The following is a 144179-nucleotide window of genomic DNA, read 5'->3' as shown; positions in this document are numbered from 1 at the left end:
CATCTTTGAATCAAATATCAATCACATTTTATATTTACAGCCCAATGGGCACAATTACAAAACGGTCTTTACAGAGTAAATAGTATACAGTACAACCCCCTCTGTCCTGAGCTCCTTGCAGTGGACGAGAGAAAACAACAAAAATGACAAAATTAACAAAGGAAAATGTGGGAGAGCGACAGAGGATGGATCCCTCTCCCAGGACGCGCAGACATGCAGTAGATGTCTTGTGTATAGATTAAAAAAGATAAGTCAAATTCCATCATGGACAATCCAGATATCATGTGAACATATTTAAAACAGATGGATGCAACAGGATGTCATAAATCTTCAAGGTGCCGCCAAAAATATTAACGTGGGTGTGAGGCACGGACCCGGAGGCTGAATAAGTAACATGCATCTGTTGGCTAAAAGCTTTGTGAAGAATGATATACTCAATTTCAATAAAAATGTGATTCTAGGAGATTATCAAGTGGGGTGTATGCCCGTAACATTGGGATCTGAGAGTGTTTCCTCAGAAGTGAAGAACAAAACAGGAAGGACATCGACATCAGTGTCACTAGCTTGCGGCCTTTAAATCCGAACTCAAACACATTTTTTGTCTAAACTTTCTGTGAACCTTCTGTATGACCCCCTGGTGTCCCAGCTGCACAGCTGTGAGTATCTCTGGGGGGGGGGGGGGGGGGGGCTCATACACTGAACACATTCTGAAGCCCCAAGAGGCACATTTGTGTAAATAATATGTACTATAAATAATAACTGCAGAGGAATAATGAAACCGTGATCAGTGGTGGAATGCAATAAAGTATACTAACTCAAGCACAATTTAATGGGGCCAAATTCTGCTAACTTCAGGTTCATATTAGTTGCATTAAGTGCCTCTACTATGACATGTCTACATGCTTTAATGTTGAAAAACGTTGCTTTATTTTCCTCAAACTGTTCCACCTATGAACGTGCTACAACAGTCAGAAGCACTTCCACTAGGAGAAACAGATGCTCCAAAAACAATGAAAATATAAAAACTAAAAGGTAGCTAACATAGCTAACCTAGTCATTTCAAATATACTGACAAAACAATTACAGTAATGAAACAGACTAACTCTGAGACAGTTGGCTAACTTTATAATCCTGAACGTCACAGTAAGCGCTACAGTCCCAGCTGTGTGCGTCACTTTTTAGTGTCCCCTGGTTTCCGTTGTGTAGAGCTTCTTTTAGCATTATTTATTTGAAGCGTTTCATTTTTTCCTTGCTTTTAGCATTTTTGCAAGACTTTTGGTGTCAGCCATCCTACTTTATGGACTGAGATTTAATTTCAAATGACTTTGTTTAATTCAGAGTATAATCACCTAGTAATTAACATTAAATATAAGTAAAACTATCCAGCAGGAGTATAAAAAGGTAGATAGCAGCAAATAAAAAAATAGCTCCACATGTACCGGCTGTGACAGACACACTAATTCATCAGTGATTAATGAAACTTCTTCACAGTTACTAGAGAATATATCTTGGGACAGTTATTTCTCATTAATCACATATGAGCATTTTAGTTACTCTTCTTGTAACATACACTGAGAGTAGATGCTACGTGAACCATCGTCATACAAAACTAACAAGAGCATTTGCCAATTTTCTGGCCTGTTAGGTTGTTGAGGCTGAAGTAACAAACACTAAACCACTGAGGGGTCAATAAGATCCAGATAAAAATATACAGGATGATTAACTTCATTTGACTGGTATACACAAAGTTTTGGCCATTGTTGTTGGAAAAGCTGAGTTACAGTATGTGAACACAAAAACCACTTCCTTCTGTTTCCTGTGAGAACTGACCTTTGACCCCCACATCTTGCTCCCAGCATCGAGTCAGACACATGCACTCTCCAGGGAGCTCGGCGGCATGTGCTCTACAAGGTCCCCGCTTTCCTTTTGCTCGAATCTCTGTATATTTTTTTAACTCTTAAAGTCTAAAAATACCCTCGAGTGCGGATGTTGCCGCTGTGTTACATAAGCTTTTGGGATTGAAGTGTCAGGAATAAGAGGTTGTACAGAAAGTTTCTGGATCTCAGTTCTCACAAAGTAAACAATCACGGAAGAAAGGACATTTTCCTGGAACAGCTTCACAGACGGATATCTACACAGAATTCACTTCGAGCTCCGTGTTTTGCTCACTTTTTAATATACTTCAGGCAAAAATGTCACAGGTTTCCTGGGCTCCTCTTTAAAAAGTTAACACTGACAGGAATGAAGACAATCACTCAAACTGTATTTAGTCTATATTCCAGAGTTTTAGCTATCGCACAACTGTGATCATTCTCTCAGTGAAAAAAAAAGTCCCTCCTTCTCTAGAAATGTGTCCTGGACAATGTCTCTGTGTTTAGAAAAAAGTACATTTCACCATATAACAGTGAGGTTAAGGACAAAAAGTATTGCTGTTATTGTATCTCTTTGTCAAGGAAACAGCAGCTTTTGTGTGCACAAAAGACAAAACACGTTCACTTTTTAATGAAAAAGGCGTTTCTGTTGCACTATTTCTTAATGTCTTTCTTTTCTGTAAAGCTTTTTGAATTGCCTTTTGATGAAAGGTGCCTTATAAATAAACTTGCCTTTCCTTACTGTACGGAAAATCGGACACAAATTTGACTTTAGAATTTTCAATTGTCTAGAAAACGCATTCATGACTGAGTCTCCAACCTAATACACTCCCACAATTATCCATCAATGGTCAATGCAAAACCATTAATAAGTTACTGTCTGAGTATTAAAAAACATATTCTTCCTTGAGGAAAAAAAAGGTGTAAGAAATACAGTTATGTTTGAGAGGCTGCTGGCTGTTATGCAGACAGGGGTCAGACATGGAAGTGGATGCCTCCGTCCTGGTGAGAATTGCAGGAGCTCCCTTGACTAAAGGCACAAAATAATATCTGTGGAAAACACGTTTATGATACTTACATGTTTTGTTCAGCAGGAAGTAAAACGCTAACACTAGGCTAAAAACAAACTACATGACGCTCGCCTGAATTTACATCACCACCGCTAAGCTAAAGGTGGCTAATTTTCAGCTTCGTGTCGTTTAGTAGTCTCACTTAGTCACTTGTTTGCAACAGCTTTTTTTATGACACATAGGAGCTGGAGTATTTACTGAAGAGTATTGGACAAAACATGAACCTCTTCAGCTTGTGTGAACCACGGATCTATTTTCAGTCACCTTACCAAAAACATGTTCGAAAATCGTCAGGACAAGACAACCAGAAGTGGTAAAATGCTAAATTATTTCAGTGTTAGGACTCATTACGGCTTTATATTTAAAAAAAACCCCAATAAAGATCTGATCTAACTTTCTAATGCAGTATCAACAGAACTGTTTCTCTTATTTGTAAGGTTATTTTCAGTTGGAGAAGATGTGTTGGATGGCTGAAGAAGACCAGGAATGCATGGCCTACATATTCTTGCACATTTTTCTTTAAATCCACATTATTTTTGAGCAATTTTAGGACTCATTGTCAATGTCTTGACATCAGAAACAGATGTCTCACAGCAAGATTCATTCACAAAAACAGTCTGCTAACTTACTTGATATTAGATGCTGTCGTATAGCACGCTGGTGGCATTGCTCCTGGCACTATTTTGGTTACTCTGATGTCATCGGAGTTGCTACCTGACTGTGGCGCCTGATATTTGTGCAATATGGTTCACCAGGGCTGCAGGTGGTGCACAAACACGGCTAACACACGCCCTGTACCACCCCTCTGCTTAATCTATAGTTTCGCTGAGGGGTACGCAAGCAGTCTTTTGACTTAAAAAAACGTATTTACTTTTAACTGTTTGCTCCTGTTAAATGTTTTTTGTGGAAAAACAAAACACTGTTATCCTCTGAAAGGCATATACAATCCTTTGGCACAAGTGCTAAAACTTGGTTTTAGCAATAAAATGGCAATACAATTTAAAATGTGTATGATGGGTCCTACTAATTTCAAAGGTTTCTTCTTCAACAAACGTTACTTACTTCATTCTAAATGGTGTAAATGTCGCAAACCTAATTTTACCGTGGGATTGAGATTGTCCTTCTCAGAAAAAAAGAGAGAAACCTGTTTCAGATAAGTCATATCTGGATAAATTGCACTGGATAAATGGGGTTCCCTAGTGCTGCCACTACTGCTGCTTTAGATCACTAAGGGTCTCCACTCAGTTGAGCAAGAATTCATTCAGTCTGCAGCCTGATATCATTTTGCACGCACACACACACACACACACACACACACACACACACACACACACACACACACACACACACACACACACACACACGCACACACACACACACACACACACACACACACACACACACACACACACACACACACACACTTCTGTTGATTTATGATAGTGTTGTGGAATGTTTTCACTGTGTGAGCCATGCTGTCATTTGTTTTACATGCAATGCATCAAATGTGTGTGATTAGAAGCCATTGGCAGACGGAGGTGTTGTGTGTGTTTGTATTGCTATGGCAGATCTTGTAGTGATTACAGTTGAGTACAGACTGAGAGAGTGAGGGAGGGCACCTTGTGTTCATCAGAGTTTTATCGTTGTCTAAGTTTAGATCTTGGCTCACAGGAGGCTTCTCAAGTAACAGGGCTGCAGGCTCACAGCAGCCGCTCCACAGAGAGACACAGATCCACACAGAGCTTTGAGGAGACAAGAGCAAATCCACAGGAAAGTGGCAAGTCACAAGAAAAGAGGAGGAGAGGCAGGAGGGGGGCCAGTACCGCCGGATGCTATCACATATCATCTCAAACAGGAGACACAAACGGAGAGACAGGAGGAGCACACAGCGGAGTATTGTGTTTGAGACAGCTGTTCACCACATCACTCTGACTTTCTACCTGCGGGACAATGACAGAGGAAGCAGAAGTGGGAGTCGACCTCTCTCCAACCTCCGGGTCTGAGCAACAGGCTCCACATTTTTTACAAGATGTCATCTTCCACGGCAAGTTTAAGGTGAGTGTCTCCACAACCCGAGCAGACAGCAGATCCAATGTGGACGAAGAACTTATTTGCATGTTTACAATTGTATGTCAATTTGATTGAACCTCTAAGACTTCACTGATTTTCACAGACATACAGTTTCAATTCACATAACTCTATTCTCAAAAGTAAAAAACAACAACTAAGATATAGAAGATATTTTTTTCCAATTTGATGGAATTATGCTGCCAAACAGTCAGTTGTAGTATTTCACTCGACAAGTTCAAATGGTTCAAGACCGGAATTGTAACAATACAAACAGTACAGTCCAATACGACGATCACATAATAGCTTGAAGCGTTTTGGGATTTGTGCGGTGCAACAGTTGGAACTGCTTCCATGGCAACAATTCATTATGTCAAACTGGCAACCAAGTAGGCTACGTTTTACCTTTGGAATATACAATGCATATACTATGCATTAAATGATGTTAACCCTAACCCTAACCCTAACCCTAACCCTGACCCCGTCACTGTCAAAGACTTTTACCATTTTATTTTCCATAAAGCAGTCTACACTAGAGGAGTCATACCATGTTCCTGTAGTGTTTACTTCCTGTCTGTGTTCTTCTGCTGTTTTCTGTCCTCCAGCTCTCTGTGTTTTTTTTAACCTCTTTCCTTCTCTTGTGCTGTTCTATTGGTCTCTTTTTCTTTTACTTACTAAGGACAGTTAACCAGGATCTAAAGTTGTGTGCTCTCAATAAAATCATTACAATTAATGTTAGAAAACAATTTTTCCGTTCAAACTGAAAAATATTTATTTTATGATGCCAAAACTGATGTATTTTTGCAAATCAAAACAACTGAGCATAGACCTCCAAAGTGTATGATGGACGCGTCCATATCTGAATGAAAGAAATAAGAGATTGCTAAATGTCACAACTGACCAATCAGAATCGAGAATTAAAAAAGTCTTGTGAAAAAGGATTTTTTAAACGTAACAAGTGATTCCCTGTTGATCTGTCGACCTAAACCATCAGTCCATGAGGAAGATCAAGAGAGAGTTCATTGTGCTAACTGACAGGAGCACTTAACTGCTGATAATGTATGACTCTCCTCTGGTGGTCTGGGCAGCAGAGGGCTCATAAAATAAGAGCTGAAGAGACATGGAGCCTCCTCCATGAAACATCCATACACCCAGATTTAATATAAACTTGAGTGAACGAGCAATTGAAAACCTCTTGTCAGATTCATGAAGGGGTTCCTAATTTCTAAATATTGGTAAACTAAGGTTAGGGTTGGGGTTAAGATTTGGTTAAGCTACAACATCTTCAACTTGGTAGACGTTCAAATCCATGTTTTTTTTAAATCAATGTTAGGACTCAGAAACAGATGTCTCACAGCAAGATTCATTCACAAAACAATCTGCTAACTTACTTGATATTAGATGCTGTCGTGAAAAACAATAAAGATCTGATCTAACTTTCTAATGCAGTATCAACAGAACTGTTTCTCTTATTTGTAAGGTTATTTTCAGTTGGAGAAGATATGTTAGATGGCTGAAGAAGACCAGGAATGCATGGCCTACATATTCTTGCACATTTTTCTTTAAATCCACATTATTTTTGAACAATTTTAGGACTCATTGTCAATGTCTTGACATCAGAAACAGATGTCTCACAGCAAGATTCATTCACAAAAACAGTCTGCTAACTTACTTGATATTAGATGCTGTCGTATAGCACGCTGGTGGCATTGCTCCTGGTACTATTTTGGGCACACTGATGTCATTACAGTTGCTGTCTGTAGTGCCTGGTATTTGCGCAACATGGTTCTCCAGGGCTGCAGGTGGTGCACAAACACCTGCATCACCCTGCTCCTTAATTAACCACCCATCCAAATAGTTTATCTCAGTGAGGGTAGTATGTGAATCACTCATGCAATCCTTTGACTTAAAATCTTTTTCAGCTGTAACTGTTTAATCCTGTAAAACACGTTTTTTCCAATGTAAAATCCTTTGGTACCAGTGCTAAAATACAATACAATTTAAAAAAAGTTGTGATCTGTCCTATTTAGTGCTAATCTCAGAGGTTTTAGAATAACTAATAAGGTAAGGAGCTGGAGCTACTCTTAGAAACATGGCAATGTTTCAGGGATTTATTTAAACATTCTCCTTTGACCGAGCTCCTTAAGAGAGACGTACTGGAAGACTTTCAGACTGAGTAGTACTCACCACCACCAGAAGTGGGATGCAATACAGAATTAAATGTATTAAAACTTAATGTTTCGCATTTATAAGAAACTACATTTGTAAATACTGAAACACAAAGATCTTTTCACAGCTTTTGTTCAACAGAGAAGTCAGAAATGGCTGACAATCTTACTACTGTCAGATAAGAAGAATATATGACATATTGATTCAAATCATCTAATCATCAAATCCTTTCTTTGAGTAAACACTTAATAGGTGCAACAATGAGTCCTGAAACCCAGAAATTAGTAACCATTTACCCCTTCCAATAAAACTTTTTTGATAAAATAAATAAATAAATAAAGATATTTCTAAGTTTTGTTCTACAACATTTATTTGGTCAGAGGTAGTAGTTGTAGTAGTGTCATAAAAACAAACTACATGACGGTTACATGTCTGCACATCTCCACCGCTAAGCTAAATGTGGACTGTACAATGACAATCTCGCTGTCACTTGTTAGCAACCGCCTTTTTTACGAGACATAGAAGATGACCACAGAACATAACATAGAGTATATCATTAAATACCCAAGCTTCTATATGTCATAAAAGCAGTGGCTGCTAACAAATGGCTAAATGATACTCAATGTCATCATGCTGAACATTAGGCCCTACCTGCCTTTAGCTTAGCGGTGGTGACGAAAAGTCATGTGACCGTGCTGTAGTTTGTTTATATCCTAACGGTAGCTGTTTTGCATATACGCTTCAACCATCATAAAAGCGGCACAAAGTGGTTATTTTCTAATATTCTGAAGTCCAAAGGTAAAATCCCCCTGCTCTTTGTCGAGGACGCTCTTTCCGGGCCGGCCTACAAAAATATGTTATCACTGCACCCCTATACCAGCCGCGTTAGGGTCAGAGTTTGTGTAATCTAGGTATACTGCCAACACAGAACCAGCAATTTGAACTCAACCCCACCTGGGACTAGTAAACAGGTCTTTAGGTGTAAAATAGCCGGAGTTCTCCTTTAACATATTTGTGTAACTGTCTGTGTAGCTTGATCTGTCTCTATCCCTCAGATCTGCAGCCAGACGTTATAAGTAAACTTTAGATGAGAAATTCTGAAGACTCAGGTCTTGGCACAGCTCGTGATACACACTATTTATGTCTCATTTACAATCTACTGAGAAGCAACACATAGGGCAATCTGCCCCCTCCCCCCCTCCCAACTGTAGCACCAAATAACTCCAAGGTCTAATGCAAACAGCTTTCTTTCAATCTATGACATCCAGATTCCTGAATGTGATGGAAATCAGAAGTACCATAGCTGCTTTCTCACAAGCAAAGTAGACAGAAAGTAGGGCTGACTCCAAGCAGCTCAACCTAACTATTCACACCAATAATACTTGTTGTTTTTGCTTGACTGCACATGCTTTATTTAAATTTATACTTCAGAGTATTTTGTCTTTGTATACTGTACATAGTTTTTGGGTATACAGTACCTATATTTCATGTAAATAATTGTATATATTTAAATGTTATATGTTTGTTCTAACAGTTTTTATTTTTGGGTGGTTTTTCTTACAATTTAGCTTCTTTGATTTTGTTTATGTATGGACCAAATACACCAAGGCAAATTTATCCTATCTGTAAAGCTAGAGACTCTGAATTTTCTATATTTGTTATCATGGTCATCGGGTATTTTATTTAAATGTTGGCATAGACTACGGTCTATTTTTGATTTAATTATTTATAATTTTGTTATAACGTATGAGCCAATGGGATTTCACAGGGTCATCGCTGTTATTAGTTTGATGTGTTAATTGCACATTGTGTAGATGTTTGATTTTAATATGTAGAGGATTTTGTCCAAATCTCTCACTAAGCAATACAAATTAAGTAAAACATAAATAATGAGCCCTAAATTTGAGGAAAGTTTGATAGCTTGCCATCGTCGGTTCCCCCAGTGATGTGTGTGTGGATCAATGTGACTGACAGATCTGAGGATGATGAGTGCTCTATGTCTGTGTGTTTCTGCATATGGCCTCTTAATATGCAAAATTATTTCATCATACATTTCTGACAAATCAACAAATACATTATTGTTGGTAGTTCAGTTTATTTTCAAAGATAGATATAAGGAGATGACATTTGTAATAATAATTTTAATTTATATAACGTCTTTCTAGTTACCCAAGACCGCATGTAAGAGGTTCACTGGTCAGATTCTAACCTGCATCTGCAACAGCAGGGACTGATCCCCAGTGCATGGGCTGCTAGCTCTACCAAGTAAACTATGCAGTGGTCTGAACTGTAATTCAAACAAACCTTCCAATATAAATGTAAAATAATCTTCTCTAAAGCAGTGTAATCTTGCATTCACCTGTGTACAGTTTATTAATATGCAGAATAACATATGTCGGACCTAGCTAATTATTTCCAGAATGTCCTTCAGTCTGTTTGATAAGGTTCTGGAAAGCACCTTATAGTCTGTAGAGAGGATGTTGACTAGCCTGCACTTTTTAAGTAAGGCCAGCTTTCATTTCTTGATGGTGGGAAAAGCACTGCTTGCTGACAGGAGACAGGAAGAGACTTTAGATTTGAATCTGGTTCAGGCCTAAAACTGTTCATTGCCTGCCCAGCACCAAACATCTTATAGAAGATGATGCAATAAACATTACCAGCCCTGGTTTGAGTCACTGGGCAACCATGCTATTAATGTCAACTCTAAATTGAAGTAAACATAATAGAAAAAATAAATATCATACATTATAATTTATGGAAGTGTGGGATGGTTATGGTAAAAGCACTGAATTTAAATAACAGTTTCTGGTCAATACGACCTTTCATTGTTTTTACACATACCAGTCAGCATTCACACACATTCACACCCATACAAGCTGCCACATGCTCAGGGAGACTTATGATTGACACACACATTGTAATTTTGGGGTTAAGCATCTTGTCCAATGTAGACTGCAGGGCCTTGGACCACCTTCCAACTGGCAGACAAACACTGTATTACCTGAGCCATGGCTGCCCAATGTTTCCTTCAATGATTGAAACATTTCTGTAGCAATTTTGCATTTACATTCACACCTACAGTATATGGTTAGAAACTTGAATTTCAGTACACTATTAGGGCACAATAATAATAATAATAATAATAATAATAATGATAATAATAATAATAATAATAATAATAATAAAATACATTTATTTCTTCCTATACATATTTGTCTGAACTATACCAGAATTTGATGAAACATCATTTGCTAAGCCAGGTTGAAAGATGGACTTTGTTATAACACACTAAATTGTGCATCCATGAAATCCAAATCCAAAAACATTCTGTCTCTCTTTCTCTCTATGTGCTGCCGTCAGCTGCTGAAGGCTCTCACCCCAGAGGAGAACACCCAGTGCCAACATGGACTCTACTTCCAGGACGGTCAGCGGCGTGTGGACTACGTCCTCACTTACCATGTGAAGAAGCCTGCCGGGGCCCGGTCCGGCCGACAGTCGTCACACCTGCTCACTGAGAATGCTGTGGCCCGCAGCTTTCGCCGTGGACGCAACGAGCATTTTCGAAATCACAAAGCTCAAAAGGCGAAAGACTCATCATCTTCTCTGCCGTCCTCCCCGGGGGCCGACGTGGAGCTGGGCCACCAGGGAGAGACTGTCAACGGTCATGAGGATCAAAAGATGTTCAGGAGGGAGGAGTTTGAGGGGAAGCTGAGAGACATGGGGCTGGAGCTGGAGAAAGATGAAGACGTGAGTTGACAGTTGTTCTTTTCTCTCTCAACTCCACTTTAGATCCATTTATTATAATGTTAGTGATCTACTTCACAGAATGTTTTCTGTAAAAATGACATTGTAAAGGTAACAGAGTAGGCACATTTGCCAAACTAGGAAAACATTTTTTTTGAAAGGAAGTGTATACGTCTATTGAACCCAGCTGTGATATTGGGTGTTGTGACATGTGAGCTAACCCTAAATCTAACTCTAACTCTAACTCTAACTCTATGTCATCACCCTGACTGGCAGCGCAAGCACAACGATTAGACTGTGAGCAGTTACTCTTTAACCTTAGACTACAAGCTCCGCTTAAGACTAAATCAGCAGAGGGGCAACAAAATGCCCTCCGCTGAGAAAAGTTAAGATTGATTAGGACAAAGAGTGAGTAGTTTTAGTTATTTGAGGCTGTGGCTGGAGCTTGGTATGACACATTTGTGTTTTTTTGCGAGCTTCAATTCCACTATAAAGAATGCAGTTCACAATCTCAAAGTTAGGAACATGGAAGAGTGGTTATGTAGAGACCAAGCTCTAATGGTCATCTGCTGAAGAACAGGTTGGAGTTGATCACCTTCCTGCAGGAGAAGAAGTGAAAAAAATTTAAATAAAATAAAATCTGGAAGCAGATGACCGGCCTTGAAATTCTAGGAAATAGAATGACAACTAGTCAGGCAAACTTAAGGAGTATTCTATAGACATCTTTTCTGTAATCTTTGGGGCAGAACTACAGCCACAAGGACCTCCAGGAAGAACATCCTTAGCTCAGCTGGAAGAGAAACGAAAGCATAACTGGGTAATACATTACTGGTTCAGATTTATGATGTTTGTGTGTGTGTGTGTGTGTGTGTGTGTGTGTGTGTGTGTGTGTGTGTGTGTGTGTGTGTGTGTGTGTGTGTGTGTGTGTGTGTGTGTGTGTGTGTGTGTGTGTGTGTGTGTTTATGTGTGTGTGTTTGTGTGTGTGTGTGTGTGTGTGTGTGTGTGTGTGTGTGTGTGTGTGTGTGTGTGTGTGTGTGTGTGTGTGTGTGTGTCGTGAGGGGACCAGATGGGATCAGGACTGGCACCAGGGAGTGATGGTCCCACCAGGGACTTTCAAAAGCAGTTCTGGGATACCCTTCAATCTTATTTACATGTTGTTGTGTTGGAGTGTTTGAGAACAGTATCTCTTCCTGTTTCCTGTCAGTGAGAAGTGTTTTTCCTGCTGCCCAAGCCAAAAGAGCCCTGGACTTACTTAAGAACTACAGGCCAGTTGCACTAATGAATATCAGGAACCTACCAGAACCTTTTCTACAACACACTGAAGGACATTCTGCAAATAATAGTGCAAACGTATAGTGTTCCTGACAGAACAATCCTGGATAATGTTTTCCCTATGTGAGATGCTTCACATGTATGTAGATCAGATTATATCAATGGACCAATCGATTTCTTTGAACCAATACACTCATATTTTTTCTTCTCTCAGGGCTTTTGGTATTTGCGATGGTTCTCTGGATTAAGTTGGTTTACTGAGTCAGCTAAGATATAGTTGTCCTATATGAGATGAACTTCATAGTTTAGCTTTAGAGCCACGGCTATTCAGGTAGAAAAGATCCTTGATAGTTGTTCACACACACTCAAACGGTCATGAAGTGAAGATTCAACGATAATTCAATTTTGGTACACAAACCACAAAAATGTCACTTATTTACTAATTTACTTTTTGAATAAATATGATGAAGTTGAATTTATATCTTAATGTGGGTCTTTGTATGATGATGTGGATTTTTCAGATCAAATTGACTGTGGCATCTTCCACATTCTATTGTTAGTGTATTATGTAGTGTTGGATTCACACTAGACTGGTTCCAGTCTTGATTCGGTCTCACCCTGCCTTGGTCTTGGTCTTGACTCGGTCTCGGCATCTTAAAGTCTTGTTCATGACTTGGTCTCGGTTAAGCTGGTCTTGACTACAACACTACCTGCGCCCTGAGAGACAGCATCAACATCACCTCAATCAGGCTGATCTACAGAGTTGTGGAGAAGGTTATTACCCTTCTGTTAGAAAAATCGCACTCGACACCGGCTTGAGTTTCGAAATCAGGATACATGTATTTATTATCCTCGAAAGAATGTGTCATCACATAAAGCATATGGTACAACTAGTTCCCTGAACAGTGTCCTTCTCTTGCTTGTATACAGGAGAGGGTGTTACACAGTCACAAGATGGAGAAATAAAGGATCAAGGCAGTATACAATGCTTTGTTCAGATTAGCTCACTTCAAAAATGATCATGCTTGTCATATGCCTATCTCCCTAGAGGCTAAACATCATGTAGCTATCATATGCCTATAACAGTGTGTCATGCTGATCCAAAATCAGGTCAAACATCCTGTCATATATATTGTTATAAACTTGGGCCTCTGTTATCACGCGCAATTCTGTATCCTTGAATGAGCACATTCAGTATTTTCCCCAACACCTTCCACTTTCTCTGAGAGCATTTGTAAAAGCAATACTCTGAGTGACCAGTGGAGTGAAGAGTGTGAGTAAAACTATACCATCTCACCCCAGCTGTGGGGGATTGAAAAGAAGGGAAAAAAGTGGTCTTACAAATCTATTTTAAGGTTATGAACCTATGCTCTTTGGCAGGCATGGAGGAGCCTGTAAGTCCAGACATTGTCTCCAAGGCAGTGGGCAGTGCTTGTTCAAGCAGCCCATCGAAATATGGACGGCACATCTGAAGTGGAGGGTTGTACGATGAGCAACAGCTAGAAAGAGTAAGAGAGGGCCCCTGCATCCCGAGCCAGGGGATGAGTGTATTTTTGGTTCTCAAATGGAAACCCTGGTGCTTTTATTTGTTTAGTGTCCTTGGCTGTCGACACTGTTTGAACCTTTAAAACATTTCTTCAGTGTGTGGGAGGGAGTTTATTTAGTTTTGTCCAAAGTTTGACAAGCAGAACTCATGTTTTGTTGTATTTTAGGCTCCAAGTGACAATGCGACAGTGATCTGGTATTTCCCTGTGATGGTCCAATAACGGGAGTTTGAAAACCCCCCTAATCTTGTTCTCTTCCGCTCTCCTTGCCACCTCTCTACTTTCTACTCATCTGTGTCTTCCTGAGGTCCATCCATGTTTGGTTTATATAAAATAAGATAGATTAGATTATGACATTACATTTAATTTTGACACTTTTATTCAAAGCAACTACAAAGTTCAATAAACCATAAAGATTGGAACGACAAGAAAAATGCAGATATATTTGCTTCAAATAAACCAAATTATGTAAGTTTCTGTGCATTTGATTCAATTGGACTTATTTAAAGTTAGCTAATGCTTCCTACTTTTTTGGTGTGTGTGTGTGTGTGTGTGTGTGTGTGTGTGTGTGTGTGTGTGTGTGTGTGTGTGTGTGTGTGTGTGTGTGTGTGTGTGTGTGTGTGTGTGTGTGTGTGTGTGTGTGTGTTGGGTTTAATGGTCATGGTATAAGCGTTTTCAGTTTGCGATGAAAGATATGTAGACTTTGAGCTGGTCTTCTGGGTCAGTACTGGACATATCCTCCTGGTGTAGTATCTGAGGAGCGGGATGTAGCGATGTTGGCATTGAGGTACAGTTTCTCGTCCAGCGTCACACCCAGATTCCTTGCAATCTGAGTGTGGGAATCAACAGAGGTGACAAAGTTGATGGACAGGCCATGAATATGAGAGAATATCAGTTTGGTCTTGTTTAGGTGGAGCTTAAAGTTTTACCCAGACTTCTAATGAAAGATTGAGACCTTCAATCCTTAATGTTTTTAACAATTTCAGAGTGAGGCCATTTTTGTCAAACTATTTGCAATGTGGCAGCTTAGATATATCTGCGTATCAGCAGTGTAAAAGTGTAAAATGATATTCTCCCTATGTATGAGATGTCCTGATGCCAGCATATAAATAGAATGTAAGGCTCTCAATAGCAGGGAGTTGAAATGGCAGACTTGAGGTTGTAAGTACATAGAGGTGCTTGAGTTTCAATTTCCTGAAACACTGGGCAAACACACAACTGCATTACAGGCAAATGTGTGTCTGTGTGTCAGAGGCTTGATTTGTCATTATTAGAAGGAATACAAGAGGTGTCAAACTTCAATGGTCCCTCCTCTGTTGCTCTCCCTGAGGTTTCTTCCATTTTTAACTGGGGAGTTTCTTTGGAAGTTTTCGCTTGTCCGATGTGAGGGTCTAAGGACAGAGGAAGTTACATTCGTATTCATATTTTGAACAAACTTTGGATTCTTTTGTGACAAATGTGTGATATTGGGCTATATAAATAAAACAATGATTGATTGAATGATGTCCATTGACCCAAGCACCTCTCCTCCCCTTTAATGGAAAAACAGGAAAAGCGAAAATAGTTAAATGGACAACTAATTCTCAGCTCATGTGGTCATATTTATGTTGCAACTGGTGGTAGATATTAGTTTGTCATAAAGCAGAGCGAAGTCCAGTCCTGGTGCGATTCCTCTATGGGTTCTCCACCTTGTACATGCATGCAAATACTCTGCCATGGTCCTTGTCAAGATTTGTTTTACATGCAAAGTTGAATTCTTCTTTCGAAATGTGCTTTTTGCATTCTGATCACAATAATGTATATATTTTTTGTCTTTTAGACCAAGATTGCAGGGGTGGGCTTTGTGAAAATTCATGCTCCCTGGAACATCCTCTGTCGAGAGGCCGAGCTAATGAAGCTAAAGATGCCCACCAAGAAGGTAGGATTCTGCTGAGGCTGTAAAGTTACTCTGTTGACCGCCAACTAAAATTAATTTGTTCCCCTACACTGTTTATATAACAGTTTTCATTGTCACATTTTTCTTCATTTTCGAATGGCAATGTAACCAAATATAAGCCCTGAGGCAGGTGTGCACAACTCTAAAAACACAATTCCACCTTTCATTCTGGAGAGTCAGATAACATTAACAAATAATATGGAATACCTTCAAATTTGTAGCGGGTTTGTCCTATTTTTAATAGGTGTGTCAGAATCAGGTTTGACAAATAATAATCTAAAATATTCAAAAATAATTGTTCAGTCAAACTATACACAAATGAATTAATGTGGGATATATCTCCTCCATCACCGAAATGTAATACAAAATAAACCACAATTCAATTTCCATTTGCGTCAGATATATTTCATAACACATATAAGGTCAGTGTGTGTGCAATCTGTGTGGTGGAAGGAGTGAATATATACAATCCGCTTCAGCAAAGAGTCCAGTTGGTTACTAACACTATATAATAATAGTGGGCCTTTTCAACGAAGCTGAACGCTGGCTTTGAAACAATCCCTAATTGTTCCTAAAACAATTATCTTAGTTTTATTTTTGTTAAATTGGAGAAAGTCCTGACACATTTAACCATTGATTTTTTCAATGCATTTACACAGTGTTTGTATTGACCGCAAGTCACGTGGTGTAATGGTTATGTAAATGTGTGTGTCGTCTGCATAGCTATGGAAACTTTTTGATTGCATTATCCGACCCAGTTAACACAAGGGAGTATACATTTTCCTATTTAAAATTTGTAATACTATTGGTGAGTGGAGAATACATATTGGGCTCTAAATGTTATGGGAACACATAAATAAGACCATATTAAGCATTAAACTATGGGGTCAGATCAGTCTCATAATACATAAATGCTCACAGAAGGATTCACAAATGTAATTCAGGATTTATATGTAAATGTCTGCATCCACACAAATATTTTTAAATGCACATACAAATACTTATCGATTATATAAATGTAAAAACGTTTCACAAATATATTTCATCCATGATGCAGTCAGCAGATTTACACTAATGCAGAAAAGCCTTTTTTATTTCTACTATTTGTGTGTGGATGCAGACATTTATATATAAATCCTGAATTACATTTGTGAATCCTTCTGTGTTTATTATTTATTTTGAGACTGATTTGACCCCATATTAAACATGCATACAGTTAAACGCACGCTGTTCCAACAAACAATACTTTAACGATGGCCCTTTGCTTGAAATGGATTGTGGATGTCTATCATGTCTGTGTTAAATACACCTCACCCACAGAGTAACCTTGAAGAACTGTGTGTGTTCTAGGTATATGAAGTAAAGCAGTTGAGTGGCGTGGTGGAGAAGATCTGCTCCCTGGCTTGTAAACTCGTGGAACCTCTCCACCCTCATGTAGAGGAACATCAACCACAGAACATCAAACACCTCTCACACACGTTCTCCAGAGAGAAACAACACCTGTAAGTGTTCTTTTTTTGGGAGATAAGTATTACCCTCTTACATTAAAATGGGTGTACAGGCTACACAACGACAAAGAGCACAACATTTATGAGAAGTAAACAATTTTTTAACCACAGCAGTGTTTCAAATAGGAGGCTAACTGTTAGCATGGCCATAGCTACTGGCCACAAAACCAGATTCCAAAGCAGCTTAATAAACATTTTATATCACAAATACATTTGTTTTTACTTTTTATGTTTTTGATATCACTTTTAGTTATGTTGTGAACAAATGTATTTCCTTTTGAGACATAGCAGTATATAACAACAATGTATTTTTCTGTTACACTTACAGGTTTGACCTCTCAGACAAAGATAACTTCTTTGACAGCAAAACCAGGAGTTCAATAGTAAGTCCACTGAAGATTGTCTGGGATGTTTCATACAATTACGAGCAAATTCATTTATATTAATTCTTCTGACAGATGGTACAAGTATCGTCTAAGGGTGTATCCATCCCATAATGTGTAAAAATAAAAGCAAATACTGCTTTCTCTCTGACCCACGGAGGTCAATTTGGTTGCTGTTAATATTGTTTTTGTAGATTATGAAAATCAGAATCCTCCCTTTTAGAATTAAACACATAAAAGATAAATAAATAAGAAAAATATGAATATGTACTGTATATACAGTATACATGGGAAATTAAAGTAAGAATATGCAATTCATTATAAAATGGAGATATTGTTATAAAATAAGCCTTAAAAAATAATACAAACATAAGCACTTAAAGTGAAAATGTTCTGAATGTTCTACACTATATGAAATGTATATTACAATATATAAAAGTGTTTAAAGAGTTAAGCTGATGGTGAAGTAAGACCTACTGCCTTGCCTGTTCAGTTACTTTGTATTCATTTTATTCCAGGTTTTTGAAATATTAAAAAGAACAAAATGCAAGGCCAAGTACAGCATGGGTGAGTCAGATCTGTGAGTCTCTCAACAGTTGAATCTGTGTTTTGTTTTCCAGTGGAGTTTTGAGGTGAGTTAATCTTACTTTTTGAACCAGTTTAGGGAGGGTTGGGTTGGAGTTATTGAAAATAATATAACAGATCATTTATTGGAGGAATTTATTTTGACCACAATTAAATGATATAATATCTTCATCCTTATCGATGGAAGTAGATCTGCTCCATCTGATTTTACAATAAAAAACATTGAATTTCTAGTACTGAATAGTTATGCATTGAAATGATGTTCCTCCTTTTTCTGCCTCTGAATATATTTGTAAAAGATGTTTACAAGTTAGAATTGTTTTATGTTCAGAAAGTAAAACTTCACATTATCTATATATCCAAGTTGCTCAGATTCAATGTATAACATTCTGATTAAACAGATTGTCCAGATTTACTTCCATAAACAACCAAGTTTCTTTTCTGCATGTGTTAATGCATGAGTGTCTACACACAATTTGACCCAGATGAATAATAAGAGCAGTGACTTTTTCCTCTTGTATTTATCTTGATGAGAGCGATTAGACCTTTCTGAGCAAAGAGCATGATGGGAAATATAAAGATATTGTTTGTGCTTCAGGTAGAACTGTGTAATTTTCTATATTTTCTAAGCTTTTTTCAAAAGAAAGACAGGCAGTATTATTCAAACCCAAAGTTTAGTTTTTAGGTTCCTATCTCCTTCTTCAGGATGATGTTGGGAAAGATGTTGTGAAAGAAGCTTTGATTGGTAGTGTAGTCAGTCGTATCTCTCTGCCAAGTCACAGCAAGATTTGATGACTTTATACACGTCTTATCTGTCACAGTGACCACTCACCATGTTAAAGCAGTTACCTCCTCCATCTTCAATATTCTGAAATAGAAATCGTTAGTAAGCCACCGTAAAGATGTGGAACCCATCCTAACACCTGCGTCTGTTTGCTTTCTCTCTGCAGGTATCACCAGCCTCCTGGGGAGTGGTGTCTACACTGCAGCGTACCCTCTTCATGATGTGAGTAGTACTAATCCTGACACACATAGATTATCAAAACATTAAACCCAGTTTACAGTGTCGGTAAGTGTGCACAGTCACTTGCATCAATGTTTCTCTTTTCTCTACAGGGAGAAATTAATGAGGACAGCGCAGTACACAATGACAGAAGGGTGAGGAAGTGAGCAGGTCCTCATAGACTGTTGTTCATTTAGTGCATTTGGAAAGCTCTGCAAAGGTGCATGCATGAGAAGTGCACCTACTAGCTATCTCTAAACTTTACAAATACTTGCAACACTCACAAGGTCAATGGTAAACTTGAATGCTCAAGTATCTTCTATGTTGACATTTTTACAGTTAAAAGATTATACACGTTTCAAGCTTTCAGATATTCAGTCTGGTTAGTTTGTGTTGTTGTTTTGAATGTATATGTTGATATGGTTTACAAGCGTTTAGCCTGCTGTCCTGCTTCTGAAATACTCACTAGAGTACCTAATGCGTATTATCCGTATTAATCCGCTGTTAAAAATAGTCCGAATCAAATGCAGTTTTTAATTCATATTTACAATGACATAAACAAAAAAATCCTCAGACTCAGCTGTACAATTTAAAGCTGTAAAAAAACTGGGTTTATCTCTTAGAACTGTACCTGTGACATTGGAGGCTCTTCTAGCTCCTTTCGGTTTGTTGCCTGAACTATACGTCCAGCGACTAAGCTAATTAGCATGGTGACAGGAATTGTGTTGTATTAAAGTAGTATAAAATGAGAAAGGCTAAATGCATGATTAGAACTGTACCAAATAATGCAAAAACACACTGTTGATTGTCTTTCTCAGCTTTTGTATGAAGAGTGGGCAAACTACAGTGTCTTCTTCAAGTACCAGCCCATCGGACTTGTGCGGTAAGGACATTTAGCTTTAGGTATATCATTTAGTTCCAACATTCACTGTATGGTAACAACTCTTCTATCAAAATCCAGCTCCTGTTCATTAGCTTGGGCTTTTATTTTGAAGGACTCAGGATTCAGGCTCATAGATTTGTACTGTATAGCATACACTATATGACATGCCAATGATTACACATAACAGTGTAATCCTGGATACTGCCTAGAAGATTGCTCCGGTTCAGAACTGTTCTACACATAGTGATTAAAATAAGAAAGTTAAAGCACCTCGGAATCAACAAAACTTCCAACAGACTTGACTTTGTTGCACATCTTTTATTATTGTGGAAATGATACACACGTATTATTAAGTGGTGTGAGGTGCAGCATTAAGAATTCATTTTTCTCAGAAATAACGTTTACATCAAAAGCTCTGTCACAGCTCTGCATAAAAAACAATGCAGCCCTGAAGAGAGTTTGTAAAACGTCTTTGAGACGGAGTGGTGGGGGGGACACAACACTATGATGTGTGTCCACTGTCACAAATGAATATTGTCTGAATATTGTTTCACACCCAGAGAGTTGCTGAATCCTTGCCGATATTGTTTTGGTGTCTGAAACGCCTTTAAATGCATCAATTTCAAGCCCTTTTTTGTACCGTAATCACTGCTGTGTTTCATATAATCAGGTGATGTGACTAAATGATCTTACCCTTTACTGTCACATGTGAGAGATAGCCTATAAGATAGCAGTAAAGCATTACAGTATTTTTTAAGTTGTCAATTATTTTCATTACAAAATCATAGGATAAAAGAAATGTTGTTTTCCAAACGTTGTACTTAGTGAATGTAGCTAACTTTAAAAGAATGGGCATCATGTAAACTATAAAACAAAGCATTTAAATGCATGTACCTGTAGATAATGTGAAAATAACATGTTGTAGTTTAAATTTGTATCCTTGTGGAAACTGTAGGAATTACTTTTACCACTTTTTGTTACTCCAGTTGGACTTCAGATATTATCGTCTCACTAGTACATTAACAATACGGCCAAATAAAGCCCCCGGCTGTTTAAAAAAAGGCTTATTTTTGTTATGAATCCCGGAGCCAGATTTACACACATACTTATTGGAGTGTACCGATGGCTCTCCCCCTGACCACATGGAATGTGATAACCTTGGTACAGCACATCAGTGCAGTTCAGGTTCCTAAAGTAGTGTAGTATTTTCTGAATGGTTTTCTTTTCTTTGTGTTGTTTAGGAAGTATTTTGGCGAGAAGATTGGTCTGTACTTCGCCTGGTTGGGTCTCTATACCCAGATGCTGATTCCTGCCTCTCTGGTAGGAGTCATTGTGTTTCTCTATGGATGTGCAACAGTCGATGACAACTTACCAAGGTAAACACAACCCCCCCACACACTCACCCACACTTAAAACTTCCATTGAAATTGGACTTGATTGCCAGCATATTGAACTCGTTTTGACGTATTGACATGTCTTGCTTTGATTCATCGATCTCTTATTCTTCTCAATCTCCTTATTTGTGACGATATCTAAATATCTCTAAAACCAGGAGATCCAATCTTCTGCAGAACATCTAACATGACATGCAGAGACATTAGAAAATACACGGCGCCAAAACTCACTGATAAAGATTTGAGACCCTATTGATTTAATCTACACACATAAACACATAAAACCATTTAAATTCAAGAGTATGTGGTTTGGAGGGAGTGGCAAACTATTTCTTGGTGAAAAACAGCAGAGCACATTGACTTTCTGTAACAACAGAGAGGAAGGTGAAGCAAAATGAATGTGGCACTATGAGCCGTAAGTGTAGAATACAACATCAATGGTGTCGATGGATGAAAAGCATGCTGAAGATCTGGATTGGATGATAAAGTGTCTTCTGGTTGAGCCTGAACTGTTCCTGGATATGAAGCGTGGAAGTGTGTGGGGGGGGGGGGGGGCACAGCATAAACACCGGAAATGAAAGCTGGCTGGAGTAGTGTCACAACCATTCTAAAACTATATACTGTATATGTGGATTTGTTTAGATTGTTTAGATGTAATTAGGTTAAGGAGCTTATTAAGATGCTCTCAACCTCCCGGAAGTGGGTCAGAAGCATAATGTTTAAGAGTCTTATAAAAGCTCTATAAAGTTTTGAATCATCTTGACCTTAACACGGTGGGCAATGGGCAATTAAATAAGTAACAAATCTATCAATCATTTCTATTTGAGTTTATAAGATATTAGGAGTAGCAATGGGAAACCAGATGTGCTAATGTAAATTGAGAAAGGAAATGGTTTGATGAATGAGGTGGGAAACATGACCTCCTGTCCTTCCTCAACCTGCTCATCATCATCCACAGGATATTATGACACAGGCTGCCGGCACACACTCACTGCACACACACCACACACACTCAGGACAAGTGTTAATGTCTCAACCGGACATTTAACCGCTCAGAGAGACACACCAGACCTCCTGCCTGTCTCATTTTTGTTCTTTTTTCTTTTATTACATTACATGACACTTGGCTGACAAATTTACCCAAAGCAACCTACATACATTTCAATAGCCTAGACATGCTTACGGGACCCCTTTGGGGTTCAGGATCTCGGCGAAGGACATGTTGACCACATGGACAGGGGATCGAAACTTTGACCCTCTGTGTGTGTGCATGTGCATGTGTGTGTGTGTGTGTGTGTGTGTGTGTGTGTGTGTGTGTGTGTGTGTGTGTGTGTGTGTGTGTGTGTGTGTGTGTGTGTGTGTGTGTGTGTGTGTGTGTTTGTGTGTGTTGTTTTCCAGCATGGAGATCTGCCACCCAAAGAACAACATCACCATGTGTCCTCTGTGTGACAAAGTGTGCAGCTACTGGAAACTCAGCACGGCCTGTGGGACGGCCCGGGCCAGTCACCTGTTCGACAACCCCGCCACGGTCTTCTTCTCTATCTTCATGGCTCTGTGGGGTGAAAGAACACACACGCTCTCTTTGAAAATGCAGACATGCAAACACTGGCCCTGCAGTTTTATCTTTGCGTCAACTTTTATGCTTTTGTTTGAGGTGCAGCTTTACCATTCATGTTATTTTTCTATGGCCCTGAACGAGTACCCCATACAGTAAGGCAGTAGTAAGGCTTAAGATATAAAGTAGTGGTAGTTTTTTATGGTATTTACTAACTTTATGGTCTTGACACATACTGTATACCCAAGATTTTGGTGTTGTTTTGTTTGTTGTCCGAGTACCATTAAACAACCACCCATAACTGGTGGATGAAGGAGGAAATCTTAACCAGGATATCCCCTGTTCTGCTCTCTGAAGCTCTAGAAATATTTACCTTTGCACCAGAGATTAAATCTTCGTCAGACCAATAGGTAAAGTTATATTGCCACTACTAAACTCCCTACCTTAATGCATACGGTCACCCAATTACCTTTCAAGTATATTTAGAGTGTTATTAATTTCAGTGTTTGAGTTCCTCTGTGTATTTATCTTATTATGTTCTGTCTTGTTCAGCTGCCATGTTCATGGAGCATTGGAAGAGGAGGCAGATGAGACTGAACTATGAGTGGGACCTGACGGGGTTTGAAGATGAGGAGGTGAGTGGTGGCCGCATACCATAACATAGAAAAGGAAGAGGTGAGCTTAACATGTACATAGAACCACTTCAGCTGCACTAAATATATTTTCTGCTTCATGCCATACAAATGGGGACTCACTTTAAGCTGGTTCCGTGTAATATTAAAGATTAAAGTTCTCAATTGCCACAAAGAAACAAAAACACAAAAAGTCAAAGGGTGGGTTTGAAAGAAGTTAAGGATATGTGAATTCATTTTCCCAATCTTTTTAAAAATTCTTTATTATTGAATCAGAACTGTTACATGTATTCTGCTCCATAGAGTTTTTAAAGATAAATGAATACATTAATAGATTTTGAGCAAATCTGTCAAAGTCTGCATTAATGTTCTCTAAAAATGTATACTTAAACCTTTGTCTTTTCCCCCTAATTTATTTGACTAGCCGCTCTCACACTGGCTGCCTTGTTGTATTGATCAACAACCTATAATCTGTATGATGTAAACTTCAATAAACAGGGACAATTGTTCAGTAACATTTATCAGAAACCACAGTAGGGCAAAAGCCATCTAACTGTCTATTCATTTTGTTATTTTGATCAGTCATCCTTGATGTTGTTACTAACACCCCCAACCTTCGTGTCCACTCTCCTCTCTTTCACAGGAAGCTCTCAAGGTTTGGATAAATTCCTATTTCTAGATAAACTCCTTTCTTTCCTCTTGTGGCCTGCTGGTGCTGCTGCCGCCGCTGTGCTGCTGCTGCTGCTGCTGCTGCTGCTGCTGCTGCCGCTGCAAACCTCTTCAAAACACATCAATTACATGTGTTAATATAAATGGTATTGGCAACAAACATGGTGTGCAATATATTTGAGGTTATCCATTAGTATAGTTCATGGTATCAAGGATATTCTTACAAAATATGCTTTAAACAAAGACAATTTCTTGTTGCTCATACAGTTAGCAGCATGTCTGCTGTTAGCTTGATATTAGCATTAGAGTTGTGTGAGGCCAGATAGTACCAGAATTGCTTCAGTCAGAAAAAACCTAAGTCCTTTAATTGATTAAATGTAACCTTCTAAAGCGCACCAAATGCCCAATTCAGGGAAATTGCTTATAGGACAAGTGGTCGTAATAGAGTGATGCAGTGATGACGTATTTTTGCAGGTTAATCCAGAGGATAGCATCACAAAGGGCTCCGTCGACAAAGTGAAATGGGATTTTTCCAATGGATTTTAGTATATTGCAGAAAATATGCTCTGTGGCAATCACACATTTATAATAATTAACACATGATTATTTAGCAGGACATTCTCCAAATATTAACACCACTTTGTGATTTTTGAAGCTTAAATGCAATCGGTAGATGTCAAAAGCTAGAGCCAGGCTATTAACAAACTACATCATCGTCACATGGCTGCGCATCACCACCGACAGGCTAGGGGCGGACTTGTGTCGGCGTCCTGACGTTTATAAGAGTCATTGTTAGCAATTAAAGGTCATGACGCAAACATTAGCCACATTTAACTTAGCAGTGGTGATGAGAAGTAATGCAAACCCTGATGTAGTTTGCTTGTAGCCTTACGTTAGCTATTTACTTGTGGCGATTTTAATTGAACTTTAAATATAAATAGCTAAGTTGTTGTACATTGCACTCGAGAGGTGAAAGATCATATCAGAGAAAGAATTACATCATGTTACCTAAATATCAATATCGCTTTGCTAATTTAATCACTGTTGCTTCTCTCTCTGACAGTCAAACTGAAGGGAGTCTGGATGGATGCCAGAAAACGGTTTACTACCACAGCAGATGCACAGAATAAGGCAAATAGGATTACCTCCAAATATATTCCTGACAAAGTAATAACACATTTTCCAGGAAAATAATATGAGTAGTTTAATTACATAGTTCATAACAAAAAGAAAAATCCTACTCCCAGGTTCCATAAGCTGCTGCTATCAGCTTTTTCAATATGAATGTTTTCTTCTGTTTCAGCACTGTGATTATTTCCTGACCTTACGGCTCAAGCCTTTTATCTTCTGTTCACCTCTTAGCTGTGAGCTTTCGCCCTCTTACAAAATGTTTGATTTAAAATGTATTTTATGTTACACTCGTCCAGTGTTTCAGGTAGTGAGTATGCTCTCTACTGTTGTGCTTTTTAAATGGCTTATCTACCTGTTCTGCATCCATGAAAATGCCATGAAAATGATCTGCCACCTGTTCACTGTAGGAAGGGTTAATTGTGTTTGAGGGGCCGAAAGAGGAATCCCACATACATAACTTGCATTAAATTACAGAAAATATAAGAAAACAAAACCCCCTTTGTCCTGCTTGTCCAATTTAGCTGGATCCCAATAAGTTGAAGGCGAAACGCTCTCAATAACCCAAAAGGTCTCAGTAGCAGAAAGGCCCTTCTTTATTGACCATTGTTGCACCACTTGTCAGACAATCTGGAAACTCTAAACCCTTCACTGCAGACACTCTTTGTGGCCCCAGATAATCCCTATGACAATGTCCTCCGCAGCCTAAATATCATTAAGAAAAATCAAAGTTATGTATTCATTACAAACTTGTGTTTTGAGCGGTCCATAAATCGCAGAAATTCAGAATACATACAAAAACTGCCAGTACCGAGTGTGCAACAACGTACTGTAATAAATAACATGACCTTACCTAAATATGTAATAGCTCTTATGCCATTCAACCAAGCTGTTTCACCGGTTTTAATATTGACTAACTGGGTAAGGAAAGAGACTCAAGTTGATTGCAAAATCAAGATTTTGACAGATTGGCCCTCCCTATCACAGTTATCTTAACGTATTCTGTATGTAGCTGCACTCTACTGAGACACCATGCAGGATCCTAAGAAAACTAACTAAAACTATCTGAAAATACAGATTAAAACTAACAAAAAAACAAACAAAACAACAATAGCTGAAAAATAAACCTAAATGAAATGAAATTGAAAAGTCAAATCTAATATAAAATAGAAAGTTGATAATAAAAACGAAATGCAGAACTACTGTATAACAGTTTTGGCCCCCAGGTTCATTGATCTCTGAACTGATGGATCCGTCAGAGAATCTCTTCTACACCAGGCACATTTCCAGCTGGTATTCCTCTTGTGTTTCACTGTTTCCGTCCATTATTTCTGTTCGTGTCCCCCTCACAGGACCATCCCAGGGCCGAATATGAATTCAGGGTCATGCAGAAGACACTGAGCAAAGATCCAAAATCTCATCACAAGGTAATTATATGGTAGGCTCTACATATTTGCATCTCTAAAGTGTTACAACTTAGTTCATATTTTATTGGTTCTTACCATGTTGGTGAATATATTTTTTATTTGTTTATTTTCAGATTGAAAAGCTCACATGTCAAGACCGCCTCCCAGCCTACATGACTAACATCGTCATGATGCTGTTAATGGTAAGAACATCCGACTTAGTTGATGATGATAATTTCTCCATCCCCTCACAGTGGTTTTCTATTTGTAATCCTGGAAACCTTTTCTTTGTCAGATTGGTGTTACATTTGCCATTGTGTTTGGAGTGATCCTCTACCGGATCTCCACTAAAGCTGCTCTATATATGAGCTCCAATCCTGTCACACGGAGCCATGCGCAACTGACCGTCAAAACCACTGCTGCCATCATCAACCTGGTGGTCATCCTCATACTGGACGAGGTGTACGGAGCTGTTGCCCGATGGCTCACTGTGCTAGGTAAATTACATTACATGTTGGCATTAAACCAGGTCACATTTTTTTGACAAACAGTGGAAAATGGGACTTTTAATCCAAGGGGATTTTTTGGATCACTCTGTTGCACTTTAAGTCCAGACAGTCCTGAATTGCCTCTTGGGATCGCCTTTGGAACATTTTGGATAACTTGTTTCAGCCTTTATTTTGCATCATCATGTCCACTGCATAAGGTTCTCTTAACACATCCATGACATTAGTGTTTCTGGCAAATGGTCAAAGGTTATAATCAGAATGATCTGTGCCTGTTTCTCATTGCTGAACATCCCAAGAAATCATCTGTTCATTTTTCAGAGGTTCCTAAAACAGACAAGAGTTTTGAGGAACGACTTATCTTCAAGACTTTCATTCTCAAGTTTGTCAATGCGTTCACCCCCATCATCTACATTGCTTTCTTCAGGGGCAGGTGTGTCACATTGTTCTATTTGAAAGTATCATTATGTACCTTTTTTAATTATTTTTCAGTCATGCTAACATGTTGAACCAATCTATATCCATCTACACTTGACCCCTTTTCCTCTAGACTGGTAGGCAGACCAGGCAGCTACCTCTATGTGTTTGAGTCCTACAGAATGGAAGAGGTAAGGCTAAACACATTATCTGAACACAAAACCTTTTGTAACTATGAATTGACGTGTTATATGTTTTCTTCTAACAATGTTTAACACACCAGAACTCCTATGTGTTGACAACATTGACTCGTACATTGGTGAAAAACCTTGGAAATCTAACATAAAATATGCTTTCAAACTAATCCTTTCTACTCAAACTTTGTTTTTAAGTATGTTATCTACAGTGGTAATACTGCTTCCAGGAAACAGTAGCTTTGCAGGGTTAAAAGAAATCTGCCACCCTTAAGTACTGAAATCCCAAAAAACTATACATTGCCATACATTAAAAGTTTATTGGATCTTGTTCGAGGAAAAGGGATAATGAACAATACAAACAAGAACTGAGACATATTCACATTACATTACACCATCAATTATTGAGCACAGTGTCACGGTTCTGTCAAGGGTTTGGTAACAGGACCCAAGTACAGCAGTGAACGCAGGACAGGAAAGGGCGGGGTTCCAACAAAAAGTGAGCTTTATTAAAATCTGTACATAAAAAACAAGGAACACTGCAGGGCAGGCCAGAGAACAAAAGCAACAAAAAACAGAACAAACCGGGTCAAGGGAGGCAGACAGGCGGGACAGACTGGGGATCACAGGACTGTCCCGGGAGCAAGGCAGAGGCCTATAGGCCCCAGAGACAGGGGCGTAGGTCACGGCGAGGGAACACTGGGGGCCGGAGACAGGGGCGAAGGCCGAGGCTAGGGAACTCTGGGGGGCAGAGGCAGGGCCAGAAACAGGGTCAAAGACGTGGCTGAAGACAGGGCCGGAAGCCACGGCGGGGGAACTCTGGGGCCCGGGCAGGAGGACGACAGATGCCACGTTGGAGACACTCTGGGGGCCGGGCAGGAGGGCGGCAAGACACCTCTGGAGGACGGGCTGGAGGATGGCGAGACGCCTCTGGAGGACGGGCTGTCAGCTGGACCCCCTGCGGAATAAGTGAAGCACGGGACCCCCAACCGGACAGGAGCAGGTGTTGGCGGGACCCCCATCAGAACCGGCGATGGCGGGACCCCCAACGGAGCAGGAACAGGTGTTGGCGGGACCCGCAACGGACAAGGAGCATGTGTTAGTGGGACCCCAGACGGGTCAGGTGACTACAGGGCCCCCAACAGGACAGGAGCAGGTGTTGGCGGGACCCCCATTGGAATGGGTGATGGCCGGACCCCCAACAGACAAGAAGCACGTGTTAGCTGGACCCCAGGTGGATCAGGTGACGGTGGGACCCCCAACGGAACCGGAGCAGATGTTAGCAGGACCCCCATCGGACCAGTTGTCGGAAGGACCCCCAACGGAGCAGGACATGATGTCGGCTGGACTCCCAGCAGAACAGGTCTCCACGTGACCCCCAACGGAACAGGAGCAGGTTTTGGCGGGACCGCCATCGGAACAGGTGACGGCAGGACCCCCAACGGAACAGGAGCAGATGTCGGCTGGACCCCCAGCAGAACAGGTCTCCACGTGACCCCCAACGGAACAGGAGCAGGTTTTGGCGGGACCGCCATCGGAACAGGTGACAGCAGGACCCACAACGGAACAGGAGCAGATGTCGGCTGGACCCCCGGCAGAACAGGTTTCGGCGGAACCCTCAATGGGACTGGATCAGAAGTCGGCTGGACCCGCGATGAGACAGGAGTGGGCTGGACCGCAGCTGGAAGCATGGCGGCTCAGCCTGGAAACGTCATGGAGGCTGGGGCAAGGCCTGGAAACATCAGGGAGCAGTCTGTGAGAAAAGGGTTGCAGCCCTCAGGCTCACCAGCGTAGCGTTCAGCCGTTCCCACACGAGGCCCCGGAGTGTATCCAGTCAGGCCAGGAGCTGTAACAGGTGCCGGAGCTGGACGGTGAGGTCTGCCAGTGCTTGTACCTGGGTTGAGGTTGCCTGGTGGGTCTCGGTAGGTAAGGTAGCTATCATGACCTCCTGTCTTTGGACGGTATCCTCAAATAATACTGCTGGGTCTATTTCTGGTGGTGTCATTCTGTCACAGTTCTGTCAAGGTTTGGTAACCCAAGTGCAGCAGTGAAGGCAGGACAGGCAAGGGCAGAGTTCCAACAAAAAGCGAGCTTTATTAAAAGCTGTACATAAAAACCAAGGAACACTGCAAGGGCAGGCCAGAGATCAAAAGCAACAAAAAACAGAACAAACCGGGTCAAGGGAGGCAGACAGGCGGGACAGACTGGGGGTCACAGGACTGGAACATTCAGGAATGACGACCATATAATGACGACCATAAGCAACACAGACAAGACACAGCTGGGAAGTGGGAGGTGAAACACAGGGGCAACATGTGAGCACGATCAGACAATCAGACAGGAGGGAAACTAAAGACAGGAAGTAACTAGACAAGACAGGAAGTGACAAAACAAGATACATTTCAAAATAAAACTTGAAAACTATAAATACAACAACTGAGATCCAAACACAGAGTAATTTTTTTTTAATATTAATCCTTAACTGAGCAAAGGGCTTTATCATCTTGATGGCTTCTCATATCCTAGTCCATTTTTTTTGTAAAACAGCAATTGCGCTGTCTGATTTAGGGCCAAGTGTCCCTAGCCCAACCCTCTGATATTTTTAAATGATTATATCTCCCTTGAGAAGGAGTGTTTAAGATCATAATATGAATAGAGTCTAGGGTTTTAATATATTGGTAAAGATGCAAATACTAATAGATAGGAATTGGTTGGAAAATGGCTCATCACTGGCTGCTTTATATACTGCCAAAACTAACAGACAGATAGTGCTGTAGCTACCATTCTCTGAGTACACAGATTAATATTGAACTTTTTAAAATGCTTAGTACTGTCTACAGAAATGTGTTGGTGGTTAGTTAAACTTTTCTTTAGCTGGGTGGAGTTCCACTGGCAGCAATACCTCAATGTTTCCTTAACAACGTGTTGTTATCTTTATGAGGATTAATCTAACCAATGTGGGTAGTCGCATATTTCTACTCCTGTCCTCTTTATAGACGTATGCACTTGTTGCTCAGATTGTTCAGTACCAATATTGTTATCTCCTCGAAAGCTTTGCTACAGTCTCTGCATCATGAGAAGGAACCCCCAGTTTTGAATCACTCACTGCTGCATTAAGTTGTGTTTATTACTTGTTTACCTTGTTTAAATAATTGATTTGCTCAACGATTTAGATTCTATGAAGTTTATGTTTAGTTTCACATTTTTGCTACTTGACTGGTGCAATAACTTTTGGCAGTTTGTATATATTTTATCCATAAGAAGAATTACACAATTATCAGAAACTTGGTTATCTCTTTTGACCAGATTCCATATAACAGCAATATTCATTAAACAACAGAATAGCAAACATTCTTTGAAATGTATATTAGCATAAATAGAAAAGTAGTGCCTTAGAACAGAAGCCAGTCTTCATTACAGGTCAATGATCCTTTAAACCATTACATACATGTTGTCATTTTGCTTTAGGCCTAATTGTAGAAATGCCTTCTTGCTGTGGTGGACTTCAGTGTTGCTTTGTGTTGCAGTGTGCTCATGGAGGCTGTCTGATGGAGCTGTGTATCCAGCTGAGTATCACCATGTTGGGGAAGCAGCTTATTCAGAACAACCTTTTTGAGATTGGAGTACCGTACGTATGCATCACTTTAAATAGTTTGTTAATGATTAAAACTCCCCTTGTCATGAACCTGAAATGATCATTTTCAAATCCATGTTTCCTTTAAAGTTGTGAACAGAGGCTCCAACAGTAAAACTAACTGTTATCTTTCTAATATGTTCAGAAACCATCAATATCAGTTTTAAAAAACACATGATAAATTATTGTTTCACTGTTGTTCCAATACAAAATATGGCAAAATGCTGTTCACAATGAGTACCCGGATGGCTTTCGCATAATAGTGAAATAGTAGAGTGTGGAGCGCTGCACACTTTTCACACTGAACGACCTCCATCTTGGCTATTTGACTGTAATGGTGGTACCAGCCACAGTTGAAGTAGCTCCAGTAAATACAGCATTATAAAGGTACAATTTTGATTTTTCACTATTTAATGAACATACCACTATACTGTAGTAATAACAAAAGAACCCCAATCAATCAATTGTATAGGGTTAACTGAGCTGCCTGTCATGATTTACTAGCTAGCTAGCTATAGTCACTTCTGCTGAAGGCACAGCTGCAGTGTGTGATTTAGGACAACACATACTATTTACATGGTTAAAATGCACGCACTCTCTTAGTATTTACAGTGCCCAACATGGCAGTGTACTTAAAAAAGAACTTGAATTGAAACACACCAACTCTCAGCTGTTATGAAGCTCAAATAACATATCAAACAAACAAGGGGTGAATAAGAATTATGTTGATGCTTGTGTATTCACATTTTGTTTGTGTTCGTTTCTGTGTGTGTGTGTGTGTGTGTGTGTGTGTGTGTGTGTGTGTGTGTGTGTGTGTGTGTGTGTGTGTGTGTGTGTGTGTGTGTGTGTGTGTGTGTGTGTGTGTGTGTCTCAGAAAGCTGAAGAAGTTGATTCGCTACATTCGGTCAAAGCAAGGAACTTTTCAAGAAGAAGAGAGGAAGAAGAAGCTGCAGAGATACGAAACTGATCACTTCCTGGAACCATTTGCTGGGTTGACACCTGAGTATATGGAAATGAGTCAGTAACACGTGACATCACTACGCGCATGCACACACACACACACACACACACACACACACACACACACACACACACACACACACACACACACACACACACACACACACACTGACACACATACACACACGGTGGTTGAAAGTAACTACGCACAGTTAATCCTGTAAAATGTTGAGGTACTTTTAGTATTTCAATGTAATGCTCTAATTCACCACCATTTGGAAACAAATTATGTACTTTTAACTCCACTACATTTATTTTAACGTTATAGGCAGTAGTCAAAATCTAATATTAGGTTAAAATCAAACTACATCACTGTGGCGTGGCTATGCTTTACTACCGCCAAGCTAAAGACCGACTAATTTTGGCATAGCGGCATTAAGTAGTTTATTTAGTCACTTGTTAGCAACCAGCGTGTTTCATGACAAATAGCGGCGTTGGACATTCAGGAGAAGGGCGATTTTGAAAATCTCTTCAGCTGGTGTTTACTGCAGACGTTTTTTCAGACATTTAACCAAAATTATGTACAAAAAATGTGGGAACAGGAATTGCTTATATCCTTAGTCAATTCAGGGTTTTAGGACTCATTCCTGGACCACTCGATGGACTATCACCAACAGAAAACAGACTTTACAAAGTGCTCCACAAAACAAAAGACCATTTACATAGGGAAATGATACCTCTAATGTAAATTAGAATTGATTACCAAACTAAATCCAAATCCCTTATTCATATCAAACTCTCCCCTTATAATTAATCTCCATCTTTTTATGTTTAAGCATGGGCTTCCAATCATGACTTATTCTTTTTCCTTCTATGTCCAGTCATCCAGTTTGGTTTTGTCACATTGTTCGTGGCGTCCTTCCCCCTGGCACCGCTTTTTGCTCTGCTCAACAACATCATCGAAATACGACTCGATGCCAAGAAATTTGTGGCTGAGTTGCGAAGACCAGTGGCAGCAAGAGCCAAAGATATTGGTGGGTTCTGTTCATCATACCGTAGCTCTTATGAAAACAATGCATTAAGTACTCAATCGTAAAGGGATACAGCAACATCTAGGTGACATGTTGCTGTAAATATATTCTACACAACCAACAAACTGCAAGGAAATATTTCCATGCAGCGTAGAATCAAGAAATCGGTATATCTGTACGATCCAGCAGTTGATACATATTGCTCTTTCAACAGGTATATGGTACAACTTACTGAGAGGGGTAGCAAATGTGGCCGTCATCATAAATGTAAGTGAAACTTGACTGTATCAATTAATTTTGCATTTACTGTACAGTATAAGACTGATTTAGCTCTGCTCTCCATTACACTATTTTTTGAAATGCTAATAAGGACTTTCAGAGACTGTGAATGAATAGAAAACAAGACTAAGTGACACCTGGCCATTCTCCCGCAAGAATACAAATAGCTCTGTCTGCTGCTGCAACACATATTGTGGATAATTCTGACGTAGACCTTTTTAAAAATGACATTGTATAGTCACATGTGTTAAGCCCATAAACACCACGGACCAATCTCCTTGGGGAAAACTTTGAACAGTACTAAACGTGCTGACTTTAATGCCTTTATAACTTAGCGGTTGCTTCTAGACGTTGCTCTACACACAAGCAACCAAAAATCCCAATGTCAGGCTGAACTAAAAACCACATCAGCCTTCAGCAGTAGATTGGACAAAATAGTCCAAACCCAACTAGATTTATCAAAACAACTCACAAATCGGCGTTGGTAATTTATCTTTGAATTTGATCTCTTTTAATCTTTCCTCTGTCCTGGGTTTCTCGTGGTTTCGTTATTTCGGATGCTTTATGCCAAAAGGAAACCTTAGAATATATTGACGACGTTTTACATGTGGCTTTCTGTTTCCCAAAGCAAAGACCTTACAAGCCCATAACTAAAATCTCTGAACCCCTTGGCTATTGGTCTGACAACATAAAGCCCCTGGGGGCAACAGCCAACATTTGAATGGTTTTGATGTAGCAAACAACAATTGAGATGACATCAGTGTTTCACATGTAACGTTTTACACTCAGTTCCCAGATTGCGTTTGATTAACCCTTTCACACAGATTGTTTTCATGCATTTAACCAGAACCCACTCAAACGTGATTGGTTAATGCTTCTTGGAGTACGAACAAACTATAAACATTCCCAATACCAACATGTAGTGCCATTCCACATTAATATGCAGATTACTGTTCATAGAGATTAAGAGCACTATAACTCCAAGCTAGCCAACATTGATCTATTACAGGCTGCTAACTTGAAAAAAACCTGAAAAAAGTCCCGCTAGCAACACTAATAATCTGTAAAGTTAGTGTTGGTGATTTAAGCAAACTGCAATGGTAACAGATTTAGCAAAAGCTGATGATGTACATAAAATATGTGACATTGCGCAATAAAGAACTGGCACAACATAAACTTTCAGCTGCAGTTCAACTTTCTATTGAGGAAGAAACACAAGATGCAAAGCGACTCTTTCTGTACAATATTTGGATGCAGATTTGTCAGTCCAGCCCGGGCTTCGATGTAAATGGACTATACTGTATATAGTGCTTTCTCCAGTCTTTACGACCCATCAAAGCACATTACATATTACAGGTCATTCCCCCGTTCACACCCATTCATACAGAGCAGTTCACCTTGCTCTAGGGATCTAACATTCATACAACTTTGGCCATCGGGAGCAACTCAGGGTTCAGTATCTTGCCCAAGGATACATCGACATGTTGACTGCGCAGGCTGGGATCAAACCCCAATCCTTCTGGTTGAATGACGACCGCCCTCCCTCGCAGCCACAGTCACCCCTGATGTAGTTGTTCAGGTTAAAAGGTGGGCATAATGTTGTCTCCTCCGATGTCGGGTAGGCCAGTCCAGCTCCAAAAGTACACCAAAAAAAAGGGTCTCCCACAGGTGCAAACAGAACTCCTAAAGTGTGACGTCAGTTCTGACCCTGCCTCCCACCACCGCCCTTAACCACACCCCAGTCTAACCGCCATCAGAAAGATAAACTAATACAGGCGTATCATTACACAACTTTTCAAAGAGTAAACCAGACTTTTTTAATTTAAGGTAGCAATGTCAAAACTGTTATCTCAGAAATTAAAGTATGTGTAGCGGAGACACTGAACTGTATTAAGGGTAGACCACTTGCATGAGTGATGAAACATCTTCTACTACAGTCCAATGGATTGTTTCATTTCAGCTTGACACTGCGTGTTGATACATTCTGTACCATCTTTTCATATTCTAACCCCCATGTACTGTATGTCCATAACCTCTGAACCCCCTCCCCTTCCTCCACCTCCCAAACCACAACTCCCAGGCATTTGTCATCTCCTTCACATCAGACTTCATCCCCCGGATGGTGTACCAGTACATGTACAGCCCCGATGGCTCCATGCATGGATTTGTCAACCATACGCTGTCCTACTTTAATGTCAGCCATTTCCAGGAAGGCAAAGAACCCATGGATCCTCTGCACCTCGGCTACCACATTGAGATGTGCAGGTGGGAAATCCAACTCAGTTCACAATGGTCAATGTCCAATCAATGGGCATTGATACAACACTCTCGTTTGGAATGTGTTACTTGATATAATTAATCAAATGATACCAAGGTTGAGACATTGATTGTCTTTAGAAGTTCTGTTGAGCTCAGGGTCACGCTTAGGTGCATAATATTTATAGTAAAAATGTTTCTTGTATTGAACACCAAATTGAAAATGTTTTTGTGTCTCTGAAGGTATAAGGACTACAGAGAACCGCCTTGGTCAGTCACACCATACGAGATCTCAAAGGAATTCTGGACAGTGCTGGCGGTGCGTCTGGCATTTGTCATTATTTTCCAGGTAAGTAAACAAAAAAGTTTCATAATAAAGAGTAACTTTACAGCAGCCTTATCAGTGGTGTGTATACCTTAGTGGTGTCCTGCTATAATAAATACCAAACCTCTGACGGCCCAAAATAAGCTTGTAATAATAATACAATCACCTCTCTTAGTTTTTTAACTTTGTGTTTATAGTATTTTATCCCACCTTTGTTTTAATTTAATATTTATCGAGATTTCGTTTATACATTCAACAAGTAATGCACATTAACTCGCAAATTTGTTTAGCCGTGAGCAGAAAAATGCAAATAAAAATAAAAAAGAATCAATAACACAAATAAACAAAAGTCGTCCATTATCAGAAGCTTCATATAGCTCAAATAATTATATCATTATTTTGTACTGTGCCATAAATCATGTATTTCTTCCATTAATAATAATTATTATTATTAATAATAATAATAATAATAATAATAATAATAATAATATCTTTATTCATATAGGCGCCTTTAAATGCTCTCAACGCCCACCATACATGATATACAAAATACAAACAAAAACAAAACACCAGCAGAAAAACAAGACAATATAATCAATGAGAGCAGAGGATGTGTCATGTGATCAGGGGAGATATGCCAGTGTGAAGAGATTCATTTTGAGACGTGATTTGAAAATGGAGACAGAGTCAGTTTTCTGGATGTCCGGTGGGAGGGACCCCCTTTCCACTTAACCACCATGGGGTCCAGAGCCTTCAGCCGCTCTGCACCCTGCCTCTGGACCCCATGGTGGTTAAGTGGAAAAGGGGTGCAGTGAGGTGGATGGAAGCAGAAGACCTCAGAGTGTGGTTGGGGGTGTTGATGTGCAGGAGGTTGGAGAGGTTCATAGGAGTGAGGGTCTTAAAACCATTTACAGTGCTCAGCGTAAATGAGTACACCTCCTTCGAAAATTAACATTTTAAACAATATCTCAATGAACAAAAAAACAATTTCCAAAATGTTGACAAGACTAAGTTTTATATAACATCTGTTTGACTTATAACATGAAAGTAAGGTTAATAATATAACTTAGATTACACATTTTTCAGTTTTACTCAAATAAGGGCGATGCAAAAATGAGTACAACCCACTGAAAGTCTCTGGAGCAAAGCTACATTTTAGACTACAAATGTCTAATTTAACAATAATCCACCACAGGTGAGTCTAATTATTCCTTACACAGGTGTCCAGCAGACAGCTGACTATAAAAGGGTGTTACTTAAAGAAAACCCCTTCCCATTTCATGTTGTTAGCAATGGCACCACATGGAAGAGAAATGTCACAAGACCTGAGAAAGAAAACTATTTATTTACACCGCAAAGGTAAAGGCTACAGGAAGATCAGCAAAGCTGTACTTATCAGTCAGAATACTGTAGCAAAAGTGGTACATAAACTTTAAAAAAATGGAACTGCAACCATCTCACAGAGATGTCCACGGAAGTTAACACCTCGACAGGAGCGTCTTCTGATGAGAAGGGTGGAAGAAAATTGGGATGCAAGTTCACTGCAGTTATCTAAGGAAGTAGACAGTCAAACTGGGGTGACTATTTCCTGTGACACAATACGGCGCACACAGGAATGGCATGCATGGGTGCCGTCCACGAAGGAAGCCTCTCCTAAAGCCCAGGCAGAAAAAAGCCCGCCCAGAGTTTGCCAGGGCCTATGCAGACAAAGATGAACTACTGGGACTCTATACCTGGAGTGATGAGACCAAGATAAATGTTTTTGGAACTGATGGTTTCAAAACTGCATGGCGTCGCACAGGTGAGGATTACAAAGAAACATGCATGGTGCCTACAGTGAAACATGGGGTGGCAGTGTCCTTATGTGGGGTTGCATGAGTGCTGCTTGTGTCGGAGAGCTGCGTTTCATTGATGACATCATGAATTCACAGATGTACTGCTCTATACTGAAAGAGAAGATGCTACCATCACTCCGTGCCCTTAATCGTCATGCACTTTTCCAACATGACAAAGATCCTAAACACACATCTAAGGCCACTATTTCTGAAGAAGAACAGGGTGAAAGTGATTCAGTGGCCGAGTATGTCTCCTGATCTGAACCCAATTGAACACCTATGGGGAATTCTGAAGAGACAAGTTGAGAGCATCACTCTCCATCCAGCATCCGGTCTCTAAAAGAGGTCATTGTTGAAGAATGGAAAAAGATTGATGTAGCAAAATGTTTCCAACTTGTTCATTCCATGCCTAGAAGACTTGGTGATTAAAAATCATGGAGGCAAAATAAAGAACTAGATGTAGTCATTTTTGTTGCGGGGTGTACTCATTTGTGCATCGCCCTTATTTCAGTAAAACTGAAAAATGTGTAATCTAAGATATATTATTAACCTTACTTTCATGTTATAAGTTAAACAGATGTTATATTGAACTTGGTCTTGTCAACATTTTGGAAATTGTTTTTGTGTTCATTGAGATATTGTTAAAAATTGTACTTTTCAAAGGGGTGTACTCATTTACGCTGAGCACTGTACTAGCAAACAAATATTCTTTCTCTCTAAGTTGATAACAAATGACATATTTGATATTATCTACACAACTGTAAGAGGACTATCTTATAGAAACGACCTGCCTGTTACAATATGTTGAAGCTGGATACAATAAACAATGGGTTGCATTAATCGTGACTCAGGGCGGGAAGGTGGGATGACCAAGAATTCCTTTAAGTTGTTACAGAAAACACAGAAAAGAATCCTTCTCTTCCATGTATGTCTTCCAGAACGTTGTGATGCTGATGAGCGACATTGTGGACTGGCTGATTCCAGACATCCCAAAAGACATCAGCCTGCAGATCCACAAAGAGAAGATTCTACTGGTAGAGCTCTTCATGAGGGAAGAACACAGCAAGAGCCGTAACCTGGAGAGCAGGTTGTCCGCGGGGGGGAAGGCCAACAGCAGCAACAGCAACAACAACAACTACAGCACCACGGTGCACCCTCGCTCCGGGCCGCACCACAGCACTGAAAGCCTCTGATGCTGGAGACATTGATCCTTAGCTCTTCATTAGCAGAGCATGGCTAGGAGGAATTGCTAATAGCCTGCTAGCTCAGGCCGACCTAACTGTGTGTTTTGTCCTTGTTCGGTACATTCCAACAACTGGGAGAGCAGTTGGGTGATGAGATTTGAAAGTGATAGGGGCTGGGGGTTAATATTTGGCTCTCAATTTGTTTGTGCATTTAGATTTGTAAAAGAAAATCAGATTTTTAAAATTATCCATACACTTAAACACAGTTTGGAGAATATGTTTGAGAATAATGTGTGCTCAGATTTGCAAAGTATACACACATCTATGAATATGCATAAACTTCAACAACAAAATGCAAATGGCTTTTTTGAAATGAAGTCCAATTATTATTATTAGGTATTTACCAAGAGTAAAGCCCAGCTACTAGTTTGCAATAGTGCCAATAAAAGAAATGCAGACTGATGTTGTCTATCGCTGAACTTGGGATTGTATTAAAAAAAGAAGACATTTGACATGTGTATTCATCTGAGCAAGAGGAAACTGTTAAATATGGAAAGGTAAAGCTGATTGAAAATATAACAGGTCTGAAGCATTAGTGCTACTCATACTCATCGTGTGTCTGATGAAGGTACTGCAGATTTTCACCTGCTTATCCCAGATGTTAAATATGCCTAAATGACTCAAAATCAGCATGTCACATGTTAAAGACAGGCAAAGTGTACTTTAGACATCAGTTATTTCACTCTTTGAAATTAAAATGTCAATGTTCCACATATCAATAAAAGGTTAGAGGTTGTAGAAACATTCACACCTTTGAGCACACATACAGAAAGGTTTCATAACTCTACATACACTCATTAGTTTATTATTTTGCTCCTCATTAGGCTCCACACATACCCACTGCAAATGTTATAAAAACATGTTGGCGGTGTCACAGCAGGGATACAGAAATATGATTGAAACATGGCTCATTATTGCGTTTTAATTTCTAGTTTTGTAATACATTGCATTACCATGGTGTAAATGCCTGCTTTGTATAAGTTTTCTATTCTTAATGTGTTTTATGTTTTGCCTTCCAATGTAGCATTGCAATTTTTTAGCTTACATTGAAGAATAAAATACTTCAGAAATCTTTATAACTATTTTGATTGCTTTAATGTTGCTTGGACATCATCTTGGACTGTGAGTGAAGCGATGGTGATGTCTTCGGTAATAAAATGTGGAGAAGAGGAACGAAATGTGAGTTTCCATGTAAAGTCTGAATAAATATTGTATTTCTATAATATTTTTATAGAGTAAAGTATGATTCCCTGCTTCAATGATTTATGTGGGCCCAACACAAATAGACACCTGGAACCATTAAAGTCCACACTGGGGAGAAATCGTTTAGTTGCACTATTGGTGGTAAAATATTCAGCAAGAATGAAAACCCTATAGCTGTCTTGTTTGAGCAGAGACATTTTCCCACAGGGGGGGCTAACTGCACACATGCAAATTTATACAGGAGAGAAACCATTTGGCTGCTCAATCTGTAGGAAAAGGTACATGTAAAAGCATTTCTTGGAGTGAGAATCAAAGACCCAACCAATAACCACAGAAAAAACAATGTAGGGAAGGTAATTACAAAACCCTGTTGCTGAAAAACATAAAAAGTATCAAAAATCAGACTGATTTCATTTCACGTTAGGGATTATATATTTAAAAAGAGAAAGAAGGAAAGGGTGGTAAGGGATTAACTAATAATTGCACACCATTGTTTGTTGGTGCCGGTAATATGAAATAGATAAACTACTGCTGTAGCAGCAATGTTGTTTTTTCTGTCACTTTAAAGATGAACACATCAGGGGTGTTACTGGAACCTGCTGATGCATGTTTATGTGTTTGTCCAACTCATGCTGCTTCTTATCAGTTCACTCTGCAGTGTAGTTCCATACATCCGAGCTATTGACCAAAGAATTATAATTATACACAAGTATAATTCTAAGTTATTTTAAATTTGTTTAAAATACACTGCCCGGTCAAAAAGAAAAAGGTCACAAGTCTGTGGGGGCAGTGCTATGATCTGGGGTTGCTGCAGTTGGTCTGGTCTAGGTTCAGCAACGTGCCCAAAGAATGAGGTCAGCTGACTACCTGAATATACTGACTGACCAGGTTATTCCATCAATGGATTTTTTCTCCCTGATGGCACGGGCATGTTCCAAGATACCAAGGCCAGGATCCATCGGGCTCAAATTGTGAAGGAGTGGTTCAGGGAGCATGAGACATCATTTTCACACATGGATTGGCCCCCACAGAGTCTAGACCTGAACCCGATTGAGAATCTTTGGGATGTGCTGGAGAAGACTTTGCGCAGTGGTCTGAATCTCTCGTCATCAATGCAAGATCTTGGCGACAAATTAATGCAAGACAGAAATAAATGTTGTGACGTTGCAGAAGCTTGTGGAAACGATGCCACAGAGAATGTGTGCCGTAATCAAAGCTAAAGGCGGTCCAACGAATATTAGAGTGTGACCTTTTTTTTGGGTGGGCAGTGTATTTGAAACTATAATAATGCATCATATTTAATGTACAATCTGACATACTTACATGTTTTAATTTTGCTTTTAAGTGTCAAATGATAACAAGTTACTTAACGTGTAAAAGTCTAATTAGAGAATATCAATCATAATTCAATAAAACAAATGTGTTGCAGTCCAATACAAAATAGTTCAATAAAATCCCCCTCAACTAACCACAACATAAAATATTACATTAGTTTAATGATTATACTAATCAAATTAAATCATATATAAAAGTCCCAGGGCCCATACTGCAGTTTTGCATTCAGTAACCTATGGCTTATGTGTATACACTATATACATTTCATGATCCTTGTTTTGTTTCTGTTTTTTTTTTTTTATTTTGAGATGTTTCCCCTCTTGTGTCATGTTTAGTTTCACTTCCTGTCTGCGTTTCCCTCCTGTGTCCAATTGTGTCATTGTGTTCACCTGTTGCCCCTGTGTTTCTTCTCCCCTCTCCAGCTGTGCCTTGTCTTGTGATTACCCTTGTGTATTTAATCTTAGTTCCCCTTTTGTCACTTGTCCGGTCGTCGTCTTTCTCAAGAGTCTGTTCCTTGTGGCGTGTCCTGGTCTTCCCTCCCTTGTCCTCCCTGGTCCTTCGGTTCGTCATAATTTTCTTTGCTACTTTTCTGTTTTTGGTACCTTGCCTTTTTGTGTTTGTTAACAGCTTTTATTTAATAAAGCTCGCTTTTAGTTCGAACCCCCATACCTGCCTCCCTTTGTTCACTCTGCGCTTGGGTCCTGTCACCCAACCCTGACATTACACCTATTACCTAAAGCTTGAAAAGACATACCAACACTGGGTTGGGGTTTGTTTGTTAAATCATTTCAAAATCCACTGGATAATATTATCCACCACTTTAAGTCCCATTTTTTCAAAGCAGCAATTTCACTTGTAACAGTTTTGTGTGGTATAAGTAATGTTACAGGGTACAAGGATCTAGTTTTGTTAAGCAAAACTAGACTCCTTATTTCCGTTCCGTTCTTAACCTCTGGTTGCTCTTTAACTCTTTAAATCTGCATCAGTGGTGCAGTGTGGGTTTAAAGACCACAGAACAATGCATTCAAATGCAACATTTTATTTTTAAAATTATAAGATGTAATTTGCATTTTTACATATAGATTAAAGACACACCAAAATTAAATTATTTCATTGCAACTAATATGCTCTTATTTAGTAACATAGAACATATTGCCAAAGCACAAACGTATAATGGGATTTAAAAGATGAATTTATCATTTTAATTTTAATTCATAAAATCAGGACAACTGTCAAATCATTATTTGTTTTAAAGGTTAAAAAAATATAAAATAAATAACCTGTTCAAGCCAAACAACTGTGAACTCCTATAATACTTACAGTGTGAATCCAAATCAAAGAAACAAGTTGTTTATTACGTCTAGATTTTTCTCCATAGCATGTGCCATTACATGAACATCATACATGAAAAAAGACGGGACGGTTTTCAAGATTTTTGGTACATTTTCAACATTTCTAACTCAACAATAAAAAAAAACATGATTGGTATTTGTTTCAGTTACAGAATCTGTGTCAGTAACTCAGTTCAAAGGTTATAAATGACAGTATGTCAGTGTTGGCTTAAACATGTATCTGCACAACTCAGAGCACTTAGTTTAATTGTGTTAAACACAATAATAATCAGTTATCAATCATGGTTAATGACAAGGTTAAACACTTGTATTTTGGGGGAGATAAAACAAATTCATGTCTGTTGTAATAAAGAACTGCATGACAAACCGAGAAATCAGAGGGTTTTAACTTGAATACAACATGATTATTGCTGAGCTATCATACTGCGAACACTATCTGTTCCTGCAGTGGTGACCCTGTCCACTATTTTACACCTCTGTGCAACTTTAAAAAACTGCTGCATGGTTTGTAAAACTGCCTTTGTTGTGTCCAGTGGTCTTCAGTCAGAGAATACATGTTTCTTGTGCTGATTCCTCTGCTTTCTTTGCCTTTTCACTGCCCTGCAATTCATGGTAAACATCTGCACTGGATTTATGGAAGGAGGTTTGGGTCAAATGTGGTAATTAAGTTAAGGTTTCCAGAATGTGTTGCTTGGTTACTCTCCCATATGTAACACATTATTAGGGAATCATGCAAAGCGAAAGCTGCATTCTTACAGACACTGCAGTTGTGTTCCTATGGTCACCATATAAACTAATCCTATCTGGCTGGTTTCACTGCAAGGCTTATTGCCCAACCTCGAGGTGAGCAGAGACAAAATTGCCCATCATATGAATCATATTGTTTCTCTGTTCAGTAATGTATTCTGTGCAATATATTTACCGGTAAAAAAAAATACATACTCAAAGTACTGTGGGTTAATTCATTAAGGCCCATCTCAGGCAAATGCTGCACTGCATCACCAAACACTTGAGGACACTTTTAAAAGCAGAGTGATGAACCTGTAGGAGCTACAAGTAGCTGGTGTTCGACTGAAAAATGTGAAGCTTTATATAAAACCAATTAAAGTTAAGGACGGGCGGGACTAACCCTAAAATAACTATTCTCTGTACAACTTTGGCATACATATGCAGTATAGGCACATCATCAATAATGATTGTCATGAACAGTAACCAGCGGACAGACACGCATTCTACTAATACAAATATATATATGCATTAACAAGTTCTTTCTTTTAAAGAATATTTAAATACATTTAGGTTGCTCCTATCTCAACCTCCTAATCTATCTTTGGCGTATGACATTACATTTTTGTGTTGCAGTTGTACAGTTTCATCCGCTGCTGCTGCTGCTGCTGCTGCTCTCAGCCACACACTTGTGCTTTTTCACACGGAACTGCCTAGTGAAGCTTTTCCCACAAACACCGCAGCTGAAAGACTTCTTCCCTGTGTGGAGTGTCATGTGTTGCGTCAGATTTCCCTTTTGTTTGAAACTTTTATCACAAATGGAGCAGCTGAACGGTTTCTCTCCCGTGTGGATCCTCATGTGTTTCAACAGGGTCTGACTCAGAGAGAAACTGGTGTCGCACACCGAGCAGCTGTAAGGTTTCTCTCCGGTGTGAATTCTCATGTGTCGGTCCAGAACTCCGCTACGGATGAAGCTTTTAGAGCAGTGAGGGCAGCTGTATGGTTTCTCTCCTGTGTGGGTTCTCATGTGCGAGCTCAGACCTGTGCTCTGATTGAATCTTCTCCCGCAAACCGAGCAGCTGAAGGGTTTCTCTCCGGTGTGAATCCTCAAATGTCTTACAGCATCGGATTTGAAGCCAAATTCTTTCTTACAAACTGAACATCCAAAGGCTTTTTCCCCTGAGGGACTTATCTTATTTGTGATAAAACAAGCATCCTGTGAGGGTTTTGGAACACAAACAGAGCAAACGAATGGAGGACTTTTTTGCAACGCACAGCCCTTGGATTCAAATGTTTTACCACATTTAGAGCAGCTCAAACACTTCCCACCACTGTTACCTTCTTTCTTACCCTGAGGAACGCTTATGTTCTTGACCTTTTTTAGATTTGGCTGAGGTTGCACTGGCTCCTCCCAGTCTTCATCACTGTTATCAGTCTCAGGCTCACTAGAGTCTGAAGTCCTGTCGTCCACAGTTGGTGGACTGAGGGACACACCTGCCTGGGTCTGCGTAACTGTCACAGTCTCAGCTTGTTCATCTGCAATGTTTTCATCATGAGCTGGCTGTGAAGAACCGTCTGGATCTGAGCTTCTGGTTGGTTCTGATCCTCCGCAGTCCTCTCCATCCCTCTCTTTTTCCGTTTGAGGGGCTGAGCTGCTGTTCTCTTCTTGTGTCTGATGAAGCTGTGGCTGAGCTTTCTCTTCATTATCTTCGATCTTCACAGCAACAAGTTGCTCCTGTTCCTCTTTAATGTGGGGGGACTGATGGGCATCTCCAGATAACACTGAAACAAGAAACAAGTTAGGGCAGTCATTAAAAACAGGAATTGTAATGGTGCTGCCTTACATTCATGGTAAATGTTATAGTTTTTAACTAAAGCGCCTTGTTAATGCTAATGTTAATGCTAATGTTAATGTGCGAAGAGGCGGTCACTGATGAGAAAAGATCACCAACGAAGAAGAATCCTGCTTATTGTTCAGCTGTGTACTAAGTAAACCAACAACTTTACACACAATATTGATTAAAGGTCCCCTATTATGCTTTTCCGGTTATAACCCATCCTTTCGTGTGTTATGTAGCTGTTTCTGCATGTAAACGGTCTGCAAAGTCCCACAACTTCAAAGTACACCCTGTAGCGAGTTAAACTTTAAAACAGAAAAGACGTGTCTATGCTGCCCTCAAATGCCTGGTTGTAGATTTTTCTGTTTCCATTTTTTTCTTCCGGGGGGCTTTTGACGTCACTAAATCTGGAGACCAATCAGCAAGTTGGCCCGCCCATAGCCATAGACCAATAGGCACACCCTCTGCCAACCGACCATTTGCTGTTGGACGGCTGAAATGTCAAGGAGGTACTGTGCCCTGAAATGTGAGGGGAAAAGTCATCTGTTTGCCTTACCGAAGGCAGAACTACGAAAAAGTCAGAGGTTGGAATGTATTTTTAACATTGTTCCTTCAACGGTTCAAAGTACTGTACTGTGTGCCCGGCATTTCACGGACGACAGCTTCAAAAACCTTGCACAGGTTGATGCCAATATGCAAAGCATGCAGTACGGAAGGACGAGGCTGTTACATCTGAAATGAAAGAGCGATACAAAATAAAAACGTTCCACTGTGAAACTGCCTGCTCCAGTCTACTTTGGGACGGTGGATCAGGTCCATCACGTTGGTCTGTGTCATTTTCAGGATCGGACTCCGGTTCAAACATATATGGCTGTACCGCCGTCATTGTAACACATAAACTGATGCTCAGCTGTGACAGGGAGGCTGGGAAAGCACTCTGTAAAACAGGGGCGGAGCCTCTCTGGTTGTTGACCAATCGGAACGTAGTGGGCGAGCTGACCAGGAGCTCCGAAAGGGCGTTAGGACAGAGAGTGAATATACTGTATGAGAAAACTAATGTGCTTTTGGAACATTGAACAATGTAAATCTATTCTAGTACACCTCAACAATGGAATTATGATCAGTAAAAACGGCCACAATATGGGACCTTTAAGGCATTTTTTATTTATTAAGAAATGATTGTCTAACTTCTGCTAACATAAATAGTCCTTCCAACTCTGTAGCAACGGCTGGACTGCCACGACAACAAGGTACAGTAACTGAAAATGACGGAAGCACTGATCAAGGTTTTCTATAACTGTCCAAGTCTGTCCACATTTCATTTTCTGTTAACGTCTTCTTTTGGCCACCACTGACAATACACTGACCAGACTTCTTTCAGCAGATTGATATGACTGCACATATTCCTTTTATTACAGCATCCTTAGCAACAGCCTGTTTCCCTTTAGCAGCGGACTGGTATTCAAAAATAATAACGCTTTTTAGTAATTCTGTAAAGTTGTGTTATAGTCAGAATTAAAATGTGAATGATATTTGCAGAATATGTGTAATGTGGTTCTGGAAGCAACATGAATGTGTAAAGTAAAAAGGATATTACACCTGCACTTAAGTTGAGTTATTCTGATTTCACTATTTCAGTAAGTACAATATGTGGTATTATTTTTGAAGCAATGATGCCTGAAAACATACAGAAATATGTAATTTTGACAAAGATACAGGCTTAAACCAACTAACTATAGCAGAACATTCTCCACGCTAACATGTGTGACTTCCTGTCTTTGTTCTCAGCCGTCTTCAGGACCCACTCCTGAGAACGGAAACACAATGATTTGTCAAGTAAAAGATTATTTCAAAGACAGAAAAATTATCTATTTTGAGAACAGATAAAGTTTCATTTTTTAAAGCTGCCTCCTGAGGCGATATGAGGAATCCTCCCACACAGAGTGGCTGTCCCTGAACCGCCAAGAGCAACAAAAAATAACGAACAATTTGACAAAACACTGCTGCTAGTTTTGTGTGTGTGTGTGTATGTGTGTGTGTGTGTGTGTGTGTGTGTGTGTGTGTGTGTGTGTGTGTGTGTGTGTGTGTGTGGTGGGGTGTGGTATGTGTGTACTTGGATCAAATCTGCAGAGTTGTTACATTGAATTACTATGCTATTTGTTACCGCTTGCTTCTGGAGGTGCTCTGGTCATACCGATGTACTCTGGTATGTTTTAGGCAGTTGCCTTATAAGACCTGTATAACCTGTTCCAGGCCGCTCCCTCCTCTGAAACAAGCAAACATCAACAGTATGACAGCTCATCATGTTTTCACTCTAACCCCCTTGAAACTGAAGCTTGATCAATGACCAATCATCAGATAGTACGTTAAAGTGAAGGTCACATTTAATATTAAGCTTCTGGTGCGATGCAAAACACTATTAATGGAACTAAGCAGTGTTTTTTAGAAAAAGGTGTTTAATAGGTAGTTATAACAGACACAATGAATTAGGAACAGACAGCAGAAATGTTTGCAGTAATATTTCAAAGTCTACAGATTCCAAATTATCAAAACAAATTTAAATTTGATTAAATTATGTTGTACGGATATGAAATTGGATATCTTCCTTCATTATGTTCCAAAGCCTGATCACCCCTCATTTAAGAACTGCAATTCTATTGACTACTGTATGTGTGAGTGTGAGTATGTGTGTGTGTGTGTGTGTGTGTGTGTGTGTGTGTGTGTGTGTGTGTGTGTGTGTGTGTGTGTGTGTGTGTGTGTGTGTGTGTGTGTATGTGTGTGTGTGTGTGAGAGACCTGCTGATTCCAATGTAACAGAGGAAGAAGTACTCAGATCTTGTACTTGAGTAAAGTAGAAGTACCAGAGTGTAGTGATACTCTGTCACAGTAAAAGTATTCTAAATGTTCCTCCAGTAAAAGTAGAAAGTACTCTCATCTAAATGTACTTAAAGTAGCGACAGTAAAAGTAGTCATTGTTTGATTGGTCCATTTCAGAATAATATCTCTGATATGTTTTATAATGATTGATCATTAAAGTGTTCTCAGAGCTGGTAAAGGTGCAGCTAGTTTGAATGGCTTTGTATACTGCAGGGTAGCTGCTGAGTTTACTCCAGATGAACTACAGTCTGATTTAAGGGCTGATTATATTTACCATCATTAATCCACATCTGTAACTAAAGGGATTAAATAAATGTAGTGGAGTAAAAGTACACCATTTACCTCTGAACTGAAGTGGAGTAGAAGTACGAAGTAACATAAATCTGAAATACTAAGGTATCTCAAAATTGTCCTCAATTACAGCACTTGAATAAATGTACTTAGTTACTTTACACCACTGGAAAGTAGTTTGCTCAGTAGGCATTAGGCCTACAAAGTCCACGAGCACTGCATTATGCTCATGTAGAAATGTACAGCTGATAGAAGCTAGAAATATATTTAATCTGTAAATAACAGGCTGTGTTATTTACACTGTGCCTGAAACCATTACATTCGACCCAATGGCAGTAGTTTACCAAAGTGTAGTTTCTGACCTGCTCTGTGTAAACGGAGTTCGGGCTTCAGAACAGCGTCAAGAAGTTTCCGATGGCGTTCGTTCTCTTCTTTAGAACGACTGAGTTGTTCTTCATACTCCGCCACGGTTCTCTCAAACAGCCCGAATATCTCTAAAGCAGCCTCAGTGAGACGCTCACTCACCACCACTCTCAACATGTCTACTTTAGACATTTTTCAACATACACCGCTTACAACAGGGCATGTCAGGGAAGCAACTCCTACACTGTCACTAGATAGCTCTCTACCTACGCAGATATGACCACTTCCGTGTTCTGCCAGCAGCAGCAGACCCTTTCGGTCACAATCTTTCAAAATAAATCCAAAACGCTGTGTTTTTAAAGCTAGAGTTGTTGATTTATAGAAGCTTATTTCCTCAAATCAAGTAAGAAAAACATGCAATACTAATCGATATTAATAAGATAGTCAAAATAATGAAATATTTAGCAATGTAAATGAGATAAAAGTCATAATACTGAGCTAGAAAGTCAAGAGAATGACATTAAATCATAATAATGTGGTACAGTAGTACGTTTTAATAATCATAATCCCTTTATTAGTCCCACAGAGGGGAAATTTAAATTTGCCACAGCAGCAACAGAGCCAAAGACAGCTTTACAAAAGAAAATATGCATTAAACAAAAATCAAGATAAAGAAAAACACACCATTTACAAAATACACATCCTGAAGGAGATATAGCAGCCAGGTAATATTTCAGTTATTAATAATGGCATATTTCTGTTTATATATTGCACATAAATTGTTAATGCACAGCTATTGCAGTTTTTTTTTTTTGTATGTATGGTGTCTACCAGGGGCCATGCTGGTTGTAAAGTCTGACCGCTGTAGGAAGGATGAGATGGTTGGTCATAATAATAATTAAAGATATTAAATAATATAATATCTTTCAGGATATTTGTTTTCCTCTCAGTTATTGAAACATTGCAAACACACACTTAAACAGTAATATTGTTAACAATGAGTTCAAGGTGTTGACTTGGTCTCCAAATTCCCCCGATCTGAATCCACCGGGCATCTGTGGGATGTGCTGGCTGGGTAAACAAGTCCAATCCATGGAGGCCCCACCTCGCAATTTACAGGTCTTAAAGGACCTGCTGCTAACGTCTTGGTGCCAGACACCACAGCACATCTTCAGAGGTTTAGTGGAGTCCATGCCTTGACGGGTCAGGGCTGTTTTGGCCGCAAAAGGGGGACCTACACAATATACACAGGAATACAAATAATACAAGTCAAATAAAAAATAAAACAAGTGTTATGCCTAACTTAAATCACTTAAAACATTTCTGCTTTTCTAATGATAAAGTCTAGGTTTCATATCCTATGTTACATTTTTTAAGGAGCCTTAGACTCGAGATTTTCTTTGCTTTTGATGTTGTTCAAATAACAAAGTAAGCTCTGAATCTTTGAACGTGTTTATTTCCCTGGTCTGTAGAAGCATGTTGTGAGCAACGTTCACCGCCAGGGGGCGCTGTTTACTGTGAGATGTGCTCCACACGGTCCGGAGACAGCAGCTGACACTGACAATGACCTGACTCACTAGAAAGGGCACAAAGCTGGTTGAGTTCGGTCAATGCAGTCACTCAATACAACAGAAAAAAGTATTATTTATATGCTTTACGGCAGTTGCTGCTGCTACAGCTGGGATGACTAGTATAAAAGGCCTGATTAGATCTATCTGACCAAAGGTTATGTATATTTGTTGTGATATTAACAGAATCTGGGTTTCTATTTTTAATATAAGACAACAGAGGGTATACTTTTGATTCTTAGAAAGTCTTTCCATACTACTCTGAGCTGCAGTGAATGAATATAAGTGTAAAAGCGTCTGAGTTGTTACATATCCTGTCAGGAATTAAAGAAACCTGTAGTTATAATGATCTTTTGCTCATTTGACACTTTGTAAACTCAGTTATTTTGTCCATGCCGGGATTCTGTAGGATAAAGACATTAAACATTCTACAAAACAAGACAGTAAGCTACATTATCAATATTGTTTTGACAATTATGTAGAGAGAGAGAGAGAGAGAGAGAGAGAGAGAGAGAGAGAGAGAGAGAGAGAGAGAGAGAGAGAGAGAGAGAGAGAGAGAGAGAGCTTTATTTATAGAACAGATGGGTTCCAAGTCTAAGGGGAATATGGTGGATCTTGTCAGCAAGTGCCCCTCCTCTACACTCAGTGTCTGCAGACTGGCTAGATATGACAATACATCCATGCTGGTTTGAAAGGGCCTTGGGAGCAAATATAAAATAATTAAAGAACATAAAGCAGCATGTACCTTTATTATATTTAAAGAATAAGTCATTTATAACGTCGACATAAAAATGTGATAATATACACTAATCTACTATTTGTACAATTACATAGCAGTGGAGGCGGCACATTACTCTAGACTTCTGCAATCAAAAAAATGTCCAAAAATGTGCACATTTCGTGAAAACAATATAAATGTAACAATTTAAAAAATGTACGTGTTTTTTTTTATTTTTATCAATCCATATTTGTTGGCAGTGAGGCTTTCAAAAATAATACTTTGAAAGTATGCTCCGACATGTAAAGGCAAGACCCAGAAGTAGCACCATCATTTATACAACCACAATAGCAATTATTACATACTCTGTATTCTTGTCTTTGTCAGCTTCCTGGTTGTTAGGATGCCCTGCAAAAGGTTGTGCCACAGTCCAGCAAGCTGTGCGCCCTGTGTTACATTTCTATGTAAAGTAAGCCTGCTTACTGCTCTGCTGATAGTGGTCATACCGATGTGTGTGTGGTCATATGATGGGAACACCACACCCTTTAGTGTGAAAGCTGTCATAGCCAGACTGGAAACTCTGGGTTGATGTGCAGGGCTGACACCTGCACCCGTAGATTGGCAGCGATTGTCAAGGTTGCTGAAACAAGATAACTTTTTATTGTAAATATTCTTCTCTTATTGTAAACATTCTTCTCTCTTTTTGCACTATTTTATTTATCTTATTTGCACCATGTATGTTGAGTTGTTGGAGGAGCATGGGATATAAGATTTTCATTGCCAACACATACGTTGTATATGCTGTGCATATGACCAATACAACTTTGAAACCTTGAAACCCTGAATAACAGAAATATATCTTGGGTTTATTGAAATTGCTTCGTATCACAGGGCTCTGGTAAAGTACAGTATATTTAAGAGTTGTTGTTTTTCTGTTTTCTGTGTAACCAGCTCCCATTTTGTGTTCGGGAGGCAGACACCTTCTCCACTTTTAAGAGCAGGCTTAAGACTTTTATTTTTGATAAAGCTTACAGTGAGGTCTGGCTCAGGCTTGCTTTGAACCATGCCCCTAGTTATGCTTCTAGACTGAGAGAGACATTCACCTTTCACTTCTCTCGCTCTTTACATGCATGCACTCATGTCCCATAAATGCATGTCACTGTGTGTGCTACGTGTTGTGTCTCCCCTCTGGCATCTTGCCCGTATCAAAGGAAATGTCTGGATCATGAGTCGTGGCTGCTCCTGTTTTCGTGTTCCTGCCTGACCCCTCTGTAATCATTTTTGGGCGGCATCTAGAAGACTTCTTACATCCTCCTGTACTTTCATGTTATCAATTTATATATATTTTTTAATCCACACACACAACACTTACTTTAACCTTTCTGTCCCGGGAGAGGGATCCTCTACCGTCGCTCTCCCCAAGTTTTATTCAATTGTTCCTGTTATTGTGCGGTTTCTTTGGGAGTAATTCCTTGTGTGCTGCAAGGATCTAAGGAGCTTAAAGACACATGATGTACATATTGTAGAGTCCCTTGAGACAAATGTGTAATTTGTGATATTGAGATGAATAAATAAAACTTGATTGAATGAAAAATGCAGGAAACGTGGGTTAGGAACCAGACAGGAAAGCTCAACAGTGAGCTGAAATTAAGCTCTGTAAAGCCTCAGATTCAGCTGGTAATTTGTGTAACACAAACTAAATGTTATTATTCTCCTATGGGTTAAATATTAACATGTATTACGAAATATATAAGGTCTAAACTCTTTAAACTATTCTACAAATTCTGCTGATCTACATGGGACAACAGGGAGCTCTAACATTGGTAGAATTATAAAGCCATCTGAGCTGTTTGACTGTCCCACAGCTGACATACTGTTGTGTGTGTGCGTACAGTTCTTAGGAACACACATCTGTAGCCTGGCACAGGATGAAATTCTTCTCTTGAAGAATTCTTAATTGGTTTTGCCAAATTAAGCTGTTTCTGACCTATGTCCGTTTTCAATCTGACTGAAATAAATGTCCTTCTGGAAGTAAAAGCTTTTTGTCTGTACGTACTGCTCCTTTAAACAATAAAAAGTGACTTGGCAGAAGATTGTGAACAGTGTTCTGTGATCCTGCAGCCTCTCTAATGGCTGACCAGCCAACAGAAGCAGTAAATTTCACTAATGACTTTCCAATGGTCTTTAATTCTCCATTTAGGAGGAGAGGAAATGTCAGGGCCGATGGAAAGGTTAATGTGACTTTCACCCACTAATAAACATGCCTTGATCAAAGAACAATGCAATTAAAAGCTTCCTTTTATTCACTGGACACACGCACTCTCACACATATGCATATCCACACACACATAAGCACGCACACAGATATCACAACCATTCTCAATTAGATTTTCAATTTTGAACTAAATGGATAAAGTTAATAAAACGGTCTTTGGGAAACAAATCTGTGAGCGAGAGGGTGATGAATGTGCAAACAGGAACTCATTCTGATTGGATCCAAAATGTAATATGTTTAATTACAGCAATCTAAGTACATCAGATTAAAGAGCTGATGTTAAAAATTGTCCAGAAAATGGAATAATCACAACAAAACACATGCAGACTGATGAAGGGCCTGATGATGTCTCTGCAGCTCTCTCACCCAAAGATGATAAATTTAAACTGTACTTTTTATTACCTCGAAGACAAAACCTGGAGACAGACTACATTGTCTTGGACAAACCCAACAGAAAGAAATTGATTGGGGTGTAAAATATTAGGTGGCACATCAGTTAAATGTTCCTTCTGTTTCATTATAAAAATATCTCCCAATCTATACGTGTGCGTCTGTTATTTCACAGATCTTTATAGTAGTTGCAGATGTATATTTGCATTTTCAACCTTTGTAGCATCCCAGCTGCAGTGTAAGAAATGAAAGCCCAAATTGCAGGCGCAAAGACAGAATGTTGACCTGGTACCAGAACCAGAAGGAAAATAACGCAGAAACAATGTCAACACTGGAGCAACCTGGACCTTTTTTGATGTCGTTTATGCATTCTGGCTTCCTTTACATGCAATGAACATCTCTATCACTGAAAAATAAACACATGTAAGGTAAAATCACACACACACGTTTCATTTGAAGATTCCATATGAGTTTTGATGTAAGCATTATTACACTCTGTCGACACACAGTTAGTTCATAGACCTGTGTTATTCTGAGAGGCTGTTAGGTGACGACTATCACACATAAACACAAATTATGTTTCTTTCCTTCAAATCGGCTTACATTTAAAATATGTTTCTGGCCTACACATTCTTTTACTATACATCCATGGCCTACACATTGAGAATAATAATGCTGATTTCCCCTGGGAGGGCCAAAAACCTGGATGGGCGTTCTTGGTCACCCAGGGCCCTTTGACGCCAGGACCTTACACTGGTTTACAGGAGGATTCCAGAGCCTGTGACCTCCTTGAGCTCTACAGCTACCCGGAGCTTTCTGCTCTCTCCAACAGCCACCAGCCAAACAACACTCCCTGCTCCCCTCTAATAAATTAATATTTCTCTCACCTCTTGATACTGTGTCCTTTTCCAGGTCGCCAACATTACATCTGACAGCAAACACACGTTGACAATGCATTAGGTCATGCCACTGTTTTGTATTTCAGCTTCCCTGACTACTCCTGTCTGTTTGATATGCTTTGATACGCGTCAATTGACATGACAAATTGACAAAGCAACATGCTGCAGTGTGGTTCCAATTCATGTTCATGACTTCCACAAACCCCCATGGCAAGTGCCAGATGAGCAGAGACATAGTAACAGTTTCAGATAAAGTTTCAGCTTGGGCCCAGAAGGACCTTTATATCTACACACAAAAAAAAAACACGCCAAGTGCTTCGAGAGACTGGTCCTGGCTCACCTTAAGTCCAGCCTACCCCCCGCACTAGACCCCTATCAGTTTGCCTATTGTTGAGATGGAGGATGCCATATCCACAGTTCTTAACCTTGCCCTCATTCACTTGGACCATAACGACTCCTACATAAGGATACTATTTGTAGCTCTGCAATCAACACAGTCATCCACTCTTTATATTAAATTTAAGGACTTCTGCATCAGCACCTCGCTCTGCAACTGGCCACTGGACGTCCTTATAATTTATACAGTACATTCAATCTGTATATGTATTGTAACATAGTAATCCTGCTTGTAATCCCCAATTTGTTTGTTTGAATGATTCAGCAATCTGATTTCTGACTGTAAGGAAATACAGTTTAACAAAAATGTGTACTCATGTATGTACAAATGTATAATCCGTTACTCCCCAAGCCTGTATACATAATACACGAGTCGGGGATAAATAAAGGGACTGTTTCTATCACTTCAGAAGCTTTACTCTGCTTTAGAATTCATGGTAGAGGTTGTTGGTGCAGATTGAGATGAGAGGAAGGAGAGCATCGTTACTGCTGACCACAGACTGAGGCAAGATGCTGAGCTGTTCCACGTCAACTGAGGCGTGCCATCGAGTAACCACAATACAGTGGCACACACACACACACACACACACACACACACACACACACACACACACACACACACACACACACACACACACACACACACACACACACACACACACACACACACACTGAAACTCAGAACAAATGCAGAACACCAGCAGAGGGACTGTTGGAGCAGCTGGAAGCCTGCTGACCCAGAGAAAGAAGACAGGACAACAGAGAGTCAGTGGAGAGCTGGAGTGTGTGTTACCGTCTGTCATCGTCCATTTTTCCAGCCGGCATCACACAGAGACTCGTGTTCCAGGGCGGGTTCAGAGCTGGTGCCCAATTGGGAACCAGTTTCTTGTGTTTCAACTGCCACAGTGTCGACTCTGGGCTCCAAAAATAGTTTTTGCCAGGTTGGCCACTGATAACTGCATACACAAGTGGCTGTGGCTGGATTAACATGAGCAACTACAGTTCATGGCGAGAGTACAATGTTCTGAGCTTGTAAAATTGTTCATGTTGGGTGTAAGTAACTCCAGTTTCTTAGAGCTCAACCTAGGACCAGTCTGAGGAAAACAATCTCTCGCCTGGGAGCCTTTTCCAATCATTTTTAGGCCTGTAACCAAGGTTTACTTCTTGACTAATTTTAACTTTGTCCAACTGAGACATTAAAGAAATATTAGGTAATTCCTCATTCATGCAGGCCTAAAGAAACAAATTTTTATCTCACTATGAAACCCGTAGGAGCTGTCCAAAAGGCCCCCCTAAACTTTAGGTAATTTTCTGAGGGGGCAATATGGCATGAAGAGAATATAGATCCCATCTGGTCTGGGTATCAGGAGGACCCAAAGGCCATGGCTGGTTAGTTGAATAGGCCAGTACATGCTACCTGGATGAACTGGACATGGACCTGTAGATCTCAGATATGAGTCGCTATTACAAATCTGTCACTGAAAGTTTGATTTAATGTAAAATATCCTTGCTTTGTTGCCAGCTCTAGCGACAATCATCCACTGTATCTCACAAATGGCAATGAACAGCAATTCATCCATCAATTTATGGAAAGTATATTAAGGGCTGGGAAAAAAATGGGTGGTTTGATTTAGATTACATACAAAGTGTTTGATATAGTCATGCACAAACAGGACCACATGCATGAGTGGAGAGGTGGCAGAGCAAAGAGACTGCCACACATCTGGCGTCCAGGAACAGTTCAGGGGGTTGGGTGCCTTTCTCAAGGATACCATCCTAGACAGGGCCCAGGAGATGAACTGGCACATCTCCAGCTACCAGTCTACACTCTGTATTTTGGCCCGATCAGGACTTGAACCCTGCTGTTCCCCTAATATAGGACAAAAACATCCATTAATGTATCCAGCTGTTGTTTTCCACTCCTTATCTGGGTTCTGTTAATGGTGGAAGCAAACCAAGCGAGGTTTTACTTCAAGTTCCTCTTACTCTATTTCTGAAGCCACTCTACAAAAGAACCTCATCTTTGTCTCTTGTGTTTGGGATTGCATAACCAATAAAATTGCATCTCTAGCGTGGATCTGTTTGCTTCCTCAGACCATGGTCTTAAACAAATTCGGGATGAGTCATAACCTCCAAGGCTGATGTTTAAGTTCTGGCTGCAATTCTGGTTTATTGCACCCTCTGAATTGAGTCTCAGGTGGGTTTTGAATTTCGGGTTTTGTATACAAGTGAGGGTAAACTGAAACGTGAGATGGAAAGGCATTTGGATGCTGCAACAGCAGTCATGCAAGTGTTATAATGGACTGTTTTGGTGAAGTGGGCGATGAGCCAGAGGGAATAGCTCTGGATTTACCAGTCTGTTGCAAACCTTACCTATGGTCATGAACTCTGGGTAGTGACCAAAAGAAAGTGATCCTGTACCCAGGCGACTGAAGTTGGATTCATCCATGGGGTGGGCTTAGTGATAGGGTGAGAAGCTCAGACATCGGAGTAAAGACGCTGTTCGTTTGGAGCTAAAAGGGACAGCAAAGGCATTTGGGCCATCTGATCAGCTTGCTTCAGGGTAGTTCTTGTGGTGTATTTTACCAGCACACTCAACTGGTGAGGGGCAACATGGTAGACAATAAAAAAATAGGGAACCCTAAAAAAGGGTTATAAAGAGCCAGAAACGTTGATGGGGGAAGGGAAGCTGGAATACTGTACTCTAGGATGGATAGGTGTTTGTTATCCTTTCCTTTCGAACATTACCCATTACTCATTCATCAGCATAGGTAAGTGCTGGAATTTAAAATTACCTGTTAACCTCTACAAGGTGTGAGGCATCAATCAGCCTATCAATTTCACACGCCTTTTCAGAATCTCACCCTAGTCCCTATATCTCTCTATAAGAGAATCTCTGCCTTGAGTTCTGGCCAAAGAGTCCAAATACAGAATCGAGAATGTGTTTATTTTCCGGCTGAAAAGATACACAATGATCAAATTGTTCATTATTTTTCCATTTAAAACCCCAAACATTTAGAAGTGTTTTTTTAATTGCAATTCCCAAACATTCCCAATCATTGCACGATCCTCAAAGTTCCTCTCAAAGTTCGCCTTCTCTTTAGGATTTTAATCTCAAAACTGTTCATAGCTGAGGTTATGAATGTGATGGTGAAGAAAAAAATACTGAAACAACAACAAGAAATTAAAATATCTTATTTGAAAAATCTTCATAAACTGACCCTCCCCAGCCGACCGTGTGTGTGTGTGTGTGTGTGTGTGTGTAATAGTAAATTGCTTACTTCATTAAGGCAGGCCTCCTCTCCTCACTCATTTAATTACTAGAGAAAAGGTTAGTGCCACAATGCAATTTACCAAATGTGATTTCTTAGCAGCTATTAACTGTGTGGGTGTGTGTGAGTGGGTGTGTGTGACAGAAAGGGGGGAGGGGATGGCGGATCTTTTGCTGCTCTGTGTAAGCATTTGTGTGTGTGTCTGTGTGTGTGTGTGTGTGTGTGTTTCAATTCCCCCAATTGCTATTAAGTTCACAGTCCGCCATACAGAGTTGCAGAGGGTTATTTTCAAAATTATTTTGGGGATTTTCACAAATACCCTTCCCTTCCCTTCCCTTCCCTTCCCTTGGCAGAAATTAATCTGTTCGGAACATTTCAGTCATGAATAAAGAAAGCCAAAAATGTTGAGACAATCAGCTCTATCAGACACAGTCAGGTGGGATGTGTGTGGAAAGATACATCACATTAGAGAGAGGTGGAATAATGAACAGGAAAGTGTACTAGAGCCTTCAATTATTTTCTTTTATTAATTTTGCCTTCATAACCAGCCACGTTGAATGTGCATCAGAGGCTTTATATTGAAGGCAATACCCCTCATAATGGCTGCCCGATAATATAGCCTGATATTTAGTATTGTTGACAAAAATCTTGGCAAAAGATCAAGATATCAACTTAACGACAAAAAAGCCTGTGAAAGAAAAAGTGGTATGCATGGGAATCAAGGCATATATACATTTAAATGGAATTGACTTGTGCAATCTGTAACATGGATACCCATGTATGGCCACTAAAGTGTATGTAGTGTAAAGGTTCATTCTTAGCAGCCGTTTTAATTTAAAGTATTTCACTTTTGTTAAAATACCATTTGTATCAAGAAAGTTGGCAAGGGCTGCACGGACAGAGAGAAGCAGGCTAGAATCATCTGCATAGAGACAAACTTTGGACTCTACACCATTTCTCAGTATAGTTGTGATGTAGGGGTTGGACTGTTGTGCTTTCAAAGGCAATTGCAAATAGAACTGACTCTAGAAACAGCCCTGGCTTGTAGAGCGATAAAGACGAAGATGTTCAGATTTAAGATTATTTGTCCCGACAGAGGCTTGGGGAGGAAAGAACAGTAGCTTAATCCAAGAAATTATATTTTCTTGAAGCCAAATGTCTCTTAAGTATAAGAAAAGTCAACTCAACATTGTCAAATGCGTTGTCATGTCAGTCTGAAGATAATACCGCCTCTTGAGAGTTACCCTGTTAGCCGGCCCCCATTGAGATTAATCAGTGAATATTGAAATACCCCTATTAATACAAAAGGTCGGAGAAAGATGTGGTTCCAAACTTGAAACAAGTCGATTCGACTAACACGTGGACGGGGGGTTCCGCATCTTCAGGCCTAGCGTGAGGGATATGATAGGAGCGAGAAGATCTTTTAGGACTTTGGCCGGCCCGCAGTCCAGCCCACCCATGAAACATTATTCCATCTTGAGCGTCCCTCAATGTCCTCACTTTTCTTGTAGAGGAAATACACCAGATTAGTTAGCGTGCTAACATTAGCGTGAAAGTCAGTAAGCTGGCTATCATGGTTGTTAGCCAAGCACTGGAGATCCGCAATAGTCATAGTTTCCTGGTTAGAAATGTTAGAAAACTTTTTTATCAACATAAATTTTAAAGTTGTCAGAAACAGGATTTTTGCCAAGTAGGTCAACACATACAAGGAATTTGTTGTGGTGGATTCGGTTTATACATATACATGTCCAGCAGTGTCCAGCAGTGGCTCAGTAAGTAGGGGCTTGGACTGGGAATCGTAGGGTCGCCGGTTCAAGTCCCCAAACAGACATGAAATATGGAAAGTGGAGTGCTACTTGGAGAGGTCCCAGTTCACCTCCTAGGCCCTGCTGCCCTTGAGCAAGGCACCGGACACCTCCAATCCCCCCTCCCCATTGCTCCCCGGGCGCTGCACGATAACTGCCCACTGCTCCTAGTACTAGGATGGGTTAAATGCAGAGGATCAATTTCACTGTGTATGTGTGCACGTATGTGACTAATAAAGAGGGTTTCATACATACATTTGAAAAAAAACCTTTAATAACAAGAAAGACTGTTCAGGTGACGAGAGCTTTTGGTCCTGATGGAGTGCAGCCACCTGCCAGAGGGGATTGGGGTGAACAGTTTGTGTCCAGGGTGGGAGGGTCGGCCACAATCTTCTCTGCCAGCCTCAGGGTCCTGGAGGTGTGGAGGGATTGCAGATTGCAGCTGGTAACCCTCTCTGCAGAGCGGATGATATGCTGCAGCCTGCCATTGTCCTTGGCTGTAGCTGCAGCGTACCAGATGGTGATGGAGGAGGTGAGGATGGACTCGATGATGGGGGTCTAGAAGTTCCCTATCATCGTCTTTGGCCAGTTGAATTTCTTCAGCTGCCTCGGGAAGAACATCCTCTTCTGGGCTTCTTTGGCGAGGGAGCTGATCTGCCACTTGAGGTCCTGGGTGATGATGGGGCCCAGGAAGTGGAAGGACTCCACAGCAGTGACTGGGGAGTCACACAGAGTGATGGGGGCGGGTGGGGCTGCGTTCTTCCTGAAGTCCACAACCATCTCTACTGTCTTTAGAGCATTGACCTCCAGGTCGTTGTCAATGCACCAGGTCACCAGATGGTCCATTTCCCACCTGGAGGCGGACTCGTCTCCACCGGAGATGAGTCCAATGAGGGTGGTGTCATCCGCAAACTTCAGGAGCTTCAGAGACTGGTGGCTGGAGGGGCAGCTGTTGGTGTATGTGTAACCAATGCGTCTCCCGGAGATAAACAATAGATTAGCACTTGTCAATGTGCAATGTTTTCAGATGTTCTTATGTGCTATGTGAAGACCTGTAGGGACGATTGATAAAGGATATTGGCAACTTCATCAAACTATACACACAGGAGTGAAGTACATTTTCTACATTTCAAGCACAAAAAGCAATTTAAAGATATCTCCCTTTAAACATCTGCATCTTAGAAGAAAAAAAAAACATTAATTTGAGCACTTCTTTTCTGTGATGGTGCCCCTCAGCCCCCTTCCCTGGTCCTGTTAGTGTGTCAGGGTCTTTATCAGCTAATTGTTAATCACTGACCTGCAGTAAGCCGTTAATTGAGACTCTGCGAATTAAAGATAATAGTCATTAGAGCGGGGAGAGAGATCACCCATCACACTGAGACAGGAGATGTCACAGCTCTAAAGATGAACGATGGCTCTCAGTGTCAAGAGCACCACAGCTCAGAGCATGAAAGAAGGAAATGGATGAAGACGTCTGCAAAGTGTTTCGGCTGTCTTTAGGAGCGTTCACAAATAGAACCTCCTGCAGCGGACTATTAGCAATCCTTAAAGGTGAATCACAAACCCAAGACACCCCAAGGCCCTCGAGTCACACATACACTTAGTTATACCTAAAATCACACTTTTAATTTGTTCCTTTATAAAATGCACAAGCTTTATCATACCTTTCTTGTGCACTCTTCCTCCATGTCATCTTATTTTTCATAGATCTTGTTTAAGCCAGTTTAAGTCTTTTCTTTCCCTGTTGTACAGTTGCAATACATTTTGTAAGTTTTTATATTATGACTAATGTAATGCCTTATTTTCAATTTTCTGAAGTATTACCAAATACAAACCATACAAATACTGTTTCTCATACACTGTAGTCGCTCTCCCTTTGTTAGTCTGCGGGAAAAACGGCAGAATATTAAACCCAGAAATAGTTACTTAAAATATTCTAAAAATTATAGTAAATAACCTAATCTAAGTATCAAAATAAAATAATAATTTAGCCTGATTATTTTCCCTTGCTTTTGGGTTTCTTCAGTATCAAATGCAATGCAAATGAATCCAAGAGAAAGTAAATACCAATAATTTTACTGAAGTGTATAATAAAAATAGGATTATTATTATTATCATGAAGCCAAGCCATCAACTGCTTTAACCCAGATTCAGCTAACAATATATTTGCCCGAGATGGAATTGAGGTTGGGTTCAATTCATACTTTTAACCGTGTCAAAGTTCTTGTCATGCCTGTACATTATAAATTATTCAACTCCACAGTGACAGATTAAACACACTATGATGGCTGATTAGCAATTGTTTTGTGGAGATTCGTTTCACTTTTTGAAGCATGTGCGTTGTAATGTATTTATCTTTATTTTAAATTGTGTTATAACATTGGAATTCTTCTGTAATAAAGAAAACCGTTAACTTTTTTTGTATGCTGAGTATGTAACCCCATTACTGTAACATCACGTCATGTCTCCTAATTTACTCATTTCATGTTAAATTATCCATCAGGTTTATGCTATGCTTCATTTTTAGTTTAAAGTCCATATTTAGTCATGTCTCGTTGTTCACATGCTAAGTTACATTCATCCATGTCTAGTCTCGTCATGCACTTCCTGTTTTATTTTGTGCTTTCCTTCCCATTTTGTTTCAGAGCCCTTTACTTGCTGCCATTGTGTGTTTCCTGCCTGTGTGGTTGTCAGCCCCTCCCGTGATTGTTTCCACCTGTGTCCCGTTAGTCCTCGGTTGCAGTGGAATTGTCAAAAAATCAGCTCGTTGTCTTTTCCTAACCACTATTCCTTGACCTCTGTGTGAAATGTCACGGGGTGAAGGAATAGTGGATAGGGGAATTCAAAAGGACTGAGGTGCTTTGAGAATCCGACTGCACTTACACTGTCCTACGTATTCATGATGCGCCAGCAGACGTTATTAATGTGCGTCTGCTGTGAGGAAACTACAGTTCTCTGTACAGGACCACTGAAAGCACATCTACTCTGCACCGTGCTCTCTGATGGTGTTGTATTATGCTTTATGAACGTGGACAACAGTGAAACATATATTCTTCATGACCAAAGTTAGAATTGGAATAAAAAAGTAAAGTGAAACCTCTGCTTGTCACCCCTTGTTTCATGTTTAGAACGTTTTGCCTCTAAAAGAGTGTTTTTTTGTTGTACTTTTGTTTTCTTTTTTGAGAAACGACTTTTTAGATGTTTTAACTTTGTGTTGAGTCATGCATTTGTGCCACATGGCAATAACATGTTATCAGGTTAATAGCCACGCCTGATTATATCTGCTTCCATAAGATGTGAAAATTAAATATAGCTTTCATAAATAGAAATGCCATAAAATACATTTATCATCCAATAGGTTGGTTTCACGTGACGTCACACTGCTGCATCGCGAGAGCGCGAAATTCAGATGGAGGGCAGGAAGTGAAGTAGCTTCTGAGGATCTGCCGTCTGAAAAAATGCTAATGTTTTGTGTAGTTTACGGCGGCTCCAATCGTTCTAACCGAGAAAAGGAAAAGGTGTTTTATAGAGTAACAAAGATTGTCGTTGCCAAAGGTGAGACATGTAAAAAGCTCTCAGAACTACGCCGTAAAAAGTGGATTTTAAACCTACGTCTGCGGTCGGGAGGAGCAGAGTCTGCTAATGCCATGTCTGCAGCGACCACTTGGTTTTTGTGGCTGTGTTTATATAGCATTTGGTTGTCGTCAAATGCTCTGTTACTTAGTAATGATTATTAAGTTGCCGGTAGTCTAATAGGGACTTCATTGGGACTTTTTAGGCTGCCCTAGCGCTTTGAGTGACGTTGAGTCGGTAGACTGGGCTACGACGGTCAAACTCGGTTACCAAAAAACTAAGTCCAAATCAGAGGCATCTCTTCAACGACAGCAGAGGATGAAGCTATAGGAACACCAACAGAGACAGTCGGAATGTGCTGAGGCTATGTTGGATCTCCAACAGACTGCTGAGAGCCTGGATATGAGCCCGGATCTGAAGCAGACAGCCGAGAGCTCCTAACCGAAGCAGCCAGCTGACAACCCACAATCAGAGGGCATCAGTGGGAATGGGACATTAAATGATCAAGGTCAATTATTGTACTAAGATGTGTAACCAGCATTATTATTAAATATTACAAATGTGATCGTCAGAAAATCTATGCAAACCTCGAATTCGGTTTTCAAGCACGTACGCGTACAATCGCAGTAGTACGGATGGATGAGAGAGAACGATCAAAGGCTGGATGTTTTCCTCAGATGCTCTTGGTTGTCCCCTCCTCCCTTCATCCAACACTGTCCCTGTCTCCATAAATGTCCTGTTGCCACGCACGAACTGACAGACGTCATGGCGGATGTCTTACAACAAACACTCACCCTGGTGAAGACCAAACGATGATCATCGTGGAGCCGTTTGGTACCGAGGCTGTGGACCCAACCGCTGACAAAAAAGTGATATGCCTCCAGACTTTTATAGACTTTCATCTGCAGTTTGGTGTAGTAGGATGTCTGAAGGACCAGATACTTTGTGATATCAACAGCCTCGATTGTCGGCAAATCTTTAGGTTCTGTCGAAAACTCACTCATCTTCATGAGATATGGGTCAGGTCCAACAGATTTGTTAATTAATTGCTTGTATCTTTGTCTTGAAACTGGATCTAAATCCGTACAATACGGACTCTCTGCAACGGTTTCCTCCATAGTCCATTTTTACTTCCTGCCCTCCATCTCAAATTGCGCCACCTTCGCGCGTCATCATAATCACGTGACTGAAACCCAGCTATTGGTGTATCTTTCACTTAATATGGACAAATGCAATTTGACTGAAAAGAGCAGCCACATGCCCTTAGAAGAGTGAAGGCCACCAGCTCATAAAATAGTTGACAGCAGATCCTACTGTGGAACAGAGAGAAAGGGCGGGCTTGGCTGGGTACATTTTACTGTTAACCACTTTTTTGTGAGAGAAAATAAAGCCAAACATTAAGAAATACATTTATTTCAATTAAGTCATCCATGAAATTGTGAGTTTTTCTGTGCAATGAGGAACTAGGATATATCGGGTTTGCTCAAATAATTGAAAACATTGGTTTAGATAATCTGCAGTTTACACTTTTTAATAATCACTACATAACTCTTAAAGATTATTCCCCTGTCATTGTAACATCCAGCCATGATTGGATTAAAATATATCCAACATAGGTGATTAAATTATTAGAGCCTTCTCTGTCATGAGGGTTTGAGTTATTTTCATGAAAGATATTCATTTTCTAAATGATGGTATATAAATCCAAAACAGCACTGTCTTCATGTGAAGACACCGGTAACCAATTTACATTAATGGCCCAATTTGACCTCAAGTGACTCCTATCCATAGTCTAACAGCCTGGTTTAACATGCCTAGTGGGTTCAGTTTTCACTCAGAAGGTACTAGCAGCACTAATATCGCATAAATGATATTAGTAATTGACTGGGTGATGGCATGGTAATTTTCTTTACATTTTTTAAGACGGGGTACCAATAATCAAATTACTTTTCTGGGTCAGTTTGACTTGATAAGGCTCATATATCATAGGTCTTGATGAATATTAATATTACTATATATTTTCAGACTGTAAGACATAAAACGTGGACAGCACGGCATGTGAAAATGAGAACTATTAAACATTATGCGATGACAGCTCTGCATGTTGTAATGCCTTTATAATTTAGGTCTGATTGTGTTTACCAGGATACAAAAAGGAAATTATGACAATCATATCATTTTGGAAGATAATTATGGTAGTGGTCTTTAAAACATTGGTTGATTTGGATATTTAACTGTTTGATCTTTTGCAATAGCAGACTGTTGCTAAGGACGCTCTGATCAATGGACTGTGTGCAGGGAAATCAATCCACAGGAAGAGGTCCTGTCAATTTTATATCGCTGGTGACACTATAGAATAATTTGGGAAAATCTATTTTTATTCATAGTGCTTCATACCAGCGGTCTCGGAGCAGTTCATTTACTACGGTGACTAAAAGATGAAACCCCGCTGAACAGCCTGAAACACTTCCACGAGGAGAAGTCATTGCCGCTTTAGAAACTATTGCAAATAAACACCAAAAAGGACCAAAAATCTGGCATCAGATGAATCTGAGGCCTGTACGACGAAACAGGATTTGAGGTATGCGAGGTAACTTCAGGTTTAACTCTGAGTTTTTTCAGGCGTCATCTCCATCATGCAATTCCTGTTCTAGGGCTCGGGCCTCTTTGCAGGTGGCTGTGAAGGTCGTCCTTTCGTTCCGCCAAAACTGTTGGCTTAATTCTTGTTTTGTTAGTCCGGTTGTCAGACCGACTATAAGTAGCATGGAAAAGGCCTCGAGCTCCCGCATCACAACACATTTTAACATTTAACATCTTTGTTTTGGTGTAAACTTTTCTCCCATTGTTTGGCAGCAGGGGCTGGATCCTATTGGCCTCTTGTCGACACATGGCCGTATCCCCGCCTCTTATTTAGCCTTCTTCCATTGGCTGACACCGACGGGGGCGGGTCCTCGGCACATTCTGCTTCATCATCTTCTTCTGTCGCCTTCTGATGACATAGTCATGACCCATCTCTAATGATATTTGATTATACATTCTTCTGAGGTTTATTGGTTATTAAACACCAACCGGTCCGTTGGGCAACATTGAATTATGTCCTTTAATGTTCCGTCATAATATATTGATAATTCTTACTAGCACCAAGTCATCCCCCTCTTCGGTCCCGCCTTCAACACGCTCTTGCCATCTGTAAAAGAGTTCTCTTAGTCTTAGTATATCTGCCCTATACCTAGTGGTTTGGGGCCATTTTGACTTGTTTGCACATTTCAGCCACCGTAATAAACAACCGGAACCCCCTGACATCATCAAATTCAAATGTTTGTTTGGCTAAATCAATAGTTTTATATTCATCTTGAATGCATCCATTCCATAAAGTCACATCTGCATGTGGTAGTCTAAATGTTTAATCTTTTACAAGATAGCATAAGGCAAATATATTGCTGTCATTTATAATTTTAAAGGCTGCAAACAACCAAAATATTATTTAATGGTACACATTTTGTTTGGTATGTGGTGGGTTAATGTGTAGCTACTTGGATTGATTGGCTCATGGTTATATTAACCTACTCTCTGTTTGAAAGACAACACTTGGCCATCTCATTAATGTGGGGAACACTACATTAGTGAAACAGTAAGAAGCCTAGACATGAGGCTAAACGAATACCAGAAATCTGTCTGTGTGAACACCACCCTACCTCAGACCAGGAGGAAGACCAATGCAAACATTCAGAGACCATATTTGAACTGAAAATAAGTCAAGGGTTTTGGAATGGATTTATTTTTCTTCTGTCATTAAACAGAGACACTTTGTTCAGATTATCAACTAATTTTAAAGGTCCCCTATTATTATGTCTTCTATACATAAGTGTGTCCCCGGTGTGTAAGTACACTCACAAAGTGTCAGAAAATACAACCCTCTCTCTTTTCCTCCTTACCCACATCTCTAAAAACGGGGGTACAAACGAGCTGATCCAGATTTGCTTCGGTTATGACGTCATAACTGAAATGTGGACTGGCTTTACATTGAACTCCTGGCAACGTCTCGCCCACGTGACCAGTTCCCAACCTATCATCCCCCATATACAGTCTTGAGGTGAATCCCCTCTGAGCACTTCTGTGTGTCTGTGTGTTCAGCAGGATGTCTGCAGGAGGGACTTAGAGTTGTTGTTTATATAATACATATAATGTCTCTGTTCTAGTGGTAAACACTGAGAAGTGTTTCAGAAATAATGCTGGATGTGGTTTGGAACATAATTTGGCGTTTAATATGGGGTCATATCAGTCTCATAATTCACGAATGCACACAGAAGGATTCACACTTGTATTTCATGATCCGTAAAAGCATTCACACTTGTATTTTCAATGCACAAACAAATATGTTCCGTTTCACATACATGTAAATAAAATCCAAATACAGAAAAAAGTTTCACATGTGTATTTTTGATCCACACATATTTGTTTTCCGTGTCAAACCGCTGAACCTGCGAACACAAACCGCTTTCAGTGTGTGGGTTTTTTGAGACTCTCCTGACGGTCACCCGATTTGTACTTGTCATTTTCTTCTTCAAGGAAGCCATTTTCTATCCTGGCGCCAGGCCTTATCACTGACACTTGTGCTAGACGCCATGTCGAAGTTGACCTGTCAGCTCCGGACAGCACAAAATGCGTATATGAAGCGCTTCGTCATGAACGCAAGAAATCATACCCTCGTAGGGGTGCGCTCATGTGACTGGCTTAGAATGGAGGAGACATCTGATTGGCTGTAGATGGAAAAATTACAAGTATGAATTGGGTGAGCATCAGGGGAGTCTTAAAACACCCACACGGGAATGCACAGCGATCCATGCACAGAGAGCGGTTTCTGTATGCAGGTTCAGCGACCCTACTAAACATCATCACACCAAACATTAGCCACATTTAGCTTAGCGTTGGTGCAGTCATGTGACCGTGACGTTGTTTGTTTATAGCCAAACGTTTGCTTTATACTCGTGGCAATTGCAGTTTTGCTTAAAAATCATAAAAGTGGTGCTAATATGAGGAGACTATCATTCTGAACAAAAGCTGTAAGTATCATACACGTGTGTTTGCAACAGATTTTATTTTATGGAATATTCCAATATCCAATTAAAGAATAACTATGCTTTTGTCGAGGGAGCCCTTGTGATGCTAAACTTCCGGGCTGACAAATGTATCATCACTGCACCACTCCATTACCAGTGCCTGCTTTGTGTGTGTGTGTGTGGGTGTGTGTGTGTGCGCGCGCTGCCGGGTTAAGACATACAAAAGTAAGTCAAGGGCTAGGTTCCAGCTCACAACATTGTAAAGACAAACTCCAGCCACTCCCTGCTTGAAGTAATTACTGTCCATTTAGATGATTACCTGTAATTACTTGTTAGCTGTCAGCATCAGACAGAAACTCAGCTCCTAAGACACGAGGAGGAGGACGGGTAGCACACGGAGGTGGAGGAAGGTAGAATCGGAGGTAAAGTTGGAAGGGGGCAGAGGTGGTATGAGTGGAGACGACAGTAGGAGGAGGACAAAGAGGAGGAAATGATGGAGAAAGGAGGAGAAGTGGGGGGGGGCTAAAGGAAATGGAGGAGGTGGAGGAGGAGCTGGGGACAGAGAGTAGTGTTGACATGTGTTACTGTCAGCCGGGGTCAAGCGGTTGCTGTGTCCTCTTTCCGACGCTGTCCATCAGAGAGTGCCGGTGAATTAATCTCCTCTTCATTTGCAGAGACAAACCAGACCTCTGACAGCAGCGGTAATTGCAGGGCTACTGATCTGCTCTCTGATGACAGTGATGCTGTTATTTTACACAAGTCATGTTAGGTGGCAATGAGCAGAGGCTCATTTAGATCATTTGGGTTACAAAAACTCACTGCTGTGATGTTGAGCTAAATTGTTCTTATCATTGTAAGTGTAGTTAACCGTCATATGGAAGCCAATTTGTCAAATTATTTCAAAGACTCATATACAGTAAAAAAGTAGGGCAGGGTTGACAGATTTTTTATGCCAACCCGGAAGGTGACATTGCCCGGGCTCCCTCGACAAAAAGGAATGACATTTTTCCGTTGTGTTCCGGAATATTCCTGAAAATGTTTATCTTAATGAATGAAATGTCTAAGTATTATAGTGTCCACATATTGAAACCCCTCTAATGATTTTTGAAGAATAAATGCTAGAGCCAGAATTAAAAATATATAAAATAAAACAGGAAACTAAAATCACGACTTCACTGCGACAAGGCTAAGCTATAAAGGCGGCTAATGTTTAGCGGTATGGCGTTTAGTCTCATTTAGACACTTGTTAGCAACCGCTGTTTTTAAGACAAGGGTAGTGGAGTAATTACTGACGCATTTTATATTGTCGAACAAAACGTTAAAATCTACAGACCTTACGTAAAAAAATAAAATTGACTTTGAGAAGAAGACAATTTAGCAGAATTGTTCAAATGCTAACTTCAGGGTTTTAGGACTCATTGCTGTACCACTCTATTGCCCCTAAAGGTTTGGTTGAAATCAGAGAAGCTACATTTTATAAATATTGTCTTACTCAGGAATTCATTTCAAGAGATTATAATTGTTGGTGCTTTTGTTCGGTATTTAGTTCTATGAACCCTCTGGTAGGAACAGTGACACACTTTATATTATATTTTTTTAAAACTTCATGACTCATTCATGGCAACTAAACCAAAAAGTGTGAACACCATTGACTGACAGTCCAGAATGCCATTTTCTTAGCAGCCAGTCAAATCACTTTGACATAAATATTCTGAGCCACAGTCACTACTTAAGAACCAGAGGTCAAGACATCAAGAATTCTGGTACTTAACCACACGTCGTAAGCTAAACACTTGTAATGCAAGCTTTCTGTTATTTGTTGTCTCCTGCTCAACCTGTAATAGGACTTTGCAATACCATCATGAGTGTTATTTTGTCAAATGTGACTCGGCTTGTACAGAGAGACACAAAAGAGGTTTTACAAAGGTGCAGAAGATTGTCAATTACCTACCATTCAGTGGTGGGGAGTCAAGCTATGTAAATAGGATCTAAGTGGGCCTAACAGTTTCTTTTCTACTGGTTTGAAGGTTTTTGCCAGAAGAAACAACACATCAGTATAAGGTCATCTCTGGCTGCTCGCTTACATTCTATGCAAAATCATGATCAAGGATAATAGAATTAACTCGCAAAGAAACAGAACTGGATACTTTGTTGCTCAAAAGAACTGGGTACAGCATTGGAGGCGGGGCCCCGTTTATGTTTCTCAATGGCGCATGAAGTCAAAAAGTTCTGGCACTGAAGTATAATAATACCCGGATCGTGTGCACTCCAAAACACTTTTTCAATTCGGTCTCAGCTCGCTTTTAGCCTATTTTACAACTTTTAAGACCTGATAATTAAATATGGAGCTATTCAAGTGTTCAGATTCCTTTTATTATCACAATACATACTACTGCACAATTCCATGCATTCCCGATGGTACAATCACACATAACAGACAGTATAAGTATCATTTTGGCAATACAAGTTAATCTCAACTCTTTAATAAATAATATATGAAGTGAATTTAAATTAGGAACTATGATACATTCAACATTCAACACTCACCTCCATCTTCATGAAGTGCTTTGAGCAGTTAGTCAAAACTTTTATCACCTCCACCCTCCCTGACTCACTGGACCCCATGCAGTTTGCCTACAGAGCAAACAGGTCCACGGATGATGCCATCTCCCTCACCCTCCACACTGCCCTCTCTCACCTGGACCAGAGGAACACTTATGTGAGAATGCTGTTCATTGACTACAGTTCAGCATTCAACACCATTGTGCCCTCCAAGCTCATCATTAAGCTCAGGGACCTTGGGCTCAACAGCGCCCTCTGTGACTGGATCATGAGCTTCCTAACGGGCAGATCCCAGGCAGTGCGGATGGGGAACATCACATCCTCCACCTTGACCCTCAACACCGGAGCCCCTCAGGGTTGTGTGCTCAGCCCTCTCCTCTACTCTCTGTTCACGCACGACTGCGTGGCCACACACCGCTCCAACACCATCATCAAGTTTGCTGACGACACGACCGTCATCGGCCTGATCACAGACGGCGACGAGACGGCGTACAGAGAGGAGGTCAGAGCCCTGACATCTTGGTGCCAGGACAACAACCTCCATCTCAACGTCAGCAAAACAAAGGAGCTGATTGTGGACTACAGGAAGAGGCAGAGAGAGGCACACACACCCATCACCATCGACGGGACTCCTGTGGAGAGAGTCAGCAGCTTCAGGTTCCTCGGGGTAAACATCAGTGAGGACCTGACATGGACACATCACACCAGGGTCATATCCAAGACGGCTCGACAGCGGCTCTTCTTCCTCCGCAGGCTGCGGAAGTTCAACATGGACTCCAGGATACTCTGCAACTTCTACAGGTGCACCATCGAGAGTATCCTGACTGGCTGCATCACCGCCTGGTATGGCAGTTGCACCGCCCTCAACCGTAAGACTCTACAGAGGGTGGTGAAAACTGCTCAGCACATCACCAGGACGGAGCTGCCATCCATGGAGGACCTCTACACCCAGCGGTGTAGGAAGAAGGCCGGTAGGATATTAAAGGACCCCAATCACCCCAGCAACAGTCTGTTCTGTCTGCTGCCGTCTGGCAGACGGTACCGCAGCATCCGGACCAAGACTACCAGACTCAGGGACAGTTTTATACCACAGGCTATAAGACTGCTGAACTCCTGAGCTGTGTGAATGTCTACTCACATCTTTTTATAGTACACACATACATATATATATATATATATATTATACACATCTGTTTATAGTACACATATATTATACATATCTGCCATATACATCTGTTTATGCGTAATATATGCATCTGTCCATACCTCCTCATTCAACAGTGTAAAGTGTTTAAATACCCTCAATGTATTCCACATATGTATATATTTCACATCCTTAAATCTTTATTGTTGATATTGTAAATATTCTTCTCTCTTTTTTGCACTACTTTATTTATCTTATTTGCACCATGTATGTTGAGTTGTTGGAGGAGCACGCGACATAAGATTTTCATTGCCAACATATACGCTGTATCTGCTGTGCATATCACAAATAAAACCTTGAAACCTTGAAACCTTGAAACAGTACGCTTAAAAACAATACAACATTACCATACAAATTCAAAACAGTGCAATACGGTCAAGGCAGTAAAAAGTGCAAACAAGTCATTAAGTAAGTTATTGCACCTGGGACTTGACTTATTTATCAGTGCAGTTGATGATTACAAAACTAAAAATAAGTGTGTTTTCTAAAAACTGTATATGAATATAATGTGCAGTTGGATGTAAGCATACAGTTAGTTGAGCATAAGTTCAGTTCTGTTCCATTAGTGTTGTGATTGTCTGGCTGTGGTCAGCTATGGCACTGGGGTAAAAGCTGTTTTCTTGAGTCTATTTGTCTGTGATTTGATGGACCTGAACCATCTTCCCGAGGGCAGCAGTTCAAACAGCTGGTGTCCAGGGTGGGAAGGGTCTTTTGGTATGTTGGCTACTCAGCTGAAGCAGCGGGCAGTGTAGAGTTCCTGTATGGAGAGTAGTGAGAAGCCAATGACTTTCTGGGCCGTGTTGGTCCGGCAAGTAGATTTATGTAAATAAACCACCTGATTCACAGTCCTTTCTTTCTCAGTGTAGTAACGGGCAAAACTCTTTTTTTTTGGGCCGAATTGACATGGAAGTACCACCTCTACGATAACACCCGACTCACTTCCTAGGGCTTATGGAAACACACAAACACACTAACTTTGGATCTCTTGTATTGTATTTTTGTATGGTCTTTTTTAGGCAGTTTTAGTACTATATAACATGTAGTGTATGTGCTATGGGATAGCCTCATGGCGGGATAAAGGTATAGAGAGATATCACTACAGGTTCTGATGTGAGGCCTAGCACAAAGGTAAGATGGATGGACAGAGGGTGAGAATGATGGAGGAAGAGCGACAGAAGGGTAGAGAATGAGGAGGGGGGGGTTGGAGGGAGGAGGGAATGGAGAGATATCACCCTGTTACAGACATGAATTAAAAAACATTAATAAGGCTTATAGAGAACACAGGACAGGGTTTAATATTCAGGTCAGCAGCATCTGATCATACCTTAGCCTCCGTTGCTTCCTTCTCATTCTCTGCTGAGAGATGGACGACCATAAGATAACTGAATGTGTGGCTGACATGAACCGGCTAAAAGATGAAGCCACTCGCAACTGCCAATTATAGTAATGCTTTTAACACTGCCACTCTGAATTAAATTAACTGCAGAAGCGACCCGTGGCATATGCAAATGTCGCGTAATATGACTGTGAAGTATTGAGACGGTCCTACAACGAAGAATAAAAATCAGCAAGCAACAAGGCGACAAGCCCTCAAGTGGCTCTGGCAGTGCAGGAAGTCAGGCATTATCAAGACCCCATACGTAAACTCCTATTTTAACATCAAGTCATGTCATTTTGTGACTCAATCCAACCAAACCTGAACCGTTACATTGTCAATAACAGCTATGCAGATGATACTCAACTGATTCTGTCTTTCCCACTGTCTGAAACCCAGGAGGTCATACGCATCTTTGCTTGTCTGGCAAACATCTCTCAGTAGATGACTGCACATTGCCTGGACGACCAACTGGCCTTTACTGTTAACATCGCTGCTCCAACCCAACGTTCAGATACACTCTCTACTTTATCGGGAAGATATGTCCACTGCTGACCCAGAAGGGGACGATAATAGAATACAGACTTTTAACATTTACCAAGACATCATGATCACTGAGGAAAAACATGCTCAAGACACTCTATATCAGCGGTTCCCAAACTTCTTTTGTGGCGCACCCCCTTCTACGTCCCAACCGGGTTGACGCACCCCCCAAAAAAATGCAACAACGCTTTGTTTTATCGCCATATAAATAACTTTGTCATGAGACGTTCCACTTGACAGTTTCCCTGATTTCAGCCAGTTAATCCTATTTGAAAGAATGAATGAAAAGAGTTGGCGCGCATATATCCTAGGCTACAGTGAAACAGTTTCTATCAAAAACTAATAAATGATAGTTTTTTGATTTAAAATAAAAGGGATTACAAAGGAAATGTTTATTGTTCCTGTTTTTATTGTAGCCTATGGAAAAATCCCACTTAAAAAACAACACTGTAATATTTTTACTCCAGACCACCATTACATGTTTCATCTCGCACACCCCCTTGTGGCAGCTCGCGCACCACACTTTGGGAATCCCTGCTCTATATACAGCAGTGGTTCCCAACGTGGGGGGTGGGACCCCCTAGTGGGGCGCAGAGGTACTGCAAGGCGCATGAAGCTTAGGAGGAAGTTGTAAACAAACATTGGTTGCTCTTTCTTATCATTTTAAAAATACATAAAATAGATGTTTTATTTCTTATTGCTACGTAACAGTTATCTTGCACATTTTATCGAACCAACTAAGTAAAAATGGATGTTCTATCCATTAAAAAAAATCTGATTATAGTTGGATCTTTGTGTCTTGATATTATTAGCGGAGAAAATCCTACAAATGTAGGTCAGAACCGGGTTAAGGGGGACTGGACAATATTTCCAATTATCCAAGGGGGCTGGACTGAAAAAGTATGGGAACCACTTATATACAGTATATACTCTACTCTAATGTTTCTGTATTTAATTTCAGGATTGACTGATGCACAAAAGAATGCTATAGTTTGACCTTATTAAATCGTGGGACCCTGTATCTCCTGGACAAATGTTCTGGTCTAGGCTCCCATCATCTCAGGCCTTGACTGCTGCAACTCCCTCTTGGCTGGTCTACCTGCAAGTGCCAGCTAATTCAGAATGCAGCAGCCCGACCTGCCTTCATCTCCATAGGTTCTTCCTGCCTGAATCCGCTTCAAAACTGGTTCTAGCCGACCTGGCTGTGAGTGTATCAGGCCCTTCCTACATCCAGGACATGATTAATCCCTACACCCCAGCACGCTCGCTGATTACATTATGCTTCAGCCTATTGCTACTCCATCACTGCGAGTTGGATCCATGTATCCCTGAACTAAAACACGTCTGTTTGCTATCCTGGCTCCAAAATGTTGGAACGAGCTCCCTTTTGATTTCAGGACAGCAGAAAGTCTACACATGTTCCGTCACAAACTAAGAACCTCCCTATTTCTACTGTACATTGGCTAAATAAAAACATCCCTCTTTGTGTAGCTCTTTCTTCATGGTTGACTGGAATTATTGTAAGTTGCTTTGGATAAAAGCATCAGACACCAGAAGATTTAGAACCCAGATTTGACCTCTTAGTCCACCGGAGGCCACCAGAGTTCTGACAAACCTGTCCCTAATACCTCCATCAGGCTACAGCTGTAGATAAGCTAATTTTCCTGACCCTTTGCGCTGTGGAGAAGTAAAAAAACACAACTTTGAAACCAGAGAGCAGGATTCACATACTGTGTGTTGTTATTCCAGGACAACAAAACTATTTTGGATAAGCTTAGGGATTGTTTGGGATGTGAATAAAGTGTTGTAACTTTTCCAATGTAAGCCATGGGCTGCAAGTACTTTAATACGGCCTTATGTTTCATTCACCCTGAAGAAGCTTTGGACATGAATATGAAAAACAAATTAAATACGTTGTCAGTAAACATGTTACTGAAGCATTCCATATCAACATAAAAAACATAATAAATGTGCACCTAGCCAGATACTTTAATTTACAAAGTTGACTCATTGTGTTGATAAAAAAATCAATCAATAACAAAGAATTGTTGTTGCATGTGAGAATTGTTTTGGTTTCCAAGCCCTGTGAATATGAGAACACACTCTTGTAGACTAGTAAAATATTGCAATTTTCCAACATGGCAATTTCTTTTAAACATACAGAAGTAAGTAAATACACTTTCTCTTCCTAAAGGAGAGAAAAGAGAAGAGCAAAGGAGTGTGGTGTATGTATATATAGATCATATAAAGAATATTTCCAGGGCTGGCTGTGTTGTCATGAAACATCAGGGTGAAATATGTGATTAATACGAGCATGGACAGGCAGCAGGTGTTATTACTCTGTCAGCTAAAAAAAGGGGGAGGAAAACCTTTACACTGAAGGTGTTAGGAGGTAAATGTAGAATTAAACTTGTGAAGTTCAAAAGGATTGAACAGAGTGGTACAAGCATAGAATGTTAACACAAAATCATTTAAATAATAAATAAAAACAATAGGCTTTAGTTGAATGATTGATGAAGTCTTTCCCCAAGGCCACGCATCACAGAAGATATTTGAAGACGTACTGTGAGGATTAACATTTAACATTACATGCAACTAAAAATACATTTGTTTCTGTTGTTGTTCACTTTGTACAGCACAGACTGCGCTCATCTCACAGTACTGTACATTTACACAGTTACTATAATGGCATTGAACTCCAAAAATGCAAAGGTGAAGTACTTTACAAAATATATATTTATTGATTTTTGGTTGAAGCAAAACACACAATTAAAACAATTGGTAAGAAGAGTTCCGGTGTATAGTTCCAAGCCACCTGCTAAAAAAAAAATAGGGGGCAGTATTTCACCTCTATACTGATCCATACACTCTCAATTAACAGGCATCAAAATGATCAATTAAAAAAAAAAACCTATTACTGTATCTTAACCTTTGTTTATAGTGGCATATTTATTGTATTCTGAGTGTGTGTCTTTATATTTCTCTGTCTTCTAGAGTTGACATATGTATATATATTCTGTGTGTGTTTCTTCCAGGAAATGAGCCTGTATTTGCCCTATAGGTCAATCATGAGAAAATAACCTATGTGGTTAAACAATGTGAAAACTACAGTTCTTAAGCCAAAGGTCCTAGCTTGATATAATGTAGTTTTTGATTTTATCCTGTAATAGTTCATGTTGTTCTCTGTTGGACAAAACCTTTAAATGAGAGCAACATAAAATAAAATGTAAACCTCTGGCTCTATCATGCTTTCACATTAAATACATGTAGACAAACATCCAAGGGCATGGCCAAGGTAAAAATAAAAGGTGGCACGCCTGTTTATTGACCTTGCTGATTATTTATCAGCATATCTCCCCGTCTAAATGTGATACATGTGCATCTGGAATTTCACTGATCAGAAAAAAGTGTAAATGTGTAATATTAGCCCAAACAAGCTCGTGTCTTCTGAAGATTAAACATGAATTTTAATGTCAAAATATTTACACACTGCCGTATCTTCTCTTCTGTCTTAGGTAATCAACATGCACACACACACACACACACACACACACACACACACACACACACACACACACACACACACACACACACACACACACACACACACACACACACACACACCACCACAAATCTCAATAGGCACTGTAAATCATGTAGGAGGTATAATTCTGTTTGAAGGCCTGTGTTTGTGTGTGTGTGTGTGTGTGTGTGTGTGTGTGTGTGTGTGTGTGTGTGTGTGTGTGTGTGTGTGTGTGTGTGTGTGTGTGTGTGTGTGTGTGTGTGTGTGTGTGTGTGTGTGTGTGTGATTTTGTTTGGCCTAATTATCTTGACATAATTAGAAGTTAAATAGCTTTTTGAGTTCCTCCACATTGTTCTTTTAGATATTATGGGAGAAAGCGATTCTAAAGGCCCTGGCAAACGAGCTAAACTGTCAACAGGTTTTATTGTTAACGATCTGCAGGGTCTAACATGTTTTTGCTTCATTTAAAAAAATGTTAAGCAAGCGAGAATAACTTATAACCTTTTACTTTTGAGAGCAATCATTTATTTAATATTTACCAACATGTTATGGTCTGAATTGGTTCTGTGGTGTCTTTATACCTTCTGCAACATCATTCATTGTTTTAGCTAACTGTTATCTTTATCGTTGTCCTAACATCTGTGCAAAACGTTTTGATCAGCTTTAATATTTAAGATAATGGACATTGTGATACATCACAAAGACAAAGCATTCCACAAGATGCTCCTGCCAACTGAAAGACACATTAACATAGCAGCTAATTAGAGAGTGTATAAATTGAATTAAGGATCAAGAACCAGGTGCTGCTGCTGTTGCAGGAGAGGGGAGGCTTTAGGGGAACAAGGAATGTAATGATAATGAAGCTCTCCACTTTAAGATATAGATCACAGGCATGTGCTTCAGATTTTATTTGATTTTTTTGTCATGTCTAACCAAATTGTTTCCCAACCCTCACCAAGTTGTTGAATCACTTTCTTATGTATTTATCTGTTTATAGTCTCCATATTTATTACATTATTACAATATGCAGTATTATATTACACTGTACAGCATTTCATTTTACATTCTGTTTTTATCTTATCTAATTACAGGAATAGTGTACTTATTTCTGCATATTATTGAACCATTGCCCCATTGTCTTGCACTTATTTTATTCTTATATGTTGCATTCTTGAAGGAGCCGGAGACTTCAGAAGATCAGAAAATAAGAATAAGAAAATAAAGACTAAAAAGCCTTTGAATAGATTTTTGAATGGAATGTTGAAATCTCTAAATAAAAAGCACGAAAAATAAGGAATATGTTTATATTTGTGGATCTCATTTGAACCGTTGTATGAGCACAGTGAACTGTACGGAAGTTGAGCGAGGGATAAAGTGTGGGAGAGTGATCACAGCACACACACAACACACACACACACACACACACTCTCACTCCCTCTCTCTGTAAAACTCCCAGCTTTCAGCACCCTGGCTTAGACCCTTCACCCCCCCCCCCCCCCCCTTCTCTCTCTCTCCTCCCATCCTCTGTCTCTCTGTGCTGTCTCTCGGCCCTCCCACTCTTCCTCCCTCCCTCCCTCCTCAGAGGAGCAGCTCTGTCTCTCTCTGCACTTGTCTCCTCAGTCAAGGAGAAACTAATTGGAGGAAAGAATAGAAGAAAGGAGCTGTTGGAAAACTAAACGAAGCAAAAACTCTACTTCTCTGCAGCATGCCACAGAAAGGTAAGCTCGCTCTTTCTTTTTCTCTCTCTCCCTCCCTCTCTCCCTCACTCTCTCCCTCCCTCTCATTTCACCTTTTCTCTCCATCAGTCCGGAGTTTAAAAGTGTATTTAGCAGATAAGGACAACATGAAGATGGATGAATTGAAGCAAAGACAGCAATGTTTGGAGTAAGAACATACCGAGAAAGATGGAGAAAAATAAGACAAAAATGCAGTTAAGAGATGAAAATAACAGCAACTGATCATCTTGTATAAAAGGAGAATGGGGGAAAAGCACCAAATAATGACACAAAACATAGTGTAAGGGACCGAGGAAGTAATGAGGAGGAACGAAAGTTTTCTTATCACTCCCCGGCGCCAGAAATGTTCCGTGGAACATCTGTTACAATAAATGAAACAAGATAAACCCGTTAGATGTATTTTAGATCGGAAACATAAATGAATAACAAAGTATTTTGTATAACACATTGACAGCCAGACACAAAAAATGATTCTGACAGAAAAAGTGTTCCGGACAGACCTCAGAAACTGTTTGTGTCTTCTCGTTCAGCGTTGAACAGAAAGAACTTTAGGTAGACAAACAAAACAAAGCAACAAACAAATGTAAAAAAACAACAACTCCAGAGCTGCGCTCGTGCCGCGTGGTGATGCCGCCGCTCGTGCAATAGTGAGTGATGAGGATCAATCATAAACTCTGAACATATTCTCTCGTGGATTATAACACCAGGGTAAGAGCAGAAATTATTATCTGAGAATCCCCCGAACCCAAAGTTACACAGCGGAGGAAGCGTGTTTTAAAATAGGTGGGGAGCAAAGCTCTTTATAGTCTTCGTTTATGGAGAAAAACAACATCATTTTCTCCTAATTTCTCAAAGAAAACGAGTTCATTCCGCTTCATTATTCTCTGAGACCGGAAAAGATTTTGAGCATTTAGAGTTTAAAAATGATTCATTTCATTCCGTTAATATCAAAACTATGTAGCTGTGTTTTACCTTATTTTATACATGTCTAACTGAGCAGTTTCGTCATTTAATCTGACGTTTATGTCACGCCTCTTGAGATCAGTTACATGAATAACATATTGCTGCAAAACCACGTTCGATAGGTGCAGCCTGAAACCTAAAAAATGTACACACAATCAGGTTCTCTAACTCTTTTGTGTTAGAGAACTAACGATATGCTTGGGAATCTTTTAAAAACATCGAAATAGGTCATCTTTAATGTTGCTTGTGAGGAGAAAGCTTAATTTTACACTTATAATAAAACAAACCACAACTCTCTATTTAAAGTAATCATTTGTAGCTTGTGAAGACTTCCATATCATTAATATTGTCTTCTAAAAATACATTTTTGTATAATATGTATATCGTCTATTAACATCAAACGCAAGAGCAAGTCATTTAGCCTATCAGTTTTATTCCACCATCAAAAATATGAAGTTATAAAGCAAAGGCCTTGCACTTTTTTATTTGAGTTATTCTTCGTGGAGGCCCAGAATAAAAATAAGTGAGTGCTGGAAAGGCCCAAGCGATCTCAGCCATAAAAAAAAAAAACATTTAAATATAGCTACTAGCTACTGCTAATCTTTTGAGAGTAAATTCAAAAGCCCTTCATCATAAGATATCTGGGTCTGAATATGAAAAAGCGTCTGCTCTAATTGTAAAACAATACGTGCTGTTTGGAGCAGGGGCTTTTTAAAATCCCTAACTACAAGACGATAAAGTGCGTCTTAATTGATGATCTAATTAAGTCCGCTGTTAATGAACGTCTTAATTAAATTGAATCCAATTAACTGCATGATTAATCAGGTCGGAAGTGAATTCATCCCTTATGTGAATCTGGAACATTTCTGTGTGTCAGAGAGATGCTCCATATGTTCTGACAGAGGCACGAGAAGCCTCTGTCTGCCGCGCGCACCTGAGCCACGATTTATTTTTGAACATCCAACATTACCAACACGCATTTCTGTATGTTATGATACAGAAAGCAGAAGTGTTTCCTGTGTTTTTCTTTAAAAATAAATGCGATTTTGTTAGAAGTGTCAGATTGGCTCAATGAAATAATGTACTTCTCGGCAACATTTATTTTCCCTCACTGTCTCTAAATGAAAAACGTTAATAAATATGTTTCATTTGTTGGCTGCTATATTGTCTCATGTTATGTCACCAGCAGCGTCAAAAATATCCTTATCCTCTAAACAGGCTTCTTTCATCCTCGAAAAGTGTTCAGCTGCTTTGCTTATATGTTAAGAGATCTCAAGAATGCAACCTGATGCCTAATCTTGCAGAGGCTGTAGAAAGAAACAGACTAAAGAGAATAAGCAGCATTTACAGATTGAATTTGATTACATTTAGGTCAAATTCTGCTCGTTTATTTGAAGTTATTCTGAAGCTTATGCACTGTTTTCGCCTTTTTTTCAATTGCACAAACTTTTAGGTGAGCTCACTGGCAGCACAAACTCTAAACACTAAAGATATTAGTAGGCCTATACAGATAATACTGAAGATATAAGTATACAGATAATACTAAAAATATTAGTATACAGATAATACTAAAAATAATATAATATACACATGTTCCTTTTATTTATTAATACACAGTCAGAGCAGAATAACTCTTCACTTAAAAGGAGTTTTTATTGGTGTTAAAATCAATGTCAAGAGGAAATATAAAATAACTACACCAGTAAGAAACATACATTTAGAATAGAAAAACTAAACCGAATGTATAACTAAGACAAAACTATAAGAGAAATACTACTCAGAAGACACTAAATACATTTACAATTAGGAAATTAGCTAAACTATTGATGATGTTGTCCAAAAGTTAACAGAAGAAAAATAATCAATGAATAAATGCATTGATAACATAATAATGGGATTCAACAAAACGTTATTTAAATGTATTTCTATAACTTGTATAACTTATATACCTTTAAATGCCACATGTTAACGTTAAGGATGGAAGCACGCTACTTCTTTTGAACGGCTCATAATGTTTCATAATGTCAGACAAGAAGAACAAAATGTGTTTTATAAAGTTGTATTTTGTTTGTTGTTAATATTGCCGTGTTGACTGAATGCCCGGTATAAATGTGTTACTCTATAAAGTATACATTACTTTGTATACTTTTTTAAAAACTAGGACGCAAAGAAGATACGACTTAGAACACCAGACTAACATTTCAAGCAGCAAATGCAGCCTTAACGCGAAATGGCCCATGTCTTGTTATTGATAAACATGTAAAAACATTGTTATTATTGCTATTAGCTTGATGCTATAAAGTGCAGTGTGCTAACTGCAGTCTCTGCAGTGAGTCTGATATCAGCGGCTGCCGGCGGCTGAATGAAACTTTTATTTTGTCATCAGTGTGTTCAACAGAACTCCTTTATGTCACTTGTACTGGTCAAATTGGGCTCCCCGCCGGGGTTTTGTGTGGCAGCTTTTTTAACGAGCCGCAACTAACGAGGCAACCACACCAAAATCCCGCAGACACACAAAGCATGCCGGGTATTTACCGAGCAGAGCCGCGGCTCCGTCCCCGGCCCTTTGTCTCCTTTCACAGGCAGGGAGAGCCGAGAGGGAGCAGGGACAAGGTGTGTGTGTGTGTGTGTGTGTGTGTGTGTGTGTGTGTGTGTGTGTGTGTGTGTGTGTGTGTGTGTGTGTGTGTGTGTGTGTGTGTGCGTGCGTGCGTGCGTGCGTGCGTGCGTGTGTGTGTTCATTATGCAGGTTGTTAATGACAAGAGCTTCAGAGCGCTTTGAAGCCTTTATTGGTCCGTGTTTTTTAAGGCAGGATAGAAAGGCTTTGGTTTGAGTATTGAGATGAAGAATAATGAATGTCACGTGCTTGTACTTTCTACATGCATTGATGACAACACGTAGATAAACTGGTCACTCTGGAAGGCCATTATCCTGACACTTTTTTTTAGGGATAATGGAGTTTATTATAACTTGTAAGATAAAGTTAACAAAAAACAGATACATGATATTGTTTTCTTCTTTTGTTTTTATGATTCGTGGGTTATTTCTTATGCTTTTCTTTAATATACTCAATCCTTTTAACCCATCCCATTTTGTTAAGTATGCCTTGTAACCATACCATTTCTTAAAAAGCAAAAACTACAAAGTAACTTTATTATCAGTAACAATAAACATCTTTAGACATTGCACAAAGTCATTCTGCATTTTGTATAAATGTGTGATATAAGTTATATTTAACAATATGAATAATACTTAAACATTTGAAAAATAGCTTTTAATATCAAAAACACAGACAGAACTAAATACAGGATGTTCTTTTTTTATTTTCTTCATCGTTATCTCAGGCCATTCTAACTGATTTCCAGGAGTGTTTGTTGTTATTAATTAATTCATTTTACAACGTAAAGGTTTAAACCATCAACAAACATACGGGAAACATAACCGGTTTCGGTTGCTTTGGTCTAAATGAGAAGTCCATATTTGGAATCCTGTTTTAGTTTAAGGGCCCAGGTTTATAAAGTGTGTGTGATTTTTGTATAGATGATTCATTCCATCTTTATAAAGTAGGCCCTGTAACACTGCCTGGAATTCTTACTTGGCCTTAACAGCGATGAGCTTATTTTTTAAAGCACATTATGAAGTGAAATTCAGTCTCTATGATCTCTAAGGTTTCATGAACAACTGAGAGAATCTGCATGGATGGAAAAGGAGCATTTTTGACGTCAGTCAGTGTGGCTGTGTTGGAACATCCATAATCTCCTGCTGATGTACGTCGTCACACCTAAAGGAAGAAAACTGCTTCTGTTTCTGACTTTCAACCAACAAATTATAATTGGTAAAACCTTGGATGTGTTTTTTTCTTTTGGGCCTAAAGTTTACTCTCAATAAAGCCATTTCACTCCTATTTGCTGTAGTTTATATCTTTTGTCATAAACCCCCTAATGTTCTTATAGTGTGCAACAGTTGTTCCCCTAATCCCATAATGTCTTTTAGATCACTATTTAAAATAAGTCAGCAAGGTGCTACGAGATCCTTTACAAAAATCTGATATTTTCTAATACATTTGCTTTTGTATATTTACAAAGGGCGTCACTTTCTTTGTTTTGTTTGTCAAGTGAAGGGGACATAAGGGCTTATATTAAAAAAGATACATATTTTCTTAACAGTCTTTAACATGCAATTAAGAACATTTAAAAGGTGAATTGAAAAATAATGAATCAAAAGACAAGGGTTTTACAGATTTGGCAATCCACAAATACTATTATTTGCAGAACATACGGTCATCCATGAGAACAAACAAAGTGGCTGATCCACACATTGGTTCATTTAATTATGAGTGTGGGAGGCTTTTTATTTATTTTGTATTTATGCTATTGAGTGTAGTGTAGAAAGTCCACAAAAATACATCTTTGATGGTGTAGAAGCTGAAGATGCCTGACTCGAGTGTAAAACCTTATGGACTCAGAAATATGTTAAACGAATCACGACATGGCTTGGCATTCAGTCACTCTGTCGAGACAGTGCCAAGGTTTTTTATTTCACCTAAACATTTGATATGGTTCTAAAAAAAATGTTTTCTCTTGCTCAATAAAGTTGATAAGACAAGATGAAACCACAATGACCTGTTTGTTTCCTAAATGACTCTGCACATGATAACAGTATCTATTTTTTTCTTTACAGATTTCAGAAGTCAAACCAGCTGGGAGACCGGTGTGGCCTCCATGATGCAAAACAGTGAGTTACATCATAAAGTATTTGTTGTTTCTATAGTACTGTATCCATAGTTATAAGTGTGCTTAATGATTGCATCACACATCGTTTTAAAAACAAATGCATCAACAGTTACATAGCACAATTAAATTCTGGTTGCTGTTTTTACTCCGTTTTATTTTTGGTGCTCAAAGATCTGTTAAAATTATGCAACTCTAGTGTTCTATCTTGGGTCTTAAAGTAGCTATAATCCGTATATGACAAAAAGGAATCAAAAGAGAATGTGGCAATCCCAAAGGGACACATGTAGCGATGTACCTACAGAGAACCTGTAGCCTCACAGAGGTTTATAGTGATCTGAAAGATAGAGAATAGTTGACTGAAATACACCGTCTTTGCCCAAAACTGAACTCAGAATAAATGATAATGTTGCACTGTATTTGCCAGCATGGTATCTCAACAATTTGAAAGTAATTTTCATGTTTTAACACAGTTTTAGCTTTTCGCATGTTTTTTTCTGTATCGTAAATATTAGGTCAAGACAGGTGACATAGTATGAAGAGCAAGAAAGTGCATGTTGGGACCAACACAGAAGACGGCTGTTTCTGTCCTGTCTAAACCCAAACATAACCATCACTTATTTACGTTCACCACTTAACACAGGTCCATAATTTAATTTCCGGAAAAAAAAAATACACCTAATTTAGCTCAAAAGCATTTAAAACCATGATCTCATCCTCAACCTCACTGAGCATTTTTGTTGGATTTCACAGCCCTAACATTTATATGTATACATATGAAATTAGGAATAAGAATGTGACGGTAAATGACATGCAAAAAGCTAAAATGAGCAGACAAACATCCTTAAAATAGGCGTGTTGTTTATACACCTTAACAAGAGATAATGCTGAATGTGTAAATGAGCAAGTGCATGAAACACAGGGAGATGTTTTTTACCCCAAACTTTGTTGCAATGATGTTTGCATGTTTGAATACATTGTTATTATTGTTGATAGAAATGATTGGCAAACCACAAGAATATAAAACCCAATTTGTGATTTACTGTTGCAGATCTTCCATCAATAACACACTTTTTAGTCATGTGTGAGTGTTTGTTAAATAAGATCTGATTGGACCCTTGAATATTATTGTACATTTGGAATAGTGAAGTCAGAATTTTGGGCTGTACCATCTCTCTTTTGACAATGAACTCCACCTGATCTCTTCTTTCTTACTGCGGGACAAGAGGTCCATGCTGTCTGCAGTGAAGGTGTGTGGATTTCTTCTCTCTGTGTGTCTGCTTGTTTCTTCGTGCTGCATCACTCCTCCGACCGCTTTCAATCCCACAATGCATTGCTTCTTGCCCTTCGCATTGATGGATGCTGCTGCTTGACATAACATTTAGCAGGTTTCTGTTTGGCTGGCTGTGTGCTATTATCACATCACCTCCACTTTAATCAATTCTAATTCCAAATTGTGGAAATGGAGCAGCTGGAGGTCGTTGAGGAGTGAGTGAAGGTGAACACCAATATTCATCTGCTAAGATTATTAGTGAGTGAAGTTCAGGTTACATTAGTAATTGATCTGAACCGACACGTGTTCAGTCTGCAGTCTATGACTTTCTGTTCCGCGTCTCAACTCACTCTCATTGACGTGTGTGTGTGTGTGTGTGTGTGTGTGTGTGTGTGTGTGTGTGTGTGTGTGTGTGTGTGTGTGTGTGTGTGTGTGTGTGTGTGTGTGTGTGTGCCAGGGTGTTGCTGTAGGTAAAAATGTGTTTATACATGCACTCAGTGAGCAAAGATGTTGCAACTGCAAATGGTGCATTCAGGTGCAATTTCATGAATTTGGCTGAAGTTTTTCTGACTTCTGCATGTTCATGAGCAATGGAGATGTATTCCACCTGGATCCATCGTCTTCTTAGTTAGACACATGCATTTTCCAGCATTTTAGACGAAATGTATTATCTCTTTGATTTTAACACGACATCCATTGCACGTCGGTCCTTCCTGGGAGAGGGATCTCTCCTCGGTTGCTCTTCCCAAGGTTTCTTCCATTTTTCCCGCATAACTCTGGGGTTTCTTAGGAAGTTTTTCCTAGTCCAATTCGAAGGTCCAAGGAGAGAGGGTGTCGTATTCATATTATGTACAAACTTTAAAGTCCACTGAGACAAATGTAAAATGTGTGATATTGGGTTTTATAAATGAACTTTACTTGATTGACTTTGATTGATGTGTTGCATTTCAGTGTTGAAACAAAACATTGATACAGTTTTTATGAATTTTTCAAGTCCAAACACATTTGTGTTATTATTCCGACATCACAATAAGGATCTGTCTTGCATGTGTATCCAAGTTTTTATTTGGATCCGCTCCACAATTTCATCCACATTAGTATTTCTGTTATTCAGCTGATAGAAAAACAAACACAACCAATCCTCGAACATGACCTAATTTGGCAATGGTTTTTATTCATCTTAGAACAATTTAAACACACAGAGACTTCGTGAAGTTTGTTATCCTAAAAATATCCACTACCAAGCAGCCCGGAAGTAGCTATCACATGACATAACAAGAAAGGCGGAGAGCGTATACCTCCAATAAAGCTTGTCTGACCCAGAGACCTGCTTGAGCCTTTCTTCTTAATCCCACAACTCTCCGGAGTGTGGGGATTTTATTTTCTCCCGCCATAGCCTGACTGATATTTCTGTTTTGGTAAAAAGAAGCTATGTTAGAAAGAAACCACAAAGCCCTGTGCTATGTTTGTGAAGAGAATGTCATGGTTTTCCTCTTTGTCCATTGATTGACGAAACACAGAGTTGTCTACTGAGAAGAGGGCTGAATAACTGGATGAAAATACAACAATGCTTGATCTTTGTTGGATTACGTTTCTGCCGAATTTTAGTAGATGCTTGGACAGAATTAGTAAAAGATGATGAATCCAATTTGAATGTTACATTTGGTCAGTAAGAAGAAACGTTTGCTGTTTTGATGGGTTTTAGTATGGATTAGAGTCAACAGTTAGAGAGGGTCTCTGCGTCAGAAACACCAGGGAAAAACACTCTGGTCAGATTCTGCTATACCTTGCTATACATTCTTGTTGCTCCTCATTTCATCCTCTTTGTGATGCTAGTATATCAAGAGTCCATTAAACCTTTTTCTCAGCATCTATGTAAGTCTTCATCCAGCAAAAACATTGAAATGCAGTTAAAGCAGCGGCCCTTTGCCAATGCCATGCTCAAATACATTTGCCGAATTGATCATGTACAAACGAAAAGTGCCACTGACTTTGTCGGGCCAAAACACACATGCGTACCTAATCTGTAGCCCCAAATAATAGAAAAGTCTGGTGACAAACAGTCAACACTTGAACAGTCAGAGTCAGGGTAATGTTCAGGACTGCCTTTGCAGAAGCATACAAATGCCTCATATGGTTAACTCCAGTCAGTTAACATAGTACAGTTATCATGATGGGAGCGCAGCAACAACATCTGGGAACATGGAGGTCAGGGTGGATGGATTTGTCAAAATAACATCAGACTTGGGAACCCTCACCCTAACATGGGAGTGTTTTTTTCCTTTTGAAATGTAGGTTTTACTATGTCCACAATCATTTCCGAACACTTACTGGGTGTTTATTATTGTAACAATGACTTCACTAAATTAATGGAGTTTAAATATTATCAAACCACTATTTCCTAAACCTAACCAAATTTGTTTTATGCCAAACCAAATAGACAAACAAAACCGAGACAGGCAAACACAAGTGATGTGAGACCAGAAACGAGATCACATCGCATGGTGTAGGAGGACAAACATCGTATTTTAACGCTTAATTTGAAGAAGTCTTTGAGAATAACAGTACATGCTTTAAAGTGGGAGTTAATTGAAGTCAGGTTCAGAGTGAATGAGCTGATTTAAAGTGAAAGCTGCTGAGCTGGTCCCAGGGGCCCGCCTGCTCTATGTGTGTGTGTGTGTGTGTGTGTGTGTGTGTGTGTGTGTGTGTGTGTGTGTGTGTGTGTGTGTGTGTGTGTGTGTGTGTGTGTGTGTGTGTGTGTGTGTGTGTGTGTGTGTGTGTGAGTGCTTGTGCTTGTGTCACAGAGGGACCACTGCCAAATTGCCTCCATATGTCTGTCTATTAATTGTGTGTCAGCAGAGGAAAGCCCCAGTGTGTTCCTCTGGGAAATGACGCTGTGATTAACATTTCTACAGCAGAGCAAACGACCCCTGAACGCAACATGAAGCGAGGCGGCGCGAGGGAGAGCTAGAGGCAGAAATAGTCCTCCGTCTCAAAGACAACTGCAGTTTCTACACGAGCCGAGACCATTTTTATAATTTCATTTAGTGTTTTTAAAGAGGTAGAAGTACTCAGGTGTAATACTCAAGTATAGGTGGCAGTATACCATTGTAAAAATACTCTCCTGCATTGAAAATCGTACTTACTGTAAATAAGGCACCAATATATACTAAAATATCTAAAGTAAAAATAATAGTTAATGGTCCAGTTCAAAATAATATATATTACATTCCTGGAATAGGAATATTGATTGATTTATGTGCTAATTAAGCTAATTTTAAAATAATTCTAACGACTTTATATTCTGCTGCTGGATATTTTAACCTATAAGTATATGCCAATTTTTAGTGTGGATTTTAAGTGGATTTATATTTTGTATTAGCTTATAATCTTCATTCGTAAAGTTACTAAATATAAATATAGTGGAATAAAAAAGCACATTAGCATAAAATAAAATTCTCAGATACAAGTACCTCAACTAGTACTAAGGTACGATATAAATTAGTGTATATATGTTCTTTGTTAGATTCCATTACTGGTGTTTTTTTACGTCTTTGTTTGTTAGCTAAAAGTAATTCACTACACAGGGGGTTCAGCTTGTATAGCTGACTGTCTGTAGATCTTTGTAATAATTGACTTAGCAGCTGTCTCATATGTTCAAATGACTTGCTTTGTTGACAATCATCCAAAGAAAGTAGGGCCCAATTGCTTCAAAGATTGGTCATAAATTACCTGTCAGGCTAATATAAACACATATCATATTTACGTATTGGAACAATCAATGGGTTCTGTCAATTTTCTTGCAAGGACACTGTCAAAAAGAAACACGCTTCAGGAATAATTGCACAGGACTTCATTTCTGGGAGCACTAAAACTAAAACCCATGTCCAGACGTAACAAAGTTGACTGATCACTAATGATGTTCCTTGGGGTAAAAACATTAATGCATTGCGCTTATTTGTATCTGCGGTCTGCACCGAGCGTCTATACAGTGAAACCCCTTTACTGCATACACTGTGTGTGTGTGTGTGTGTGTGTGTGTGTGTGTGTGTGTGTGTGTGTGTGTGTGTGTGTGTGTGTGTGTGTGTTTGGGGGTGTGTGTGTGTGTGTGTGTGTGTGTGTGTGTGTGTGTGTGTGTGTGTGTGTGTGTGTGCGTGCGTGCGTGCGTGCGTGCGTGCGTGCGTGCGTGCGTGCGTGCGTGTGTGTGTTTGGGTAAGTGTTTGTGTGCCCGTGTTGGCAGATTGTATGATTTATTAATGTCCTGTTGAGAGGTTTATAAATCTGCAATATGCTTTCCCCCACAGAGCCATTAACAGACAATAGACAATTGATTCAGTGTAAATCCCTACTTAACCTGCACAGTGTCACAGCACACACTCAGGCCTGCTCACAGGCATGTCAGACCTGCAACACGTGGAGCATTTAAGCCCCACCAAAAAAAAAACGCCATCAGTTTCAGGAGTGTTTGTCTCCCTCCCTTCGAGAGCTGGAATTTTCATGCAGTGCTTAAATTCAACAGATTGCTTGTCAATACCTATCGATTTGAAACATGTAGATGACAGTATGCTCTGAGAAATGATTTAAATTGATATGAGATTTATCAGTCCTGGGAATTTTAAGCCCACAATTTTGTCTCTCAGGTCACATTCCCTTTTCTTCTCTAGTATAAAAGCAGAAGCAATAACAGTTCACATGCGTCATAATGGCATGGTTAGGTCCTTCAAAGCGTGTGGGCGAATCGCATCACTTCACATTGTAATAACCAACAATGGTATGTATGAAATGGTTAAATCTAGAATGTACTGTAAAGACAAAGATCTTCTATAAAAAACGACACCTTTCTTCCAACCTCCAACTTGTGCTCCTCGCTGTTGTTCTCTTGTATGTGTCAGTTCATGTACTTAGAGTTCATTTCCACTTCATTTTTTTTAAGTCACTGCAGGGTAAACTAAACTTTACTTTCTTTTTGTGTGTGTGCATGTGTGTGTGTGTAGGTCACAGTGGAGTAAACCAGCTGGGCGGTGTGTTTGTGAATGGAAGGCCTTTACCTGATACTACCAGGCAGAAGATAGTGGAGCTGGCACACAGTGGAGCTCGACCCTGTGACATATCCAGAATACTGCAGGTAATTTCATCTTTATTAGTGGTACTAACAGTAGTATCAGATATTACAACAGGACTACAGGAATGGTAGAATAGTTGCAGAAAATCAGCATTAAAAAATACGGATCACAGTTCACAATTATTTTTTTTTACAAAGGGTTAGATGTTAGTTTCAGCATCCAGGTGCACTTTGTATGTAGCTCTACATCAACACTGTCCTCCTAAAAGGATTCAATACATTTATAATATTTATTTATATAGCTTAATATCACTATGTACACATTTGTCTCAGGGAGCTAGTTTATAATACAGCTCCTTCTGTCCCTAGACCTGTGCATCGTACAAGGAAATACTGCCAAAGAGACCTCAAAATTAAGAATGGAACATTTTAGAATCATCAGGGAGAGCAACAGAGGAGGATCCCTCTCCCAGGATGGACATACATGCAATACATTTAATTGTGTATGGATTCAAAAGATTAGAAAATAACAATCCAAATGTAAAAATTGACACTGTGATAGTACATATAACAAGAAATGGGTCAAGGAGGATTTTAAAAATCCTCCAGGTGAAATAAAAAAAGAATAACTTGAAAAGTCAGGCAGGTCCACAGCAACAGGGCCGACGCGTGATCAAGATGTTACCTTTATTAGAGAGAGACACAACAACTCTGAAGGGAGATGACCTGGATGCTGAGTTAGTAATATGTATTTATAGGACATAGGAATAGGAGTGCCCTGAGAAAGAGAAGTAGGAGGAGAGAGGTTAAAGATGACAGTCCCAACAGTGTAAGCCTATAGCAGCAAGGGGCCGGTTCAAGGTAAGCCTGAGCCAGCCATATATCAAAAAGCAAAGTTAAATGAGAATGTGAGTAGAAGTAATTTGCTAAATAACTTACAAGCTTTCGCGTTTGTGTGAATCATGTCAAAGAAAGTGAAAGAAGGAAGTGGTAGGATTTTGAAATAAAGCCAGCATGCCTTGTAGTGAGTCAGTCGGGATGGATGATTGGGTTGACCAAAAATCTGGCTTTTGATATTATTGATATTGACTTCATATTTTGTCTTTTATTCCACACTCTGTATTTAAAATGTGGCACCTATTACCCACAATGCAAGCACATGACCTACAATGTGTTATGCTAGTAGTGGCTAATGCAGCCCTCGAGCCTCTGGCCTGCAGCAGCGTGTGACAGAGCTCACTTAATCCTAACTTTACACCCCCAGAGTTATTTTCAAAGCCCTCAACCAATGCTGACACAAATCACTTGAGGCTTTTCATCAGATGTGCACCGCTCTCTCTGGAGAAATTAACAGCTTTAAAAGTACATCTTGTTTTCCACATCTTTCCCCAGCACCTGTAAACACACTGAGAAATCAGTGGAGGTCCACTTTACCCATTGATTGTGCCTTAGATCACTTACCAATCTGAAACTTTTTTCTTACCCCAGTAAATAACTAGTGTGTTTTGTGTTGTGTTTGTGTGCAGGTGTCTAACGGCTGCGTGAGTAAAATCCTGGGCAGATATTACGAGACAGGTTCCATCCGTCCTCGAGCCATAGGAGGGAGCAAACCCAGGGTGGCCACTCAGGAAGTGGTGGGGAAGATCGCTCACTACAAGAGAGAGTGTCCGTCCATCTTTGCCTGGGAGATCAGAGACCGACTGCTGGCAGAGGGAGTCTGCACCAACGACAACATACCCAGCGTAAGACCCTTCTGTTCCTCTGCCAAGTCATGTGACTGCGAGCGTTGTGCAAGGAAGTGAGAGAAGTCTGGACTAGAACCTTGTACATATTGTAATATCTGATGTATTTGTTTCTGTACTCTGTGGCAGCTGGCCTAGAGGTGAATTAGTAGGGCATAGGAGGCACAGCTGGATCAAGCAGATGTAATCTCTATAAGAAACGTAATTCAATTGCAAGAGTCAAAACAAACTGCAATACACTAAAATCTAAATAAAGCAGAGGGGATTCCTGAAACGTTTGTCCTTTTCTAGTGCAAAACACATTTTGCATTTGTCATATCCATGCACCAATGAATGGATATGTAGGCATACTTTTAAAAAATCAATTAAAAAAAGGCAAAAATAGACAAATACTGATGGTTGCTACAAAAGTACAAATGTTATTCGCTGATTTATAATGTCTCTTGGATGCTTTAACAAATCAATAATGAGATTTCGTTAATCTTTATATATGTACAACTGCAAAGCAGGAAAGTAAGAGACAATGCTAGCTGGATTAGCTTAGTAAATCTTCCCGTGAAACAAACAAAAACTGTATTAAAGATGTGTACAGTTTTATGGATTATGTTTGTGACTGTATATTAGCCAGTTAAGAGGATTTTCTCATTTGTGCTCTCAGGAAGCTGCCGTTTTCTTGCACACTTAATGTAAATAACATCCTGCTTTATATTGTGTTAGCTGTCATTCGGCTCTTCAATAGTGTTGTATTTGTCCGATAGTTTACAGATGTTATCTTCACTGTCAACTTGTACATTTTCTACCTTTTTAGTTCCTTTAAATGTTCCATTTTGAGATGTTTATATTTCATAATTGTTCATTTCCTACTCTTTTTAATTTTGTAATTATTTGCAACACCTTGTTTTACATGCTGCTCTAATGAAAAAATGTCCAAATTTGGGATCAATAAAGTATATCTTATGTTATTGTCTTTTAAGGATCAATCGTGCCTGGGTTAGGTTCTTTAGTCTCTGCCCAACAACGCTTTACAATTGTTGTTATCATGTAATAACAAAGTGGTTTTCATCCCCAGGTTTCATCAATAAATCGAGTGCTGAGGAACCTGGTCAGTGATAAGCCTCAGCTGGGCACAGTGGGAGCTGAGGGGATGTTTGACAAACTCAAGATGCTCAACGGACAAACCACCTGGGGAGGACGTTCCGGGTGGTACGCTGGGACTACACTCACTACTCCTGGTAAGACCCTAAGTCACCTACTGCATCTACTACTACCAAAACTACTACAGTATTGTAACTACACTCACTGCCACCAGAAACCGTTACCCTTTTACCATTGAGAGGTTTCAAGGCCCAGTTCAGAGCCAGTCATAAATTGCAAACCAGTTTCTTATGTTTCCACTGCAGCTGCCCCAACTCTCGCCCTAAAAAATGGTTTAGCTCGAGCACCTATTTGCTCAGCCAGAACTGAGAAAAGAGAGCAACATGTCAGATGCTGGGGTGGAGCAAAAACAGTTAATGGCGAGAGCAGACAGTTGCAGAAGCGCCAAGATCGAAAAGTCGTCGAATGCGATCACACATCATACATCTTTCATTACATGTCATTCAGCTGAGGCTTTCATCCAAAGCGACCAACACTTCCATACCAAGCAATTTGGGCTAAGGTTTCTGGTTACTTCATACTTTTAACTACAACCTGTTTGCTACATGGATGTATAATCAGAACTGGATGCAGTGTTGGAGGCGGGGCCTTGTTCATTCCTAAGAGCTGCTCATTGACTCATGAAGACAAAAGGGCCTGAAATTCTCGAGAGCAAAACATCACAAATTACCCATCTTGCCTGGCTGTCGAGGAATAGAGCATGCGCAGTTGAGTTTTGCCTTAAGCCCCGCCCTTGATCCCCCGCTCTCGGCTCAGTAGAATGAATGGAGAGAAAATATCAGCTTTTAGCGCATTTTACAACTTTAAGTACCTAATGTTTTTAATACTGGGTAGTTTATTTGGTTTTTTAAAAATGTATCCACTGATTTACAGACGTACCTTCCCCAAAGTAATTCAATGGGAAAAAGTATTTCTGGGCCGGGTGACGTCACGGACTGATACGGAAGTTGTAGTACCGCCGTTTGGCCACTATGAATATTTTCTCAAAGTCCAGAGCACTTCCTGGGGGTTTGGTTTGCTATCATTGTGGTGAATAATTCTTTTTAATTTTGTTATTGATTATTTAGACTGGCTCCTGTGGCTAGGTTAACATCATCCATATAATATGAGAGAAACTTTACATTATACAAATCATTTATTTAAAAGCGCCATGCTGCCAAACAAAGAGTATTATGAAGATTATCAATCTAGCTTTTAATAGCATGATCAGAGAGCCAATTTAGGCTGCCATTGTTGTAATTGTGAAGGATTTTCACACTGTGTCACAAACAATGATAACAGGACTCGGCTCCTCTCAGGCTCTGGTCAGTGGAAAAGCAAACTGGTTCGCAGGTTGGACCAATTAGGAAACTAATCTAGACTCTGCGCAGAACTAGAACGGAACTCATTTCAATTAAAAATGGGATAAGACAAACGTTCTGACTGAATATGTCGCTCATTTAGTTAGTTGAAGTTCAGTTTCCCCAATAGAAATTCTAAATGATGTTTTTTTATTTTAAGAGCAACATATTTTTGTTTGTATGTCATGTAATTATATTATTTCCGTGTTTTCCACTTCATGTATCACTTCCTAATTGTTCCTGCTTGTATCATAGACTTTACATTGGAAGGGCATAATTGAGAAACCAAAGAATACAACTTTGAGATTTTAATTTAGATTTGTGATTGAATAGTTCATTTTCTGAGTACCCAGAAGTTTAATAACTCTTATATTACAATTTTTAAATATTTCTGTTGTTAGAAAACCGGGTTCTGGTATTAACATTCAAAGATCTTTTTTGTTGACTTGATCTCAGGTCACATTCATCCCATTGAGCCATGCTTTTAATTATTTCTTCATAAAAAGAATGCAGCAGCCGCAGTAAATTGCCCGCTTGCAAATTGATTCAAAATTCCCATTATACGGGACAGAGGACACATTGTGTTGAGTTGACATGAGCAGCTCTCCCTTTCCTCCAGTGTGTGTGGCGGAGGCCCCATTTGCTGTGTGGAGGACAGGCTCATATGCTGCTGCTCCTCCTCCAGCACCCTGGGATTACAACAGAGAAACAAAGTCAGGCTATACTACCACGGCTGCTGCCTCCACATCAGTCTGCAGCATGTGTGTGTGTGTGTGTGTGTGTGTGTGTGTGTGTGTGTGTGTGTGTGTGTGTGTGTGTGTGTGTGTGTGTGTGTGTGTGTGTGTGTGTGTGTGTGTGTGTGTGTGTGTGTGTGTGAGAGAGAGAGCAGGGGAGGGAGAAGGGGCGTCTGCTCTCATTTGTGTCTCTTTCTGCCTGACTGACTGTGACACTGAGCAATGGCTTCATTCTGTTTTGCAGTCTCTGTCTGCTGGGGATAATGAATAATTAGGCTAGCACCACAAATAACATGAGTTCCACAGGGAGGGACAGGAGCGCTCGTCTGCTCAGGGATCACATGTTGGAGATCTCCTCTCTGAAGGGCCCTGTGCCTTCACTTTACCGCACATGATTGGGAATATAACATACTGTATACTGCCGCTCTGATCAAGGCCTGTGTTTCAGTGAAGTACTGCACCACTGACTTAGTTGATATAACTTGCCACTCTTTCCCCTGCATGGAGGGCTTGTATTTCTTGCACTTATAGTAGTTTTTATAAATTATTCAAAGCAATATAATTTAGCATTTTTTGAATCAGTCAAACTATACATTAGCCTCTTTTGCAGACTGGCAGAAAAACACTTGATAAAAATATAATGCTATGCAAATAAATAAGTCAGTTTAAAATGCGTTTATATATATTTTGTAGCTTCTTTTAATTGCAGTTTAGTGGGTAAATGAATAACTTATTTATTTATAGATTAAAGTTCCTCATATAGATTAATGTAGAACAAACTTCAAACTAAATTTGACCCTTTAGTACATTTTCTTAAAAAACCTATTATAAATATTTTCTGAACTTACTACATTTTCAATGCATGATTCTTAAACTGTATTTTAATGTTTTTTACATTTTAACTCAGTTTCTTGTTCGTGTTACTTTGGACGTCAAAACATCTTTAAACCCAACTACAACGTGTACCTTACTTCCTGTGTGCAGAGTGTCCGCAGCCAGAGGGGGGGGAGAACACCATATCTGGAAGTTCCAATGGTGACGACTCAGAGGAGACTCAGATGAGGCTCCAGCTGAAGAGGAAGTTACAGAGGAACAGAACGTCTTTCACACAGGAGCAGATAGAGGCGCTGGAGAAAGGTAACTGGTAGTTTATCAGAACATCGGACAGCTACACACATTAAACATGATACAGTCACAAACATGTATATGTATACGTGTTTTACTGTACAGTATGTATCTGAAGTGAGGAAGAACTCCCCTTTGACCAAACTGAGGCCTGGCAGATTCTCAATGTTCCCATCAGACAATTATAGGGATGTCCATATGATGACATCACTAACACTGTTCAAACTGTTTCAACTGTAATTTAGATGTAAAATGAAACAGGTTATACAAACTGCATCGCTTATCCCTCATTCAAAACATGCATTTTTGGCCAATTTCTCTTAAATCCATGGATGGACTTGACTCTCTGTAGATGTCCTGAAACAGACACAGGCATTAGTGATCTGCATAAAGCAAAATGCACATACTGTATACCCATTGGTGTTAATAATTTGTTACTATTAGATCCTTTTAATCAAGTAATCTTTCCATGGAAGGCACATAAAGAATACAGTTTAAATGCATATATTACAAGGTCTGGCAGTAAATAGTGATGGGAGGAATATTATATGATTTCCAGAATGTGTGGCCACAGGGAATACAAATTAGGTTTTAGTTTGAGGTGTTTGTTGTTGTTTTTATAGGATGCAAGTTGTGCAGTTGTCCAGACAGAATATTAATGGAATCACTGACTGTGAGAAGGGCTTCAGTGATGCAGTGTTTAAAGGCCATAGCAAAGCTCCTTGACCACTTCATAATTGGGGATGTTGGAAAGCATTGCATCACTGTAATACCATCTTTGAATTAACTGTTCTGATGTCCATTAATTAGAAATTGCATACTATCCTGTAATGACTCAATGTGATGTTCTTGCAGAGTTTGAAAGGACTCACTATCCAGATGTGTTTGCCCGAGAACGGCTTGCCAACAAAATAGACCTTCCAGAGGCCAGAATACAGGTAGGCTTTATTTACCATTATTAGTTTAGGCTTACAGTACAAGTGAGTATGGGAGTGTTTGTGTTAATACATTTGTGTGTGTGTGTGTGTGTGTGTGTGTGTGTGTGTGTGTGTGTGTGTGTGTGTGTGTGTGTGTGTGTGTGTGTGTGTGTGTGTGTGTGTGTGTGTGTGTGTGTGTGTGTGTGTGTGTTGTAATAATGCATATTTAAAGTATAAAACCCTAACCCTAAATAGCATGAATTAAACTAGTGTAGAAATTGATGGGGGTTTTTTTTATGTGAAGCCCTCCTTTAACATCTTCTCTGTCATGGCATCTGCAGGTTTGGTTTTCCAATAGGCGAGCGAAGTGGAGAAGAGAGGAAAAACTGAGGAATCAACGTCGACAGGTGTCCAGCTCCTCCAACCATATCCCCATCAGCAGCAGCTTCAACACCAGTGTTTACCAGCCTATGCCACAACCTACTACACCAGGTACTGTAATACAACTATACAAGTGCATACTCTTCTACACTAAAAAGCATGTTTCAACAGGCCATTTTCACAGAAAACATATTGTTTGATTACATCCTCAGGAGCAGGGAACAGTTAAAAAAGTATCTACAGAAACTTCTCAGACCACTCCCACAGCATCATTTATGCATCATCTGTCCTAACAGACACACGAAATTCAAGCAAATTATGGCTAAATACAAAACATGGATAGCTCTTTATGATAGCTGAAATACATCTGTTGCAGCTGCCAATGCTGGCTCACTGTGAGTGCTACAAATGATAGCTGTGTGTTTCGCCATATTTTAGCTAATAATATAAGGTATTTATGAACTGAAGATATTCTTTCTACAGTTTGTATTGTATTTACAAAAATAAGTTTAGTGTATTCTCGCTTTTTAAGAATGTACTCCGTTTTTTTGTGACTTACAAACAATGACCAATTATCTCTAATGCATCCACCAATGTCATAAAGACATTATTACAGTTTGTATGTAAGCTTACATCGCCTGTGATACCATACAAATCTCATTGTTCTGTTCATTTCTCCACCTCTCTAGTGTCCTTCTCGTCAGGATCCATGTTGGGAAGGTCGGATTCAGTTCTGTCCAACAGCTACGGCCTACCCACCATGCCCAGCTTCAGTATGGCGGCCAGTCTGCCTATGCAAGTAAGATACTTCTACTAAACAGCACAACACACAGCTAACCAATCACTGCAACGCCACACCTGGCTTCAGCTGGGGTAAGGGTTATGCTGATATACATGTGAACAGTCGATGTGTTGACACAGTTGCTTAATGTTTGAATGTTTGTCTTGCATGAACTTGGCTTTTCATGGTCTTTTTGGCGTTGGGGGGTCTGAGTTAATTGAGTTAGTTGAGTTGAGTTAGTTTCTAGCTGTTAATCGGATCTAAACATTGACCTATCAGAACCTATTGAGTCTATACAAGTTTACCACCAAGCCTGGATCCACTTGGATTGGCCATGTCTTACTTATTATAGCTTGAGGGGAAAGGGTTCAACTGACTGCTCTTTGAAGGCAGAAAACAAACTACATCCGTCTTGGGGATCTTGTAGGATTCTAGTGTCTGTATGTGAAATGTGGCCCGTGTGAGTCTGGCAGCAATCTTACCTTATAGCAGCAGAGGAGATGTGTCAGGGTCCCCCAATCCAAATGGGTGGGATGTTTTCATTTTGAGATATGGGTCAGTTTATGCAGGCTTTTATGCTTCTGTCGTTACAATGTGACAATTCTTTCTGCCGACCCAATGTCCGGGGATATAATAAGTGTACGCCTTTCACAATATTTCTTGACAACTTCAAAAACCTCCATTTCAAAATTTCACTGAAAGCAGAGCCTCTGGCAAAAGAAACACAGATATGTTTAGCAAAGAAGTTGAGGCTCGATGAACTTTTGTTATGTGACACAGTGTCGCATTAGTTAATCAAATACACACAAACACACATTTCTGATAGATCCCTTCCTGAATGTTGCACAAGGTTGATTCCCTCGGAAATGTCATAATGGACAAAACAGCTGCAGAGTTCACTTATATCTCCTTGGATTGTATTTCATGTACTCATTTGTATACCTTGGCTCATACCAAAGTCTCCCCCCCCCCCCATGCATGTTTAAAAGGTTGTTGTTTATTGGTCTGAACACTCACTTGATGGATCCAGACAATATTTAATGATGGATTCTGGAAGCATCTCAGACCTCCATCATGAATAAGGACACATTATACTGGGAGCTGAACCTTGTGGCGAAACAAAGCATTAATATACGTTGTTTAACTTCTCGAACTTCTCGAGTCAGTTTTTTAATGTGTATTATTATTTTATGTTTCCAGGCATCCAGCCAGAGCTCTTATTCCTGCATGCTGCCCACCAGCCCCACTGTAAATGGAAGAAGTTATGAGACATATACTCCGCCACACATGCAGCCACACATCAACAGCCAGTCAATGACGTCCTCCGCATCGTCAACAGGTAGGAAGAAAACTGACTACGGTTAATTCTCTTGAACCCTCCCCTCCTTTAGTAATAATACCTCTGATCAGGGGATATCTCAGTGTCTTTGCAAGTGGTATAATATAATTGTTAGAACGTAAATGCAGCATTCGGGGGAAGCATTGAGAACATTAAAGGTTCATCCGCTAGACTGCAGATGGAAATTAGCAATTAAATCTGGCATAAATCATCTCTTCTCGTTTCTGAGATTCATGTAATGTAACACCAATCCTTATACTCTTAACATCAACATGTCACCAAATGCACATTAATAACAAAACAAGGCCAACCCAATTGAGCAACTTAACAACAATTCATTTAACAGCACAAGATATCATTTAGTGCAGCAAATGGAAATATCTGTTATTCTCTACAAATAACACCAACAGTTTTTAGACATTTTTGGTGTTTTTGGAATTTCCACTAGTATTTAAAATAGAGTTATGTTGGTTTGCAGAATGCTTAGTTGTATCATTTTCATTATTGAAGAAAGAAAGGTCCGGGGAGGGCTTGTCAGACAAGAACTGAAACATACTAAGATAAAATAAGATATACAGACCTTCTTTGGTCTTTCCAACCATCTGCACGTTTGTTCTAGTTCGAATGCCTCAGGAAAAACTCATCTTTAGACTTTGTTGTGGTATGTCTGTCAACTCTAATGACCTCTTTGCTCCCCTCTCACCAGGTCTGATTTCCCCCGGTGTCTCAGTTCCAGTGCAAGTTCCAGGAAATGAAGTGGACATGTCACAGTACTGGCCACGCCTGTAGTGATGTCATTTTCTGACAGCAACAGGACTGTATGGGACATCAAAGCAGTCCCTATTCCTATTTTATAGCCTGAATGTGAATGCACCAGTCTTTGACTAAAAGAAACTGCACCGCAGGAATTACTCTGATTAGTGTTTGTGCAACAATTCTGGAGACGAGCAGGACAGAAGGTTGAGTGGTCTTCCGACTGAAGGATTTCAATATCACCACAAACCAGTACAAGAGGATGAAAGGTCTTTGAAAGTTCTGCCATTGAAGCCAAGAATGGAAAGCTCTGTCCCGAGCTGTTCTCTGGAAGCTCAGGAAGGTGGCCCATCCTTTGGCAACATTAAACTCCAGATAGGAATAAACTGCTGAGTGTCCATGTTGACACTCTTTGCAAAGACATATTACCTCTACTCTCAGTTCCTGATGTATATCACGTTGATGTGTGTGTAGCAAAAAAGACATTGACTGAAACCTAAAGGGAACACCTTAATGAAACTTGAATGAACTGTCTGCTGTGAATTTGTTTCATCAGCTGATTCCAAAAGCTCCGGCAAGGAATGTGTATAGAATTTCAGAATGCGGATTCTGGTGATATGTGTTTGGTATTGTAAAAACTTGACCTGGATGTGATTTGCGAACTAGCATGGACTGACGAACTGACAAAGGTTTAAGGGCAAAACTATCAGTTTGTTTCAATTCCAAAGTTTGTTTGTCCAGAAATTCAACAGTTACCAAACTATTGAAAAACTGGAGGCCTCAATGCTAGTTTATAAAAAGTGAACATAAGACTGTGTCTGGGATGTAAATCTGTTTCTAATTTTAAAGTGTAAAGTATTTGTCTTCTCCAGTGATCTGGGAAGGTTTCCATAATAAAGTTATTTCAATTATACTCCTTGTTAGATTCTATGTTATTGTATATATACTGTGTATTGTTTTAGGTATTTAATAGAATGATTTTTGTTTTGTTGAACCATCCCTGGTGAATCTATGATAAGAAGCATTGAAGCTGTTTTGGAGGATTGTGGTGAATCTCTTTAATCCTCTTTATTTTAATGTGATACAGAAGATCAGCTCTACATGGATCATTTAAAGCAGGTTTTTGGAGTGACATAAATATGCTTTCATCAGAAGGGGGCTACAAAAATTATTCAGTATACAATAAGTGGTGCTAGTACTACAAAGCAGTACTGACTACCTGCAGGCTAGGGAGCTTAAGTGTGTGCCAAGCTAAGTATCTACAGCAAGCTACAATAACTCCCATTAGCTAGCTGGTTTGCTAGCTAGCTAGATTGGGGTAACTTGCTGGCTAGCTAGCAAGGGGTACCTTGGCATTACAAATGAGAACTGTCAAGGGTGTAAACTGTTACCCGTGTTTTAGGAGCAACTGTAGTTCCTCCTGAACCTGCAGAGGATAGAGCAGGGTTCAGAGTATGCAGAAAACAGATACTAGCAGGCACTCTTCTGCCAACTTCTCAGTGGCATTGAGGCAGGTTAAGTCTAACATTGCTAAGTATTTTCTTCTAGGCATTTTTTATAAAGATGCATTAAAATATTATCCATGGGACAGCAGAGACGGAAGAGGATATTACGCAAATAGTTGAAACGCTGAATGGATCTTAAAGTCAGCTAAATAATAGACCCACATTAATATAAACAACGTCTCCTCCATATGTGCTGTGGACCGAAATAAACAGAAGTAAAGACATCAGTGATTGTTTGTTCCCTGTCACATGACAAGCGTTGCATGCTGCTGCATTCAAAAAGTTGAACTACTTTCTACTCTGGCCCCCACATTTGCTCTCCGAATAATAGCTGCTTGGGAGCGCTGGAACGCCGCAAAGGCTTCGTTCTCCGTTTGAGTGTGCCTTCTTTACATTGAAAACAATCAATGGAAGCATAAATAAGGAAAGCATTTGTATGACCCCTTCACTGGATACAGATAAAACAAATGGTTATTGGGATGTAACAACACTGTTCCTGTTCACCCATCATCCAAGTAGCAACGACCATAGGACATTTTTGCAACGTCAAAACGTCTTAGCTTAAATATACTATTGGGATAAGCACCTTCAAAAAGTCCCTAAAATGGCACAGTTTCCAGTACTCAGTTGGCAGCCACATAAGCCTTTCTTTCTTTTGGTTATCTTCAAGTTCAAAGTTGGCACCACAGCACCAACACATAACAATGGTAATATTATTGTGCCATGGTTGGCCTAGTCATCGGACGTTGAATACTTTGTTTTTCCTCAGTATCTGAAAGCCAGTGGTTTGAGGGTGCATTCAGGCAGCCAGCATAAACATCAGCATCCCTGCTCACGTTCAATTAACCATTGCTGAGGGAGTGTGGTTGTCTAACAATCGGAAGGTTGGGGGTTTGATCACAACCGCTGCAGTTGATGTATCCTTGGGCAAGATAATTAACCTAAAGTTGCTCCTGATGGCATGGCTAACATTGTGTGAATAAAATGAGTATCCCTTGAGCAGGTGGCACGTTGCATGGTAGCCTCTCTGATTCTGTATGAATGGGTGAATGCTGGCTATGTGAAAGTACTTTGAGGGCTCGTAAAGATTGGAAAAGCGCTATATAAATGCAGTCCATTCATCATTATTGAGTTAGCTTGAGCAAATAAAGTGCCTATCGCACGCCATTTTGAGTTTTATTCACTCAAAAATAATATTCCCATTAGAAAATATAGCCAGACTTCCACTTTTGTCAATTATGGTGGAACCACATCTCACAGATTACATTTAGCTCTTGCTTTTCCATTTGTAACCAATGTGTATTTACTACCATTATCTAGGGATAGTGTATTGCATCCAAAAATGACAGGGATTGTGTGAAGTTAGGTCTGGTCTTTGTGAAGCTGGGGATTGAAACTGGTAGCAAATGGCGTTCAGAACACTGCAATATTAACACACACACACACACACACACACACACACACACACACACACACACACACACACACACACAGTTACCACCCTCAAAGGTACACGCCAAATTCATACACTGCGAATTCAGAATTGACACACTTGAATAGGAAAAAGCTATTCATTGGCTCTCTCCTTCTGTTTCATTCATTCACTCAGCCTGTCATTTCTTTCTGTCTTGCAGCGGCCAGCGGGTGGCTGCAAAATGAGAATGGGGTCAACCTCTCCTCATTTACCTAACAAAAGCATGGAAGAAAGAGAGAGAAAGAGGAGCTGACGGCTGTCACAGAGAGAAAGAGAGAGGGGTTCCGAGACAGATGACCTGCAGCTCCACTCTGAAAAGTTTCATTCCATTACATCTCCCACAATCCTCATCATGTCAGCACCTATCAATTACTGTCTGCATCAAACAGCACAATAGGAACTCTAATCATCAAAGAGCATTTAGAGAGTGATCAATGAGAGCTTCCAGCACTGAAACAAGAGGGCTGACAAGATCATTAGATCACTCCGGTCATAACAGTGTGTGTGTGTGTGTGTGTGTGTGTGTGTGTGTGTGTGTGTGTGTGTGTATGTGTGTGTGTGTGTGTGTGTGTGTGTGTGTGTGTGTGTTTGTGTGTGTCCTACTACTGTACACCACACCTTTTCTATTTCTGCTTGCTTTGGAGTTTGATAGATGCTATTAGATGTATTTATTTAATATGTATCTGGTCACAGCTATAGGGAATTACATGTAGTGTAAACAGAATTTGATACATATAGAGAAATATATAAATAATTATTCCAGGTATTTTATGTTTGATTATAACCTTCTGCCTCATCTCCAGGAATTGTCATGCAGCCCGATGTGTATCTGATATATATATTTATAATTTCTGTTATATTTGATATAAATATATGTAGATTTAGCAGCATCAGTTATGGTGTTAATCTTGTGCAGAAAAGCCCCGGTAGGATGCTGAGATTATTTGTTGAGAAATCATTATGTGTGTCAATTATCAATTTGCAGTGTATGGGTTTGGTGTGTACCTTTGAAAGTGGTAGTTGTAGTGTGTGTGTGGGTGTGTGTGTGTGTGTGTGTGTGTGTGTGTGTCCTATATACAGTGCAGACCGTATTGATAATGATTGTGAGGAATCATTATCAGTGTCCATGTTTCCTTATACATTAAGCCTATTAAATGTGCGGATAAATGTCATGGGTCCTCCCCCTTGACTCATCTAGTACTCACCTGGCCCAAATCAACAATCAGCACACCTGCCGTGCAATCAAACCATCTGTTTGTCCCAGTATCTGCTCTTGGGTTCAGTTTCAGAAGCCTGACAATAGAGGCCTGAATAAACAATATCTGTCCATGTCGCCCACAGGCAGACTGACTGCTGCAATACATATTAACATTTACATATCAGACGTTTATCAGTGACGTTGTTTCAGAACCACGGACAGCGCTGTTGCTTGTGATGGTAGCCGCGTGTAGCATGAAAGCTAGTTCATAAATATTGCGCTCTGATAGTATATTGTATATCTGAAGATGTAATAAACAAATCCTATTATTTGATTTTTCCTTTACTCTTCCTCAGTCAATTGCACGATTCATTCAGTTCATTTTATTTTATGAAAAATCCCCCCTTAAATTGAACCACTTAACACTGGTATATAAGAGATATAGGCATACAGTGGGGCAAAAAAGTATTTAGTCAGCCACCAATTGTGCAAGTTCTCCCATTTAAAAAGATGAGAGAGGCCTGTCATTTTTATCATAGGTATACCTCAACTATGAGAGACAGAATGAGAAAAAAAATCCAGAAAATCACATTGTAGGATTTTTAAAGAATTTATTTTCAAATGATTGTGGAAAATAAGTATTTGGTCAATAACAAAAGTTCATCTCAATACTTTGTTATATACCCTTTGTTGGCAATGACAGAGGTCAAACGTTTTCTGTAAGTCTTCACAAGGTTTTCACACACTGTTGCTGGTATTTGGGCCATTCCTCCATGCAGATCTCCTCTAAAGCAGTGATGTTTTGGGGCTGTCGCTGGGCAACACAGACTTTCAACTCCCTCCAAAGATTTTCTATGGGGTTGAGATCTGGAGACTGGCTAGGCCACTCCAGGACCTTGAAATGCTTCTTACGAAGCCACTCCTTCGTTGCCCTGGCGGTGTGTTTGGGATCATGGTCATGCTGAAAGACCCAGCCACGCTTCATCTTCAGTGCCCTTGCTGATGGAAGGAGGTTTTCACTCAAAATCTCACGATACATGACCCCATTCATTCTTTCCTTTACACGGATCAGTCGTCCTGGTCCCTTTGCAGAAAAACAGCCCCAAAGCATGATGTTTCCACCCCCATGCTTCACAGTAGGTATGGTGTTCTTTGGATGCAACTCTGCATTCTTTCTCCTCCAAACACGACGAGTTGAGTTTTTACCAAAAAGTTCTATTTTGGTTTCATCTGACCATATGACATTCTCCCAATCCTCTTCTGGATCATCCAAATGCCCTCTAGCAAACTTCAGACGGGCCTGGACATGTACTGGCTTAAGCAGGGGGACACGTCTGGAACTGCAGGATTTAAGTCCCTGGCGGCGTAGTGTGTTACTGATGGTAGCCTCTGTTACTTGGGTCCCAGCTCTCTGCAGGTCATTCACTAGGTCCCCCCGTGTGGTTCTGGGATTTTTGCTCACCGTTCTTGTGATCATTTTGACCCCACGGGGTGAGATCTTGCGTGGAGCCCCAGATCGAGGGAGATTAGCAGTGGTCTTGTATGTCTTCCATTTTCTAATAATTGCTCCCACAGTTGATTTCTTCACACCAAGCTGCTTACCTATTGCAGATTCAGTTTTCCCAGCCTGGTGCAGGTCTACAATTTTGTCTCTGGTCTCCTTTGACAGCTCTTTGGTCTTGGCCATAGTGGAGTTTGGAGTATGACTGTTTGAGGTTGTGGACAGGTGTCTTTTATACTGATAACAAGTTCAAAAAGGTGCCATTAATACAGGTAACGAGTGGAGGACAGAGGAACCTCTTAAAGAAGAAGTTACAGGTCTGTGAGAGCCAGAAATCTTGCTTGTTTGTAGGTGACCAAATACTTATTTTACAGAGGAATTTACCAATTAATTCATTAAAAATCCTACAATGTGATTTCCTGGATTTTTTTTTCTCATTCTGTCTCTCATAGTTGAGGTATACCTATGATAAAAATTACAGGCCTCTCTCATCTTTTTAAATGGGAGAACTTGCACAATTGGTGGCTGACTAAATACTTTTTTGCCCCACTGTATGTCTGTTTTCTGTACCGTACATATTCCCCTCACCCCTCCTAGGCCTTTAATTCAGGCCCCCCATAATGGTCAGGTGTAAAGGTTGACTGAGGAACCACTCTTGCTCACTCATAGCTATTTTCATTATCACTACTGGCTTCTTATCTCAGTTAGTCCATCCATTACTGTAACAAGAATCTATATGTAACAATAATTTACTACCTTTATATTCCACACTTCATTCTACAACGTTACACCTACTCATACACATACTGCTGCTTCTAATTTATCTCTACCCGAATGTGTACTTAAATTGTAATACTTTTTATTTTAAATCCTATGAGCATGGCTTTTATATAATAGTGTTCTATTTTCTATCTATACTTTGCTTTATCAATGTACATTCCCCCTCTGTGGGACAAACAATAAAGGAATTCTCAGAATTCAACCACCCTAAAAAATAGAAACCCTCAAACTTAGAAATCCCCCAAAGATTCAAAAAAATGTTATTTTTGTAGTTATTCATTAAGTGTCATCACAGTGAAATAAATACAATGCATTTGGTTTTTAAAGGAACCTCATTGGATGTTTATAAAACTTAGACGGACAGACACACACAGACACACACATAGAGAGAGAGAGAGAGAGAGAGAGACAGACAGACAGACAGACAGACAGACAGACAGACAGACAGACAGACAGACAGACAGACACACACACACACACACACACACACACACACACACACAAACAAACACACATTAACAGACAGACAGACAGACAGACAGACAGACAGACAGACAGACAGACAGACAGACAGACAGACACACACACAGACACTCACACACCCAGACAGACAGAAAGACAGACAGACAGACAGACAGATACACACACACACACACACACACACACACACACACACACACACACACACACACACACACACACACACACACACACACACACACACACACACCCACACACACACACACACACACACAGAGACAGACAGACAGACATCAGCAGCTTGCTGTCACAGTCCTCTCCCCCAGCTGCTGATGTCTTCATAGAAATAATCATCATTTACATTCTAATTAAAAATCATCATTATGTTGATCATCTCCATCCTAATGAAATACATTTGCATGGTAATCACAGCGGGTGGTATTGTGACAGGGAAGCATTCTGCCTTTTCACAGATAAATAAAGAGACAGGCAGAGAGATAAAAGAGAAGTGAAATGAAGCCGCAGCGAGCAGATGGGAATACGCTCATTGTCTCCTTCCCTCTGACATCTTCATTCCCATCAGAGCACTGTACTCTCTGCTGTCCTGCAGGCTCTGATAGCACCTGAATACAGAGCTGCTGCAGGACCACAATGCCCGCTTGTCAACCGAATGTGTTTTATCAATGGGGGAATCCTATCAAAACACTCATTCAACCCCCCCCCCCCCCCACACACACACTTAGCATCACTGAAATAAATACAATCCCTCCTAAGGGCAGACACCATTCAAGACTGAGGATTCTTTAAGCTACACAAAATATTTGATCACACAATAAGCTTCATATTAAGCACATGAAACCTGTCATATTTTCATATTATTTTCAGGTTTTGTGTGAAGATCAACTGAGCAGGAATCAGAAATATTCATTATACTGCTTTAATAGATAAGTAAAACACTTTAATGGGCAAATATCCCCTATTATTAGTGGGTGTAATTCTTTAATGGGGGACACATAACATTACCTGAGGTTGTGCTGATTTCTGGGATGTGTAAAACTGTATTACACTGAGGAAAAATACATATATATATATATAATATACAGTGGTATGCAAAAGTTTGGGCACCCCTTAGGAAAACCACTGCATCAGTTTGTCACTTGCTGAGCTTTTGAAGCAGCAACTTCATTTTAACATATGTTATACCTTATGGTAACAGAAACATCTCAGTAGTGAAATAACTTTTATTGGTCAAACAGAAACATGTTTATGTGCATTCAAACAAAAATAGGCATGTGCATAAATTTGGGCACCCCTAAGAAATAATTCCATTAATATTTAGTATTGCCTCCTTTTGCTGCAATAACGGCCTGTAGACGCCTCCTGTAGCCACAGACAAGTCCCTTAAGCCTGGCAGGTGGTATTTTGGCCCATTCTTCCACACAAAACGTCTCCAGTTCAGTCAGGTTTCTTGGCCTCCGTGCATGGACAGCCTTCTTCAAATAAATCCATACATTTTCAATGATGTTAAGGTCTGGGGACTGGGATGGCCATTCCAGAACATTGTACCTGTGCTTCTGCATGAATTCCTTGGTGGATTTTGATCGGTGCTTAGGATCATTGTCCTGCTGAAAAATCCAACCCCGGCGTAGCTTCAACTTTGTGACTGACTCTAGAACATTCTTGTCAAGAATCTCCTGGTACTGTAAGGAATTCATGTGGCCCTCAACTTTAACAAGTTTTCCAGTACCTGTGCTAGCCACACAGCCCCATAACATGATAGATCCTCCACCAAATTTTACAGTGGGCAACAAGTTCTTTTCATTGAATGCAGTGTGTTTTTTTCGCCATGCATACCTGTTCATGTTATGACCAAATAACTCAATCTTGGTCTCATCTGACCACAGTATTTTGTTCCAAAATGCTTCTGGCTTGTCCAGATGTGCTTTTGCATACCTCATGCGACTCTTCTTGTGATTAACACTCAGGAAAGGCTTTTTGCACATCACCCTTCCAATGAGCTCTTCCTGGTGCAAAGTACGCTGGATTGTGGAACGGTGAACAACTACACCATCAGCAGCCAGATGTTGTTGTAGTTCTCTGGAGGTGGTCTGTGGCTTCTCTGTGACCATTTTCACCATCCTTCGCCTGTGCCTTTCCCCTATTTTTGTCGGCCTACCACATCTTTCCTTCACACGGACTGTTCCTGTGGCCTTCCATTTCACAACTACGTTTCTGACTGTGGAGACAGACAGTTTAAACCTGTCAGATAATTTTTTGTACCCTTCTCCTAATTTATAATGTTGGATTATCTTAGCTTTCAGGTCAGTGGAGAGTTGTTTTGAGGTCCCCATCTTGCCACTCCCTAAGAAAGAACCTAGGCCAGGCACAGCCAGCTATTACCTATGTTAAATAGCCTTTTTCATGATTGGTTCCACCTGTCTTTGTAATTGAAGGTCTAATGAGCTAATCAAAGCAATTTTGTGCAGCAACCTGTCAGCTATAAATCCGTACAGGTGTTGAAATGAATGCTATTTATAAGGGTGCCCAAACTTTTGCACATCCCATTTTTTGCATTTTATTTTATTATAATAAAACTATGTAATGCTACCCTAAGAATTTTGGTCTGGAAAACACTAAAACGTCTACATCTTTGTAGGAAAACAAATGTTGTTGCTGTGATCTTCTATTATAAAGGAAAAGCAAATTGTCATGAAATCTCAGAGGGGTGCCCAAACTTTTGCATACCACTGTATATACGGGTCTCAGAGGGTTGAAACGTTTAGTATCATTTTGCTGTTGTTGAAGGAAACACATATTCACTTTAATTCATCAACACCTTTTATTCTTTGTCCACCGTCAAAGCATCAGAGAACATGTTCCTCTGACATGCAAATTATTTTTGGAACATATTTTTGCCGAATGCCTTCTCACAATAATGCTGTGACAAAACTATTTCCCTTTCAATAAAAAATCCTTCCTTCTTCCTTCTTTTCTTTGTACCCTTCCTTCCTTCCTTCCTTCCTTCCTTCCTTCCTTCCTTCCTTCCTTCCTTCCTTCCTTCCTTCCTTCCTTCCTTCCTTCCTTCCTTCCTTCCTTCCTTCCTTCCTTCCTTTGTACCCTTCCTTCCTTCCTTCCTTCCTTCCTTCCTTCCTTCCTTCCTTCCTTCCTTCCTTCCTTCCTTCCTTCCTTCCTTCCTTGCTTTGTACCCTCCCTTCCTTCCCTCTTACTTCCTTCCTTGCTTTGTACCCTTCCTTCCTTCCTTCCTTCCTTCTTACTTCCTTCCTTGCTTTGTACCCTTCTTTCCTTCCTTCCTTCCTTCCTTTCTTCTCCTTCCTTCCTTCCTTCCTTCCTTCCTTCCTTCCTTCCTTCCTTCCTTCCTTCCTTCCTTCCTTCCTTCCTTCCTTCCTTCCTTCCTTCCTTCCTTCCTTCCTTCCTTCCCTCCCTTCCTTCCTTCCTTCCTTCCTTCCTTCCTTCCTTCCTTCCTTCCTTCCTTCCTTCCTTCCTTCCTTCCTTCCTTCCTTCCTTCCTTCCTTCCTTCCTTCCTCCCTCCCTTCTGTCTGGGGTGGGACTGCAGTATGCTTCCTACCTGGTGTAGTGTTTAATTGCAGTATTAATTGCTTCACCTTCATTGCTGTACAATCGTTGTAGAAAAGGCAGCTGGAGAGTTTCGGTGAGGACTACATCTTTGTTTGAAGTGGTTTTAACAAAGAAAACAGTTGACAGTGCTGACAGTGTGACAAAAAAGCCAAAGTCTTAAGTAAGTAAGTGTCCACTTGCTAGTGTTTGATGCAGCTTTATGGAGCAATAGTGGCTAGCGCTTACTCAGTTGTCATGGAGATGGATTTACACACATGCAGGTCCTGTGGCTGCTGGTTTCAATAGTAAGATTTTAAGGACTGATGGGAACTTAGTGGTGCAGTAATGAGTCCAACAATTTGTGAATGAGTCAGCATTTCATCACTTGTAGTTCCCATGTCTCGTAGTCACAGTTTTTTTGAACACATTTTTGTTTAGATTCCAGAAATGGGGTCAGTGCTAAACTCAAGCTGAAGAGATATTCACGTTTGCTTCTAGTTCATAAAACATGTCCCTAAATACCCCCGACTAAAAGCTTCAATGTGTCGTAAAAAGTAACTTAATGACAACACTAAACTCCTATCACTCTATAAAAGAGCTAGTAATTGCATGTCACATTTGAGAAAACACTGTTCCTTAACTCAAGAATGAACTTTTTTAATTGTTTATTGTCAGCGTGTTCTGTTGCTGTTAAATATTTCAAATGCCAGACTGATTGAAATGTTGGACAGCCTAATGGAGTGATAACCAAATGGCCATTCAGTGTGAACATCAGGCAGAGTGTGGGTGTGTCACACTAACTCCTGAGCCAGCCTTGTAAAGGTCTTTGCTCTCAGTATTAGAGGCTTTTCTTCCTGACAAAAGAAGGGTTAGGCTGCTCTGCACATCAAATGTGGAGGTCAAACTGATCCACGTATTAAATGGAGAGGCTGGCCGGGGCCACACATCACACAGCGAGGCTGTACTGGGCCACACACTGGACACATTTAATCTGAGCCCGGCTCTGCCATTGGGACACAGAGCTCAGACGGACAACACACAGCCGAGCAGACTTACATCACCTCTGGCAGCTCGAGTGCTCCTTCTCTTCATGGCTTTTCTCCTTTTCTTACTCTCTACTGTGGACAATCTCCTTACACCACAATAGCATGAAGGATCCCTTTAGACCATAATACCTTGCTGCTGCAGCATGGACAATCCCGTCCAGCTACAAAGCACAACATTCTCTGCTGCTCAGCTTCAATTAGCTGTGCTCTGATACATCTCAATACAGCTTCAATACGGCTTCAGTAAAATTTAAATATGGCTCAAAACATCTCAATTCAACCTCAGTGCTTCTCAATGCAGCTTCAATACTCCGTCCCTGCGTCTTAATACGGCTCAGTACATCTCAATACAGCTGCCGCACATCTAAATACGTCCTCAGAGCGGCTCTGTGAGAGCATTCAGCACTCACAGTCTCCACCTGAAGCCCTCAGCACGCTGGGCTCACTTTGTTGCTGCCGGGGGAGAATGAGTGACAGAATGGTGAGAATTCCAGTCGGGATGCTCAGTCAAGAGTTCAGCTTGACTCATAACGACGGGAACTTAACGCTGACTTAACAAACTGAATGGTTGTCAGCGCAGCTAACTGAAGTATGTTGGCCGGCTCTGGACGTCCTAAGAATGGCTAACACCGCCTTGGATCAACATTTACCCCAAATAATGTGCGCCTGTGTTTACTGTCCTCTCCTGAGCTCTGAATAGAAGAATAAACACTTTAACTAAGCCAGGAAATATCAGGTGACACTCAATTAAAGGGAAAGTGTTTGCTTATAACCTCATGTCTATGAATTTGTTATTGTAGCAATGCCTATATGCCACACTTTCAAGACTTTTAGAGTAAACAAATTAATATTTGCAATGGGTTGTGGATAAACTAACATCAAATATCTCAAGCATTACATGCGATGGTATACAGAGGATAAGGAATCAATTAACACATATGCATGGTTGAGAGAAATAAAGACTGTCTTTTACCTACAGAGGCTGACACGTGCCAACACGCCAAACAACCCAAAAATCTTCCATTAGGGGAAACGCTGCAGGTTCAAAAACGATACAATTAAAAAAACACAAACATGCCACAACACATGCAAATAAAGAAACAATTTCACCAACTTGAAAACATATGCAAGATTCACCAGCTTCATAAAACAGGAGCAGTGTTTATTAAAAGCACTGCACCAACGAAACGCTGCACTTACAAAATGCTGCAAGAAGCTCAAAACACAACGTAAACCAGGGTACACTAAAAAGTGAAGCACACAGCTGGGACCGGAGCGCTTGGTGATGTTCAGGGATAATGAAACTTCCACTGTTGTTGGAAAGTTTCCTAAAATATAAGTTTTATTAGCTTATTTGAACTATCTGATCACATGACTCCTTCTGATATTATTGCAGATCTGCTGTGCGCTAGCTAGCTAATGTAGCTAACCAGTCATTTCAAATATACTGACAAACACTTACAGTTATGAAACAGACTCTGCTAACAGAGACAGTTAGCCAACATTATTATCTAGCTGTCTGCATGTTTTGTCAAGTTGGTTAAGATTCTTCATTTGCAAGTGTTTTGGCACATTTGTGTTTATATGTTTGTTTGGTTTCTGAAGCTGCGGCACGTTTCTACTAATGGAATTGTTGTGTGCCATTGTAGTGTTTGCACCTGTTCGTCACCATACACATTTGTCCTGATAATTGTAAGTGTGATAGACAATAAATAATGTTCCCGGTTCTGTTCATTGGTATGTGTGAACCTGTAACAGGACTGCAGATGGAAATTAGCTGTCAGCTCATATCTTGCATAAAAACATAATAATAATGTTGTTGTTACAATCAGTCGATTCATCCATTTCTGTGCAGAGTTTAACTTTAGCACGTAAAGTCAACGTCTTTATGGAGCTGACCCTAACAAGAGATTCCAAAACGAAGGAGGCTTTCTTCAACATCCAGTCTCTTGATGATTAAGGGCACAATCTCACCAAAAGACTTGGTTCTTGAATTTAACCAATTTAAGAATAATACACTGTTTCAATGTTCCAACTGGTCTGGTTTGCATGTCTCAAATCTCAAATGGTCTAGAAGCTGTAGAAAAAAGTCATGTGGTGGAAAGTTGTTAGGTGATTGGTCATAGAGTTAGTGGTTAAAAAAAACAACAAAGCCCGACCCAATTTCTGCCTGATATCATGCACATGGAGCACCTTCACGTTCTGTTCATGTTGGTGTTGATCTGGAACTCATATTGGTAGATTTTAAATGACTGCTGTATGAATGTCTCATAAGACAGTGGGTATTAAACAATGTAATCAGCATTTCCAGAAAGATGCTCTTATCACAAAAAAAGGAGAAAAAACATCCAGGGGGTTACTAGCTCCATACCAGTCACCAAAACAAAATAGAACGAAATGTGTGCTTTAACGTTCAAATGTTTTAATTTTAAGAAAAAAATTAAGAACTAAGCATGCCCGCATCAATCGCTTCATTTGCGCCTGAGGCGAATTTGCATCAATCATCTCTTTCCTCAATTTGGGGCCAGGATAGCAAACAGGCGTGTTTTTGCGGAGTAGTACCTGGGTCCCACTTGCAGCGAAGTAGTTGCAAGTCAATTGGCCGACTCTGAGCTGGAGTATATGCTTAAACCACGTTCTGGATAGGCGCGATAGGCCTGATATGAAGCGGATTCAGTGTGTCAGAGAATTTCGGGAGGTTGAAGACCAGTCTGGCTGCATTGTGAATAAGCTATTAGATGTAGAGGTCGGATTGCACTTGCAGGTAGACCAGCCAGGAGGGAGTTGCACTAGTAAAGGTATGATATGACAAGAGCCTGAACAAGAACCTGCCTCACCTTCTGGGTCAGTATGGGAGATTGGGGTAAGATGAGACAGTGGCTAGCCAGTGAGCACTGTATCTAGGTAACTGTGCACATTTCTTGTCTTGTGAACATAAATTCAGCAGACAGAAACAACATTCCTCTGGCAAACAACTCAGGTTTGAACTTGAAAAAGTCAATTGGTTATTTTACCCCCAGATGGCTCAATTTACCCCTTATATGGGGCAAGTTAAGCCACAAGACCATTTTTGTTTTCTTACCCCACTCTCCCTACAGGACATATCCTCCTGATGTTGCAGGGTGGATCTACAGGAGCGGGTGTAGCAGCAATGTTATTTTAGAGTCAATGAATCAACACTCTCTTTACCATGGGTTTGAGAAGTTCAGCTCAAATTGTGTGTAAAAATTCACTGCTGTATTTTGCAGCCAAACAACATTGAAAGTAGATGAAATATAAAAAGAAGGCATATAAAAATTGCTACTAATATATTTACAACAAGAAGCACATGAGTAAAACAAGTCAACACTTTCGGTAAATACAGTACATAAAGCGGTAAATACTCAAAAGGGGAATTATTTACTTTGTCATTAATTCCCACCAGGATAGACACACATATCTGCATCCCACACACACACACACACACACACACACACACACACACACACACACACACACACACACACACACACACACACACACACACACACACACACACACACACACACACACACACACACACACACACACACACACACACAGTAGGAAGTGTCACAATTACACTTAAGGCTTCATTACTTTGATGGAGGTTTCATTAACAAAATGGAGGGGATTTATTGAGCCAGAGAGGAGGGGAGAAAAGATTAAAAATCCCCAAATACTTGGAATTTTGTAACTACATACACACACAGGAAGGGAAAATGATCACGTATTTTGTATTTACTTTTTTATTTACATAGCACAACTAGGCCCCCATATCAGATTTATGATAAAGGAAATGCAAATAACATTTAGAACAATTCTAACTTTTTCTAAAGAATACATAAATAAGTATTGTTTGGAATTACAAACCTTATGCCAGCAATTAAATAAAATAACATTGCCATGAATGCTTTTTAACATGTATAGATGTCAAATGAGCAGCTTTTGGAGAGTTGAAGTATCAATTACTCTGCTCACTTTGAGCTGAAGCTGAAGAGGAGCGCACATAAGAGGCTTTACTGCTGTGAGGGCCGTGTGAAGAGAGGGCAGTCACACATTAGCTACTTGTCGTCAGCGGCTCCTTTTTGCAGCATAAGAAGCTTTGGCTGCTCTCTGGATGTATGGAAGCCAAACAATAAACAACTGTAGAGAGCATGGAGAGACCAATACAACTGTTGTGCTGACTGCGGCTAACCTTAACTGGCTAAAATGAAGGAGGGAGGTCCTGTAAGAGGCTTTCACTGAATACAAGACCTCTGTACAAAGGGCCGCGAGATACAGAGAGCTGATGAAGACGTCCAGCCCACCCTGGATACTTAAAAGACTGACCTGCAACAAAAGGCTGCAGCGAGTGTCTCAATAAAGCCTTCACACACAGGAGCGGTATAACCTGAAGACCTCACGTGGTCTGGGATAATAACTGAGGTGGTCCCAATGCCCCGGGAATCTGGCTGTGGGGGGAAAAAGTTGATCACATTTAAAGTGGAGAATTACCTGTGGACACATGTTTAAAAAAGAGCTGTCGACGTGTTTACACTGTCGATTATTCTGGAAACCGTTAGAAGAATCATTCCTGCATAAAGCTGTGTACAACAACTCCCCTCTGGCCAGCTTCTTCTGTTATCCAGATCCCACTCAATTTTTTCCTTTTCAAAAAAACTAATGTGCTCATTTGAATATATTGTTCTCAGGTGGTCCCTTAAAGATTTTAATTGATTTAAACTGTAATTATTCTTTTAACTCAAATGTAAATTGTTAGTGTAGGCTGGGCATCATAATGTACACTGCCTTCAGTTCTGTATATTTATATTGTGTGTTCAACAGATTTACCGTGTAGATATACTGTGTATCCTTTTGCCCTATGTCTTTTTTAAATGGTATATTTCATCTCACTTTTAATTCATATTCAATGTCTTATACATGCTGCTGAGACGAAAAATGTTCCCAAATTGTGATCAATAAAGTATATCGAATATAATCTAATCTAATCTCAAAATAACACAAATGCGTCACATTACGAAGTTTGATCCAAAGTTGCTCTCACAATATCAATGCGGATCTTTATCATGAATCACATGGCACTGAAAAGGCATAGAAAGTGGAGGAATGCTCAAATGCTACATGTGTTCTGCTGACTGGAGACCACTGGACATCAGTAAGGCCCCTCACTACCTGCCTATAGATCCTGTTCTGCACTCGTTCTTTAGCTGTGGTGAAAACAGAGGAAAGACATTTTGCTGAAGCATGCACAGGTTTGTTGAAGTTTCATAGGAGTCACAGGATAGTGGACAGCGCCTCTACTGCAGGAACAGATAGTGTGCAACCCACAGGATGTATGAACACTACAGGAAACTACAGAGCAAACTGAGGAAATTTGGGTTTCAATACATTAGAAATAATGTATTCAGAACAGTTCTTGTCTTGATTTGCAGAAAGTAAATCACTTTACTTTTCACATTTTATTATTGACTCTCCAGCACAAAACACGGATTAATGGGGACAGTTGGCAAGAGTGAAATATTTCTTTCACCTATTGGCAAACACACACACACACACACACACACACACACACACACACACACACACACACACACACACACACACACACACACACACACACACACACACACAAACACACAGAAAGAGAGAGAGAGAGATTCATACAGTGAGAGAATGAGTCTACCAGACAGTGCTTATCATCATTTAGCTGGTGAGTACAGTTGTTTTCCTGCGGGCCCCCGGGGACCAAACTGACACACAGAGAGCCCAAGAGACTCCACCATGTTTAAGCCTGCCAAACACACCCACACCCACACACACACATACACACACTAACACACACACACAAATGCACTGGAAAACAACATATGTGTGTGTGTGTGTGTGTGTGTGTGTGTGTGTGTGTGTGTGTGTGTGTGTGTGTGTGTGTGTGTGTGTGTGTGTGTGTGTGTGTGTGTGTGTGTGTGTGTGTGTGTGTGTGTGTGTGTGTGAGCGCTCATTCCCCTCCGGGACTGGAAATGGTTCTTGTCAGACACCTCACCATAGCGTTTCTATAGCAACAGGCATGTCATAACAGTTCCTGCCAGTGGCGTCACCAAGCTACACACACACACACACACACACACACACACACACACACACACACACACACACACACACACACACACACACACATTCATTAACTTGTCAATGGTAATGGCTCTACTGTATCTCACTGAGGAGAGGAAGAAATCAGATGTTTATGATGATGACGATAAATCACAGCGGTAATTCTCCACTGTCTTCAGGAGAAGATTTTTTTTTTTTTAAATGGCTTCATGCTGCTTGGATATCCGTTAATTGTTCTTTTAGACTACTTTCCAAAAAGGATGAACACACTTAGCATTAGACAAATGTCTGTAGGTGTGTCTACAGACAGTGTTGCTACAGAAGGTCCTGTTGTGATAGACACGGTTCGCCATTGGTGCCTTCTGTTGCTCTGCTCCCACCACCACCTGCCTCCAATATATGCCCCAATGTGCCCTAAACACCCAGTGCCCAAACATGCCATTGAAAATAAAAGCATAGCAACACTAAATAACAATAATAATAATAATAAGGATAATAATATATTCACTATAAACAAAAACAGCAAGGTAATAAATGATTAACTCTGAAATAATATAAAGCAATATATCATATAGAAATCAAACAGATAACTAACTTAAAATACCACTGCCGCTGAGGCACCAGTTAGCGAATCTTACGCAGGCTTATGATCCAAGTCCAGACAAGAATCTCCATTGTGCATTTATTTGATGATCCAATATCACTATCAAAGGAATATTGAACACAGTTTCCTTTCTTAAGCCTTTCCTATGGCTCTCCTTGTGGCTTGAATCAACCTGCATAAGATTAGTTAACTGGTGCCTCAGCGGCAGTATTGTTTTGAGTTAATTACCTGTTTTATTTCTATATGATTTGGCCACTCCACTGGTAAATAGTCATTTTAACACATTCTTAGAAGTTGTCGCTAAATTTGGGGCAGAACATCCCTGGAGTGAACTGGCAGGAGTTAAATGTCTGCTTCAGCTGGTCCTAAAAGGTACTCAAAGGCTAATGTCAGGGCTACTATTACAAGCAATTGAAGCGTTCCAAACAGGCACACGCTGTGAATGTGTTTTTAATTCCTATTTTTGCCACCATCTTTAGCACAGCCTCCAGAACACAACCCCCTGAATTTAAAATGTTAATTATAATTTATAAAAATGCAGGATGAGTAGTTATATTCTTACACTAATTCCTTTTCCTATTTGTGTTTACCATTTAGCATTGTATTGTGTATGTGGGAATGCAACACAGACAATTAACAAGACAATATAGCAAAGGATTTCCCATTTTTCAGTGTTTTTGGGGAACTAATACATCATTCATGCCTTGTGCTTTACAACAGTGTAGTTCTTGTCATTGTGTTTAGAGGTTAACACAGAAACAATGAAACATGAGAAGCACAGTGAGCGGTCAGTGAAGCAGCAGTTATCTCTGACTTCAGTCTGCGTAGTCATTCAGTGTTGACACACACTGTAGTAAATCAGTGTGGAGACACAAACACACTTTACATGGAAGTGAAGTGCTAAGGGATTTCCACAACAAGTGATTATGCTGAGCCACTGAGCAGAGTTAGGGTATAACGCGCGGGGGTAAACAGTGTCTTTGTGTCGACCACTCCTGCACATCCACGCAGCCCGGTGGAGTCAGCACAAAAGAGTCTCTGATTCTGGTTGTAATTGTCAAGTGTTTGATTTATCCAACAAATGTTAACAAGAGACGGAGGAGTGGAGGGACTGAAACAGGAGGAGCAGTGAGAGAGATCTCTTCTATTAAGGAATTCACATTTACCTCACAGTGCTTCCATGTGAGGCAGGGTGAGTTTGTCTGGCGTGGGCTCTGTTGACTCTTTAGTCAGCATTTTGCTCCATGGTAAGGTATTTTAAATACGGTGGGACAGCTGTGTAAGAAATTGGGATTTATTATTTGAATTATTTTTTTTTAAATTCATTTGAAAGGTTTGCACATTCAAAAATACAAAGACATTATAGATGGAAGAAAAATCTGTTATGAAACAGTACGATCTTTCAGAGATTTTCACCCCTAAATTGAACATATGATAATTGACAAGTAGCATAAAAAAGTACATATTTGAAGTGCTCATCCTTTATCTTAAAGAATGTTTTAAGTAAAAACATATATTTGATAAATGTAAATTGTATTAATGTTAAAGGCTGAAGCCTCTGAATTATTATTATTACAGGACATAATTGCAGCGTTGCAGGAAAGCTATAATAATAATAATAATAATAATAATAATAATAATAATAATAATAATAATAATAACAGCTTTGATTTAAGAATATTAATTTTTTTAACATTTATAACACTACAACTTAATTTCTAATTGACATTTAAGGGACTTTTGCATATGGATCATGAATCATGCTACTGTAAACCTGTAGTCGTGGTCCTGCCTAAAGAACAGTATTATATTTTGGCGTCTTCTGTATGCTTTTTAACATGCTCCTGGATCCTATTTTCATTTACGTAAAAAGACTTATGGAAGATAAAGACTCTCCGCTGACAGATCCCTTATGTCCTCTCTGTAAAGATGGAGGAGTAGCAGCTGACAGGTCCTGTTTTCCTGAGCTCACTTCATTATACCGGCACATGCAGAAGAAGAACAACTAATGACAGAACATACGCTCTCTGTCATCAGGTCACATCTGACATGCTGGTCCTGTCAAAGCTTTTATACAGTTTGAGTTCTCTCTGCCCTGACTGAAGAGAGGCCCCTGGCATGATGGATTTGTCTTCTCTCATGATTGTACAGCCCTCTGATCCTCTGCCCAGGTGTGCTGCATTGCTACAACGAGGTGCATGACGAGGTGCACCTGGAATGGAAGAACATAAAAGCTCCAATGCCAACAGCAGAAGGGAGAAGTCTCTGGTGTGGGGACTGCTAGGTTTTTGGTGCTCAAATTTATATGTGTATATTTTGATGTTTGGTTCAAATAAATCCTATGGTCTTGATTGTTTTAAGGGTGTCTTCAGGTGGTTTATTTGGGTTAGTGGTGGACATGTGTTAGCCTAACAGTTAGATGAGAAGTTAAACGTCTGGAGGTGAAAAAAGAAGATGATCAGGACCTGTTGGAGGATATGCAGGCATTGCTCTATTTTTTAATTGCAAATAATAAAGCTCTGTGGTAGGGAAAGATGATATATCAGTTTATAGTTAAGAAATAGACAGTTTGCAAGCCTTTTCTATCTGTAAAGTTTGTATTTTGCAATTCAAACTGTCATAGATGACCATTATGATCACAAAGATCAGTTGGCCCGGATTTACAGTGAATCTCTTACGTGTTTGGTTATTGGTAGAACCAAGGATTCAAAGTAAAACATTACAATCTAAAATAAGTGTCATGATACTGATCTAAAACATGATTTACTATCTTGTTCTGCAGTCTGTTGGTCTGGTCTGTGCAGTCCCTCAACTTAATACAGAAACAATAGTGTGGCGGGAGGTGAGGGCAGAGAGTCGGGTAGGGTATGGGGGCAGGTAGTGTGGGGCAGATTAAGCAGAAGGGACAGGCCAGGCAGTGGGGGCCCGGGGCCCATTGGGGGCCTGTGAGCCAACACAGATTACTCACGCTTAACCTGGACTGAAGCAGCTTAGCTCCGGCTCGGACACACTGCTCTCTATTCTGTTCGGCTCTATTCACTGGGCAGCCCTCCCTCTGGATACCCCAATGTGTCAGTATTTCCATTCAATACTTTGCCAAATCTGAATGGTTTGTTAAATCCCGCAAAAACTGACCGGGTTGTCTCATTTCACAATGTGTGGGTTTGTAGGCAAACCAGATAACCAAATAAATGTAGAGAAGCACTAAAAAAGGGAGATCTTTAAAATATGTCCCCCTTTAAACTATCGTACAGTCCATTGGATCAAATCCAGGGGTTCCATTTCTCCAAATTTTGGGTTTCCTTTTCGTTCTCTCAATGGGTTTCCTTAAAGCTGCCTAGCAGATCAGCAACCTCCATCTAGGTATTTTTCACAAGAATGTTTCTCATCCTTAATTGGAACGTTAGCACAGCATAATGTACAGAGAGCTGATGTTTTCATATTACTACATGCAGACATACTTGCCATGCATATAATAACTACCATGCCACTAGCATAGCTACAAAAACATAAATTGTTTACAAGTTGCAAGTTATATTAGATCATAAAGAAACAGCTAATGTGTCCAACAGCTCAGATTAACATGCCTCATCACATTCAGTAAACATTCATCATTTTTATTTCAATTTTTGAGGGCAAATCTCTACATGAAATTAATTAGGGTCAAATTTACCTGCATCTCCTTACAAATTTGGTACAGGCTCAAAGTGTGTTCACATTTAATACATCCATGACCCTAAATGAGGAAAAGAACGTGTCACAGTTATTTTATACAGCTCCAAAGTGAGTATGAACGGAAACATGAAAGTAAGGGAAAGGGAGAAGGACAGAAACACCACCTCTGGCCCCCTGGTCAGGCCAGCACTTGCCACCCTGCTGTTTGTAAAATAGAAGAACGTGGAGTATATGACCCCATGATTTGCCTGCTGCAGCGGGCTTCTTCTAACATTAACAATCCTGGGAGTAGAGTGAACAGGATCGTGATATTTCATTTTATCACTGATTTTAGCGTATTACAGGGAACCAAACTCAATGCCATACAGGACCACACACCACTGGCTTTGTGGATCACAGAACAACTGACCGGCCGGCCATAGTTTGGATTACTGAATAACTGTGTGGTAGCAACTTAATACCTGTGAAATAAGGTCTTACTTAAAACATGGCAATGATGCTCTCAAATCATTTAATACACACTTCAGATCAATGGAAAACTGTGTCAGCATTGCAATTTCAAAAGTAAGTCATTATAAAAAGGACTTTGTCCTGTTGGACTGTGGTGATCACAGACTTCTTTCAGCGCTGAGTCAAACTTAATTGCTTGTGGCACTCATTCAAAAGCTCACGGCACCCCGACAGCTGCACATCAGCAGCAGCATGGGCTTCTATAGTTGACCTCATTGGGAGTGAGGCTGCCAGTGGAGGGACCAACACTCCGTAAGATGAGCTTGTAGAGCCTGAGACCATGCACATGCTTTCGAATGACACCACAATCCCTCTAGTGGCTGATAAATGCCAACACCACTACTAACCTGCAAAATTGGTTACTGAAATTCATTATACAATGTTAAAAAAAGGGAACCCTCAATTGTTTTCATGGCCTATCCTTTCCTTCTACAGCTCGTTGTAAATTTCTTCCACAATCCACCTGAAGACTCTGGTTTCTAACTCAGTGATCTCCTACATTTTGTTCTGGATTTAATGCAGTGGCACCTACAAACACACAGGATTGCTGTAATCCATACAGTCAATATCTGAGAAATAGGGGGTGGGACCTGTGCTGTGAATCGCTGACAGAGAGGTGAAAACAAAGACAAAGAGCTCTGAAGAGAAAAATGTAGATGATCTTGAGAAAGTTTGACCCTTTTCATTCTATTTTGTTTTAATGAGGGTCAGGTCTTGCATGTTATAAAACCATACAGCCTGTGGATGTACGGTGGGGGTCATCTGGGGAAGGTTTTCCCAGTCATATTGACAGGAGAACAGAAATGTGGTAGCATCTTTTTTGGCATTCTGTAAATAGAAGCAAATGACTGTTTACTGGAAAGGCTGGTGTTTTATGTGTTATACTTAATGTCAGAAGCATCACTGATCAATGGCAGGACATCCAAACAAATCTTTCTGTCTATAATGTTTAGTGAAGTGTTATTTTAATTCCATAAAGCATATCCTGGCTTTGAATCCCAATCCCCAGGATCACAAACAGCTGGATCCTGCATTTCCCCCAATGCAAAATAATAATATCTTTTCATTTCACCCTCCCTGGTAAACACCTACATCTTTTAAATTCAACACACAGGACACCAGAATGACGTTTGTGTAGTAATTACTATGCTCATTAAGATTTTGCATCACAAACCGGTGTAATCTGAACAAAATATGAAAACAAATTGATGGTCTTGAATGCATGCATAACTATTAATAAGAAGAAAATAATAGAAAAGAGTGTGTGGAGGGAGGTGAGGTGGTCACTTTAGTCATTTTACATGTAGCAAATATTTAAAAGGTTTTTTATTAATAATGGAAATTGGCCTCATCCATCCCCACAGCTTTAATGGTTGTCCGTAAAACTACAGGATGCTTACACACGCACACACACACACACACACACACACACACACACACACACACACACACACACACACACACACACACACACACACACACACACACACACACACACACACACACAGTGGAGGTCCACTGATTGTTCTCTTGATCATTCATCGGGCTGAGGAGCTAAACAAGCTTTAAGCTAATAACAAGCTAACGACATGCTAATGAGTTGACAAGGCCCGAGTGTCTCTGAGGCCTGTCTGCTATACAGCCAATTAGTTAACACCCAATGGGAGTTCCCTTCTTATTAACAAGGTGGCTGCTGAAGACCGCCCCCCCCCCCCTACTGTTGGTCACACTAACTGAAGGGGAGGGTGGTCACTTCACTTGAAGCTTGATATGATGTTACTATCAACCTCAACAGCTCCTCTTTATGGAGGCTGTGGTGTGAATGGCCGCTGACATGTTTACTGGAATGCTGTCATTAAATAATACATTAAAATGATTATTAATAATATTATGACCGTAAATATTAACGGGATGAATCTGAATCTTTATGTTTGCATGTTATTTATACTTTTTAAAGAGATGAAAGAAAAAGACATACATAATGTAATTCTACTCATTAGTCTGTATTCTGATAAGCAAATGCTAAATTGAACATTCATTTTTTGTTGTCAATTTGATGCATTATTTAAAATATGCCTTATATAGAGATTTAAAAAAAAAAAAAGAATTTGTCCATCCATGTATCTGTTTGTCGGGTAAAACCTTTTTTCTTTCATACCTCGTTGCAAACTAATTAGGCTTTTTAATTTCCAAATATAGCCAATGTGTATATCTTTACTAAGCAGCAAAAGGCGTTATCTTTGGCCAAATCTTGGTGTTGATTTCTAAAAGTAAAGGCTTCTTCCCACTGTCATTTCATCCCAGAAAAGACAACTGTTGCATTTCGGGAAAAGTGTTAAAGGAGAATGTGACGATGTGATTTTATGCACCATACATTACATTTTTAGTTTCCATTAAAGTTTCAATTCCCCATTCATTTACGCTCTGAACTGTAAGTTTAGCCTTGGTTGTTATCTGACAATGCTCTGGCAGGTGGAATGTTGGTTGTTCTCCTTTACACAGGATCACAGCCAGATGGACCATCAGGTTGCACTCTGGGTGCCCCCCCGTCGACCCGGTGTAACAGCACTTTTTGCTGCTGTATCTGCTGATATTTTCTATTCTAATCCACAAACTCTCTCTCTGTCCCTCTGTCAGAGTGTATGTGTTACACATCATATCAAATACTCAGGGTTGTTGTTGTGTGTCTGACCACATGAAAGAGTTAAAATAGTATGAATGGTGTTGTCTGAACTCCGTAGAAGCAACCATCCGCTTTCAATGTAATGTGGCGTAATTTACAATCATCTAAACCCTAGTGTTATTTATGCATGACACATCCACAAGCAGGCACATGCAGAGATAGACCTCAAAAGGGGCTTGAGCACCTGTCCTTTTGCCCTGTTTTAAATAAAATCAAAGGAAATTGTCTAACATAAAGAAATACATTTTGTTATCTAAGGCTTATGTTTTGCTTTCGTCATTTTGTGAATTATTATTATTATTATTATTATTATTATTATTATTATTATTATTATTATTATTATTATTATTATTATTATTATTATTAATGAACTAATTTGTTGGAACATAGTAATAGAATATTAGTGGTATAAAGTCTTATTGCCCCTTATTTCCAAGGCTCAATAAAGTGGTGCAGAACCGAGTCCTAAAACCCGGAAGTGAGTTAGCATTTTACAACTTCCGGTTCCCTCGTCTCTGAGTGATTTCTCCGTAGGATTTTGAGAAATAGCTCGAAATAAGGACTGTGTTTGACACAAATTTAAGAGACGGATCACGTTTTGTTCTACGACATTAAATACATATAAAAGTAGGGTATACATGTGGAGATTATTATTACAAATCGTGCATTTATCAAACAGGTTCGTTTATCACAGATCTTATTTTTTACAATATTCCAAAATCCTGTGGAGAAATCACATTGCTTTTTTGTCGAGGGAACCCATGCAGCTTACTTCTGGGTCGGACTACAAAAATACGTGATCCCTGCACCACTCTATTCTGAATGCCTTCAATGAGAAGGTGGTACACTTCATTTCTTTGCATGTAGCATTAATGTACTGTTGTGTAGTGTTTGAACCAACATCATACCTTGGCTTGTTTTAAATACATACATTTTAATATTCCTTAAAACTGGCTTTTTTATAGTTTAAATGTATTCCAGGAATAGATTTTTGAGTTTGGGCCTGAACCCCTCTAACATCCTCTGCAGGTGCCTGTCCACAAGGGTATTTTTTTGTCCGTATGGGCAGTTTCCACCTGTTTAATCTCAGAAAACACTAGAAACACTTTTAAACTCATCACAATGACTACCTGATAAAAGGGGATTTGAGTTCATTGAAATGTTTGTTAGATTTTTACAGTGTTTGACTGGGACAGGGGAGGGGTTCTGGGGGTGGAGGGTAGAAAGTGATCTGAAGCTCTCTAATTGTAGGTGGTGTGTTGTGGAAAGTGATTTTGTGTCCCAGCGTCTCTCTGTGTCTGTCACATCAATATCCAACCCCTCATTTAAACATCAGCTGTCTACTCGCACCCCCCACCCCAACCCCCCCTCAGTACACCACTAGAATCTCTCCGTCTCCGCTGACCACTTTTTGATGCTACTGAAAATCACTGCAGAGAAAATAATTAGCACTAAATTCAGACAATACACCCCCCCTCCTTCTTTTCTGTCAAACCCCAACTTTCTGTGCCCTCCACCCCTTCTTCTTCAGCTTCTCTCGGTGAGGAGGGCAGATATGGATGGGTGGATGGATTAGGGGGGATAATAGATGAGAGATGATCATCACGGGAGCCTCTGTCAGCTGTGACCTTTGCAGGCTGAGTGACCAGAGAGGGAGCAGAGTCATTACCAGCCTCCATCCCTTTGTGAGTCTGTCGCAGCCCCGCAGAGAGGAGAATGGCTCTGTCATTTAAGGCACCGGTTCCCAACCTGGGGATCAGGACCCCTAGGTCGTCACAGGATAATTTTTCTGGGTCATAGGACACAGTTTTACTATCTATATTATTAGCTTTTTTGGAGATTTTCCTTTTTTTTGTCTCTTGTGGCTTTCACAACAACATAGGTTAGAATTTCTCACATAAAAAGAGAAACTCAGCCCCAGATAAACTATTTTATTTTATTTGTTTGGTTTGTTTTACCTGCTGTTTGGAGAAACAGATGTATCTTGACACAAATGTTCTGTTTTATTTATTTTGTTTGTATTATTTTTATTTATGTAATGTAGCTTTAAAAGATCATTTTTTAAATTCAGTTATTGGGAGGGTATATCACAACAAGGAACAAAAACTATTATGGGAGAAATCTGCCGCATACAGCTGAGGGGTTTATAGGTGGTATAATCAATTCTGGGTTATATTGGGGGGGTTGGTATACAATTAATTTAAAGTGTTTATCCTCTGAGGGATAGATCACTTTCCTACAATTAGCACCATTTGCAGGTACAGTATAGGGGGAGGTGCGGCGAACGTGTTTTGTTATTAAATTCAAAGCCACTTATAAAAGTGTGTTACTCTGGTGTCCGATGTGCACGTTATATTTGACATGTTTTTAACGAGAGTCCAAACTGTGCCTGAAACACCTGAAGATGATGCTGCGGACACTGCCGTTCCAACGTCATATGGGGATTACTTAGACAGGAGATAGAATCGCATGTAGGGAAATAATAAATGTATTTCTTTGTGTTTTGTTTTAATATTGTATTTTTGTGAGTGAGGTATTGAATATCCTACGGCAGGGTTATCAAACTCAATTTCATCGCGGGCCACATAATCATTATGGTTGCCCTCAAAAGGCCGGTTTTAACGTTAAGACTTTATAAATATACTGTACATATATAATATATAAAATAATGTATTATGTTACATAATTGCCTCTGCATTGGATTATTATTGGTTTTAGTTATGACCTAATTAATATATCCCTGAAAGCAGAAGTCTTGCACACTTAGAGTACATTTCTGTCTTACCGTTACATAATAATCCCATGAATTTATGAGATTAAGTTAGCCTCATCATATGTCATCATAACGTTGTATTTTTTTAAGTACAATATAAAGTGAGGTGGCGGGCCGGATTTGGCCCGCAGGCCTTGAGTTTGATATCCCAACATACAGTATAACATATTGAAAGATTGAAAATGATTGATGAACATTTTTGACATTAAAGATAAGTTAGGTGTAGGTGTTTCTTATTGTTCCCTTTTCACACTGTCAACTTCTTATAAAGCATTGATGCAAAAATGATTATATTTCTGGATTGATGAAGAAAAATGTAGTCCAATTTCTTGAATTCCATCTGCCAATGTGCTCTCAGGTCTTTTTAGTTTCATAAAAGTGCTGTGAGGGTTTTACGAGTGTCTCAGTATGACTGCAAGCTTTTGAACATGTATCTGAGGAGGCAATAGTCATCATTCTCATGTGTTTTAACGCTGCTGTAATATCAATCATGTCATTCATTTATACTGAATTAAACACATATTTAATTTGTAGTCATTTTCTCTGTGATTTGTAAGCTTTCCTTAATTTTTCCAGATTTGTAATCAAGAAAAGGAGTGCAGTGCAAGAGACAGGTGCAGAATGATCATGTATATTATCTCATCTGTTCTCTCTGCTGGTTGTGATGTGGCTGATGAGCATCAGGTATGCCAACAGGCATGTTCAGACATGCAGCGAGGACCCCAGAGTGCACAGAGCCCCCTCACCCTGCCTGAGTAAAACCTCACCGATAGGCCCTCCAGAGGACAGACCATCCCCTTGTGTGGACCTCACAACAATCACCATGTAGTCTTCCTGACATCCACAAGAGAGGAGCCATTATCACTGGAGAGCCTGACACCTCTGCTAAAGTGGTGTTGACGGGTAAAGAAAAAGAAATCTGTTGCACAAAACAAATTCAATTTAAATCTTATTGCTACAGAGGTCACACTTTAACTGAGGATTATATAAACATCAGTCAGCTCTGTCAGTTACTGTGCAGTGACCAATTACCAGTGGTGTAAAGTAACTCAGTACATTTACTCAAGTAGTGTTCTTAAGTACAATTTTGAGATACTTGTGATTTACTTGAGTATTTCAATTGTATTCTACTTTGTACTTTTACTCCACTACATTTATCTAATCCCTTTAGTTTCTTTACAGATCTGGATTAATGATGGTAAATATAATCTCCCTTAAATCAGACTTTAGTTCACCTGGAGTAAATCCAGCAGCTACCCTGCAGTATACAAAGACATTCAACTAGCTGCACCTTTACCAGCTCTGAGAACACTTTAATGATCAATCATTATAAAACATATCAGAGATATTATTCTGAAATGGACCAATCAAACAATGACTACTTTTACTGTCGCTACTTTAAGTTCATTTAGATGAGAGTACTTTCTACTTTCACTGGAGGAACATTTAGAATGCAGGACTTTTACTGTGACAGAGTATTCCTACACTCTGGTACTTCTACTTTACTCAAGTACAAGATCTGAGTACTTCTACTTTACTCAAGTACAAGATCTGAGTACTTCTACTTTTACTCAAGTACAAGATCTGAGTACTTCTACTTTTACTCAAGAACAAGATCTGAGTACTTCTACTTTTACTCAAGAACAAGATCTGAGTACTTCTCCCACCACTTATAAACATATCCGCAAGGGAATAAGAGGGCTGCACCTTTCTGTTGAATAGGATAAGTCTAAAATAAAACCTGAACCTCACACTGTGTGTGTTAGTCTTGGTGCATATTTTGCTGCAGGATGGATTTGTTTCAGTGTTTTTATACCGCAACACCATGTTTAACGCAAGTCTTTTCTTAAATTGTTATCTCTACATGTATGGCAGCCATTCCAGTGTCTGTTGAATTCCAACATAGAGAAATGTTGTCAGTAATTTATAGAATACAATTTTTTCCAGGGCTGTATGTTGTATTATATTTGGGTTATGTGAGCTATTTCTTGATATTTAGAGGTATTTGTATTAAAATGATATTAAATAATAGCAGTAAAGCATTTCAAAACGAATTTGAATGCAGTTTATGATTTCTTTGATCATTTATGAAATGATTGGTGGTTCATTTAGATTGTTGGTTGACAAATACAGAGAGGACAAAATGTAATTAGAAATGAATATGATTAAAATGTCTGTGCTGTTGATTACATCTTTATTGTTTAAAAAACAAAAATGTTTTCAACTGGAAAATGAGTTGAATTGTCTGTGTATGTAAAGAACTGCTTAAAATGCTTAAAAAGAAAAGATAATAAAAAGAAAGGAAATGCAGTCATTGCCTTCCAGGCTCTCAATTTCAGGCAGACATTGAGAGACAAAAGAACTCAACAAGCCCCGTTTTTCATTTGTGGATATTGGAGTTGATATTATTTATCAGATATAAACCAGACTTCTACCTGATCATTGTCAATCAATTCATGTTAGCCTCGAACAGTTGGGCTCAAGATAAGAAAACTATATTTTTCTTTAGACACACCTATAGAAAAAACAGCAATTTATTATTCCATAGTATTTATCACAATCATGATTGTATCATTTCAATGCCTATACATACCATACAATAAATAAGAGGTTATAATAAAATAATACACTACAATTTCAATGACTTTGGTAAACTTTTAGCAAAAGATATATCAAAGGAGCTTGGCAATTAAAAAACCCACTTCAGAATGTGTCACTTAGAAAGGTGTTGCTTCTTTAAAGCCAATGCAGCAGCACTAACTATGGTTTGACCTTCAAAAGATAATGTACCTGCGCTTTTGGAGTAGTTTTCTGCTTTGTTGAAGGCATTCATTGTAAGTCGCTTTGAATTAGAGCTTCAGCTAAATGAAATGTAATGTAGAGTAACAAGAGTTCTCTTCAAATTTCAAAATAACAGCACACGTTTATCAAAGCACCCATAAACTAAGTTAAACATATGTATTCAGTTAAGATGAACTGGACCCTGTCAGGCCATGGCTGAAGAGCAGGTCCCAGGTCAGAGATGTGCTGTCAATGTCCACAAGGAGAAGGGTGAAAAAGCAACATTTACCTTCACACAATTCCACATAAAATCTGCCACCTTCATACAGTACGTGTCCTCAGTGAGCTGATTTATTGCTGCTTTGAGGCCTTGCTTCAAACCCTGCTGAACACAAGCTTTGGAGAAACTGTCCTCTTCCACAACCAACACGTCCATCCTTTGGTGTCCTCCTCCAAGCAGGGTAATGTTGACGTCAGTGTCCGAGGTGTGACTGTTACTGGGTCTTTCTGTGTAATGACCACGTGACACACACACTGAGGGAACATGTATCACAGCACACCACCACTCCTCCATCTGTTTTCTGCTCCTCCTCCTCCTCCTGCTGCCTCCTCTGTGTCTCCTCCTCTACCTCCTCCTCTGAGACGCTGAATCCTCCTCCACAGCGACAGCCGTATGTGTACACACACTCCTCTGAAACAACACACATGACTTACATTTTAGATTAGAAATGACTGATGTATCTGACTTAATCACACAGTGACGAGGACTTGTTAGGGTATTATGACCATGGGTATAATTAGAACTCAAAGATATAAGGACCCGATTAATCTGTTATGTACAATTTTGATGCTGTTTTTCCCAGGTGGTGTAAAATATGACATCATGTACTGTGAGACAATATAAATGTGTCTCCCATCATCACTTCCTGTAATGTTGCTGATTGTGTTGGAACATAGCCGACATTGTTGCAAATCAATGCGCAGGAATATTTACAGGATGGTATTATTGGATTTTCAGTGTTTTTTTTATCTTAACTTCTCTATGAAAGGAGTGGTGCAGGACTGAGTGCTAAACACATGAAGGAGTTAGCAACTTAGCACTTCCAGTCTCCTTGTCTTGAAATCAATGGTTTTATAAATGTGTAGTGAGGTGAAACACAAGCTAGAAGATGTTTTCTGGTATTTTTCTTAACATGAAATCCATCAGTGAAACCACGGCTGAATGTCTGAATAGTTAACGCAAAACAGAGGTTGCTAACAAGTGGCTAAATGAGACTACTAAACATCATCACGGCAAACATTAGCCACATTTAGCTTAGCGTTGGTGCAGTCATGTGACCGTGACGTTGTTTGTTTATAGCCAGGCGTTTGCTTTATACTCGTGGCAATTGCAGGTTTGCTTAAAAATCATAAAAGTGGTGCTAATATGAGGAGATTATCATTCTGAACAAAAGCTGTAAGTATCATACACGTGTGTTTGCAACAGATTATATTTTATGGAATATTCCAATATCCAATTAAAGAATAACCACGCTTTTGTCGAGGGAGCCCTTGTGATGCTAAACTTCCGGGCTGACAAATGTATCATCACTGCACCACTCCATTACCAGTGCCTGCTTTGTGTGTGTGTGTGTGTGTGTGTGTGTGTGTGTGTGTGTGTGTGTGTGTGTGTGTGTGTGTGTGTGTGTGTGTGTGTGTGTGTGTGTGTGTGTGTGTTTAAACAGTGTGTACTAACCCTCGTCCCAGGTCATGTCCTCCAGACACACTGTACAATCCACCGGCCAATCCTGTTTCAGTTCCTGAGCTGGAGGAACATGGATGCATGATTTTTTTATAGTGGCAGTAGAAGGACAATAAGCAGCAATATGGAACATCAGCAGTGAACAGTATTATATCTTCACATCTCTCACATAATGTTGTTGTATTCAGAGTTTGGTTGAGGAAGGACTAGACTATGTATTGAATTAATATGGATGTTCACACCATTTTTTTTTGGGCTCTGATATCTTTATAAAGTTATATACAGATTTCAAACACGAGACAGAGAGGATGAGACGTAAAAGGGCTGCTAGCTATACCAGGTGAGCTATCTGACATTTAATTATGTTGTTTATTCTACACACACAACATTTATAGAGTGGTGCAGGAACGAGTCCTAAAACCCAGAAGTGAGTTAGCATTTTACCACTTCGGTTCCCTCGTCTCTGTGGGATTTCTCCGTAGGATTTTGGAAAATAGCTCCAAATAAGGTCTGTGGTTGACACATATTTAAGAGACGGATCACGTTTTGTTCTACGACTGTTCCACTGGAGATTTTTGAAGACTTTACGTGTCTGAAAAACGATGGTTGTTAACAAGTGGCTGAATAGGACTACAGAAGTTGTCGAGGACGTTGTACGTCATTACGCCGAACACGTAAACACTCCCGCTAAGTTTGTTAGCCCATCTTTGTAAGACGATATCAGACTGCTGATTAAAACAGCCGTGACTTCTAGTTAAACTCAGTGTGGCTAAAAGGAAAAGCTTTGTTAAAGCGTGTGAAAGTCAGTTGAAAGGATCTTAAGTTGGCGTGATGTTGAAGTCGTGCGACCCTGCTGTACTCGTCTGTAGTTCCTTTATAGTGTAACATTAGCATTTTGCTTCCGGCGATTAGATTTATGATTCAAAAATGATAAAAGGGTAGACATGTGGAGATTATCCAACTGAACAAAACGTGCATTTATCAAAAAGTTGTTTTCCACAGACCTTATTTTTAACAATATTCCGAAAGTCTATGGAGAAATCACATTGCTCTTTGTCAAGGGAACATATGCAGCTTACTTCCGGGCGGGCCGGCCTTCAAAAATACACCATCCCTGCACCACTGTATTGCATGTCTGTCCAGCCTGGAAGAGAGATCCCTCCTCTGCGTTGATTGTGGGATTTCCTTGGGAGGTTTTCCGTGTGGATGCAAGGGGTCTAAGGACAGAGGGTGTCATCTGCACCAGCTCTAAAGATAGCTAAAAGGACCAAAGCAGCTTCTGCTTCAGCCTCACCAGCATGATGTCAATGTACGAACCAGAACAGAAAAAGTGGAACACATCTGCTCTCTTACACTTCATCCTGCAAACATTATAGACCCATCACGCTCTTAGTATTACGGTATGAATGAGTTATGAACACAGTTTGGGTATTTTAGTGTTTATTACCGTCAGTGAAGTTTATTTTAGCGAGGAACACGGGTTTAATTGTTGAAATGTTATCTTACTGTTTAATGTTTGTGGACAGTCCAGCTTGTTGTCTTTATTTCAACATAAGGAAATCAAGAGTTAGGGGTTAATATCAAAATGTAATTCTAAATAACCAGATTTCTTTTCTTCTAAATGTACAATTTAACACTGAATTTTCTTTGTACTCAAACTGTAAAACCCCCTGATATAAATGTGTCATTTTTGATATTGGGCTGTATACATTTGATTGATTGATTAATAAAAAAAGAATAAAAGCAAGAAGACATTCTACAATCTGACAACCTCTACGGTTACAATGCTTTTGGGAAACATCTCTCCTCGTCTCACATTGGTATACATGTAATGGATTTCACGCCCTTGAGGTGCTTTTGTTAGAGGGTGCTATAATGCTCAAATCCTCACATTTTTTAAAGCAAATTTCACATTTAAACGGAAAGAACCGCTGCCATCAATATATGAAAAGTGATGGAAAAATGACGTTTAGGCATGTGAACAGATTTCACACACTCTTATTATTTCTACTGACACTCATTATCAAGTTGTACAGTTTGACAGTGATAATTACTCTGAACCATTAATAATGGGTGCTAAACTTCGCTCGGATCTTAATTAGTGTTAGAAAAATCGAAACTTAATCAATCCATAAAGGCTTTGTTACAGTCTGATGAAATGACAATGAATGTATGTAGCCAGTAACTTCCAAAAATGATATTGGTTTGAGAATCATTTTATGGTTTATGTTAGAGTTTTTACATCCTCAAATCTTTATTGTTGTTATTGTAAATATTCTTCTCTCTTTTTGCACTATTTTATTTATGTTATTTGCACCATGTATGTTGAGTTGTTGGAGGAGCACGCGACATAAGATTTTCATTGCCAACATATACGCTGTATCTGCTGTGCATATGACCAATAAAGCCTTGAAACCTTGAAACCTGAAACCTGAAACCTTATGGAGGTTTTGATGACGTTTGGATTCATGGTCTTTTGTAAAGGATAAACGTGAGTAAAGTGAGGTGTGAGCTCTACCTCTCCTCTGCAGGTCATACTCTCTCCTGGTGTTCTGGTCGCTCAGAATCCTCCAGGCTGCATCAGCTTCCAGAAACTTCTTCACACCGGACTCTGCTTCTGAAGAACCTCTGAGGCGGTCTGGGTGGAACTGTATTGGGGGTGCACACACAAACATATACACAGGGTTAGGGCTCAGATAAATATATAGGATGAATCATCTACTCTTCTGTTCAGTATCCTTTGTTTTTACTTTCAAATTGGAATTAATAAAGTAAATCTAATCTCATCTACACTTTAACATAAACACAGAATAATAATAATGTATTGTTATAGCACCATAGAGACACAAGCATGTTCTTGTACAGCAGAGATGTCCAATCTACGGCCCGGGGGCCAAATGCGTCCCGCGGGCCATGTTGAATCAGCCCCTTAGCCAATTCAAAAAGAAGAATGGAATATGGCCCACACATGAAACTTGCTCGTCTAATATTTTTTGCTTCTTAAATTCATGTGTTAATGAGCCCTATTTTCAAAGAAATTCAGTCCATTAAAGTTGAAAACATTTTCTAACAAATCTAAGTTGATAACAAAAAAGCCCAATCATTTATTTACATAACCAGCTTGAAATATACCCTGCATATTTCCCCTTATTATCAGCAACCTGAGGCTTCTGTTTAAGGCATGAGCTGCCAACAGAATGAATGAAACCCCACAGAGAGCTTTAATGTACGCTGTTTTTTTCTAAAAGCATTTTCAAGTTACAAGCATCATTTACCTACATTTGTTAGATTTTCCTCACTCATAACTTAACTTATGAGGCAATATACGTAGTGAGGGGCCCAGCCCTTCGTATTTTTTTCTGTTTGTGGCCCTCTGGGAAAAACGTCTGGACACCCCTGCTCTATAGTATGCATTAATGTGTTGCGTCACGCTTACACAGACACAGTGTGTTTACCTGTAAGGCCAGCTGCTGGTACCTGTGTCTGAGCTGCTGCACTGAGTCTGAGGGACTGGCCCCCAGAACAGCATACAGGTCCTTCTCTGCACTCATCCCTGTCAACACAACACCGGCATCAATAACAAAGATCCACTGACAGAGCTAATAATCTTCCAACTGGCTTTACACAGAAGCTTTAGATGGCTACATCTAAAGCATGTCTTGAACAGCCAGATCAGTTTATGTTTTGCAAGATCAGTATTAGATTTGCAGATGACAGGCAAACAAATACTCCTGAGGAGACCCCTATTAAAGCTATTTTGTATTGTGATGGTTAGTCAGTTAATGAGATCTAAGATCAAGAGGCACCTACTATGTTAGAGCCAGTATTTAGTTTTTTTTTAAAAGGCCACCTAATGGTGATGTATGTAGTCAACATGGCACAATTCCCAAGGTGCCACTCTCTAAAGGGACAGAGATGGGCAACCTGCCGAAAAGACGCTGTTGAGGCACCTTGTTGTTTTAACCGTTTAAGTTTTGAAGTTATACAAGCCTAAGAAAGAAAGAAAGGAACACCACCGAAGTTGTTTATTATTTAATTTGAGTTTTTCCTCCTTTGTTTTAACTATTGTAAAGGCCTGCTTTCTTGGTTACCTTTGTGAATAAGTTTGTTATTTCATTTTGAGCAAACCCATTGCACAATATCAACACACCATCTGATGCCAAGTGAACAAATATCAAGTAAAGAAAATGTTTTAGAAATGTCTGTTTAAGGCATCTAGTGGCTTGTTGAAAAACCATGGAAGAAGGCCACTGGTTATATCTTCTGTACCTTACCGTCATTTATTCAATATTTATAAAATTGTCAATACAGGTCGAAGTGTTCCATGTTTATTCTGTCTATAGTGTCTTTATTATATTCTCTACATTATACTACATGTACCTCTGTAGTATAATCAAAATGTGTAATGTCTGTTTATCCCTATTACTATCGTATATGATAAACCTATTATAACCAGTGTGTTGGGTGTAAGGCGTTACAAAAGTAACGGAGTTACAGTAATGTATTACTTTTTGCTGTAACGCAGTAATATAACACATTACTTCTGAAATGTGTATAATATAATAGCCCTTACAATTCTCAGTAACGCAGTTACAACACATTTTAACCTGAAATGATGTGGTGTTTAGTTTCTAAGAAATCACAAACATCGTGAGACATTCCGACACCAGAGAAATAATTGTGCCGGTAGAATAGTAACTCAGTAAGCCTGTTTACTATTGGTTAAGAGGGCTGCAGAAACAGATTTGTGATTGAGAGCTGCAGGCTCACAATGCAGAGCTGCGGGCTCACAATGCAGAGCTGCAGGCTCACAATGCAGAGCTGCAGGCTCACAATGCAGAGCTGCAGGCTCACAATGCAGAGCTGCAGATGCACAATGAAGAGCTGCAGGCTCGGAGAAAAGAAAAGAGAAAGACAGGAGAGCACGCAGCCCAAAGCACCAGAAGGTAACTTTCTCTGGGTCTGCTGCTTGAACCCCGAGAAGTTCAGAGACTCGTGGCAGAGTGTTGAAGATCTGCAGCCTCTGTCCTCTGTGGAATCGCCGGCTTTTAGAAAGCTTGTCAGCCAAATCCCCGTTAACACACCAATGACAAGGTGAGCTAACGCTGCCATAGAGACTCGTTCATATACAGCAGGTTACAGGGCCGTGCAGAGGCTCCACTAACATGTTATTAATAACACACAGAGACGTCATGTTACCGGTATCACATATTATTCAGCCCACTTAAACGGAGCACACGTTTAATTTCAGCATACTGCCATAGATAGCTTTAATTAATGAGCTGCAATAAACTACATTTTAGCATTAAAGCCATATTTAGAGGTTATTTTGGTGAAAGTAACGCAAAGTAACGCAAAAGTAGTGTAACGCATTACAGTTCAGAGACAGTAATAATGTAATGTAACTTATTACTTTAAAAAGACAGTAATAAGTAATATGTACTGTATTACATTTTGGAAGTAACTTGCCCATTCTGTGGCACTTCTGGCTAGATGCTAACTGCATTTCATTATCAGTACTTGCACTATGAGTAATAACAATAACTTTAATCTAATATATCGATAGGTAGATTGGATCAGTTGGCTCACAAGCCTATAACACATACAACTATTTAATCAAATAACACATATTTTATACATGTCCAGTATTTTTTTTAAATGACAAAGCTAGGTTAATTTGAGCATTTTATTGGATCTTTATTATGTTTAACGTTACTCTAGAAAGGGATTTGGAAAGCAGTTCAGTAACACCTGCTTGTTTAAAGAGCTGCAATGACAGCCAGGCTGGATGCAGTGTTCCATACACTGTATACAAGTTACTACACACGTTATAGATTTCTCTGACTGGAACGTAAAACAGAAGCTATCTAACTGGACTGCTAAGCTACTTCGGTGTCTTCATAAACTCCGCCATTAATGTCCCATTAACGGTTCAGTATGTTATGGAGCTAAACATGACGGAACACTTATGTTCGGTACTGCTGTTTGGTTTGTAGCGAGCCGAACAAACGTTAGTGAAGCCGGAAATAATGTCATTTTGTTTATAACGAAGGCTCATAATAAAAGCACATTTTGTTCTTTATTGTATGTGTTTGTGTTTCTCATGTAAAGCAGTAAACATACCATAAACCAAGGGTGTCACCTAAGTGAAGACATGTGTCCAGCGATGTACGGAATCCTCCTGTGTTTATAGTCCGGCTGCTGACATCCTGTGGCGCTCACCAAGACTTCCGGTCTATTAAACAAATAAAAGCACCGTACTACAACTCAGTGGGAGACGGAAAAAATCAATCCAAACATACATTATGTACTATTACCTTAACAGCTAGCTAGCAATAGCGAAACGTAGACCTAATCACATAATAACATGTTTTTATTTTCTTATTATTTTTTATTTAAAACTGCTGAAAATACATTCAGGGAGAAGCCTCAACATTTAATGGTGACGAAAACATAATTAATGCAGTCAATAAAACCAAAAGATATAAATAAAGACAAAGAAAACATTTACAAAAAATGTCAGCCATTCTAAATATGGCTGACAATATCTGCCCCTGAAATGATACTGTTAAAAAAAACATTGTAACAATTAACTCAGAGTTTAACACTTGATTTTCTTGATCCGAAAATGTTAATTTCATATTTCATCAGCACTAATAACTAAAATTGTGCAAATCAAGAGTGATAGTTAAAAACAGTGATGTACAAACCTGTCTTTTCAGGGTTAAAGCATGCTACTGGTTAGACAGTGATCATCATTTTGTTTGAAGAAAATAATACTCCCAAATGTAAATGGATAATGTATTTTAATATAATTTAACTATGTGAAATGAAGTGTTACATTCCACTGCCAAACCTCTGAAACAGAAGCCAGAAAAGAGCAGCACAAGACCACACGCTGGGAAATGTGCCCTGACTACACAGACCAGGAGCGATCTGTTAATTGAAACGGGAACAGAACAGATGAGGTGAAACTATGACACATTGTGATCTGACTTCCTGTCTGTCACTCAGTTACGGCTCTTTAACGAGGCCACAGAGGAAGGGAAGCGGAGACACCGAGTGACTGACGTTGTTCTGCAGTTAATTATTTTTTCATATAGGGAGAATTAAGGATCAATTAATCAAGTGACAAAATATTCACCGTCAAAGTGGAGGGCTGTGGTTTTCGCTCTATTAAATACACTGGTCTGTACAGTCTGGTGCAGTTCAATTGTAGGCCTACTGCCCCAAAATGAACCCTGTCTTTGTGTAGATTTTTGATAAAGATGTTTCTAGTGTTTCCTCCCAAATGAACGAAAAGGCTTAACTATTCTACTGCATTTCAACATAATAAGAAATTAAAAACGTGGACACTGTGGTGGTTCCCCGACACAGTGTATCTTACGCCCCTTTTCCACCAAACCGGATCTGGTTCAAGATCCAATCTTTTGCTTTTCTGGCCCTTTTCTGGTTCTAGCCAGTAGCACCCCAGTTCTAACGTTGCCGATACATGCGGGTGAAAGACGCGATAACGTTGCCGCAACATATCTTGCCGACGTTGCTCGTCCATAACCGCCACGTCCTGGTGACATCGCGGCAACTAAAAGACATATTGGCGACATTGTAGCAACCATCTTGAGAAATGTTGCCATAACGTCGCCTTTAGGGCGGATCTGCATGGTGCAGTCCTCATTTGCCCTTTATAGAACCCCCAAAATCTAGTATCTAAGCCACATTCATATTTTACCTGCATTTTGGCTGGTTGCTGTAGCTAATGTTGACCCCAAGCCTATTCAAAAGAAAAGTCAGCTGTACACTAACAAATATCAATTTATTATACATGCATGCATTTATATTCATTTTACATTTAGTCAAAACTTAAATAGGATTATGCCAATAGCTGAAGTTACGCCACTCTTTGTGTCTGGCCCGACATTCAATGCGGAGACAGTTGACAGCCTGCCTGTTGAGTGCATCCAGGCTTGTTCTTCACTGTGACTGGCTGGCATCTTATTTATTAGTTGTAACCTATTTCTTATTCTTGGCCCGTAAGTTATTTAATTTAAACTTTTTAGCGTTTGGATACTTTATCAATTTATTAACCCGCCAGTATTTTTTGGCCGGCTGTCTTTCAACTAGCTCTAGAATATTTAGTTGCCAAGTAGACCTGTTCGGGATTTAATTGTTAAGCGAACCAAAAGAAAATAGTTAATGTGATATTAATTTCATCGGCCAAAAAACATTAAACCTGGATTAAACCAAACATAAAGCTATTGTATTGCAACGGAGATTTGTTAGTGAACTTGTTATCTCTGCACTGAAGGTGTCCGTCATCCCTTAGTCACGTGATCACCAGCTTTTGTGTTTCACCTGAAACTGGCAAGCCCAGCTAGCAAGGTCAGATGCGAGCGATGCCGGACGCTGTTCAGACACCTCCAGGTCATCCCCTAAAGCGTCTTCCTCCTCATCATCAGAGGGATCAACATCCATCCAGTCATCGAGGTCATCCTCCAAAACAGGACGATCCTCAAATGACTCATTTAAGTCCAAGGAGTCGTCCATGTCGCCAACAGCTGCAAGGGCATCGGATAGACTGCTCATAACTTGTCTAGCTGATCTCCATGAACGGAGGTACTGCCTTGCCTGCAACTGTTTTTTCTCACTCATCCTGTGAAATAAAACATTCCCATTTGTTAGGGAATATTTTTTGTAAGCTTGTAAATCTTTAGCTCATTTGCATCTCTTCTCTCTGTCCTCCTCTGACCTGGCTCTACGGCCTTGCAGGTGCTGTTATCTTCATTAAGGAGGGGCAGCCTGGGCTTCCGAAGCCTTGTTGTTCCCACAGTGGGTACAAGCTCATGCTGACCTAAGATTGGCTTTATTGTTTAGGGACAGCTAGGGCCAGTTTATCTGGACTAGGATAATCCGGTAAACACCTTATTTGTGCCCTAGATGACAGTTTAAATCAAACGTATTGTCTGAGCTTGTTTAGTCTGACGTTTGAAGAATATTGATTATCCATTTGGAACTAGTTAAAACCTCTTCCTATTGTCGAGATCTTCAGA

General features: G+C 39.8%; 4 protein-coding genes across 7 annotated transcripts; 2 read left to right on the top strand and 2 right to left on the bottom strand.

The window, feature by feature from the left end:
- The first annotated feature begins 4682 nt into the window (after positions 1 to 4682).
- On the top strand, positions 4683 to 40740 carry LOC134883585 (anoctamin-1-like). Its single transcript, XM_063912022.1, has 24 exons — positions 4683 to 4996; positions 10538 to 10924; positions 15557 to 15655; positions 17024 to 17175; positions 17510 to 17564; positions 18083 to 18131; positions 19100 to 19155; positions 19266 to 19307; positions 19971 to 20035; positions 21277 to 21411; positions 22828 to 22988; positions 23537 to 23619; positions 26766 to 26840; positions 26954 to 27022; positions 27115 to 27316; positions 27647 to 27758; positions 27876 to 27933; positions 31464 to 31564; positions 32445 to 32587; positions 33412 to 33564; positions 33776 to 33828; positions 35921 to 36105; positions 36340 to 36445; positions 39195 to 40740. The coding sequence occupies exons 1-24, from the start codon at positions 4892 to 4894 to the stop codon at positions 39447 to 39449; spliced, it is 2901 nt and encodes a 966-aa protein (XP_063768092.1). The 5' UTR covers positions 4683 to 4891; the 3' UTR covers positions 39450 to 40740.
- Positions 40741 to 43217: 2477 nt separating this feature from the next.
- On the bottom strand, positions 43218 to 49739 carry LOC134883814 (zinc finger protein OZF-like). 2 transcript variants are annotated; one of them, XM_063912255.1, is made up of 3 exons: positions 49484 to 49721; positions 48119 to 48220; positions 43218 to 45898 (listed from the first exon to the last, which is right to left on the bottom strand). In XM_063912255.1, exons 2-3 carry the CDS (start codon positions 48144 to 48146, stop codon positions 44763 to 44765), a joined length of 1164 nt encoding a protein of 387 aa, XP_063768325.1. In that variant the 5' UTR covers positions 48147 to 48220; positions 49484 to 49721; the 3' UTR covers positions 43218 to 44762. The 2 variants fall into 2 exon arrangements, with proteins under 2 accessions (XP_063768325.1, XP_063768316.1); XM_063912246.1 differs by lacking the exon at positions 48119 to 48220 and having other exon boundaries at positions 49484 to 49739.
- Positions 49740 to 80254: 30515 nt separating this feature from the next.
- Positions 80255 to 103589, top strand: LOC134880697 (paired box protein Pax-6-like). 2 transcript variants are annotated; one of them, XM_063907730.1, is made up of 11 exons: positions 80255 to 80365; positions 86025 to 86078; positions 92342 to 92472; positions 93936 to 94151; positions 95221 to 95383; positions 98365 to 98517; positions 99361 to 99443; positions 99764 to 99914; positions 100493 to 100602; positions 101785 to 101923; positions 102630 to 103589. In XM_063907730.1, the coding sequence occupies exons 1-11, from the start codon at positions 80353 to 80355 to the stop codon at positions 102710 to 102712; spliced, it is 1296 nt and encodes a 431-aa protein (XP_063763800.1). In that variant the 5' UTR covers positions 80255 to 80352; the 3' UTR covers positions 102713 to 103589. The 2 variants fall into 2 exon arrangements, with proteins under 2 accessions (XP_063763800.1, XP_063763807.1); XM_063907737.1 differs by lacking the exon at positions 80255 to 80365 and adding an exon at positions 87301 to 87324 and having other exon boundaries at positions 86040 to 86078.
- Positions 103590 to 133128: 29539 nt separating this feature from the next.
- On the bottom strand, positions 133129 to 141367 carry dnajc24 (DnaJ (Hsp40) homolog, subfamily C, member 24). 2 transcript variants are annotated; one of them, XM_063875293.1, is made up of 5 exons: positions 141256 to 141367; positions 138588 to 138685; positions 137651 to 137780; positions 135127 to 135195; positions 133129 to 134082 (listed from the first exon to the last, which is right to left on the bottom strand). In XM_063875293.1, exons 2-5 carry the CDS (start codon positions 138681 to 138683, stop codon positions 133886 to 133888), a joined length of 492 nt encoding a protein of 163 aa, XP_063731363.1. In that variant the 5' UTR covers positions 138684 to 138685; positions 141256 to 141367; the 3' UTR covers positions 133129 to 133885. The 2 variants fall into 2 exon arrangements, with proteins under 2 accessions (XP_063731363.1, XP_063731373.1); XM_063875303.1 differs by lacking the exon at positions 138588 to 138685 and having other exon boundaries at positions 141256 to 141338.
- Positions 141368 to 144179: the final 2812 nt, after the last annotated feature.

The sequence above is a fragment of the Eleginops maclovinus genome, chromosome 2 (assembly GCF_036324505.1).
Source record: "Eleginops maclovinus isolate JMC-PN-2008 ecotype Puerto Natales chromosome 2, JC_Emac_rtc_rv5, whole genome shotgun sequence".
Classification (NCBI taxonomy): domain Eukaryota; kingdom Metazoa; phylum Chordata; class Actinopteri; order Perciformes; family Eleginopidae; genus Eleginops; species Eleginops maclovinus.
This window is presented reverse-complemented; position numbering and strand designations above follow the sequence as displayed.

Bases quoted from the DNA above. Each gene is read 5' to 3' on its own strand.
- LOC134883585 (XM_063912022.1), top strand. From the start codon at position 4,892: ATGACAGAGGAAGCAGAAGTGGGAGTCGACCTCTCTCCAACCTCCGGG. The intron at 23,620-26,765 runs GTGAGTGGTGGC...TCCCCCTCACAG, and splicing joins CGGGGTTTGAAGATGAGGAG to GACCATCCCAGGGCCGAATA. The intron at 26,841-26,953 runs GTAATTATATGG...GTTTATTTTCAG, and splicing joins ATCCAAAATCTCATCACAAG to ATTGAAAAGCTCACATGTCA.
- LOC134883814 (XM_063912246.1), bottom strand. From the start codon at position 49,676: ATGTCTAAAGTAGACATGTTGAGAGTGGTGGTGAGTGAGCGTCTCACT. The intron at 45,899-49,483 runs GTCAGAAACTAC...TTCTTGTTTCAG, and splicing joins ACTCCGTTTACACAGAGCAG to TGTTATCTGGAGATGCCCAT.
- LOC134880697 (XM_063907730.1), top strand. The intron at 95,384-98,364 runs GTAAGACCCTAA...TCCTGTGTGCAG, and splicing joins GACTACACTCACTACTCCTG to AGTGTCCGCAGCCAGAGGGG. The intron at 100,603-101,784 runs GTAAGATACTTC...TTATGTTTCCAG, and splicing joins CGGCCAGTCTGCCTATGCAA to GCATCCAGCCAGAGCTCTTA.
- dnajc24 (XM_063875293.1), bottom strand. From the start codon at position 138,683: ATGAGTGCAGAGAAGGACCTGTATGCTGTTCTGGGGGCCAGTCCCTCA. The intron at 135,196-137,650 runs GTAGAGCTCACA...ATGTTCCTCCAG, and splicing joins GTATGACCTGCAGAGGAGAG to CTCAGGAACTGAAACAGGAT. The intron at 134,083-135,126 runs GTTAGTACACAC...GTGTTGTTTCAG, and splicing joins GGACATGACCTGGGACGAGG to AGGAGTGTGTGTACACATAC.